This window comes from Ranitomeya imitator, chromosome 5 (genome assembly GCF_032444005.1).
Source record: "Ranitomeya imitator isolate aRanImi1 chromosome 5, aRanImi1.pri, whole genome shotgun sequence".
Lineage (NCBI taxonomy): Eukaryota > Metazoa > Chordata > Amphibia > Anura > Dendrobatidae > Ranitomeya > Ranitomeya imitator.
The window spans coordinates 530196318-530340496 of NC_091286.1; the positions used below are offsets into that span (position 1 = coordinate 530196318).

The 144179-nt window shown below is 44.7% G+C and overlaps 1 protein-coding gene across 1 annotated transcript; it reads left to right on the forward strand.

The window, feature by feature from the left end:
- The first annotated feature begins 6445 nt into the window (after window positions 1-6445).
- On the forward strand, window positions 6446-65753 carry DIPK2A (divergent protein kinase domain 2A). Its single transcript, XM_069727587.1, has 3 exons — window positions 6446-7284; window positions 54758-55061; window positions 64748-65753. The coding sequence occupies exons 1-3, from the start codon at window positions 6631-6633 to the stop codon at window positions 65077-65079; spliced, it is 1290 nt and encodes a 429-aa protein (XP_069583688.1). The 5' UTR covers window positions 6446-6630; the 3' UTR covers window positions 65080-65753.
- The last annotated feature ends 78426 nt before the right edge of the window (window positions 65754-144179 follow it).

Genomic DNA, 144179 nt, shown 5'->3' on the forward strand with positions numbered 1-144179 from the left:
GGGAGAAAAGTGAGTGGGTACAGAATAGAAACTGAGTAGTGGGTTCATAGCATGGGGGACAGTGTAAGGGCACAGCCAGGAGGGGAGTGTGATGAGAGAGTACAGAATACATACTGGGCCCTATAGGGGGGACACATTGTGAGGGGACCGTGTGAAGAGGGGGCCGGTATGGAAAGGGGAGGTCAGTGTGAAGAGCATGTACCATAAGAGGGACCGTGTGGGGGTCATGTTTTGTGCAGACAATATAGTGAGGGGCAATTTTTCATTCAGGAGCATTATAATGACACTTGTATCTTTAACCCCTTTCTGACATCGGACGTACTATCCCATCGAGGTGGGGTGGGCCCCTATGACCACCGACGGGATAGTACGTCCAGCGCGATCGGTGGCGCTCACGGGGGGAGCGCGGTCGATCTCGGCCGGGTGTCAGCTGCCTATCGCAGCTGACATCCGGCACTATGTGGCAGGAGCGGTCATGGACCGCCCCCGGCACATTAACCCCCGTCACACCGCGATCAAACATGATCGCGATGTGCCGGCGGTGCAGGGAAGCATCGCGCAGGGAGGGGGCTCCCTGCTGGCTTCCCTGAGCCCCCCGCAGCAATGCGATGTGATCGCGTTGCTGCGAGGGTGTTACCTCCCTCCCTGCCTGCTCCAGCCCCGGATCCAAGATGGCCGCGGATCCGGGTCCTGCAGGGAGGGAGGTGGTTTCACAGAGCCTGCTCAAAGCAGGCACTGTGAAGCCTGCACTGCTGTAAGTCAGATCGGTGATCTGACAGAGTGCTGTGCAAACTGTCAGATCACCGATCTGTGATGTCCCCACCTGGGATAAAGTAAAAAAGTAAAAAAAAAATTTTCCAAATGTGTAAAAAAAATAAAAAAAATATTCCTAAATAATGAAAAAAAAAAAAAATTATTCCCATAAATACATTTCTTTATCGAAAAAAAACAAAAAAACAATAAAAGTACATATATTTAGTATCGCCGCGTCTGTAACGGCCCGACCTATAAAACTGGCCCACTAGTTAACCCCTTCAGTAAACACCGTAAGAAAAAAAAAAAAACGAGGCAAAAAACAACGCTTTATTATCATACCGCCGAACAAAAAGTGGAATAACACGCAATCAAAAAGACAGATACAAATAAACATGGTACCACTGAAAACGTCATCTTGTCCCGCCATACAGCATCATCAGCAAAAAAATAAAAAAGTTATAGTCCTGAGAATAAAGCGATGCAAAAATAATTATTTTTTCTATAAAATAGTTTTTATCGTATAAAAGCGCCAAAACATAAAAAAATGATATAAATGAGGTGTCGTTGTAATCGTACTGACCCGAAGAATAAAACTGCTTTATCAATTTTACCAAACGCGGAACGGTATAAACGCCTCCCCCAAAAGAAATTCATGAATAGTTGGTTTTTGGTCATTCTGCCTCACAAAAATCAGAATAAAAAGTGATCAAAAAATGTCACGTCCCCGAAAATGTTACCAATAAAAACGTCAACTCGTCCCGCAAAAAACAAGACCTCACATGACTTTGTGGACCAAAATATGGAAAAATTATAGCACTCAAAATGTGGTAACGCAAAAAATATTTTTTGCAATAAAAAGCGTCTTTCAGTGTGTGACGGCTGCCAATCATAAAAATCCGCTAAAAAACCCACTATAAAAGTAAATCAAACCCCCTTCATCACCCCCTTAGTTAGGGAAAAATTAAAAAAAGTATTTATTTCCATTTTTCCATTAGGGTTAGGGCTAGGGTTAGGGCTAGGGTTAGGGTTAGGGCTACAGTTTGGGTTGGGGCTAAAGTTAGGGTTAGGGTTGGAGCTAAAGTTACAGCTAGGGTTTAGATTACATTTCAGTTGGGAATATGGTTGGGATTAGGGTTAGGGGTGTGTCAGGGTTAGAGGTGTGGTTAGGGTTAATGTTGGGATTAGGGTTAGTGGTGTGTTTGGATTAGGGTTTCAGTTATAATTGGGGGGTTTCCACTGTTTAGGCACATCAGGGGCTCTCCAAACGCGACAAGGCGTCCGATCTCAATTCCAGCCAATTCTGCGTTGAAAAAGTAAAACAGTGCTTCTTCCCTTCCGAGCTCTCCCGTGTGCCCAAACAGGGGTTTACCCCAACATATGGGGTATCAGCGTACTCAGGACAAATAGGACAACAACTTTTGGGGTCCAATTTCTCCTGTTACCCTTGGGAAAATACAAAACTGGGGGCTAAAAAATAATTTTTGTGGAAAAAAAAAAAGATTTTTTATTTTCACGGCTCTGCGTTACAAACTGTAGTGAAACACTTGGGGGTTCAAAGCTCTCACAACACATCTAGATGAGTTCCTTAGGGGGTCTAGTTTCCAAAATGGTGTCAATTGTGGGGGGTTTCTACTGTTTAGGTACATTAGGGGCTCTGCAAATGCAATGTGACACCTGCACACCATTCCATCTAAGTCTGCATTCCAAATGGAGCTCCTTCCCTTCCGAGCCCTCCCATGCGCCCAAACAGTGGTTCCCCCCTACATATGGGGTATCAGCGCACAACAAATTGCACAACAAATTTTGGGGTCCAATTTCTCCTGTTACCCTCGGGAAAATACAAAACTGGGGGCTAAAAAATAATTTTTGTGGGAAAAAATTTTTGTTTTATTTTTACGGCTCTCCATTATAAACTTCTGTGAAGCCCTTGGTGGGTCAAAGCGCTCACCACACATCTAGATAAGTTCCTTAGGGGGTCTACTTTCCAAATTGGTGTCACTTGTGGGGGGATTCTACTGTTTAGGTACATTAGGGGCTCTGCAAACGCAATGTGACACCTGCAGACCAGTCCATCTAAGTCTGCATTCAAATGGCACTCCTTCCCTTCCGAGCCCTCCCATGCGCCCAAACAGTGGTTCCCCCCACATATGGTGTATCATCGCACTCAGGACAAATTGGGCAACAAATTTTGGGGTCCAATTTCTCCTGTTACCCTTGGGAAAATACAAAACTGGGGGCTAAAAAAATAATTTTTGTGGGAAAAAATTTTTGTTTTATTTTCATGGCTCTGCATTATAAACTTCTGTGAAGCACTTGGTGGGTCAAAGTGCTCACCACACCTCTAGATAAGTTCCTTAGGGGGTCTACTTTCCAAAATGGTGTCACTTGTGGGGGGTTTCAATTTTTAGGCACATCAGTGGCTCTCCAAACGCAACATGGCGTCCCATCTCAATTCCTGTCAATTTTGCATTGAAAAGTCAAACGGCGCTCCTTCCCTTCGGAGCTCTCCCATCCGCCCAAACAGTGGTTTACCCCCACATATGGGGTATCAGCGTACTCAGGACAAATTGTACAACAACTTTTGGGGTCCAATTTCTTCTCTTACCCTTGGGAAAATAAAAAATTGGGGGTGAAAAGATAATTTTTGTCAAAAAATGATTTTTTATTTTTACGGTTCTACATTATAAACTTCTGTGAAGCACTTGGTGGGTCAAAGTGCTCACCACACCTCTAGATAAGTTCCTTAGGGGGTCTACTTTCCAAAATGGTGTCACTTGTGGGGGGTTTCAATGTTTAGGCACATCAGGGGCTCTCCAAACGAAACATGGCGTCCCATCTCAATTCCAGTCAATTTTGCATTGAAAAGTCAAATGGCTCTCCTTCCCTTCCGAGCTCTGCCATGTGCCCAAACAGTGGTTTACCCCCACATATGGACTATCAGCGTACTCAGGACAAATTGTACAACAATGTTTGGGGTCCATTTTCTCCTGTTACCCTTAGTAAAATAAAACAAATTGGAGCTGAATTAAATTTTTTGTGAAAAAAAGTTAAATGTTCATTTTTATTTAAACATTCAAAAAATTCCTGTGAAGGACCAGAAGGGTTAAAAAACTTCTTGAATATGGTTTTGAGCACCTTGAGGGGTGTAGTTTTTAGAATGGTGTCACACTTGGGTATTTTCTATCATATAGACCCCTCAAAATGACTTCAAATGAGATGTGGTTCCTAAAAAAAATGGTGTTGTAGAAATGAGAAATTGCTGGTCAACTTTTCACCCTTATAACTCCCTAACAAAAAAAAATTTTGGTTCCAAAATTGTGCTGATGTAAAGTAGACATGTGGGAAATGTTACTTATTAAGTATTTTGTGTGACATATCTCTGTGAATTAATTGCATAAAAATTCAAAGTTGGAAAATTGCAAAATTTTCATAATTTTCGCCAAATTTCCGTTTTTTCCACAAATAAACGCAGGTACTATCAAATAATTTTTACCATTGTCATGAAGTACAATATGTCACGAGAAAACAATGTCAGAATCACTGTGATCCATTCAAGCGTTCCAGAGTTATAACCTCAAAGGGACAGTGGTCAGAATTGTAAAAATTGGCCCGCTCATTAACGTGCAAACCACCCTTGGGGGTAAAGGGGTTAAGGGCATCATGTGGAGATTTTCTGCAAAAGAGCGGAGAAGATGGAAGTCTGCAGAGATGACCTGTGGATGAGAAAACTCATCATGGGGTCTGGACAAGATGAAGAAAAGAAGAACGGCTCCAGAGACGACATCATCTATAAGGTACCTGGATGTAAATGTTATTAGTGATACTAACTCTCATGTTTTATGTTAGGAGCATTAAAGGGGATGTCCAGGTTTGTAATGAGTCTGCAGTCATTCTTTGTGACTGCAGACTTCTGAATTCTCACAGTGTGAACTGCACGCTGTCAGGATTCTCTCGTGCTGGCGATTTACATTCATGCGGTCACGTGCTGACTAGACATGTGTGGCCTCACTCTATGAAAATGAGCGAGGCCGGGCACGTCTAGTCGGAATGTGGCCAGAAGTATACAAATCGCATACTTGTGCTGACATGACTGTCCACCGGCAAGGGAGAATCCTAGTAGTGTGCAGTGCATGCGTTGTGAGAATTCAGAAGCTGCGATGTCAGGATTGAGCTCTGCAGGTTCCAGTAGTCGTCACATGGACACTTCACTCATATGCGACTTTCATACTTCTGGTCCGGTGACAACGAGCTTCTCTTCTGCTTCTCTGTTTTTCACTGAACATTGAGTGCATTAGGGAGAGGAGCTCGTGGGTACATGACTGAGTGTGCATATCGCATATGTCCTTGGCGGGGAGGGGGCGCCAAAATTAATTCTTGCCCCTGGTGCCAGAAACCCTAGATACACCTCTGCCGGTATGCTACTGCGAGCGGTGATTACCGGGTCCGGTGGAGGGAGGTCTGTGCACAGGCAGTGAGGACGGGACAGAGAGAGAATGGAGATCTGGAGACTGCCCGTCCCTGTCTACGCCGTAGCCTCATTATCACAGGAATATGGCAGTTAATAAATTGTTTTTGTAAAGCTGTATAGAGTAGTTTTAGGACAGGGAGGGATGGTTAGGGATGAGCTAGGAAGGTGCAGGGACAGGTAGTGAGGGCTATTTGTGGACATGTGCGGCACTTGTGGTTTTGCCCTTGCGGTGAGACACACTGCTAGCAGCGTTTCTTCCATTGCTGTAAGTACCGCATTTACCAGATCGCAGCAAAACCGCAAGTGCCGCACATGTCCGCAAGTCCCATAGGGAACGAATGAGGCCGAACGCAGTGTTGCCGTAAGTGATCCGTTACGCGGCAGATGCAGGAAAAACTGCCGGATCTGCTGCAAAAGGCGACTTTCACATCAGCGATTTATGGCAAAGTCACTGCCGAGAGTGTCATACTCACCAATGGGGGAGGCAGCACTAAGGCTATGTGCACACGTACAGGTTTTTTCACTTTTTTTTGCGCTAAAAACGCTATAAAAACTCATTAAAAACGCATACATTATGCATCCTATCATTTAGAATGCATTCTGCATGTTTTGTGCACATGGATGCGTTTTTTTCCGCGAAAAAAACGCATCATGGTGAAAAAAAGAGCATGTTCATTATTTTTGCGGATTTTCTGCGTTTTTCCCGCAATTCTATGCATTTGGGAAAAAACGCACAAAAAAGGCGTCAAAATCGCGGTAAAAACGCATGCGGATTTCTGGCAGAAATGTCTGGTTTTTGTCAGGAAAATTTCTCCAAGAAATCCTGACGTGTGCACATAGCCTAAAATAAAGACGGCCCTGACCACAGGTACCAGCATGCTGCCTGACAAGTAGGGACACCGCCGCTGCAATGTGATTGGCTGCAAGAGCACGCCCGTGCTGCCCCGCCTCCCGTCCCCTGCTGTCCCCGCCTCCCGTCCCGTGCTGTCCCCGCCTCCCGCGCGCGCCTCCTATTGTTTACTATTCCGGCAGGAGGAAGTTACGCTCAAATTGTAAACTTTGCCCACCCCAAGATGGCGGCGAGAGCGTCACGTCACGTCGTTCCACACATTCACCGCCCTCATGTCACATGACCAAACAAAAAGTCTCCCCCTCCCTCAGTTACGAGTTAGGCCACTCCCCCGTCGCTTCTGTTGGCTCCGGAGCTTCCGAGCCGCCTCTGTCAGTAAGTTGAGAGCTGCCTGTTAGTGGGGACCGAGGCTTCGCGGGGGACTCCACCGACCCGAGCATCCACGCTAGCGGCCTCGGCTACGAGCTGGCCCCACCGGTGCTCATTCAGCGGCCGCGGGAGGGCGAAGCCGCCGCTCCCCTCCTTCCCCGGGAGGGAGGCTGAAGTGAGCGGGACCATGTTGCGCCTTGTTTCGCTGAAGTTCGGCCGCCTGTACCGCTACGTGAAGCTGCTGTTCGCGGCCAGCCTGCTGGTGGTCATGCTGCTCAACACGCACTCGCTCCTCGCCTCCTTCCAGCGCAACGAGCTGACCGAGCGCCGCTTCCTGAGCCTGAACAAGTGCCCGGCGTGCTTCGGGACCAGCTGGTGCCGCAAGTTCATGAACGGGCAGCTGAGCTTCGAGGGCTGGGGCAGGGTGCGCCTGCTCGACTTCTTCAACGTCAAGAACGTGCACTTCGCGCAGTACGGGGAGCCCCGGGAGGGCAGCCGCCGCGTCGTGCTCAAGCGCCTGGGCTCCAACCAAGAGCTGGCCGAGCTGGACCAGAAGATCTGCAAGCGGGCGACCGGGCGGCCCCGCTGCGACCTGCTGCAGGCCATGTACAAGACCGACTTCGCCCGGCTCAACGGCGACGTGCGGCTGCTCACCCCGGACGTGGTGGAGGGCTGGTCCGACCTGGTGCACTGCCCCTCGCAGCGGCTGCTGGACAGGCTGGTCCGCCGCTACGCCGAGACCAAGGACTCCGGCAGCTTCCTGCTCAAGAACCTCAAGGACACGGAGCGCATGCAGCTGCTGCTCACCCTGGCCTTCAACCCGGAGCCGCTGGTGCTGCAGGTAAGAGCCGCCGGCACTGCCCCTCCTCCCGGGGCTCTGCCGGTACTGCCCCCCCCCCCGGGGCTCTGCCGGTACTGTCCCCCCCCCCCGGGGGCTCTGCCGGTACTGTCCCCCCCCCCCCCGGGGGCTCTGCCGGTACTGTCCCCCCCCCCCGGGGGCTCTGCCGGTACTGCCCCCCCCCCGGGGGCTCTGCCGGTACTGTCCCCCCCCCCCGGGGGCTCTGCCGGTACTGTCCCCCCCCCCCCCCCGGGGGCTCTGCCGGTACTGCCCCCCCCCTAGGGGCTCTGCCGGTACTGTCCCCCCCCCCCCCCGGGGGCTCTGCCGGTACTGCCCCCCCCCCCCGGTTTGTTTGTGTGTGTGTACTACAAGCCCCAGCATGTGTTGTGTGTACTCCAAGCCCCAGCGTGTGTTGTGTGTGTGTGTGTGTGTGTGTGTGTACTACAAGCCCCAGCGTGTGTTGTGTGTGTGTACTACAAGCCCCAGCATGTGTTGTGTGTACTCCAAGCCCCAGCGTGTGTTGTGTGTGTGTGTGTGTACTACAAGCCCCAGCGTGTGTTGTGTGTGTGTGTACTACAAGCCCCAGCATGTGTTGTGTGTACTCCAAGCCCCAGCGTGTGTTGTGTGTGTGTTGTGTGTGTGTGTACTACAAGCCCCAGCGTGTGTTGTGTGTGTGTGTACTACAAGCCCCAGCATGTGTTGTGTGTACTCCAAGCCCCAGCGTGTGTTGTGTGTGTGTGTGTACTACAAGCCCCAGCGTGTGTTGTGTGTGTGTACTACAAGCCCCAGCGTGTGTTGTGTGTGTGTGTACTACAAGCCCCAGCGTGTGTTGTGTGTGTGTGTGTACTACAAGCCCCAGCGTGTGTTGTGTGTGTACTACAAGCCCCAGCGTGTGTTGTGTGTGTGTGTACTACAAGCCCCAGCGTGCGTTGTGTGTGTGTACTACAAGCCCCAGCGTGCGTTGTGTGTGTGTACTACAAGCCCCAGCGTGCGTTGTGTGTGTGTACTACAAGCCCCAGCGTGCGTTGTGTGTGTGTACTACAAGCCCCAGCGTGCGTTGTGTGTGTGTGTACTACAAGCCCCAGCGTGCGTTGTGTGTGTGTGTACTACAAGCCCCAGCGTGTGTTGTGTGTGTACTACAAGCCCCAGCGTGTGTTGTGTGTGTACTACAAGCCCCAGCGTGTGTTGTGTGTGTACTACAAGCCCCAGCGTATGTTGTGTGTGTACTACAAGCCCCAGCGTGTGTTGTGTGTGTGTACTACAAGCCCCAGCGTGTGTTGTGTGTGTACTACAAGCCCCAGCGTGTGTTGTGTGTGTACTACAAGCCCCAGCGTGTGTTGTGTGTGTGTGTGTACTACAAGCCCCAGCGTGTGTTGTGTGTGTGTGTGTACTACAAGCCCCAGCGTGTGTTGTGTGTGTGTGTACTACAAGCCCCAGCGTGCGTTGTGTGTGTGTACTACAAGCCCCAGCGTGCGTTGTGTGTGTGTACTACAAGCCCCAGCGTGCGTTGTGTGTGTGTACTACAAGCCCCAGCGTGCGTTGTGTGTGTGTGTACTACAAGCCCCAGCGTGCGTTGTGTGTGTGTGTACTACAAGCCCCAGCGTGCGTTGTGTGTGTGTGTACTACAAGCCCCAGCGTGCGTTGTGTGTGTGTGTACTACAAGCCCCAGCGTGTGTTGTGTGTGTACTACAAGCCCCAGCGTATGTTGTGTGTGTACTACAAGCCCCAGCGTGCGTTGTGCGTGTGTGTGTACTACAAGCCCCAGCGTGCGTTGTGTGTGTACTACAAGCCCCAGCGTGCGTTGTGTGTGTGTGCAAGCCCCAGCGTGCGTTGTGCGTGTGTACTACAAGCCTCAGCGTGCGGTGTGTGTGTGTACTATAAGCCCCAGCGTACGTTGTTTCTGGGGGCACCACATGCTCACCATGGCTACCTGTGGTATAACTTTTATCTCCAGGATATGTTCCTGTGGCCGAACTACAGGTCCCAGCATGTGTCCTGTCAACTTGACTGAAAAAACCAAACCTTTATCCCCATACTATGCACTATATACAAGTCCCAGCATATGTGCCCCCCTAGTCGGAGGACGCTTCTAGCCCCAGTGTGTGCCCACAGGTCCTCGCTTGTGCCCGTCATACTGTATTCTGCCTATTTTATGGTAAAACCTCTAACCCCAGCTGGCCTCAGAACTACAAGTTCCAGCATGTGTGGCTGACATAAGTGCAGGTCCCCGCACGCCTCCCATTCATGCTACATTCCATAGTCTCCTGTCTACTAGTGAAACGTGCAGCCGCTGTGTGCTTTTATCATGGAGCGAATAGTCCAGCTGGTGCAGAGGAACTACACCTCCCAGAATGCAGCTTCTGACACTGCACCCAGTCTACACAGATACTGTAGAACTACAAGTCTCAGGAGTGACCTGTCTCCTCAGCTGCTGTAAATCTGATAGCCCCTGAGACAGTACATGACCGGTATGCTCATCGTGTAGTCAGTTACGGGGGTACTACATGTCCCAGCATGCAATGTAACGTGTTGTCAGGCTGCTCACAATGTGGCTGGTGTTGTGACGTGCCATCCCATGACCTGCAGCATTCTGGCTGTGGAACCAGAAGTCCCAGCTCTGAGTCCTGTGTCACGGTTGTCCATGCGGGCCGGCATTGGTAGTGCGGCACTGGGTCTGTGGGCAGTGTGCTGCTGCCGCTTTGTGCTCACCTGTGTGCGGCGCTGTCACTCAGTGGCTATGTCACTTGTCCTATGTGGACTAGTGCGTGGCGCTGATTGTTGGCATGTACTGATCACACTGGCCGCCTCTTCCATCTATGTGGCAGCCAGAATATTGTCCTATTGCTCTATTCTGGAAAATGACAGCACCAGATAGCGGATCGGTCTTATCTGCTACAGCACCAGTCTGACCAGAACTGGACTTCATGTTATGTGTGGGGGCTGCTTCCTCCTCAGTATAAAGCGCCAGTGTTTTTGTGCTTAATCCCCATTTACACAGTTACTAATATCTTCTTGCCAGCTGTTTGTCATGCACAGACATTGGCTCCTGCCAGTCTATGGCCGGTGAGTATGCAAGCTTTCCTGAAGACACTGCATAACCAATTTTGGTGAAATGTGTGGTTATGGCACCCGCCGCGAGATGTGAGGTACCCTATCAAACGATGCTAGACCGATTGTTCGGTTATACCTCTACCCCTCCCCCATATGCTTGCTTCTCCTTTGCTCTGTAAAAGTCACCGTAATTCTTGTTGTAGGATTGTAATATCTCCCATTTATTTTCTGATCATTACCGTGTGTGTGTGTGTGTATATATTTATAATATGCGCTCCTACCAGACCCCTCTGTTATGTATTCTGTATGAGAATTCTACATTCCGACACCTCCTGGGCGGTTCTGTGGGGCAGTAGTCAGGAGCCCCATACACAGATGGTCCGCTAGACTTGCATGTTCAGGTGGCTTAGTTCTCTGATTTCTCCGGTGACCTTTATAGGCTGTGAGCTACAGCCACCTCTGAGACCAACCAGCAATAATGTCTGTGCTCGGGAAATTACCATAAACATTTATGAAAAGTCAACACGTTGAGTATTTGATTTAGGTGCAGTTTTCCCATTACGTTATGTATGGTATGTAGAGTAGCACAGGGATGTGCAGACCTTGTCATTCCTCACTACAGTCCCTGTCCTGTCCTGGGGCATGCATTCTAAACTCCAAATCTGTCACCCCCCCCCCCCCCCATACATCCTGGGGGGAGGGGATATAAGCTCCATGGAGATTTCACCCTTTTGATGGATCTAAATCCAGGTTACCTACCAGTGTCTTCCAAGTTGACTCCTGACCCTTCAAGGATAATGGGGGAGAATCTACTTGCAGATCTTCTGGTATATTGTTAAAATTCTGCCACTGATTCTTTAAGGCTAAAGCCTATACATACAAGGCCGATATCCACAAAAAAACAATTAAATGTGGAAAGAACAGGAATAGATTCAGTGCCAAAATAACAAAACTCAACTAGAGAGCACGCACCACCAGGAATCAATAAGTAAAAAATGTACAAACTTTATTATAGACAAATTCATAAAAAGGCAGGGGATGTGACAGAGGTTAGCCTAAACATAGATGGGAATGCACAAAGGAACCAGGCAACAACGGGTGTATGTGAATTTAGGGATTAATAAGATTGCTCCATAGTTTAGAGTGTGCCTAATATTGATAATAATACAGAAACCAAAGTATAAGTGCATACCCCAGAGCAAAAAAACTCCAAAAAGGCTGTATACCACATCTGGAGATCAGTAAAAAAGTATCCAAATCTTGATCATGGGATCATAGTATTTACCTGGAGGTGCCAGGAGCCCTGTAAGACCCACCGTCCTCAATGCGCGTTTGGGCGCTCAAACCTTCTTCTGGAGGAGACTCCCCCGGAAGAAGGCTTGAGCGCCGAAACGCGCGTTGGGGTCGGTGGGTCTTACAGGGCTCCAGGCACCTGGAGGCATTCCCATCTATGTTTAGGCTGACCTCTGTCACATCCCCTGTATTTTTATGAATTTGTCTATAATAAAGTTTGTACATAGATATTTGAGTTTTTTCTTCTAAGTTCACACTGAGTATTTCTTCTGCATTTTTTTTTTTATGGTAATTTTCAACTGCATTTGACAAGTACCAGCTATTTTAGAAATCTCATGCACACAGCTTGAATTTTGTGCTCAGTATTTTGTCCATAGCCTGTTTTTTTTTCTTTTGTTTGGACATAGAGCATCTCATCTCTTTCAGCGCGTTTTTTTAAAGTGTTTTTCACCCACTGAATGGGGAAGAAAAACAACAACCAGTGTTTGCTGCAGCTTCTTTCCTGCCAAGCACCCAGGTTTTACTGCAGATAAAAAAAAAAAGTGCAGCAAAAATGCCCAGTGTGAAATTGGCCTATATCTGATTTTTTTTTTTCTTTTCCCAGCCTGAACATGTGGAAATGCACTGAGTGGTTGGCAGAGGATTTCTGTGTGCGCTGATAACGTGTTCTCTACTACATGCCTTTCTATAAGACCCTTGCCATCGGGAGTAGTCAGTGTGACCCCACTGGTGTTCGTCACTTTTTGTGTACCTCCGGCAGTAGTCGGCACCATGTGTTCTTGGGTGTGTGGGTTTTCCTTAGTGTCAGTGAATGGCTGTGTTGTGGGCTGATGATCCGAGTCTTCCTGTGTGTCTGACCCCAGGGCTTTTCATGGTCTCCAGTGTCCGGGCACGGATGATGTGATCACAGGATTACTGTCATGTCCCACTGCCTGTGACCGAGGGATCTTGTTTCACCTGGCTGTGTCCATTACTCTGCACCACTGTAACTACAGCAGAACAGCGCAGACAGGGATCAATACCCGAGTAACAATTACAGTGGGAGCCATATTTACTGCTGCTGAGTGGCGCCTTGCCTCCTGTGAGTGCCGGTGATCAGGGCTGCACATGCCACTACCAGACTGTATTTCTGGCTACCATCAGGAGCTGTTGGGCTACCGTCCCACAATTAATTACGGCAGATTTTGGTGTGGGGTTTTTTTTTTTTTAAAGTGACCAAGATTACTCAATGGCTGCAGAAAATCTGCAACATCAAAATCTTTTTGTGACCCTAGCCTTGGGGCTACTTTCTTTCAGCATTGTTCTCCTGTTCCTCCCCAGTGAAACAAAATGTAAATTTGTTCTCCTCTGCCACACAATCTAGTAAATGTTACAAGATCTGCTCCCCTGCACTCTTATTCATGAATCGTTTTTGCAGTAAATGCCCCGTAACTGGCTCAGTGTGCCATGTTCTACCTTGTGATGCTCAGCGAATAAGTAAACCTTACTGGGAAACAGCGGTGCAGTAGATGGCAGTGCTGGGTCGCTCTTATATTTCACTAGTTTGCAGAATCCTATTTTAGCTGTGCAGTGTGTAGGATTGCCAGTGATCAGTGAGCCTCGGTGGTCACTTCCAGCTCCTCTTTGGGATGCCCGCTGTATGCCCACTGATGTGCATCGGGGGTACTGTTTCCGGCCGCGCACACTCCGCATTAAGGCTATGTGCACACGTAAGGATTTCTGGCAGAAATGTTCCTGACAAAAACCTGACATTTCTGCCAGAAATCCGCACGCGTTTTTGATGCGTTTTTTCCAAATGCATAGAATAGCGGGAAAAGTGTGAAAACCGCAAAATTAATGAACATGCTGCTTTTTTTTTTTTTACCGCGATGGGTTTTTTTCCGTGAAAAAAATGCATCTTGTGCACAAAAATTGCAGAATGCATTCTAGATGATAGGATGCATATGTCTGCAGTTTCTAATGCGGTTTTATTGCGCTTTTATCGTGAAAAAAAGCAAAAAAACCTGAACGTGTGCACATACCCTAATAGTAATGCTTAGCGAATAATGTCGTAATCTTTTTAATTCATGTCAGTGACAAAATTGCTATCTACGCGCAAGTGATTGGTTATTGCAGATGTGAGTTTCTTGCGTATATGCTGGGGGTGAAGATTGGAATTGGACACGTTTTAGATCCGAGGTATTATATAAAGTGTTTAGTTCTGCAATGTCATATTTTCGTTAATGAAACAAGTGTAGACTGTATTTCGACAATGACCTATAGAAATGTGACTGTGAACTACATAATGTGTGTATATTGCCGTATGTATCACTTCTTGCACATCGAGGACCTGTCAGATGATGTGAGGATGGAAAGCTAAGAGATACATAAAGATGCTAATGTGAGAAGACGGCTTCCTAGCTTTTCCTTTTTCTCCTGCAGTAAAACTGGCTTTGAGTTGATTGATGGTTCAGATTCCCTAAATCTGCAGCTTTTCTGAATTCCCTGCAGGCACTGTCCTAGACAACAATCCCCAGCGCAGGAGGTGTGGAGCTCCGTCCTCTGCCTCAGGAAGAGCCGCCACATATTCCCCGCAGTGCTGTCTCCTGCTGATCCCTCACCATTTGTGTGGAAGGCTGCTTGGAGCTTTTAGCTTGATGGATGCACCATAGGACGAGATCCATAGTTTCACATCAGCTGCTGTTAGTTTTGTGTTGATCCATGACATTCTGCGAAGTATTTTGGTAAATTACAAGTTCTGTGTGTATTATGTGCTTCTGTCCAGACAGCCTTCTGGTGGGAATCTAGCAGTCCTCCCCAAAGGATCTGCCTAATAAACTGTTCCAAGACTGATAAATGCAGCATTAGTCTGTGAGGTGCGAGGTGTTCAGTACAAAAATAAGTATTGTTCTTCTCTCCAGACAGCCGTCTGCTGTACTTAATACTCCTAGAGCAGTTTGTAAGCCTGACTATGGGGAAACTGCTGAGACCCCACTAATTGGTAGAATCAAGCACGCCATTCCCAGTTCCAGAATATATGTGTATATATGTGTATATATGTGTATATGTATATATATATATATATATATATATATATATATATATATATATATATATATATATATATATATATATTCCCCCCCAAATTATTTTGCCGCCTTCTGACTGAATCTGCTTGACAGAAGTGACTTGCACTTTTTTTTTTTTTTCTCCCGTCGGTTGTTTTTCTAAAAGCGACGCAGAGGAAAAATGCTCAAAGGAATGAACATATGTCAAGTAAAGTGGTTTTACAATAGAGAAGCATATCAAGTGTTTCAGGCAAGTTTTGAATCAGAATTTCTCCTAAAAAGCTGTGTGCACGAAGTCTCAGCTTTAACTAATGATTACCAGCACAAAATGACCCATCCAAGCACAGCATCTTCTAGGGAACATAGGGTAACTGTAATAAAAATGATACCTTTTAGGCTAATTTGCTTCATTTTTGATGTTATAGATTTTCTGCAGCATATCTGCACCTTATTTTGCAAACTTTTTACAAGAGTTTTTTTTTTCCTCATTTTAGATTTTACATACCGTAACTGCTTTCTATAGAAAACTTCCTGTAACTTAAAGGGCCACTGTCACCCCCTCCAGCCGTTATAAACTATAAGAGCCACCTTGTGCAGCAGTAATGCTGCATTCTGACAAGGTGGCTCTTTTTTAGTTTTTGGTGCATTTATTCCCAAAATAAAGCGTTTTATAACTTCTCCAAAATACCTGTCTTTAGACAGGGCGGCAGGTCTTAACCCCCCCTGCTGGAAACGCCACACTGCTGTCACTCAAATCTTCAGGGGTGTCCCTCCGCGCTGTTTTTCCATTAAATCCGGCACCTGCGCTGTTTAGTACTGGCTGGCGCAGTCTGCAAGACTGGATGTGACGTCAGACGGCCAGAGCTCACTGCGCCTGCACCAGCCAGTACTAAACAGCGCAGGCGCCGGATTTCACGGGATAACAGCGCGGAGGGGGCGGCGCCCCTGAAGATTTGAGTGATGGCAGTGTGGCGTTTCCAGCAGGGGGGTTAAGACCTGCCTCCCTGTCTTTTGGAGAAGTTATAAAATGCTTTATTTTGGGAATAAATGCACCAAAAACTAAAAGAGCCACCTTGTTAGAATTCAGCATTACTGCTGCACAAGGTGGCTTCTTTAGTTTATAACGGCTGGAGGGGGTGACGGAGGCCCCTTAATAAAAGTTCATTGATATAGACGTGTGTGGATTAAATGCATTTTCAGTGTGTTTCCTCTGATGCACACAAGTGTTTTTGTTTTTTTTTTTACCTGTTGATTTTCCTCATCTCATCCATATCTATGGGGGAAATTTGCCAATACAATGTATAATTGCCAGAAGAAGAATTGACATGTTGCAGATTAAAAAAATAAAATAATATATTTGTTGTAGGCAACTCCTGACTGTGAACATATTTTTAAAGGCAAACGCCAAAGGGTAATTCCACTGTCACTTTCCATTTAAATATATTGGGACAACCTTAAAATAGACTTCGAAGCTTCTACCAATAGCATTGTTAAAAAAAAAAAAAAAAGGACCGCACACAGGTTGGCTTCATATTACAATGTGTTCGATCAGTGTTTGTTTGTTCTTTTTTTTTTTTTAATAGGACACGTGGTCCAAGTGCACATGTGCGTGTATGTGCAATAAAATATTCACACAACCAACAGATTTGTCAGAAAACCTTTTAGTTTCCTTTCAGAATTAATGTTTTCTATTGGTACCATACTACATTGAATTCAAACAGGATTTGTTATTTTGAACTCCCCAAAAATGTAATTTTCTTAAACAATTATTTCAAGACCATGTTGGGAAATGAAATTCTTAAAAGCAAAGGTAAAATTTCGACTACAGAATTCTAATTGAATACATTTAGGCTATGTTCACACGTAGGAAATGTGGTGCAGAATTTTCTGCACAAAATCCGCGTCTCCTGGCAGAATCCGCAGCTGCGGATTTTGGGCTGACTTACCGCGGAATTGATGCGGATTTTGTGCAGATTTTCTGCAGTTTTTGCCACTCTATCATGGAGGGATGCAGAAACGCTGCAGATTCGCACAAAAGAAGTGACATGCACTTCTTTTAAATCCGCAGCAATTCTGCACTGATTTTTCCGCGCCATGTGCACAACTTTTTTTTTTTTTTTAACCCATTGATTTACATTGTACTGTAAATCACAGTGCGGATCTGCAGCGTTTCTGCGCGGAAAAATCCGCTGTGGATCCGCAGTAAATCTGCATCGTGTGCACATAGCCTTAGACTTGCACAGGGCTGTGGAGTCTGTAAGCCACAGTTGCGACTCCGACTCCTGGATTTTATCAGGTTCCGACTCCTTCATAAATGGCCAATTCGTAACAATAAATTTACTGTTGTCAAATATTAACATCGTGCTTATTCAGTTTTTCACCATCATATAAGTAATCAGACCACTTAGAGCAAAAACTATATTTATTAGAATACAATTAGATTATAGCAAATAACTTTTATAAACTTTTCTAATAAACTTTTCTAAACTCTTGTAAGTAAATATGCAATAAACACTGTTATGAAGTTAATAAGAAGAAATCTATAAATTTGTCCTCAGAAAAAGTATTGCCTCTGTCAGATCCTCCTTCATGGATGCCCTCCAATCTGATCTAATTATTTTGAGAGCAGAGAACAACCTCTCTACACTAACTTGGGTTGGTGGCAAAGCAGTAACCACTCGGGCAACATCTCTGACAATGTCCGGATACAGAGGAATCGCTTGTTGCACTGTTATTTTTGATGAACAGTCAAATTTCTCAATTTCTTTTAGTGCACATGAGAAATGCTGCTGAAATGTACTGGCTGTGTTCTTTGATGGGGATGACTCTTCAATGTGGGAACGCTTTGCACAGTCCTTGTGATCCAAATATTTTTCGTAATTAAATTCTTCATCAGTTGATGAGGGTGAAGATGTGGCAGGACGACCAAATTCTTCTTGTTCCTCCTGACTGTTCTGCAACCCTTTCATCCCTACTGCTATTTCAAACAGAGCTTCTTTTCCTTTAGTTAGCTGTTGATCATCTAGAAGAATCCGATGCATTGGGTCTACATAAACAGCTGCCAAAAGAATGGTATTTTGTAATAGTAGCTCCTCTCTCCGTTTCATTGATGTAGCAATGCCACTTGCAAGCTGTGAGTAGCAGCTGTGAGATGCTTGGAAGACGCACACCAATCATCTAGTCTAGAGGAGGAGCTTTACTACTAAGAATTTGCAACACATTTTCACTTTCAGTTTCATACATTGTAAGTAGGGGGGTTGGGGCAGCATGAGGTTAACCAAGTATAAGATTAGATAAGGGCAGTGGAGAACAGTGACACACAAGAAGTAAAGGTACCGTCACACTTAGCGACGCTGCAGCGATACCGACAACGATCCGGATCGCTGCAGCGTCGCTGTTTGGTCGCTGGAGAGCTGTCACACAGACAGCTCTCCAGTGACCAACGATCCCGAGGTCCCCGGTAACCAGGGTAAACATCGGGTAACTAAGCGCAGGGCTGCGCTTAGTAACCCGATGTTTACCCTGGTTACCATCCTAAAAAAACAAACAGTACATACTTACATTCAGCTGTCTGTCCCTTGCCGTCTGTTTGCTGCACTGACTGCTGGCCGCAAAGTGAAAGCAGAGCACACCACAGCCACAGCGGTGAGTCACCGCTGTGTGACTCACCGCTGTGCTGTGCTTTCACTTTCACTTTGCGGCCAGCAGTCAGTGCAGGAACCAGACAGCAAGGGACAGACAGCTGAATGTAAGTATGTACTGTTTGTTTTTTTACGATGGTAACCAGGGTAAACATCGGGTTACTAAGCGCGGCCCTGCGCTTAGTTACCCGATGTTTACCCTGGTTACCAGTGAAGACATCGCTGAATCGGTGTCACACACACCGATTCAGCGATGTCTGCGGGGAGTCCAGCGACGAAATAAAGTTCTGGACTTTCTTCCCCGACCAGCGACAGCACAGCAGGGGCCTGATCGCTGCTGCCTGTCACACTGGACGATATAGCTAGCGAGGACGCTGCAACGTCACGGATCGCTAGCGATATCGTCTAGTGTGACGGTACCTTAAGAAATGTCTCTATCTCCAGCAGAACTGCTTATCACTGTTGTTCATAGTTTGATAGAACATATATATTTGAGCAACATTTATAAAATTCATATGAAAGTTCAATTATGAAATATTAATACATTTTTTTTTTTTTAAAGCTGGAGTCTGTCGGTACATTTCTACCGACTCCAACCAAAACTAACTACGACTCCGACTCCACAGCCATGCTTGCTTTTGGTTAAATTCAGGTGTAAAGCTGACTATAAAAGGGTTTTGCTTACCAAAGAAAACGCCGTCCCATTTCATGCTGTCATCAATGGCACCATATGGAAGAGAAATGTCACAAGGCCTGAGGGGGAAAAGTTTTTGCACAAAAAGGTAACAATACTCTAGCCAAAGTTTCACAAAAACTTAACAAATATGGAACTGCAACCATCTCTGAGACATCTAGGCTGACCATGGAAGCTAACAATTAAATACATGCCTTTTCTAATAAGAAGGGTTGAACAAAATAGACATGCAGGTTTACTGCAGTTAGCTAATGAAGTTGAAATCGAAACTGACATGTGTACATGACATTATGTGGCGTACACTGTAGAACAATGGTATGCGTGGGTGCACACCTACAATTTGGCGGGGTCCATGCTAAAAAAAAAAAGTAAATGAAGACTGTCTCCTGTACTCTGGAGTGATGGATTTAGAACTGTTATGGTGTCACAAAGGTTAGGAGTACAAGGAAAAATGCATGGTGCCTACATTTAAACATAGTGGTGGCTGTGTCCTTATGTGGGGCTGCATGAGTGCTGCTGGTGTAGAGAAGCTACACCTCTGTGCATCTATGATTCAATCAAGATTGTACCACTATGTATTAAGGCTACTTTCACACTAGTGTCGTACTTGGCCCGTTGCAGTGCGTCGGGCCGACGTACCGACGCATACTGTGGAAGCGCCGCACAACGGGGGCAGCGGATGCATTTTTCCAACGCATCCGCTGCCCTATTGTGAGTTGCGGGGAGGTGGGGGCGGAGTTCCGACCGCATGCGCGGTCGGAAATGACGGACATGACGCTCAAAAAAACATTGCAAGCAACGTTTTTTTGTTTGGATGGTCCGCCACAACACAACGCAACCGTCACACGACGGTTGCGATGTGTGGCAATGCGCCGCAGTGCGTCGCTAATGTTAGTCTATGGGGAAAAAAACGCATCCTGCAGACAACTTTGCAGGATGCGTTTTTTTCCCCCCCAAAACCGATGCATTGCGACGTATCCCAAACGACGCTAGTGTGAAAGTAACCTAAAAGAAAAATGCTACCATCACGCCGTGCCCTTGCTAGATGTGCACTTTTCCACATGACAAAGATCCAAAACACACATCTAAGGCCATTGTTGCATTTCTGAAGAATATGTGAGTGATTCAGTGGCCAAGTGTCTACTGATCGGAATCCAATCGAACACCTATGTGGAATTCTGAAGAGACAAGTTGTCATCGCTCAGCATCCACCTTCCAGGCTGGAGTGAGTTACATGGAGGGCCTGCAGGTGTAGGGTCATGGCTTTACTCGGGCTGCTGTTTTGCTTTACCTTTAGAAGTTGATCTATATCATAATTGTATAGTATTAGTGCGGCCGCTGCACTGTGCAGATTCTATCAGTGTACAGGATCGGAGGAGCTTAGAGGAAAGTGATCAGAACTATCTAGCGAGTCTATTCGGTGTGGGATTACTGTACGTACTGAGGCGATTTTAGAGCTTATCTTGTCAACTATTTGTAGTACAGATTATTGTAAAGTAGCAGTGCTTGCCAAATTGCACCAATCACTGCTGTTTGTAATTTGATTTAATCTCTCCTGGTATTTCTGGGTTCCCTGAGATTACAGTATATACCGTAGTTAATTTTATATATTTTTTTTTTGTGACTTCTCTTATGAAATACTCAGTTCATCTAGGTTTCTCACCATTTCTCAAACTTTTATATTTTCTTCTCAATTTGAAATCGCTGTCTACATTTTTATTTTTAAAGAAATCAGCCTAAAAATCATGCGTATGCTCCACAAGAGCAGTTGGCCCTGAGCTAGCTTTGGTATTACAGTTGTGGCCAAAGGTATTGACACCCCTGCAATTCTGTCATATAATACTCAGTTTCTTCCTGAAAATGATTGCAATCACAAATTCTTTGGTATTATTATCTTCATTTAATTTGTCTTAAATGAAAAAACACAAGAGAATGAAGCAAAACATTAATCATTTCACACACAACTCCAAAAATGGGCCAGACAAAAGTATTGGCACCCTCAGCCTAATACTTGGTTGCACAACCTTTAGCCAAAATAACTGCTACCAACCGCTTCCGGTAACCATCAATGAGTTTCTTACTATGCTCTGCTGGAATTTTAGACCATTCTTCTTTGGCAAACTGCTCCAGGTCCCTGATACTTGAAGGGTGCCTTCTCCAAACTGCCATTTTTAGATCTCTCCACAGGTGATCTATGGGATTCAGGTCTGGACTCATTGCTGGCCACCTTAGAAGTCTCCAGTGCTTTCTCTCAAACCATTTTCTAGTGCTTTTTGAAGAGTGTTTTGGGTCATTGTCCTGCTGGGAGACCCAGGTTTCTCACACTGGGCCCTACATTATGCTGCAAAATTTGTTGGTAGTCTTCAGACTTCATAATGCCATGCACACGGTCAAGCAGTCCAGTACCAGAGGCAGCAAAGGAACCCCAAAACATCAGGCAACCTCCGCCATGTTTGACTGTAGGGACCGTGTTCTTTTCTTTGAATGCCTTTTTTTGTCCTGTAAACTCTATGTTGATGCCTTTGCCCAAAAAGCTCTACTTTTGTCTCATCTGACCAGAGAACATTGCACCAAAACGTTTTAGGCCTTTTCAGGTAAGTTTTGGCAAACTCCAGCCTGGCTTTTTTATGTCTCGGGTTAAGAAGTGTGGTCTTCCTGGGCCTCCTACCATACAGTCCCTTTTCATTCAGATACTGACGGATAGTACGGGGTTGACACTGTTGTACCCTCGGACTGCAGGGCAGCTTGAACTTGTTTGGATGTTAGTCTAGGTTCTTTATCCAACATCCGCACAATCTTGCGTTGAAATCTCTTGTCAATTTTTCTTTTCCGTCCACATCTAGGGAGGTTAGCCACAGTGCCATTGGCTTTAAACTTCTTGATGACACTGCGCACGGTAGACACAGGAACATTCAAGTCTTTGGAGATGGACTTGTAGCCTTGAGATTGCTCAAGCTTCCTCACAATTTGGTTTCTCAAGTCCTCAGACAGTTCTTTGGTCTTCTTTCTTTTCTCCATGCTCAATGTGGTACACACAAGGACACAGGACAGAGGTTGAGTCAACTTTAATCCATGTCAACTGGCTGCAAGTGAGATTTAGTTATTGCCAACACCTGTTAGGTGCCACAGGTAAGTTACAGGTGCTGTTAATTACACAAATTAGAGAAGCATCACATGATTTTTCAAACAGTGCCAATACTTTTGTCCACCCCCTTTTTGGGTTTGGTGTGGAATTATATCCAATTTGGCTTTAGGACAATTCTTTTTGTGTTTTTTCATTTAGGACAATTTAAATGAAGATAATAATACCAAAGAATTTGTGATTGCAATCGTTTTCAGGAAGAAACTGAGTATTATCTGACAGAATTGCAGGGGTGTCAATACTTTTGGCCACAACTGAACATAGGGTTTGTCCTGTTAGATCAGGCCTGCCTTGGTGTCATGCCAAGGCAGACCTCTTGTAAGGAGACTACTCTTAGGTGTTCTCTCCTAAAAGCAATGCTTTCTTGGGGGGGGGAAGTGATAAGATGCTTAAAGGGAATATGTCAGTAAGTTTTTGCTACCTCATCTGAGAGCAGGATGAAGCTGAGTTCAACAATGTATCACTTAGATTATTGGATGCAGCCGTTCTGACACAATTAGCTTTAAGATTTGGAAATGCAGCAGAGCTGAGGAAGTTGACACCGCCCACACCAGACTGTATACAATGTCCTTATACAGTGAGGGGGCGTGTCGGAGGCTAATGTCACCAGTTAGTTAAAACAATCATTGTAAGTAAACAAAACGTGGGGAAAACCTGCTGACATATTCCCTTTAATAAATCTGAATGCAATGGGAAAAAACCTTTTCTAATCCTTACTTTTTAAAGGTACCATTACACTTAACGATTTACCAACGATCACGACCAGCGATACGACCTGGCTGTGATCGTTGGTAAGTCGTTGTGTGGTCGCTGGAGAGCTGTCACACAGACTGCTCTCCAGCGACCAACGATGCTGAAGTCCCTGGGTAACCAGGGTAAACATCGGGTTACTAAGCGCAGGGCCGCGCTTAGTAACCCGATGTTTACCCTGGTTACCATTGTAAAAGTAAGGAAAAAAAACACTACATACTTACATTCCTGTCGCGTCCCCCAGCGTCAGCTTCCCTGCACTGTGTAAGCGCGCTGGCCGGAAAGCAGAGCGGTGATGTCACCGCTGTGCTCTGCTTTACGGCTGGCCGGCGCTGACACTGGGGGACGCAGGGAAGCTGACGCTGAAGGACGCGACAGGAATGTAAGTATGTAGTGTTTTTTTTTTTTGTTTTTTTTTTACAATGGTAACCAGGGTAAACATTGGGTTACTAAGCGCGGCCCTGCACTTAGTAACCCGATGTTTACCCTGGTTACCAGTGAAGACATCGTGTGACGCCGATTCAGCGATGTCAGCGGGAGATCCAGCGACGAAATAAAGTCCTGATCATTCCCCAGCGACCAACGATCTCCCAGCAGGGGCCTGATCGTTGGTCGCTGTCACGCATAACGATTTCGTTAACGATATCGTTGCTACGTTACAAAAAGCAACGATATCGTTGACGATATCGTTGTTTGACGGTACCTTAAGTGGAGATGCAGTAAATTTCTGTGCATCTGTGTGTACAACTTGTATTATACCTTTTGCTGTAAGTTCCTCAAGTGTTACTTTAAATTTAGAAAGAATGCCAAGGAATCTAAAATAAGAAAATGTACTCTCCCAGAAGGTCATATGTTGTAAGTTGGCTTCGGTGGTGCTGTCCAGTACACTACCCAGGACTGCTGCAGTCTAGTGCCATATACCGCTGAGGCCAGTGATTGTTTGCAGCATAAACCCCGTGTGCCTCTGCAGTCACTGTTGGCAGAAGGCCGGCAGGGTGAGTGCCCTACTGGAATGGTGGGGATGACAGGAGTGTGTACATATATACAGTTGTGGGATTTGTGAATTTTCATTACAAGTTGCATTTCTGACTATATCTGCCACATAGTTACCATGCTGCACATTTAGGATCTATAGTGCCTGGTAATTTTATGCTGCACATTTTTTTTTTTCTTTGTGTGTGTGTATATAAATGAGAATGAGATTTAGTAAATACCTAGCAGATTTTTCTCGAATCTGTTTGTTTGTATTCCGAATGTGGTAACTATCCTTAAAGGGAACGTCCCAGCCCCGTAGTGTCTTATGATTTATTCACATTGTGGGGCTGAGATTCACAAGCAGGGCGGCCGCACAGGCGCAGTCTGCGAGACTGCATATGAGGTCAGACGGGCAGCGCTCACTGCGCCTGCCCCAGGCAGAACAAAAGAGCGCAGGCGCCGGATGATTTGAAAACAGCGCTGAGGAGGCGGCGCCGAGAAGACAGTTGAGTGACGGCTGTGTGGTGTGTGCAGCAGGGGGGGAAAGACCTGCCTCCAGGACTGAAGACAGGTATTTTGGAGAAATTACAAAAGGCAATATTTCGGCATTTACAGCACCCATAACTAAAAGAGCCACCTTGTCAGAATGCAGCATTACTGCTGCACAAGGTGGCTCTTTTAGTTTCTAACGCCTGGGGGGGGGGTGACAGGTTCCCTTTAAGGGTATGTGCACACGCTGCAGATTTTGCAGCAGATCCGCAGCTGTTTCCCATGTGTTTACAGTATATTGTAAGCCTGTGGGAAACAAAATCCACAGTGCACATGCTGCAGGAAAAAAACACGCAGAAACGCAGCAGTTTACATTCCGCAGCATGTCAATTCTTTGTGCGGATTCCGCAGCGTTTTAACACCTGCTCCAATAAAAAACTGCAGGTGTAAACCCGCTGCGGAATCCGCAATAGAAATCACGATAAATCCGCAGGAAAAAACGCAGCGGTTTTGCACTGCGATTTATCAAATCTGCGGAAAAGTCCGCAGCCCTCACAGATACGTGTGCACATACCCTAAGCAGAATTCACACTTGACAGACTTGTTGCAGAATTTTCTTACTCTGTCACAATGGGGTTTGCAAACAACCAATGTTCTTCCCTCCCTGGCGCTGGCATGTTTCTGTTTTTTTTTTTTTCCCCCCTCTCCTAACATTGTTGGGAATCTTCTTAGGTTTTCCACTAACATAAATATACGATAAAATTATTGTCTTGTATATAAAAGCTTTTTGAATATCCGCAATCTGCATAACTTACCAGAGTTTATTGCCTATAATTGCTCGCACTTGACAATTCTGCAGCATCAGGAAATGATTGATTCCGCTTTTATGGCTAATGTAGAAATCTTTGACATCTGCCGTCTGAGATCTTCTTCCCGTTTGGAGAAGAGATTATCCTCTGTATATTTGACAGACTGGAATAATTAAAGCATGGTGTCCTGCCTTTGGTTTACCAGCTAACTTCTGTAATACACGGTACAGCTGTCACTTAATCCATAACTTATTTCTGGGACCCCATATAGAATGATGGCCTCTGTGTCACAACTATAGATGTAATTGATACCTTGTATTTTAACTGACTATTACTTTGGTTGGCTTGTTTTGTCTCCTAATGAGGGTTTCCCAGCTAAACCACAGATATTACAATGTAGAGTAAAATACCGTAAGTGCTGCCTGATTAGAGGTAGACCACTCGGCTAATTAATTTTTTTGTGTAATAGAAAGTTATCCAAATTTCATATTTGCGAATTGATACCTGAGTTTTCAATATCTCTGCAATGTCATTCATGACCTGCACCATATTTATTAGGGATCTTAGACACTTTAAGCACCTTGTCCATCAAGATGCATGGCATTGATTAAAGGGCTGTGATTTTTTTTTTTTTTTTTTGAAGGGGCCTAGCTGAAGTAGGATTCGTGCTCCAAATCTTTAGTACCAATTTCTGGCACAAAGCCAACTAGGAGGTGGTGTAAACTGAGGCTATGTGCCCTTATTGCGAATTTTTTCCAAAATCCGCAGGTAAAGCGTACTGCGTTTTACGTGTGGATTTACCGCGGAATTCCTGCTGACTTCACCTGCGGTTTTACACCTGCTGATTCCTATTGAGGAACAGGTGTAAAACGCGGCGGAATCCGCACGAAAAATTGACATGCTGCGGAAAATACAAGGCATCATTTCCATGCGGTATTTTCCGCACCATGGGCACAGCGGATTTGGTTTTCCATAGGTTTACATGGTACTGTAAACCGCATGGAAGACAGCTGTGAATCCTCAGCCAAATCCGCAACGTGTGCACATAGACACATTTTTAGACAGTGTAATCTAAGGCTATGTGATCAACCAGCATGGACTACCTTTGATAAATCTGTAGTATTTTAAGGCTGTCCAGTCCAAGTTTTCTCTTAAGCATTGGACATTTCTAATGCTTACGGAAATGGAAGGCAAAATTTGTCCTGATCCCATGATGATGGGATCTACGGTATGTAGAATTGCACATCATATTGCAAGACAGATCTCATAATTGTGATAACATTTGTGTCTTTTAGGAGAAAGCGCTCTTCATGAAAGATTTGACTGGGGGTATCATCAGAATTTGCTTTTCTTATGCCAGTCTTGAACCAAAAATCTGTTAAAGTACAATATACCAAACTTAGTGCGTGCCCTGTAATTTGTGACAGAACTTTGGGCTCTCTAGAAAATAAAAGGTACGCCCCCATTACTAAGCCCACCCATATTTAAAAAAAAAAAAAGCACAAAAGACCAAATCTTGCATCTTTAACTTTGAGTCCAGGGAATTTGAGTAGAAGGAATGTCCCTGTTTTGCCATGCTGTCTGTCCTATTATGACAGACCTGCCTAAGGGCAAGTTCACACTACTGTACTTCTGGTTCAAGCGTTAGACCCCTTTCACACATCAGTTTTTTGCTGGATCCGGTTTTTTCTAGTATTAGTGAAGGATGGCCTCACATTTCATCTGTCGTTCGCCGGATCCATCGAAAATATTCTCCGGCGGCCTGAGACAACAGATGTAGTAATGTTTTTTGTGTCCATCGAAAAAACGGATGGCGATGGAACCGTCACCGTTTGTTGTTTGCTAGAATGGAACCCTATGGCACAGGACCCATCAAATGACGGAATCCGGCAACGGATTCCATTTTTTTTAAACTGGGCGTGCTTCGTTTAATTTTCTGTGAAAGAAACTCACAGCATGCACTATTCTCTAACTGTATTTTGTATGACTCGCATGTTCAAGTCGGGTGTGCCAAAAAAAAACCTAAATCTGTTCTCACTTGGATTTTCTGCAGTGCATCTGATTTTTACAAATACCGTACATTGCCATTGACAAACTGTATTTGGTCTTGTACATTTTATTAACTATCAATTTCTAAAAACTGATACCATAAGGATGTAGAGCAAAAACATGGGTATGACGATGGAAATAGTTTTCATCTAGGAATAAAAAAAGTTAAGATGAGCCAAAGGGCTCACATAAAACTATAAATATAAATAATCTTTATTTTTATATAGCGCTAACATATTCCGCAGCACTTTACAGGTTGCACACATTATCATCACTGTCCCCGTTAGGGAATTTAGATTGTGAGCCCCATCAGCATATCTTTGGAATGTGGGAGGAAACCGGAATACCCGGAGGAAACCCACGCAAACACGGAGAGAACATACAAACTCTTTGCAGATGTTGTCCAGGGTGCGGTTTGAACCCAGGAATCCAGCGCTGCATACAACTGATTTTTCTTGCACGAGTTCACCTGACAACTCCTTTCCACGTGGACCTAAGTCGATTGCCCATGTGCGTTAGGCCATTAACTCATCGCTGTGTGTCCGGTCCATTGTGCTGATATTACACTTTTGAAGTTTTGTAGCGCTCTTCCATAAATTAGAGGGTTTGTCCGTTACTAGGAGAACCCTTCTTGACCTAAATGCTTGTTCCCCATAAAGTAAAAAAAAAAAGCCTAGACTCTCCTGTGACGGTGCCGTTCCCACGGTGTTAGCACTCGCTTTCCCCAGCGCTCCTGTACAAGTGAACTACATTTTTTCCTATGCCTTATAGTGGCTTATAATGGGGTTTCATGACCAGACAATTCTGACCGAGTGGACAGTTCAGGAGATGCGTCCTTGAAGTAAAAGGCCTGCATTATCTATGACGGATTAATTGGTTCTGTTTCATTACCCTGGCAATGAAGGAGATGCAGATTGCATTTACATTACTGGCTCTTCTGAAAGCTTTTGTTTCACAGAAACACAGCTGTCAAATGTATTTTTCTTCTGTGTTAAGTAAATTAAGGTTCTGGGTCCCTCATGTCGCAGGTAAAAATACAAATCTAGATGTGATGAAATACTGCAGTGGCGATGCCGTTTTACTGCATAATCTTCAAGAAATTATATATTTCTCTTATTGCTTCTAATAATCAGAGGTAAATAAACGGCATAACTCACGTCTGTAATGGTCTCCTAAAAGATGAAAACTTACTACACGGGTTCCTCCATACTTGAGGCCATCTCGCATACATCTTCAGTGGTCGTCCCCTCCACGTTGACAGGTGGTATACCAATATGTACAGCCCCTGGAAAAAATGATGGAATCACTGGCCTTGGAGGATGTTCATTCAGTTGTTTAATTTTGTAGAAAAAAAGCAGATTACAGACATGGCACAAAACTAAAGTCATTTCATATGGCAACTTTCTGGCTTTAAGAAACACTAAAAGAAATCAAGAACAAAAAATGTGGTAGTCACTAATGGTTACTTTTTTAACCAAGCATAGGGGAAAAAATTATGGAGTCACTCAATTATGAGGGAAAAAATAATGGAATCATGAAAAACAAATGAAAAAACACTCCAACACATCACTAGTATTTTGTTGCACCACCTCTGGCTTTTATAACAGCTTGCAGTCTCTGAGGCATGGACTTAATGAGTATAAACAGTACTCTTCATCAATCTGGCTCCAGCTTTCTCTGATTGATGTTGCCAGATCAGCTTTGCAGTTTGGAGCCTTGTCATGGACCGTTGTCTTCAACTTCCACCAAAGATTTTCAATTGGATTGAGATCCGGACTATTTGCAGGCCATGGCATTGACCTTATGTGTCTTTTTTCAAGGAATGTTTTCAGTTTTTGCTCTATGGCAGGATGTAATATCATCTTGAAAAATGATTTCACATCCCAAACATCATTTCAGTTGATGGGATAAGAAAAGTGTCCAAAATATCAACATAAACGTGTGCATTTATTGAAGATGTAATGACAGCCATCTACCCAGTGCCTTTACCTGACATGCAGCCCCATATCATCAATGACTGTGGAAATTTGCATGTTCTCTTCAGGCAGTCATCTTTATAAATCTCATTGGAACGGCACCAAACAAAAGTTCCAGCATCATCACCTTTCCCAATGCAGATTCGGGATTCATCACTGAATATGACTTTCATCGAGTCATTCACAGTCCACGATTGCTTTTCCTTAGCCCATTGTGACCTTGTTTTTTTCTGTTCAGGCGCTAATGATAGCTTTCGTTTAGCTTTTCTGTATGTAAATCCCATTTCCTTTAGGCAGTTTCTTACAGTTCAGTTACAGACGTTGACTCCAGTATTCTCCCATTCGTTCCTCATTTGTTTTGTTGTGCATTTCCTGTTTTGGAGACATAATGCTTTGAGTTTTCGGTCTTGACGCTTTGATATCTTCTTTGCTCTACCAGTATGTTTGCCTTTAACAACCTTCCCATGTTGCTTGTATTTGGTCCAGATTTTAGACACCGCTGACTGTGAACAACTAACATCTTTTGCAACATTGCGTGATGATTTACCCTCTTTTAAGAGTTTGATAATCCTCTCCTTTGTTTCAATTGACATCTCTCGTGTTGGAGCCATGATTCATGTCAGTCCACTAAAGGTACCTTCACACATAACGATATTGTTAACGATATCGTTGCTATTTGTGACGTAGCAACGATATCGTTAATGAAATCGTTATGTGTGACAGCGACCAACGATCAGGCCCCTGCTGGGAGATCGTTGGTCGCTGAATAAAGTCCAGAACTTTATTTCGTCGCTGGACTCCCTGGAGACATCGCTGGATCAGCGTGTGTGACACCGATCCAGCGATGTCTTCACTGGTAACCAGGGTAAACATCGGGTAACTAAGCGCAGGGCCGCGCTTAGTAACCCGATGTTTACCCTGGTTACCATGCTAAAAGTAAAAAAAAACAAACAGTACATACTTACCTACAGCTGTCTGTCCTCCAGCGCTGTGCTCTGCACTCCTCCTGTACTGGCTGTGAGCCGGAAAGCAGAGCGGTGACGTCACCGCTCTGCTTTCCGGCTCCCAGACAGTACAGGAGGAGAGCAGAGAAGCAGTGCGCAGCGCTGGAGGACAGACGGCTGTAGGTAAGTATGTAGTGTTTGTTTTTTTTTACTTTTAGCATGGTAACCAGGGTAAACATCGGGTTACTAAGCGCGGCCCTGCGCTTAGTTACCCGATGTTTACCCTGGTTACCGGCATCGTTGGTCGCTGGAGAGAGGTCTGTGTGACAGCTCTCCAGCGACCAAACAGCGACGCTGCAGCGATTCGGATCGTTGTCGGTATCGCTGCAGCGTCGCTAAATGTGAAGGGGCCTTTAGTGCAACAGCTCTCCAAGGTGTGATCACTCCTTTTTAGATGCAGACTAACGAGCAGATCTAATTTGATGCAGGTGTTAGTTTTGGGTATTTACAGGGTGATTCCATAATTTTTCCCCTATGCTTGGTTAATAAAAGTAACCATTACTGACTACCACATTTTTTTTGTTCTTGATTTCTTTTAGTGTTTCTTAAAGCCAGAAAGTTGCCATTTGAAATTACTTTAGTTTTGTGCCATGTCTGTGATCTGATTTCTTTTCTACAAAATTAAAGAACTGAATGAACATCGTCCAAGGCCGGTGATTCCATAATTTTTGCCAGGGTTGTAGGTGTGCGGCATCATACAGATGCGTGTTACGTGTGTAATGCAGGCCGGTATCTGCCCCATAATTGAAGGGTCCACTGTGGCGCTATTTGCACCACTGGATTTCAGTGATATTTTATGCTCTCATCCTTATTTCAGCATTGCTGTGTCTGCAATGAAACCATGGTGAACATGTTACCGCTGTGGTAATAATGTGCGGACTACACCTCGTATCAAAGCCATTTGGACAAACCTGTTTCTATTCTGATGGTGACTTCTCTAGGTCTACCTACCTCAGAGCGGAGTTCTTGGTCTTACCTGGGCTGTGGGTGGTAGGTACACCATCTGTCTCTGGAGGCGGTGGTAATTTTTAGAATGTGTGAATGGGGCTTTTGCATATTTAGTGTATTGCGATATTCCATGTAATCTGCAGATTTGGGAGGTCTGGCATCTGAGAAATGACAATATGTAGCCGTTTAATCTTTGCTCGGGTTTGCCTAGCACTGTGCACATTACAGAAGGCAGCTTTTTAGTAGAGCTTTGAGGTGTGAGACTGCTTGGGAGAAAACTGTCATCATGTCTGAGAACAAACACCTAATAATTTAAGTGAAGTGTCTGTGCTGTGAATAGAGAGGCTTTGAGGAGAGAGCAGCCCAGACAGTTTATTGGGTCACATCTGCTTTGTTGACAGAGTAGTCTGCAGTGTCTCATGGCTGCCATATATCACATTTTGCTGGCCTGATTTGCATTAAGAAAATGTCCTGCGTTTAACCCCTACCCACATCAAAATAACGTGAATATGTAGCAATCGGCGAGCAAACTTTACATTTTTTTTCTTTCCTTTCATGCATTTTTCCATCAGAATATGATGTATTTGAGGTTAATAGTGGTGTTTTTTAAAGAGTGGCTCCAGTGCTATATGCCTTATTAAAGGGATGTTATAACAAAAATCACAATTAAAATTCATTTGTTGCAAGTATTTTAAAATTGGCACAATTCTCTTTTCATGATATTTATTTTAGAAATAAAAAAATAATGTAAAAATAATGTAAGATTGCAACTTTCACACTGGAAATGTTTTTTTTTTTTTTTTTTAAGACTTGTCATTCCTGGGTCTTTTTTTTTTTTTTTTTTTTTTTTTTTTGGAACAGGTTCAGCCAGGCTCCTCATCAGCAGAGGCAGGGTTGCAACCACAGGTATCACCTCTATACACAGCTGATAACACCGGATCCACCATCCACAATAGGCAATGTCACACCAGGCCCTGCTCCCCCTCTTTACAATGACCATTCCTCATTAGAGACTTGGATACAAAAGAGGCTTTGGATCTGACCACTGTGGTTAATGTACATGTGTTACTTCTTAAAACACAAAGTACGAGTCTATACGCCCCAGCAACCTGTGTGAAAAATGCAAGATTAATCTATATAGATGTACTGTGTATACCGTATTATATATATTTTTCTGAAATACATGCAACACAACCTTCATGTAAACAATGGGTTATTTTCCGATGGCTTCCCTTTAATTATGTATAGCGATCATAGCGAACTTGTCCCATGAACTACAAAAGCTCGTTCTTTGGGAGCGACTATTTTTCTTGCTACTTTTGCACAGCCAAATCTGTGCTACAGAGTGACTTCCAATTTAGTTTAATTTAGATTGTGAGCCCCAACGGGGACAGCGATGATAATGTGTGCAACCTGTAAAGCGCTGCGGAATATGTTAGCGCTATATAAAAATAAATATTATAATTATTACTGCCCTGTTTATACAAGCTGACCACTATTCTATGCACAGTCATTGTTATTCCCTTCTTTGGAAATGGATATTGTCGAATAGTTACATAGTTATTATGGTTGAAGGAAGACTATATGTCCATCTAGTTCAACCCATAGCCTTAAGGTACCGTCACACTGGACGATATCGCTAGCGATCCGTGACGTTGCAGCGTCCTGGCTAGCGATATCGTCCAGTGTGAAAGGCAGCAGCGATCAGGCCCCTGCTGTGATATCGCTGGTCGGGGCAGAAAGGCCAGAACTTTGTTTCGACGCTGGCTCTCCCGCTGACATCGCTGAATCGGCGTGTGTGACGCCGATTCAGCGATGTCTTCGCTGGTAACCAGGGTAAACATCGGGTTACTAAGCGCAGGGTCGCGCTTAGTAACCCGATGTTTACCCTGGTTACCATCGTTAAAGTAAAAAAACAACCACTACATACTTACCTACCGCTGTCTGTCCCCGGCGCTGTGCTTCTCTGCCTGGCTGTGAGCGCCGGGCAGCCGGAAAGCACAGCGGTAACGTCACCGCTCTGCTTTCCGGCCGCTGTGCTCACAGCCAGAGCAGAGAAGCCCAGCGCCGGGGACAGACAGCGGAAGGTAAGTATGAAGCGTTTGTTTTTTTTACTTTTAGGATGGTAACCAGGGTAAACATCGGGTTACTAAGCGCGGCCCTGCGCTTAGTAACCCGATGTTTACCCTGGTTACCGGCATCGTTGGTCGCTGGAGAGCTGTCTGTGTGACAGCTCTCCAGCGAACAAACAGCGACGCTGCAGCGATCCGGATCGTTGTCGGTATCGCTGCAACGTCGCTTAGTGTGACGGTACCTTAACCTAACATGTCCTAACATGTTGATCCAGAGGAGGGAAAAAAAACCCATGTGGCAGAGTAAGCTCCACATTGGGGGAAAAAAATTCCTTCCCGACTCCACATACGGCAATCAGACTAGTTCCCTGGATCCACACCCTATCAAGGAATCTAGTGTATATACCCTGTAACATTATACTTTTCAAGAAAGGCATCCAGTCCCCTCTTAAACTTTAAGTAATGAATCACTCATTACAACATCATACAGCAGAGAGTTCCATAGTCTCACTGCTCTTACAGTAAAGAATCCGCGTCTGTTATTATTCTTAAACCTTTTTTCCTCCAGACGTAGAGGATGCCCACTTGTCCCTGTCTCAGGTCTATGATTAATAAGATCATCAGAAAGGTCTTTGTACTGTCCTCTCATATATTTATACATTAAAATAAGATCACCCCTTAGTCTTCGTTTTTCCAAACTAAATAGCCCCAAGTGTAATAACCTATCTTGGTATTGCAGACCCCCAGTCCTCTAATAACCTTGGTCGCTCTTCTCTGCACCCGCTCCAGTTCAGCTATGTCTTTCTTATACACCGGAGACCAGAACTGAGCACAGTATTCTAAGTGTGGTCGAACTAGTGACTTGTGTGGAGGTAAAATTATGTTCTCGTCATGAGCATCTATGCCTCTTTTAATGCATCCCATTATTTTATTTGCCTTTGTAGCAGCTGCCTGACACTGGCCACTAAATGTGAGTTTGTCATCCACCCATACACAGGTCTTTTTCATTGACGGTTTTGCCCAGAGTTTTAGAATTAAGCACATAGTTATATATCTTATTACTTCTACCCAAGTGCATGACCTTACATTTATCCCCATTAAAGCTCATTTGCCATTTATCAGCCCAAGCTTCTAGTTTACATAAATCATCCTGTAATATAAAATTGTCCTCCTCTGTATTGATTACTGTATTGAAATTCTGCTCTGTATGCCCCCTACAAGGTCTTTAATAAATGTTAAAAAGAGGAGGGCCCAATACTGACCCCTGTGTTACCCCACTGCTAACAGCGACCCAGTCCGAGTGTGCTCCATTAATAACCACCCTTTGTTTCCTATCCCTGAGCCAGCTCCTAACCCACTTACACATATTTTCCCCTATCCCCATTATTCTTATTTTATGGATCAACCTTTTGTGTGGCACCGTGTCAAAAGCTTTTGAAAAGTCCATATACACTGTCCACTGGGTTCCCTTGGTCCAGTCCGGAACTTACCTCTTCATAGAAATTGATCAGATTTGTCTGACAGGAACGGTCCCTAGTTAACCCATGTTGATATTGGGTCATGAATACCACTTGCAAATAAAAGTAAGTTTACAATTTACAGCTTATTAAAATCTTCAGCCATAATTAAGGTATTAAAGGGAAAAGAAAAACAAGTTAATTCTACTCACCCAGGGGCGGTCCTGTCCGATGGACATCGCAGCTCCGGGTCCGGCGCCTCCCATCTTCATGCGATGACGTCCTCTTCCTTGCTTCTGTCTCGGCTCCTGCGCAGGTGTAATTCTCATGAAGCAAGGAGGATGATGACATCGGAAGAAGATGGGAGGCGCTGGACCTGTGACGCCCATCAGACTGGACCACCCCTGGGTGAGTATAATCTAACTTGTTTTTCTTCCCTTTCAGGTTACATTGGGGCTTATCTACAGCATTACAGAATGGCAGTGGCCGAAGCTAATATATGAAAAAAGTAGGTGACAGAGTCCCTTTAACAATAAAATTTTTTTCAGCTCGTTTCCTTAAAGACAGACCGCCGCTGCTTGACAGCAAAACATGCACTAGCACTTTCTATTGAAGTTATATCCTTGTTTTAACCCTTGTCAGGCTGCATAATTTTACAACCTTAACAGGCTGCATAGGTACAATTGTACCTTCACATATACCTCCACTGTGGGAAGACTTTACTTGGTTTCAGAAACTAAAGTTCATTCAGCTACAAATGTTATGCTGATATCTATTGTTCAGTGTTGTTACTGGTCACTTATGTTGCTGTCAATTAAGTTAATTCAAACTGGGAGTGGCTTCTACTTGTCTTCCTGCCTCCCTCCTCTCATTAGCCATTTTGCTGTTCATCTCATTGCTGTGAGCACACATTTCTAGGCTTGTGAAGTCTTCAATTTCTTGGAAACGAAGGTAGGAAAGTCTCACAGCATCTAACAGCCAGTTATACCTTTATTCTCATTATGTGGGGACAGAACAGTCAAATTGTCTTTCAGCCTGGACTTGGCTTACATATATTTTGTATGAAACTTATCACTATAGGTATAATTTTTATACGAAAAATGGATAATAATTAGTATCTACATATTGTTTTACGATGTTTTATTTATATTCAGCACAAAATACGAAGCCAAAATTCATCTAGCAAGTCATCATGAGTGATAGTAATGCTGGATCTAGTTTCCGCCATAATCCAAGAAAACGTGTTTGCAGGTTAGTATAATTTTGTGAAAAGCCAATAATGTAGTATTTCGGAAAATTATTTATTTTACATTTTTTCATATTTACAGATTTACGTCTGACGAAATAATGCGAATGCTAGAAGAATCTGATTCTGAGCATGAGGATGAACCATATGTTCCATCTGATGATGAAAACTATGTACCACAAGTGGATGTTACTGAAGAAGATTCAGACATTGAACAAGAAATGGTCATAGAGCATGAAAATGAATACGAATCAGACGAAAGTGTTGAGGATGATTCTGTGCCTCAAAGTGCAGGCGACATTTGGACTGCTAAGGATGAAACTCAATGGTGCAGTAATCCACTGCCAAATGCACAAACAAAATCTCGTAATGTCCTACGACAAAGAGGTGGCCCTGCAGCAATCAGCAACCTATATACAGCAAAAGAGCTATTCAAGTCCATCATGACTCCCGAGATGTGTGACATCATATTACGGGAAACGAATCGAAAGGCCAAGAGAGTTTGTGATGCTTACAACAACGAACTGGTACAACGTTTTCCTGATTCTTCCAAACGGCCACCACAAAAAACATTCAAGCAATTTACTGAAACTGAACTTCATGCATTTTTGGGCATACTGATTGCTGCTGGTGTGCACAGAGCCAACAAAGAGAATCTGGAGGAAATGTGGAATGTTGCTGCTCTGCCTCTTATACGTGCAGCCATGTCTCGTGACCGCTTCAAGATGATACTCAGATTTATCAGGTTTGACAACGAAAATACACGTGCAGAACGTGTGCAAACAGATAAAGCTGCACCAATACGGGACATCTGGACAATGCTGAACAGTAATCTGGAGAGAGCCTACAAGCCATATCATTGTATCACCGTCGACGAGCAATTATTTCCATTTAGAGGTCATACTAAATTTACCCAGTATATACCTTCAAAACCAGCTAAATATGGCATAAAGATTTTCTGGGCTTGTGACTCATCAAATGCCTACCCTTTACAAGGTCAGCTCTACACTGGGAAACCAACTGATGGTCCTCGACAAGTAAACATTGGAGAACGAACAGTATTGGACCTAGTGAGCTCGTATAAAGGCTCTGGAAGAAATGTCACCACCGATAACTTCTTTACAACCATGGAACTAGCTAAGGTATTGAACTCCTGGAACATGACACTAGTTGGTACAGTGAGAAAAAACAAAAGGTTCCTACCTAACAACATGCAGCCTGCCAAAGAAAGGCCTGTATACTCGACAAATTTTGCCTACAATCATGATGCAACAGTCTGTTCATATGTACCAAAGAAGAACAAATCAGTCGTGCTTCTATCATCTATGCACATGACGGGAGAAGTTGAAGAGACACTAGCAGCCAAGCCAGAGATAATAAAATACTACAACATAACAAAAGGTGGCGTTGATGTTATGGATAAAATGTTGGGAGAGTACACTGTGAAACGACGAACATCACGTTGGACTTTGGCATTTTTCTACAATATGATTGATGTCAGTGGGTTAGCATCCTACATCATCTACAGAGAACACAATCCAAGCTTCAGGGCAAAGGATCAACGAAGAAAGTTCCTGAAAGATCTCGCAAATCAGCTGTGTATGATTGCAATTGAAGATCGTAGTACAAACAAAATGATAATGAGAAACCATTTTCTTCGAGGTGCAGTAGAAATGGTGCTTGGACGATGCATTGTGGTAGCATCGCAGCCAGCAGCTGGCCCCAAAATACCTCATGGTAGTCGTGGACCCTCCCCTGTTGTTGGTAGTTGCTATGTCTGCAGAGACCTGAGGCGAAAACAACGCAAGACTAGAAAGTCTTGTGTGGTTTGTGTGAAACCCATTTGCGATGAACACTCTGTAGCAAAGCCAACATGCATTACTTGCAAAGAAAATCAATAAAAAAAAGTTTCTTACATTTTCTTTTATAATGTAAATGAACAGTTTTTTACTTGTTTATAATAGTTAAATAGCATTATAATTAAAAAAAAATTTATGCTTTTTCCCTTGCATTATCTTCATTCAAAATATATGAGGTACATTTGTACCTATGCAGCTTGTTATGGATGCAAAAAGATCTCGACCCCTTATCTCGGAAGCGGGTGGAGATATTTTATTGAAATTTGGCCAATATATTCTGGACCAAAAATGTAGAGATGTCACGAAATTTCAGCCCTCTACGTCTTTTCAAAAAAAAGTTATTGCAATTTTAAAACGGAATAGTTACAATTGTACCTATTCAGCCGGATAAGGGTTAAAGCTCAGCTGGAGCGTGCGGTTACCTTGTAATCCTGGCCAGCGCAGTGTTTACAAGTCAGACAGCAGCAGTGGTCGGTCTCCTAGGCAATGAGCTGTAAACAAGTGTTAGTATCTCAAGAACAGCTGAAAATCTTAATCGGCAGTAAACTGCAAATGTTTTTGATACTGTAAAAATGTATAATAATAATACTGCCAGGTTGTGCTTGTAAGTACAATGTATAAGATGGGAATAACCCTTTTAATACTATTGTTCTTTGCCCATATATCAGACAAACGACTGAACATCACAGGGTGATATGCTAATTGATTTTTTTATTTATTTATTTTTTTTTTTTAAAGCAAGCTTAAAATCATCGCATCAGACGATATTTTATTTATTTACTTTACTCTCAGCTAAAATGGATACAACAAATCAAATACAGAAAGGTACCTTATGGATTCTTCGTGTACATTATTGTTAAATCAACATACAGGACAGAAGCTAAGACAGAAACAAAATTAACATATACCCTGCTGTAAGAAAATGAGTAAAAGCAATAGTGTGTGCAAATAACATGGGGTACATGGTAAATACCGTTTTTTGGTTAAAAAAAAAAAAGTGTAAACTATCTCACCAGCTTTGAGTTGTACCCAAATCGGAATGATCATAACCTCTAGTATTAAAACCTTACCACGTGTCAGTGACGTCAATGTGAATAAGGGCCGAGCAGGACCTGTTTTGAATATGGATACCCAGTATGGAAAGCTTTATACATGTTTTGTCAAGCTTATAGCAAGGGGGGCCACATATTTACCTGCACTAAGTGCAGAAGCCTGACACTTAACTGAAAAAAATAAAAATAAAAAAAACTGTAGTGTAAGTTGCTATGCATGCAAAATAGGAGCATGTTGACACTGGCCATTAAATAGGGAAAAAGCTAAGACTGCAACAAAATAAACATTCCGACTCCTCAATTTCTGTTTCCGACTCCTTCATACAAGTCTCATTTTTAATTGATACATTTACTGTAGTAAAATGGTATCAGGCTTTTAATCACCATAATACAATAATCAAACGGTTTAGATAGGAGATAAAATATATTTATTGGAATATAACTTTAGAACGCAACTTAATTTGTAAATATGAAATGCACTATGCAGTAAGTGGGGGTGGGGAAGTCTTCAACAAAAACTTACTGAATAACTTGTGTGAAGTCCTATATGAATTTGTTCTGAGAAAATATTATCGCCTCCATCAGATCCTCCTTCACAGATGACCTCAAACATGATCTAATTATTTTAAGGCTAGAGAACAACCTCTCTACACTAAGTTGGGTAATAACTACATGGGCAACAGCTCTAATAATTTTAGGGTATAAATGAATTGCCTTGTGCACAGTCAGTTTTGATGAACGGCTGAACTCTTCTACTACTTTGACCATATTTCAGCAAAAATTTTCACTTGGTCTCAATCTGTTTGCTATGGGAGTAGAATCTTTTTCCCTGCAGTAACGCTTTGCCTGCCCCATGTCGCCAAAATACTCTTCAAAATCAAACTCGTCATCTGACGAGGCTGAAGATGTAGCAGCAGCACTGGCAAGACCCAAGTCCACTAATCCTAACTGCTACTTCAGTCAGAGCTTCTTTTCCTTTAGTAAGTTGTTGATCATCCAGCAATATACGATGACTCGGGTCCACATAAACCGCTGCCTGAAGAATTTTATTTTCTAATAGTGGTGTCTCTCCGTTTCATTGAAGCAGCAAGGCTAAATGCGATTAAACCTCTTTGGGATAAGCAACGCAGCAAGTTATTCCACTCCTTTATGAAAATGCTAGGAGTTAAATCCTATGTATGTGTGTGTATGTATGTATGTATGTATGTATGTGTGTATATATATATATATATATATATATATATATATCTGTAAATGGTGATGAAGCAATTCTTTCAGTTCAGCCAACTGTGCCCATTGACCTTCATTTAGTGTCACCTGAGGGCTGGCCATGTCTACTAGAAAGCATTTCAGCTCAAGCAATTGCTCAGTCATTAAAGGGAACCTGTCACCCCGAAAATCGCGGGTGAGGTAATCCCACCGGCATCAGGGGCTTATCTGCAGCATTCTGTAATGCTGTAGATAAGCCCCCGATGTAACCTGAAAAAGGAGAAAAAGACGTTAGTTTATACTCACCCAGGGGCGGTCCCGCTGCTGGTCAGGTCGGATGGGTGTCTCCGGTCCGCTGCGGCGCCTCCCATCTTCTTTCCATGATGTCCTCTTCTGATCTTCAGCCACGGCTCCGGCGCAGGCGTACTTTGCTCTGCCCTGTTGAGGGCAGAGGATAGTACTGCAGTGCGCAGGCGCCGGAAAGGTCAGAGGCCCGGCGCCTGCGCACTGCAGTACTTTGTCTGCCCTCAACAGGGCAGAGCAAAGTACGCCTGCGCCGGAGCCGTGGCTGAAGATCAGAAGAGGACGTCATGGAAAGAAGATAGGAGGCGCCGCAGTGGACCGGAGACGCCCATCCGACCTGACCAGCGGGACCGCCCCTGGGTGAGTATAAACTAACGTCTTTTTCTCCTTTTTCAGGTTACATCGGGGGCTTATCTACAGCATTACAGAATGCTGCAGATAAGCCGCTGATGCCGGTGGGATTACCTCACCCGCGATTTTCGGCGTGACAGGTTCCCTTTAAATAGGTGCTGCCCCACCGAGTGGCTTGATCCTCAATTGATCTATTTCCAGCACGTCTCTTCAAGATGGAATCAATATTGGGGGTACTGGCAGCAATAACCAATTTCCTCACTTTGACAATCAGTTCCAGCATTTCCCTCTCAGAGACTCTATTATTGCCAGCTGCAGTGTGTGCCCAACACCGTGCATGTGATGAATATGAGAAAGCTTTAAAGCAGGTTCAACAAGATGATCTAATTAAAAAGTATCATTTCGCTGTTCTTCTGTAGTAATATTTGTTCCTCAGTTACAGGACCATCTCAAACATGCAGAATCTGAAGTTTTCTTCTAGCTGCTGTTAACCTTCATTATTCTCATTCATTAGTTTTATTGTACTTCTGTTTGAAGAATTTTCAGTTACAATGACAAGAAATTGTTCTTTGAGCTCATAACCTTGCAGAACTTTTTTCCACTAAGGCTTGGAGAAACTGGCTGGTATGATGAGCTTTAGAGTCTTTTACTGCTAGTGTCTTGGTAACTATTTTCTTATCGCAAACAAATTAAATGATGATGGCAAAATAGTTCACTCTGTGACGTGTGCAGGCATCCATTTTAATAAATCTAAAATGTCTCTTGAGTCTTGCTCGTTTTTTGTATTTTTTTCTTTTAGATCCTCCTTTTGATAAAGGCTTCTTCAATCACTACTTTTGTACTACTTTCCCTTTCCAGAGAAATGCCAAGTTTGCGGGCAATTTCTCCATTAAGAGCTGGAAAAGTTGGTGGTGCAAGTAATAATGGTACACCATCTTTCACAACAAGCTCTGAGCACACTTTTTTTTTTTTTTTTGTATAATTTTGGATAGAAATAAAAGAACTTTGCATAAATCAATGGTACAGATTTGTACAGACAAAGATTGTAAAATGTTGTTAGCTTTACTCTGAACTTTCAATCTCAGGCGTTTCTCAGGGTACAGCTCAGAAAGTGTTTCACATCATGATGTTTCACAGTCTATGAAGAGGGAGCAAGTTTGTGCTGAATTATACCCCATAAAGAAACTGAAACTGCTAGCAAAGCTAAGGCATAAAGAGCATCAGATCAACTAACCTCTCCAAACATTATTTCAGACGAAAAGCAAACTAAAACATGAAGCACACAGAGAAAACATGCACTGGTCTATTGATTTACACACCGTTTATTGAAAGTGAAGATATGCTTTAAGTACTTGCCTTAAGGTACCGTTACACTAAGCGACGCTGCAGCTATATAGACAAAGAGACGATCGCTGCAGCGTTGCTGTTAAGGTCGCTAGGAGACGTCAAACACGGCAACAGCAGAACGATGCAGGAGCGATCCAGTGACGTACTTATCGTTCTCGCTGGTTGTTAGCTACATGAAAAAACATTGCAGGCATCGTTGCGTTTGCTGTCAAACATGACGAATCACGCCGACCTGACGACCAAATAAAGTTCCGGACTTCTAGCTACGACCAGCGATGTCACAGCGGGATCCAGATCGCTGCTGTGTGTCAAACACAACGAGATCGCTATCCAGGACGCTGCAACGTCACGGATTGTTGTCGTTCTCGTTGCAAAGTTGCTGAGTGTGACGGTACCTTTATTCCGGGGGATATCTGTACATGACAGCCCTATGTGATTTTGTTTGGTTACCGATCAGGGCTGATTAACTCCTTTAAATGCTGCTGTCAATTGCGACAGTGTTTTTTAAGTGGTTAAGAGACTTTCTTTGGTAGGATTGCGTCACCTTAACACCCTCCCCCCCCCCCCCCCGATCCTTGCCTTGGTACACTGAGGGCATCTGAGGACCCCAGGGTACAGTGGCCTGTGAGACTCAGCCCTAAGCAGCTCTAAGCAGGATCTTACAGGCCAAGTAAGGCTGAAGTGTATGAAACCAGCCATCAAACCAAGAAGTATGTGTGTCCCAGAGTGGGATTAAGTGAAAAAAATAAAATATGTAAAAAGAAAACAAACACAAATCACAAAAACCCGTTTTGCAATGTAGCAGCTTTAGTGTTAAAACAAAAATAAACTAAACCTACACAATGGTATCGCCACGTTCAGAAGGAATCAATCTATAAAACTGGAGTGTTAATTTATTCTTATAGTGAAAACCATCAAAAATAACAAACTCCAAAAATATCGCCCTGTCCTGATACTGACACACAAAATTGAATAAAAAGCAATCATATGGAAAAAAAAAGGTGTAACTGGAAACGTCAAATTGTCCTGCAAACAACAAGCCCCAATATGGCTCATTTGACAAACAAAAAATAGTTGCAGCTGTCAAAATGAATCAAACAAACTCATTTTTGTAAAATATTGTTTTTAGTCTGTAAAAGAAGCAAAGCATAAACTATATAAATCTAGTATCGCTGTAATTGTACTGACCTTAACAAGAAATGGGGTAGATGCAATGTTGTGGTAACCAAAAAATCAGAATTCTTTCGGTTTTTATATATTTTTCTTCTCTCGTTACGCTGTTTATCAGATTAAATCTTTTTAAATTTTGATCGGGCATTTCTGAACGCAGCGATGCCAAATGTGTATTTTTGATGTGTTCTTGTGAAATGCTCATCTTCTATGAACACTGGCCACAGAGCGGTGCTCATAGCAGATCTGCAATAAAAGCACGGGGGTCTCCTGCAGACCTTTGGTTGTCATGCCAACCCATCGCGCCCTGCGATCATATGATGGGGCAGGATTAGTGACGCGCTTCCAGCGCGGCTATGTTAAATGCCGCTGTCAAATTGTTGTGATTCCACTCGTGGCTATTAGGGGCTCGTCTCAGCTGATCAAAGGATAGTAAAATTGAAAGGTTGAAAATTGCAAACTTTTTCAAATTTTGGCCAAAATTCTGATATTTTTCACAACAAAAATATATCAATCTAAATTTACTACCAATATAAAGTACAGTGTGTTACGGAAAATCACTCTCCGAATCACTGGGATACGTTGAAGCGTTTGAGTTATTGCCATGTGCAGTGACACTGGTCAGATTTCTAAAATTTGGCCTGGTCATTAAAGTTCAAATTGGCTGTCACTAAGGGGTTAACCCCTTTATGACATGGGACGTACTATCCCGTCCAGGTAGGGTGGGCCCTATGACCATGGACGGGATAGTACGTCCAGCGCGATCGGCGGCGCTCACGGGGGGAGCGCCGCCGATCGCGGCCGGGTGTCAGCTGTTTATCGCAGCTGACATCCGGCACTATGTGCCAGGAGCGGTCACGGACCGCCCCCGTAACATTAACCCCTGGCACATTAACCCCTGGCACACCGCGATCAAAGATTATCGCGATGTGCCGGCGGTGCAGGGAAGCATCGCGCAGGGAGGGGGCTCCCTGCGGGCTTCCCTGAGCCCCCCGCAGCAACGCGATGTGATCGCGTTGCTGCGAGGGTCTCCTCACCTCCCTCCCTGCTCGAGCCCCGGATCCAAGATGGCCGCGGATCCGGGTCCTGCAGGGAGGGAGGTGGCTTCAGAGCCTGCTCAGAGCAGGCACTGTGAAGCAGCCTGCACTGCTATCAGATCGGTGATCTGACAGAGTGCTGTGCACACTGTCAGATCACCGATCTGTGATGTCCCCCCCTGGGACAAAGTAAAAAAGTAAAAAAAAAAAAATTTCAAATGTGTAAAAAACTATTCCAAAATAATGAAAAAAAAAAAAAAATGTTATTCCCATAAATACATTTCTTTATCTAAATAAAAAAAAACAAACAATAAAAGTACATATATTTAGTATCGCCGCGTCCGTAACGGCCCGACCTATAAAACTGGCCCACTAGTTAACCCCTTCAGTAAACACCGTAAGAAAAAAAAAAACGAGGCAAAAAACAACGCTTTATTATCATACCGCCGAACAAAAAGTGGAATAACACGCGATCAAAAAGACAGATATAAATAACCATGGTACCGCTGAAAGCGTCATCTTGTCCCGCAAAAAAACGAGCCGCCATACAGCATCATCAGCAAAAAAAAAAGTTATAGTCCTGAGAATAAAGCGATGCAAAAATAATTTTTTCTATAAAATAGTTTTTATCGTATAAAAGCGCCAAAACATAAAAAAAGATATAAATGAGGTGTCGCTGTAATCGTACTGACCCGAAGAATAAAACTGCTTTATCAATTTTACCAAACGCGGAACGGTATAAACGCCTCCCCCAAAAGAAATTCATGAATAGCTGGTTTTTGGTCATTCTGCCTCACAAAAATCGGAATAAAAAGCGATAAAAAAAGGTCACGTGCCCGAAAATGTTACCAATAAAAGCGTCAACTCGTCCCGCAAAAAACAAGACCTCACATGACTCTGTGGACCAAAATATGGAAAAATTATAGCTCTCAAAATGTGGTAACGCAAAAAATATTTTTTGCAATAAAAAGCGTCTTTCAGTGTGTGACGGCTGCTAATCATAAAAATCCGCTAAAAAACCCGCTATAAAAGTAAATCAAACCCCCCTTCATCACCCCCTTAGTTAGGAAAAAATAAAAAAAATGTATTTATTTCCATTTTCCCATTAGGGTTAGGGCTAGGGTTAGGGTTAGGGCTACAGTTTGGGTTGGGGCTAAAGTTACAGTTAGGGTTTAGATTACATTTACAGTTGGGAATAGGGTTGGGATTAGGGTTAGGGGTGTGTCAGGGTTAGGGTTTCAGTTATAATTGTGGGGTTTCCACTGTTTAGGCACATCAGGGGCTCTCCAAACGCGACATGGCATCCGATCTCAATTCCAGCCAATTCTGCGTTGAAAAAGTAAAACAATGCTTCTTCCCTTCCGAGCTCTCCCGTGTGCCCAAACAGGGGTTTACCCCAACATATGGGGTATCAGCGTACTCAGGACAAATAGGACAACAACTTTTGGGGTCCAATTTCTCATGTTACTCTTGGGAAAATACAAAACTGGGGGCTAAAAAATAATTTTTGTGGGAAAAAAAGAGATTTTTTATTTTCACGGCTCTGCGTTATAAACTGTAGTGAAACACTTGGGGGTTCAAAGTTCTCACAACACATCTAGATTAGTTCCCTGGGGGGTCTAGTTTCCAATATGGGGTCACTTGTGGGGGGTTTCTACTGTTTAGGTACATTAGGGGTTCTGCAAACGCAATGTGACGCCTGCAGACCATTCCATCTAAGTCTGCATTCCAAATGGCGCTCCTTCCCTTCCGAGCTCTCCCGTGTGCCCAAATGGTGGTTTCCCCCCCACATATGGGGTATCATCGCACTCAGGACAAATTGGGCAACAAATTTTGGGGTCCAATTTCTCCTGTTACCCTCGGGAAAATACAAAACTGGGGGCTAAAAAAATAATTTTTGTGGGAAAAAATTTTTTATTTTTACGGCTCTGCATTATAAACTTCTGTGAAGCACTTGGTGGGTCAAAGTGCTCACCACACCTCTAGATAAGTTCCTTAGGGGGTCTACTTTCCAAAATGGTGTCACTTGTGGGGGGTTTCAATGTTTAGGCACATCAGTGGCTCTTCAAACGCAACATGGCGTCCCATCTCAATTCCTGTCAATTTTGCATTGAAAAGTCAAATGGCGCTCCTTCGCTTCCGAGCTCTGCCATGTGCCCAAACAGTGGTTTACCCCCACATGTGGGGTATTGGCGTACTCAGGACAAATTGTACAACGTTTGGGGTCCATTTTCTCCTGTTACCCTTGGTAAAATGAAACAAATTGGAGCTGAATTAAATTTTTTGTGAAAAAAAGTTAAATGTTCATTTTTATTTAAACATTCAAAAAAATTCCTGTGAAGCACCAGAAGGGTTAATAAACTTATTGAATATGGTTTTGAGCACCTTGAGGGGTGTAGTTTTTAGAATGGTGTCACACTTGGGTATTTTCTATCATATAGACCCCTCAAAATGACTTCAAATGAGATGTGGTCCCTAAAAAAAAAATGGTGTTGTAGAAATGAGAAATTGCTGGTCAACTTTTAACCCTTAACTCCCTAACAAAAAAATTTTGGTTCCAAAATTGTGCTGATGTAAAGTAGACATGTGGGAAATGTTACTTATTAAGTATTTTGTGTGACATAGCTCTGTGATTTAATTGCATAAAAATTCAAAGATGGAAAATTGCGAAATTTTCATAATTTTCGCCAAATTTCCGTTTTTTTCACAAATAAACGCAGGTACTATCAAAGAATTTTTACCATTGTCATGAAGTACAATATGTCACGAGAAAACAATGTCAGAATCACTGGGATCCGTTGAAGCGTTCCAGAGTTATAACCTCATAAAGGGACAGTGGTCAGAATTGTAAAAATTGGCCCGGTCATTAACGTGCAAACCACCCTTGGGGGTAAAGGGGTTAATGGTCTTCCGCTGTTAAACCTTATAAAAGTTTTAAATAAACTGACAACTGGGTGTTACTAGTTAGGGAGGGGGGCCTGTACACTCAGATGCCCAATCAGTTCCAATACTGGCAGTACTGGATCATGTGGGGACACCCCACCAAATGTTAGTAGTCATGGGGAAGGGTAATGTCCGCTTGCTATGTTCATTTCTAGGAGGAATACCAGAGCAATAACTTCGGAGTGCTAATAAAATGCTTTTGTTAAAGACAAGTATCCTGTCAAATGGCCGTGTCAGGAATGGGGTAAGGGCCTCATTGATGGCTCAGTCCTGAGGCTTGATTTGTGGAGAATGGGCTGTGCGGCTTGTAGCTTTTTGTTGGTGTGACATCCTTGAAAGTGGTGATGTGACCTGCTTGTGTGTCTCCAGCCATGTTGTCACTACATAGGCTAGCGCTCTCCAGACACTGAAGCAAGTGTCCATGCAGCCTTCTAGTCTGGCTTCTGGGCTAGATGATTTACCCAGCCATGCCCTACCTGCACTCAAGCCATGCTTCAAATTTATTGCCAAATCATACCGTCAGTTTGAGCTTGTGGAATTGCTGCTTTTGATGGATTAGCCGGCGTGCAGATTACTTTTGCCTGTTGGCGTTGCTGGCTGCTGTTCTCCGCTCCCTGCAGTTAGCAGCTGCTGAGGACTTTCCATCTCTACATTGAAGCAATCCAGCTAAAACTGTACTTGTTGGTTGGGAAATGCTATCCTGCCTCTTGGCAGTGTCCTGGCTGCATTCTGTTATCTAATTAATGGCCGGCTCTGTGAAATTTCAGCCGTTTAATACTTCATGCCCCAGCATGTTCATTAATTTAGCGTATTTTTCTTGGATTTGCAACTATATTACATTATTATATTATTATTATATTATTATACAACTATATTACATTAAGCCCCTGCTGTAAACTAAGAGGTCAATAGCCTTGTGTGTGTCTTTTTTCATCACATCGTGGAGTGGAGGGATAACTAAGATAAGCCCCCCTGCACATGTGATAGCCGTCTGTTGGCCTAAAGTCACCTCAATCCGTGACGTAGGGGTGACGGTCACGGTGGGAATCCTGACCCAGTGTTGACAGCGGTCAGGGGGAATCGTGACTCTGCTCCCTTACTAATCTCACTAACACACCCCTCCCCCTGTCCGACCACAACCTACTGACATTCTCGTCCCTCTCCTCTCCTAGTGTGCAACCCCCACTCCACAAACTCACTCACCCTCGCAGAAATCTCAAACATCTCAACTTACAATCACTCTCTGAGTCCCTTCTCCCTCTCACAGACATAGCTTCCCTTCATGACACAGATGCTGCTGCCATTTTTTATAACACCACAATAACAACAACACTCGATTCGGCCGCCCCACTCATGCATAGTAAAACTCGTACAATTAACAGGCAGCCCTGGCTGACCAGCCTGACCAAAGAATTGAGACGGGCTTCCAGGATTGCTGAGCGGAGATGGAAGCGATCCCACTCTGCCGACCACTTCACTGCATACAAGCAGTCCCTCGCCAGCTTCAAGTCTGCGCTCACTGCCGCAAAACAAACTTACTTCTCATCCCTCATATCCTCCCTGTCTCACAACCCTAAACAGCTTTTCAACACTTTCAATTCTCTACTCCGTCCCCCCGCACCTCCTCCCTCCCCCCTCATTTCTGCTGATGACTTCGCCTCTTTCTTTAAACAGAAGATCGATACGATCAGAGAAAGCTTTGGCCCACAGCGCCCACTGCCACTCTTAGCTGCTCAACCCTGCTCCTCCAAAACCAGCTTCTCCACCATGACAGAAGATCAGCTCTCCACCCTCCTGTCAAGATCACACCTCCCCACCTGCACGCTTGACCCGCTCCCATCCCACCTCATCCCTAACCTTTCCACGGTCTTCATCCCAACCCTAACGCACCTCTTCAACCTCTCACTCACAACAGGTGTCTTTCCCTCATCCTTCAAGCATGCCAAGATCACACCCATCCTCAAAAAGCCCTCCCTCGACCCATCCTCTGTGTCTAGCTATCGCCCAATATCTCTTCTCCCTTATGCCTCCAAATTGCTGGAGCAACACGTCCATCTTGAACTGTCCTCCCACTTCTCCTCCTGCTCCCTCTTTGATCGGTTACAATCAGGCTTCCGTTCCCATCACTCAACTGAAACTGCCCTAACTAAAGTCACCAATGACCTACTAACTGCCAGGAGCAAGCGACACTACTCTGTCCTCCTTCTCCTGGACTTGTCTTCTGCCTTTGACACTGTTGACCACTCCCTTTTGCTACAAATCCTCTCATCCCTTGGCATCACAGACTTGGCCCTTTCCTGGATCTCGTCATAACTGACAGACCGAACATTCAGTGTCTCCCTCCCCCACACCACCTCCTCACTTCGCCCCTTGTCAGTCGGTGTTCCTCAAGGCTCTGTTCTAGGACCCCTACTCTTCTCCATCTACACTTTCGGCCTGGGACAGCTCATAGAATCCCACGGTATGCAGTACCATCTCTACGCCGACGACACGCAGATCTACCTCTCCGGACCTGACCTCTCCTCCTTGCTTACCAAAATCCCGCACTGTCTGTCTGCCATTTCAGCCTTCTTTTCTGCTTGCTTTCTACAACTGAACATGGACAAAACAGAATTCATCATCTTTCCCCCATCTCACTCTACCCCTCCACCAGACCTATCCATCAATGTCAATGGCTGCTCACTTTCCCCAGTCCCACACGCCCGGTGCCTCGGGGTGATCCTCGACTCTGCCCTCTCTTTCAAGCCACATATCCAAGCCCTTGCCTCCTCCTGTCTCAAACTCAAAAATATTTCCCGGATCCGTGCTTTCCTTGACCGCAACACTGCAAAAACGCTAGTGCATGTCCTTATCATCTCCCGCCTCGACTACTGCAACCTCCTACTCTCTGGACTCCCCTCTAGCACTCTGGCACCACTCCAATCCATCCTACACTCTGCTGCCCGACTAATCGACCTGTCCCCCCGCTATTCCCCAGCCTCTCCCCTGTGTCAAGCCCTTCACTGGCTTCCTATCGCCCAGAGACTCCAGTTCAAAACCCTCACACTGACATACAAAGCCATCCACAACCTGTCTCCTCCATACATCTGTGACATGGTCTCCCGGTACCTACCTACACGCGACCTCCGATCCTCCCAAGACCTCCTTCTCTACTCCCCTCTCATCTCTTCTTCCCATAACCGCATCCAAGACTTCTCCCGTGCTTCCCCCATACTCTGGAACTCTCTACCCCAACACATCAGACTTGCGCCTACCATTGAAACCTTCAAAAAGAACCTGAAGACTCATCTCTTCCGACAAGCCTACAGCCTGCAGTGATCCTCAACCTACTGAACAGCCGCACAGCCATCTCTTCCCTCTCCTAGTGTATCCTCACCCACCCCCTGCAGACTGTGAGCCCTCGCGGGCAGGGTCCTCCCTCCTTATGTACTCGTGTGCCTTGTTATCTGCTCATGTTTAATGTAATTGTCTATATTTGCCCCGTATTCACATGTAAAGCGCCATGGAATAAATGGCGCTATAAAAATGTATAATAATAAAAAATAATAATAATTGAGAAGCTCCGGGAAAAAAACACGCAAAATCTTTCCTGCGAAAGTAGTCTGGATTTGCTCAGGAAAATTCTGCACACTTTCCTAAACGTGGGCACATATTATGGATGTAGTGGGCAAATCTCATAATTTACTTTAAAGAGAACGTGACAGCTGATACATGCTATCCAATCAGCAGGCACCATGTATCGGTTACTGACTCTATGATCTCAGCCAGGTATGTCTGACTCTGAAACCCTACATCATTGCAGAGAAAAACCTATTCTAATAGCCGTCTGGGACCAGACCCCACAAGTGACTAGTCGGACAGGTGGGTACCCAGCCTGCTGCTTTGTAGTGATGGGCTCTGCCAACGTGCGTGTATAGGGAGAGATCGATCAGTCACTGTATAGTGGGAGAAGCCGCAGGGGACCGACCTGCCTGACTAGTCTACAGCACGGCTCTGTCACCAGTAATGTCAGTCACTGTATACTGGGAGAAGCTGCAGGGGACCGACCTGCCTGACTAGTCTACAGCACGGCTCTGTCATCGGTGGCTATTTAAATGTTTCTCCATGAAACGCTGCAACGGTTAAGGCACAGTTTTGGTTGAGATCGTACGGCCGGTGCTTGATGCACTCTGCCCACGGATTGTACCCACTTTCAGGTTCCATTGAAAAGGACTGAGGCATCTGTCACACTCTGAATTCACACCTGATTTCCACATAAAAATTATCGTATGGAAAATCTGCACTTTTCAAAGCCAAAGATAAACCCAAGTGTGCGTCATTAAGGCCTAACAACGTTTTGCTTTTTCTTTAACCAATGAGGATTTTTTTTTTTAATTTAATAAAATCCCCTTTTTCTCCAAAGGGATGGGCAATACGTGATCACTGCAGTGTATCAAAAACGGAAAAGAACTACTCTTATCCTTGCTCATTATTCATGTGCCTCCTTTTTTCTATTGTATGGTCACCGCACCCCCATGCAGTTGATTAATAAAAGAGCCACCTTGACAGAATGCAGCATTAGTGCTTTTAGTTAAAAATGCCTGGGGGGGGGGGGGGGGGGGAGTGTGACAGGTTCCCTTTAAAGGAACCGTCCATCTAAGTGAGTATGGCTGGCTTTAATGCTGGGGGAGCCATATATATAAAGTAAATTAAATATGGCAGCGTCCTGCTGAGATCTTCAGATTATTGTTCTTTGTGACCTTCTTAATGTGTTTACAATTGTGTTAATAGTTTTCCTGTTTCTCATCCTGGACCACAGTTAATCGTGTTCTTATATTACTTGTATTAATAAGTGGATCAATGCATCTTTTTATGTTACATTAAGACATGGAGACTGTTGTGATAGAGGCTGAATTATAAATCGCTCTTTGAAAAAATCAGGTCTTTGAAGTTTTATTGCAGCTTTTTTCCCCTCCTTCCATCAATATTAGAGACGTGTGGGCATATAGGATTGTGCAGTGAGGAGCGAGATAAAGATGAAAAGTCAGTGTAGACTGCTTGACTGCGTGGTTTAACAAGTCTGCCTTCAAACTGGAGCACCAGTAAAAAACTCTGAAACGGCGAAGTGCGCAGATGAAATATTAATACATTGTCTGGAGACGGGCACTTGAAAGGGAACTGCTTCCGAAAGTTGTCTTTTATGGGATTGTGACGTCCTTTGTATCTCTTGAGTACTGCATGAAAATCTCATGTGACTAATGCCGCACTTGTAAATACTGCCTTCCTAAACTGAACATGGCTGCTTTTTTGTTCTTGAAGTCTTAATTCGGAGCTAGTTTTCTGCATGGGTTTTGCTTATATTGAGCATTCGATTTCCAATTCTACAAGGGCGGCAGATGTCCCTACATTTAGGGATGGGCATTTGTTCTACTACTGCGACTTCTTGATCAGTGGGGATAATGGAGAGGAAAGTTTATCTAGCTTTGATGCTGCTTTCCCTTGTCCTTTGTGCTTTTATTGCTTCCTTTGCTCTTTTTAGTTGCTTTCTGCCTTGCTTGTTACTTTTGTTCCTGCTCCCCCATTTATATGGCCTCTTACCTTGTCTGTAGAGCGCAGCACCCTCCTCCCTCCAGTATTGCGGGTGACACATCTGCATGAGTGCAATTTATATGAATTGTAATCCATTATATACAAAGACATACCGTACTTGTGATTTTGATTGCAGAGAAAACATTTACTTAAAGGGGGGTCGCTGATGAAAACAAGTTCACTGGAAAATGTATTGGTCATTGGGTGTCTGACTGCTGGGACCCCATCGATCAGCAGAACAGGGAACTTGTATCCCCATTTTAAAGGGTCAGCAGTGCACAAGCTCAACTACTGCTTTATTCGTCCTCTACGTGACCTCCGGAAAAAGTTGAGCACAGCGCTGACCAACCCCATAGGGGAATAATGATCAGAGCGGCAGACCGAGCATGGGATACTCATGGGAGTAAAAGTGCCAAATTCTAGCTAATCTGTAGGGACCCCCACTGAGCAGTAAGCAGTCACCTATCCATAAAATACTTGTTTCACTGAACGACACCTTTTTCATGAATGCTGCACTAGATGTTTTATGCCCTATTCATCAGAATATTACTTTACAGAGAACTTTTTTTAAAGATTTATTGAACTATACAGGATGGGACTGAACCTCTAGATCTGAGGAAGTCTGACCACCCCACTGATTGCCGGATTAGAGGAACGTCCTTCCACCTTTCTCACCGTGAGAGCAGAGGATCGTTGTGTTCTTATTCTGCAGGGGTCTGAAGAGATTGTCCTCACACTGTATTGGTGAGGTGCTTCCACCCACAGATTCTACATGTTCTCATGCTTGTTGTGTAATTACTTCTTACCACAACTCGCCTTTTGAGGGTAGATTTTCTTGGATTGGTGATGCAGTTTTTCAAACTCAAGTCCAGTATGGATTCAAAGGGCTTGGAATTACAAGGTTAAGGGCCCACTCCCACCACCATTTATATCACACTAATTTTTTATTTTTTCCCCACAAACCGAATCTGACAGTGGAAAAAAAAAATCAAAGCATTCTGCGATTTCACTCGAATATCAGATGGCACTTGCCGATTCAAGTGTTTTGGTGCATGGAAATTAGCGGACTGTACTCGATGACCTCTGTCTGCAGTCCAGATTCCCCAGACACATGATGGAGAAATGTTGTTCTCCATCTGCTCCTCACATTGTGATCTGATTCCCTCACCTGATCAGTCATTGGCATAATTCATTTCTCTCAGATGTGAGAATCTACGGGCATGTGACCCTAGACCTATAATTCTCTATGGCTGGATCCTTGACTTTGGCTCCTGGAAGCTGCAGCAGTATGTTTTCAATGAACACTGGTCAATGCCAACCAAACTCCAATATTTAGCGCCGCTCTAGTTTTGTTTTCCCCCTTTTTTTTTTCTTACAGAATCTTTTATCTCTGGCATAAATCAGACTATACACATTAGCTGATCCTGCTGATGTCAAACCTAAAGTTCTGCCAAATATATCCGCCAGCACCTTATTCCTGCCTGTTCATTCTGATCACATGCATGCTTTACTCAGGGTTTGGGTGGGAGCAGTAGCAGTCGGCCAAGAGGGGCAGAAGGGGTGTTGGAAGAAGTTACATTATTTAAAGATTGTATTTTTCTTTTTTCTAGTATCCTTTCAGACATTTTCACAAAATCCACAGAGAATGCTATCTGATGATTGCTCGACTCATTTAAGTGGCTGATATGATGAACTGACTGTAAATTGGGCAACTCATCTGTGTTATTCTGAAGGAGAAAATCTGACTGCCCTTTAAGCCATAACAATCCATGGTTTGCCTGTAGCTCTAAGACAACCCCTTGCCGGTCAGTGCTGACACACAGTCCTGGGTGCATGATTCCCTCCAGACCAGTGTAGTTATGATGCAGTCCAAACTGTGAATACATTGCCTACAGGATAGTGTAACTATGGTTGTACAGTCATATAATCCTCTATTACGCGTCTTTCCACTGCTAGTTGTATGTTTTGACTCATTTGATGTCATTCTTCCCCAGAGTTTCCCATCAGATGAAGGCTGGCCTTTTGCTAAATACCTGGGAGCCTGTGGCAGAATGGTGGCGGTCAACTATGTGGGAGAAGAACTCTGGAGTTTCTATAATGCTCCGTGGGAGAAGCGAGTGGACCTTGCATGGCAGCTAATGGAGATTGCTGAACAGCTCACGAACAATGACTTTGAATTTGCACTTTACCTCCTGGATGTCAGCTTTGACAACTTTGCCGTTGGCCCTCGAGATGGAAAAGTAATCATTGTTGATGCGGAAAACGTATTGGTAGCAGATAAAAAGTTAATAAAACAAAGTAAGTTGTGATGACTCTTAGACGTCTTCAAAAATGGTAATCAAAATATGGCATAAAAGTTCTTTTGATTAAAGGTGGGGATCAGATTCCTAGAAGCTTATCGTTCTGCTGATAGACTGGGACTGCTCTAGAGTTCTCTTGTTTTCTTAAGGACACGTTCAGTATTTGGTCAGTATTTTACATCAGTGTATTTAAGCCAAAATCAGGAGTGGAACAATCAGAGGAAAAGTATAATAGAAACATATGCACCACTTCTGTATTTATCACTCACTCCTGGTTTTGGCTTACAAATACTGAGGTAAAATACTGACCAAAACCTGAATGTGTGATTGTGGCCTGAGCCAGCACCCTACATTTAGTAATAGCTGTGTCTGGTATTGCAACCCCAGTACCAGGCATAGCCCCTTGCAAAAGTATGGAGCTACGCGTGGTGTACAGCCGGGGATCGCATTTAGCGCTCCGCGTACAGCGCCTCTGCTGAGTTGCTGCTTCCTGAGTTTTACAGCAGCTCTCCACTGTATCATTAGAAGTTACTAGAGGCTTGCTGAGTCTTGGGCTAAGTGCACACGCTGCGGAATTGCCGCAGAAATTTCCACGGCAATTCCACAACTCCTGCCACGGGTTTATCGCATGCGGAATTGGCATGCGTTTTCCCGGTAAACACTAGCATTTTGCAAGCATAATTAGCTTGCAGAATGCTAGTGTTTTCCAAGCAATCTGTAGCATTGCTTGGAAAACTGATTGACAGGTTGGTCACACTTGTCAAACATAGTGTTTGACAAGTGTGACCAACTTTTTACTATTGATGCTGTTATGCAGCATCAATAGTACAAACATCTAATGTTAAAAATAATAAAAAATGGTTATTCTCACCTTCCGACGGCCCCGATCTCCTCAGCGGTGCACGCAGCGGCTGGGATGCTGTGTGCAAAGCACCTGGGATGACGCCACGGTCACGTGACCGCGATGTCATCCCAGGTCCTTCGCACACAGCATCCCTGGGAACGGAAGGCGCCGCGTGCACCGGTGGGAGGATTCCGGAGGCCATCGGAAGGGGAGTATATCACTATTTTTTATTTCAATTCTCTTTTTTTAACAGTGATATGGTGCCCAGTCCATGGAGGAGAGTCTCCTCCACCCGGGGTACCATCCGCACATGATCCGCTTACTTCCCGCATGGTGGGCATAGCCAAATGCGGAAAGTAAGTGATCAATGCATTCCTATGTGTGCGGAATCCCTGCGATTCTGCAAATTAATGAACATGCTGCGTTTTTTTCCAGAATGCGTTTCCGCTCAGGAAAAAAAAAACGCAGCATGTGCATACAAAATGCGGATTGCATTCTTTTAATAGAATGCTTAATGTGAGCGTTTTTTTCACTGTTATCGCGTTTTTATAGCGAAAAAATGTGAAAAATCTGGAATGTGGCCTTAGTGGCCTCATGGTTTTGCGAAAACTGCACAGCGTTTGGCAGGATGCAAGCCACAAGTAATTTCTAATCATGCAGCAGACAAATGTTGTGAGAATCGGGAGGCAGCATCTCTGCAGATGCATCTGACACATTGTACAGCAGACTGGTCCGATCGGGTCTGCACTTATGTACTCGCGAAGTACACTGCATGCTTAATATCAACATCAGATGATTCTTATGTGATGTGCCCATGCTGTGCCATATTCTATGACCGTCTGCTGCTTTGTTGTAGCATCTGTGCCTTCACATGTAAGGACTTACGATGTCCCAGATGTGGACTTCTACAGCTCCTCCCTTAGGTGCCGATTCACAATGTGGATTTGTACCCCGTCCTTATAGTAATTGTGACTGTAAGTTGTAGTTGTTACGGTCAGGCAGACCATTTCCATTTCAGTATGTGATGCGGTTCCTTTCTGATCCTTATGCCTGATGCCATTAACTCTGTATCCTCTTCTGGTTGAGCAGAGGTGAATAATAAACGATCATTACGTGGTTATTTTCGGACATGTGGCGATGGAGTCCTGGCATGTATAAATAGGCAAATGGGCACAAACCCAAGCTGCTGCCGCTCTGTTGGGAGAGCCGGCCAGATAATAACTTGTCAGTTTGCTTCAGACTCGTGCCCATATTTATCTTGTTCTGGAAGTTCAGCACCTGTTCCTCTGCACGACAGACATGATTGATGGATAAAGTCTCTCCAATGAATCTTAGATTTTCTCCCTCACATAGTAAGGATGATCTAGTGCCTACTTTACCATGTTTTTGTTTTGCTCTTTGTGTTTAGATATCTCTGAAAACTGAGCGAACAGGAGCCATATATTTGCTGCTGATGTTGGAACAGAGTCTGGGGAATATTCCAAAATGCTCTACTTTAATTTAATTTCTGATCTAGTTAATCAGTGTAACATGTGCTGGTTTTATATTAGGTGTAATTAAATTTTCTCAGAAGTATAGCTTAAATGCAATAATGCCTTTTACACAGTGTCAGACCCCTGGTTAGAATTTCCAATTATCTCCAGTCTCTTAAAGGCAGTCTTACATGAAAATAGATAAAAAAACTGTCTTTTTATGTTGGCGATTAGGATTATATGGTGACACGAAGATCACCCTGAGACACTGTAATCGATTACATCCATTATTGCAAAAGTGTCACATTGTGACAATGGACAGTCGCAAATGTTTCCAACCGTGTTGGATTTTCCGCCACTGGTTGGAAATCAAACTCAAAACATCGGAGCTCTGAAATGGTCGCATTAATGGTTTGTCGCTCGACTCTCCAGGGAGTTGCCATCATGCAACCGCTTGCCGTGTAGCTCCAGCCTAAAAGTTACATGGAGTTTGTTTCAGATAGGTGATGAACAACAAAAACCCTCAGAATCACTAGAACATGGGTCCCGATCTCCTGTTCTTACTTACTGTTTTAGGGATTGAATTTAGTGCATGTACTGTACAACAATGCCACTTGATTAAGTGAGAGAAAAATTCCAGCTTCATAAAAACTCCAACATTTTATTTACCGGTAAATATTTTTTTTTAAATGATTCCATATCATGATAGAACAGGCAACACGTATCGAACGCAAGGTGCGTTTTGTCAGAGCTTTGGCAGAACTTGGCTTGCATTTGAAGTGCTTACATGATATGGAATCTTTTTAATTACCGTATATACTCAAGTATAAGCTGAGATTTTCAGCCCAAATTTTTGGGCTGAAAGTGCCCCTCTCGGCTTATACTCGAGTCACGGTGGGAGGCAGGGTCGGCGGGTGAGGGGGAGAGGGCGCTGAGGCATACTCGCCTAGTCCCGGCGCTCCTGACGCTCCCCCTGCCTGTCACACTGTCTCCGGGTGTCGCAGCTCTTCCCCCTGTTCAGCAGTCACGTGGGACCGCTCATTAGAGAAATGAATATGGACTCCACTCCTATAGGGGTGGAGCCACATATTCATTCCTCTGAGCGGTGCCAGTGACCGCTGACAGGAAGAGCTGCGGCACCCGAAGACCGTGTGACAGGCAGGGGCGGCGTCAGGACCGCCGGGACTAGGTGAATATTTTATATTCACCTGTCCACGTTCCACACGCCGGGCGCCACTCTGTCTTCGCGTCCTCTTGCACTGACTGTTCAGGTCAGAGGGCGCGATGACGCATATAGTGTGCGCCGCCCTCTGCCTGATCAGTCAGTGCGGAGAGACGCCAGGACGGGGCGCTGAGGAGCTGCAAGCAAGAGAGGTGAGTATGGCATTTTCTCTAGTAACCCCCCACGACAGCACACCTGGAGGATGTTACCCCTTTCCTAATAGGGACAGGAAATGACAAGAGGTTAAATAACCCCTCCCTCATCCTCCCCTCAGTGTTCTTTCCTGTCCCTACTAGGGATGAAGAGGTCATCCCAGGTGCACTGTGCCGGCAGCGGTCACCGGGGGGAATACAGATAATCTGGCCGGGCAGCTGGGATCAGACTTACGTCCATTCCCTGTCGCTGCTCCCGTCTCCTCCGACTCGGGACTCCTTCGCCACCATTCCGCGCCTGCGGGTAAGGTCTGGGGCGTTCTTTGGCTGGAGGCCTCTCGGAGCTCTCCAGCCCTTCTCCTCCTCTGCACCGCGCGCGCGTGTGTGGGTACTTCCGGTCTGAAGCCGGCGGCCGGATGTGACGTCAGACGCCGGCCGGCTTCTCTGAATCAGGAAGTTCCTCGTGCGTTCCAGCCAGGAACGCTAGGAGATAGCATGGAAGACGTCGGCGTTCTCCCCCCACGTACTTCCGGACACCGGAGGAGGAGGTCCTCATCCAGGAGGACAGGTGCTGCGTCCGGTCGCCTATATATTCAGGCCCTGGACAGGAAGACATCGCAGGTAGGACCACTGTGTGGTGAAGACTATGGAGATGTCTGCTTCCTCACGCTCTGCACCTGCAGAACACAGCACCATCCCGGCCCCAGTGAGTAGTCTGGCCCCGGGTGTCCATTCCCTGATGTGGGTTGTAGTCTTATGATTCCTTCTCCCCTTTCTTTTTAGGGGGACAAGGAACCCACATCAGGAAGCAAAACAAAAACTACCCGCAAATGCGCAGTTTGTATGAAGAAGCTGTCCTCTTCATACAAGAAATCATTGTGCAAAGAATGCACAGACAAAATTATCAGCGAGGAACGGCCATCCCTGATAGAGGAGATTAAAACCTTAATCCAGCAGGAGATTAAAACATCTCTGGCCACTCTTTCTCAGCCTACACCATCTCCTAGTGCCCCTCCTGAGGCTAAGAAAAGGAAACTTAATCCACAGGAGGAAGAGCAGGAGGACTCTCAGGGAGAGACGTCGGACGAACCCCCAGAGGAGGGTGAATTATCCCTGGACTCTGAAACTGTCCAGCAAGAGAGATACTACTTCTCTTCATCTGATATAGAAGAACTCCTTACGGCTGTAAGGAAAACTATGGAGGTTGAGGAAGAGAAGACGGCACAGTCCGTGCAAGAAGAGATGTTTGGAGGACTTCGTTCTAGGAAGCGTCAGGTGTTTCCTATTCACCAAAACATCCGAGATTTAGTTCTGGACGAGTGGGAATCCCCAGAAAAGAAGCTGACTACTCCAGCGGAAATTAAAGACAGATTTCCTGTGGATGCCGAGACAGCGTCATGCTGGTCAGAAGTCCCAAAAGTGGACGTCCAGATTGCCAGAGTAGCCAAAAAGACCACGCTACCATTCGAGGATGCCTCCCAACTGAGAGACCCTCTGGAACGTAAGATGGACGGACTACTAAGGAAGTCGTGGGAAACGTCAGCATCTTTACTGAACATCAATTCAGTATCCACTTGCGTGGCTAGATCGATGCATCGCTGGCTGGGGCAGCTAGAGGAGCACTTGTCCTCAGGTACTCCGAGAGAAGATATTCTGGCCTCCTTGCCTATCTTCCAGAAAGCAACAGGCTTTTTAGCAGATGCTTCTGCAGAATCCGTGAGAGTGACGGCGAGATCATCCGCACTGTCAAACTCGGTAAGGCGTGCACTCTGGCTAAGATCCTGGTCTGGGGATATGACTTCCAAGATGAGGCTGTGTTCTATTCCCTTTAAAGGAAAGTATATGTTTGGACCAGCCTTGGATGACCTTTTGGAGAAGGCTTCGGACAAGAAAAAGACCTTACCAGAACCTAGAAACCCTAGGAAAAGACCCTTCCGCACTCAGCAGGAGCATACTCCTCAATACAGAGGAAAGGGTAAAACAGGTCGCTGGAGCTATCCGAAAGGAGGGAAAGACAGGAATCTTTTTCTTTCACAACCCCAAAACCAGAGAAAGCAATGACGCCGTCATAGTGGGGGGTCGAATTTCGAACTTCCTCCCAGTCTGGCAAGAGATCGGTGTGGATCAGTGGACCTTAAGATTGGTCAAAGAGGGGATGAAAATAGAGTTTACATCATATCCCCAAAAAAGAATGAAAACTACAACGTTATCAACACCGAAGCTACAATCCACCCTGATAACTGGGATAGAAGATCTCTTAATCAACAAGGTGATCTCCACAGTCCCAAAAGACGAAAGAAACAAGGGCCATTATTCCAGCCTATTTCTGATAAGGAAACCAAACGGAACCCATCGGATGATAATCAATCTGAAACCGCTGAATCAATATGTAACCTACAGAAGATTCAGAATGGAGTCCGTCAGATCGACAGTACCCTTAATAGGGCAAGACTTCGTCATGGCAACCATCGACTTACAGGACGCATATTATCACGTCCCAGTCCATCCAACCTATCGGAAATTTCTAAGGTTTGCAGTCACCAGAGGAGAAGTTATAGACCACTTCCAGTTCAATGTCCTCCCATTCGGACTATCATCAGCTCCAAGGATCTTTACAAAGGTCATGTCCGAGGTGATGGCGTACATCAGAAGTCGACGGATATGCATAATCCCATACCTCGACGACCTCTTGGTAGTGGCTCCCACGGTTCCAATTCTACAGGAACATCTTCAAACAACAGTCCAGATCCTGTCATCTCTGGGTTGGGTGATAAACCCCAAAAAATCGGATATGGTTCCGTCCACAACGAAGATCTTTTTAGGGGTCTTATTAGACTCCCACAGACAAACATCTTTCTTGCCCGAACAAAAACGGTCCCTGCTTACATCAAGGATAAGAACATTGCGGGACAAGAAGAGAGTATCTCTAAGATGGGCCATGTCGGTTCTAGGTACCATGACATCTTGCATCCAGATGGTGGCATGGGCTCAAGCCCACACCAGGATACTTCAGACTCATATTCTGTCAAGCTGGGACGGATCCCCAGGTTCTCTAGACAAAAAGATCCGGATACCACCGCATGTAAAGTCCTCATTAACATGGTGGCTACAAAAAGAGAACTTAATGAGAGGAGTTCCCTGGTTGCAGGTCCCAGCAGTGACCATAACAGTAGATGCCAGTGGAAAAGGTTGGGGAGCTACGGTAGACCAGCACATATTCCAGGGATTCTGGTCAGCCGAAATAACACAACAATCCTCGAATTACAAAGAGCTAAAAGCAGTAGAAGAAGTTCTCAAAGCAGCGGTAACTCTTGTACAAAATTCCCACTTAAAAATATACTCAGACAACATGACAACAGTTGCCCACCTTCGCCACCAGGGAAGTACAAGACACGAAGATCTAAAAAGAATATCAGCAAGAATATTTTCGTGGGCCGAAGAACATGTTCTCTCCATATCCGCCCTACACATAAAAGGGGAGATAAACGTACAAGCCGACTTCCTGAGCAGAACAGAGGTCCATCCAGGAGAATGGAGCCTAAACCCAGAAGTCTTTCAGATACTAGTCAAAAGATGGGGACAGCCAGAAGTGGACTTGTTCGCGAACAGTCAGAACGCAAAGGTAGACCAGTTCTTCTCGCTAGATCCGATGAATCCGGGGTTAGCTGTGGACGCATTGGTCCAGCCATGGACATTCTCGCTAGCATACGCGTTCCCGCCATTGCCGATCCTACCAAAAGTCCTGCAGAAAATAAGGGCAGAAAAACTCAAGGTGATCCTAGTGGCTCCACTTTGGCCCAAAAGAGGTTGGTTTGGGGCCCTCATCAGTCTAAAGATAGATGGGCCAATAGCACTTCCACCGGTCAAAGACCTTCTCTACCAGGGGCCAATACTGCATCCAGATCCCGAGAGGCTACACCTAAATGCCTGGCTTCTGAATTCTCAATTCTGAGAACTAGAGGACTATCAAAGAGAGTAATTGAAACATTACAAAAATGTCGCAAAACGGTAACTAATTCTATTTACCAAAAGATCTGGAAGACGTTCATCACGTGGTGTGCTCCTGAGCAACCTAACCCAGATAAACCAAACCTAGCCAAGATCCTGGATTTTCTACAAGATGGGCTGGAGAAGGGTCTCAGACCCAGCACCCTCAAGGTACAAGTGGCAGCCTTGAGCTCTTATTTTGACCAGTCTTTAGCCAACCATAGATGGGTAAGAAGATTCATGACGGCGGCATCCCGCATATCTCCAAGACCCATAAATATAGTTCCATCCTGGGACCTGAATATAGTCCTGAAAGGACTTACACTGCCACCATTTGAACCCTTATCTTCCATAACCATGGATAAACTCGCTTGGAAAACCACCTTCCTGGTAGCTATAACAACAGCCAGAAGAGTGGGTGAACTACAAGCCCTATCAATCAACGAGCCCTACATGAAGATTCTTCAGGACAGGCTTATCCTACGATTAGACCCATCCTTTCTCCCAAAGGTCGTCTCCGATTTCCACAAATCGCAGGAGATAATTCTTCCATCATTCTATCAAGAACCAAAGAATGAGGAAGAGGAACATTTCCATACTTTGGATGTTCGAAGAATGGTACTCTATTATCTTCATGCATCAGAAAAGATTAGAAAAGATCAAAATCTGTTTATTCATCTTCTCGGCCAGAATAAGGGGAAGAAGACTTCCAGATCCACAATTGCAAATTGGATCAAAAGAGCAATCCTGGAGGCTTATCAAATTCAAGGCCTTCCACCACCAGGAAAGCTTACAGCCCATTCTACTAGAGCAACAGCTGTCTCCTGGGCCGAGAAAGCCAGTGCTTCCATCGAGCAAATATGCAGAGCGGCCACGTGGTCCTCGGTCCATACGTTCTCCAAACATTACAGGCTTGACCTGATGTCAAAAGAAGACTTAGCCTTCGGAGAAAAAGTCCTTAGTGCTGTAGTCCCTCCCTAAAAATTACTCTTGGGTACTGCTCCAGGTGTGCTGTCGTGGGGGGTTACTAGAGAAAATAGAATTATTCTTACCGTTAATTCGGTTTCTAGTAACCCACCACGACAGCAGGAGTAATCCCTCCCTTTGCTCAATATACGTTCTGAAAAGAATAAATATAATTTGAAGCATTCATTCTCCTGTGGTCCTTTATAATAACACTGAGGGGAGGATGAGGGAGGGGTTATTTAACCTCTTGTCATTTCCTGTCCCTATTAGGAAAGGGGTAACATCCTCCAGGTGTGCTGTCGTGGTGGGTTACTAGAAACCGAATTAACGGTAAGAATAATTCTATTTTTTTTTTTATTATTATTATTGCAGCAGCAGCAATGGCACAGCTTTCTATGGTACATCTATGGGGCAAGAATGAACGGTGCAGAGCACTATATGGCACAGCTATGGGGCAATGATGAATGGTACAGAGCACTATGGCACAGCTATGGGGCAATAATGAACGTTGCAGAGCACTATATGGCACAGCTATGGGGCAATAATGAATGGTATGGAGCATCTATTTTTATTTTTGAAATTCACCAGTAGCTGCTGCATTTTCCACCCTAGGCTTATACTCGAGTCAATAAGTTTTCCCAGTTTTTTGTGGCAAAATTAAGGGGTCGGCTTATACTCGAGTATATACGGTATATTTTTTTTCTAATAAAATTTAGGATTTTTTAAGAAGCTGGAATTTTTCTGTTCATCTACTTCCACATTCGGTCCCATGGAATCCGGGCTTCTACACGCCTAGATCCTTGGCGAGTTGTTTGTTGGTTTTCCCTCTACTTGCGCCCTTGATTCGGTCTCTGAATCGGTGAGGGAGAACAGACGATCAGAAAACCACCATTTATTTGTTTTGTGAAATGCGTCTTGTATAAGAAATGTGCACATCTCCTGGATGGGATTTACAGTAAAGCCGCATTACCTCATTATTATTTGTGCCTCTGTTTTTCATGAAATATGTTACACTAAATCTTCAAATCTCTGCATTTTCAGATAAACCCGAGAACTGGGACGTGTGGTATGAAAGCAAATTTGATGACTGTGACAAAGAAGCATGCCTTTCTTTCTCAAAAGAAATTCTCTGCTCTCGTACTACTGTGGACCATAACTATTACGCCATTTGCCAGAACCTACTATCTAGACATGCTACGTGGCGTGGGACTTCTGGTGGCCTTCTTCACGACCCTCCAGCAGAAGTTTCCAAAGACGGCCTTCTTGGGACACTGTTGGACGAATGTGCAAACCCAAAGAAAAGATATGGCAGATTTAAGGCTGCCAAGGAATTACGAGAATACCTTGCACAGCTTAGTAATAATGTTAGGTAGCCCATACTATTTTTTTTTTTTTCCTCTTTAGTCAATAAGATTTAATTAGTTGGAGCACGTACAGGTCCTATTGGCTCTAGTATATTCAGAGGGTGTCCCTTCTTAATAGAGGCTTTATGAATGCCATGAAACTGACCTAAGGTGGCAGTGCGGTATACAATCCCTTGCAATCATGCCAGTACATGTTCTCGTCTAATTAAAACTTCTGGAACTACTATTGATTTCCCTCTCTGATTACTGAGAGGAAGATCCGATGTTCATCTCCAGGTCGCTGGGGATAATAGACTTTGGTAGCTTAATTGATTATTCATGTGTCAAAAAGTAGTTGACATGACATATTACATTGGTATCACAATTTTTGTGAAGCTGATGCCTTTACTTGGAAAGTTCAAGTTAAGACCGCTGGCCTGTTTTAAAGGCTTTTTCTTACGTCATTTCATATTTGTATGTTGAAAACACCAGTTTCTGACTCTTGAGTTATTTTTGGGATTTTGTCTTTTGTTGCATCCCGTTTCCAGATGAAAATGTTCAGAGTACTGTAAAAAAAATATTTTTAAAGAGCAGGACTCCCCTATTTTCTGTCTTTCATTTTTATTATTTTGTAATGGCTTTGATTTTTGCTGTAAATGTTACAGTTCTACATTAAAATTTAGTCATTCTTGGGTAACTCTTAAGATGTTTGTTTGACTTGACCGCTTCCCACTGGGATTAATGTTTTGTTTTTTGTTTCTCCTAGTTTTTACAGGGCTTTGTTCCTGGCTGTGGGTGTCATGTGAAATCGTATTTAAATCAGTTGGTCATTTTATCTTTATGAAATGTGTTGAGGCACTTGGTAATGAAGTATCACTGGTTCTCCTCCTGCACTTGGCGGTACGGCCGCCCCCCTAGACTGCACAGCTCTTATCCACAGAATCCTTGCAGATGATGAATGTGGTGACAAGACTTGACCATCAGCCTTCAACTGTAAAACGCTTCACATGGGATTATGATTTTGTAGCCTTAGAAAGGCTGCGTGAACAATACAGTAGGAGACCCATATTGGCAAGTGCCACAAAATACTGAGCCCAATATATTTGCTAAAATAAAGTGACCAAAATCTTTAGTCCACATTTGGCACACAAGTGTGCAGTCACTTAGACTGCAGACTTGTAAGTCTTCACATGGTTCACAGCGTACAATGTCAAGATTCCCTGGTGTTGGCGGCATTACCTGGCTGCCATGTGGCTGCAAGTATGTGACATTCATAGTTCTGGCCACATTCAGACTAGACTTGCAATGCCTTGCTAGATTCTCTTGTATTGAGCAAGGCCGCAAGTGTCTAGTTGGAATCTAGCTGGGTGTATGCATATCCCATATTATCGGTCACACGACCATCTGCCACCTGCAGTGGAGAGACCTCACAGTGAACATTGCACGTGATGTTAAGGTTCCCAAGTCTGCTGTCACATTGTGACTGCAGACTTTTATGCCAAACCTGGACGACACCTTTAAAGATCATTACGCTTCCCATAATGTGATTTTTTTTTTTTTTTAAACTCCTTTTTTTTCTGTGTCCGTAAGTACCGTAATTAAAAAAACACAAACAAACAAAAATTACATTGTAAGTAAATTTGCATTAAAGTGCTAAATTAGAATAACCTGAGCTGTTCAACATAACCAAAATGTGTGCTTGTGCTGTATGGTAGGCTGCTCTACACATCCGTGCTTGTATTTCACAGTTTCCAAGCATGCAGTCATGATGGGTAGATGTAACATGGCAAGACACTACATAATGGTAAATGAGAACAAGACCCTCAGGAGAAATTGTTACAAGCCGTGACTTTGTTCTGCGCGCACAGGAAACAACAATCAGGTGTATAAAGGTGGGCACAATTTGCATGAGGAGCTTCAGACACCATTTCTATGTCTGCAATAGGATTTTTTAGTAATCCTTTGAAAGAAAGGCAAGAGGTTTTATCATTTTAACGTATGGGTGTACACTCCCTTACAGAAGTAATGTCGCTTATCCATGTTATGTAAATAAAAGCTTATAACCTGACGTTAAATTCACTATTGGTTGTATAAATTATTCTTTTGAAAGCTGAAACCCTCCGAAATGTGGTTTAGGTTAAGAAAATAAATTGGCGTCAAGGCAGAAATATTGATCAGTTAATGGACACAGAATGGTCAGATTTTGGCAAGACAAAAGTTCTGTAGCCCACAGAAAGTAATGTGATATTCAAATAAATAATTAACTTAAAATATAAATATATGTTGCATAACATTGGTGAATGAAGTTGTGGTGCTATTAGTCATATTTAATATTCTGTGTGACTTCCATGAGCTTGAAAGACCGCATCCATGCGGTTCAACAATGATTCATACAATTTATTAATGAAGTCGTCAGGAAAGAAATGCGGTTTTACATGCCTCACAGAGTTCATCTAGATTCTTTGGTTTTGTCTTCCAATCTTCCTCTTTCATCCTACCCCAAATATGCTCAATGATGTTCATGGAAACAGGAACACATGGGCTACTTGCACAGTGAACAAGTCTGTATGATCATGTTCACACACCACCAAGAAACCTGAAGACACAAAAGAGAATAGTAAAACCAAAAACACTCAGTTTGAAAAAATGTTGCAGTAATCCGCAAGTGCTAGTAAAAGATGTAAAAAACAGGGTATTTGGTTGATACGTTTTTTGCAAAAAATGTATACTAAGCTGCTCTACCAATCTTCACGGTATACCCTTATCAGAGCAGTCCTAACTAATGTATGCAATCCCTATCTGATGTATTTAAAAACCTGATCATCTGTATATAACCTGTGTGAACAGGGTTCAGAGAGGAAAAATCCATGTGTGCATACAGGGTAGAACAGCTTTTGTGCAGATAGCCCAAGAGGAGTGGTGGAACTCCCCAGTCTTGTAGACACAAGAGAACAATTATGGAAACCGGAACACATGGGCTACTTGCACAGTGAACAAGTCTGTATGATCATGTTCACACACCACCAAGAAACCTGACTGCTCTGATAAGGGTATACCGTGAAGATTGGTAGAGCAGCTTAGTATACATTTTTTGCAAAAAACGTATCAACCAAATACCCTGTTTTTTACATCTTTTACTAGCACTTGCGGATTACTGCAACATTTTTTCAAACTGAGTGTTTTTGGTTTTACTATTCTCTTTTGTGTCTTCAATGATGTTCATGTCTGGTGACTGGGCTGGCCAGTCCTTGAGCACCTTGATCTTTTTTGCCTGGAGGAACTTTGTTAAAGGGAAGGTGCCACCAGTTTTCTTGTATTTTTTGTTGTTGTGAAATTAAGCTTAAAATACTAATTAAAATGTATTAATGCAGTGTTTGCACTGCTTGCAAACATTTCTATATGAAAAATATTATATATTTTTCTACAAATATACATATTTACCAGTAGGGGGAGCATTGCTGCTGCAATGTTACAGATAGGGTCAGCGCTGGTCTATTATCTCCTATGTCCATGGGGTGCCGTAATCTGACACTGATAGTGCCCTGCTACTGCTGCAAAACCAAGATGTCAGCCCCCAGTGCATTCTTTAAACTCATATAACACATGAAATCTGTTTCACATGCATTTCAAACTTGCTCATAGCAGCATGTTATGCTACGTTACAGTGATTTATTAATGACCTACAAACGCGGTACCTTCCCTTTAAAGAGATGCATTTATGAGATGGAGCACCATCCTGCTGCAGAATTTGACCCCTTTTATGATTTAGAATATAAGAGGTAGCTAATACTTCTTGATATTTTAGGCTATTGATATTGCCTTCCACCTTGCAAATGTTTCGCACACCCCCATACTCAATGTACCCTCAGACCATGATCTTTCCACCACCTAATGTAACTGTTTTCTAGGTGTATTTTGGATCCATACGGCTCCAGTAGGTCTCCTGCAGTATTTGCGGCGGCTGTGGTATAATTCTACTGAAGATTCATCAAAGAAATCCACCTTCTGCCACTTTTCCAGCGTCCATCTGTTTAGCAGGCTGTGGGACTTTGCAAATGCCACACGGTTTTGTCTTTGCCTTTTGTTTAGTGCTGGCTGCTGGGCACTGATTCGACCATGGAGGCCATTTTGAGACAGAATCCTACTAACTGTTCTGGTTGACACAGGGACTTGAGGTGACCAGGCCTGTTGGAGCTCTGCTGCAGTGGAAGAGGGGCTTGCTTTGGATTTTCTAACCAACAAACGTCCCTCCTGAGCAGTTGTCTTGCGGGGTCTGCCGGACCTGGGCATGTCAAACACATCTCCAGTCTCTTCAAATCTTTTTTTTTTTTTTTTTTTATTCTTTGAACTTGACGCTGAGACACATTAAAGGTGCCAGCCACCTCTGCAGTGGATCTGGTCTAAAGCCTCTTGATAATCCAGGCTTTGGTCGCTGGGTGGATTTTTGGCATGTTGTCCGAGCACAAGTTGCAGTTCAAGTGAAGGTCTGGGGTGCTGGGATTCTTTTTATACACACACACTAATTAACCGATCATTTACTGAGCACAGGTGAGGATGTAAACTAGGATTTGGTGCATTTTATGACCAGGCAACAAAACTTTTGTATGTCTTGCCAAAATCTGACCATTTGTGTCCATTAACTGATCAATATTTCTGCATTGATGCCAATTTTATTTTCTTAACTTAAACCGCATTTTGGAAGGTTTCAGCTTTCAAGAGAATAATTAATACAACCAATGGATGATTTTAAAGGGAACCGGTCACCCCGTTTTTTCGATATGAGATAAAAATATGGTTCAATAGGGCCTGACCTCTGCTTTACATTAGTACCTTTCATATCCCCGATTCCCCACCATTGCAGAGAAATTACCTTAGTAATATCTCCGTTTTCGTCTGTCAATTACCCGGTCCGATAGCGGGGCCTAATCGCTGATTCTCCCCACCTCCGGCTTTGCTCGACGAATCTTCTTTCCGGCGTTGGCGTTTTCTGCACCTGTGCATTCATGTGGTGCCTCGCGCGTGCGTGGTATGTTTTGCCCCACAGTGGACAAAGCATTCAACTCATTATTGCGCATGTGCCGGCATTTTCCTTGACGTTCTGTGCCCCGGAAGTCTTTCTATGCTTTCGGGACACAAAGCATGGGGTCAAAAGCCGGCGCATGCGCAATAATGATTTCATGCTTTGCCCACAGTTGGTCAAAGCATACTGCACAGGCGCTAGAGGCTAATGCAATGCGCAACCGCAAAAAATGACCTAGATCTGTGCTATTCACACATCTAGTTACGTCTGACACGCCGAGAAGCGGGGGGAGAAACAGCGATTAGGCCCCGCCCACCTGACCGGGGTTATTGACAGATTACTAAGGTATTTTCTCTGCAAAGGTGGGGAATCGGGGGGAGGAGGAGGATATGAAAGGTACTAATGTAAAGCAGAGCTCAGGCCCTATTGAACCATATTTGTATCTCATATCGAAAAAACGGGGTGACAGGTTCCCTTTGACGTCAGCTTATAAGCTTTATTTACATAACATGGATAAGCGACATATCTTCTGTCAGGGAGTGCATTCATATGAACACAATCTGAGTGTAACATTTTAATTGCACACACAACTATAAAGGGCAGGTTTTGCTGGTAGGTGCAGATTGGTGCCAGCCATTACTATAATTACTACCTGAACATCAACTGCTCAGATATTGTTCTGACCAAATGGGAAAACTCGGTCACATTACCGCAGTCCTAGTAGTGACGTATCATGGCTGTGCAGCCTGGTTATGTCTGCTGGGGATAAAGGAACTAGAGTTAATAAGTCTAGTAGGAAGGTTTGGGTGGAGGGGTGTTTCTCTTAGGCCACAGTCACATATTCAGTATTTGGTCAGTATTTCTCATCAGTATTTGTAAGCCAAAACCAGGTGAGGAACAATCGGAGGAAAAGTAGTAGCACGTCCCCACTTCTGTATTCATCACCCACTCCTGGTTTTGGCTTACAAATACTGATGAGAAATACTGATCAAATACTGAAGCTGTGACTGCAGCCTTAGAGCTTGGTTGCTTTTTACCTTGGCTCTATGAGGGCAGAGCTGTCATCTTGACAAAAGTTTATCAACAGTGGCCTACAGGGGTGTGTGGTGGTCTGGGACGCACCCGCTGCCTCATCACTGGTTCAGGTTATTGCTGGCCCTTCTTTATAGCTCTGCCTAATCCAATAAAGTAGTGTTTCTACAAAACTGCCGGTCACAGACTTGCAACGGATTGATTACAAAGTAGAAACTACCAAACCAGCTGTGAGAAAACGCATGGAGGTTGTTCGGTCCGAGTCGATAAGTCTGCAGCCACTCTGTGTGACTTCAGACTTACGAATCCCCCCAACACACAATGGGCGCAGCCTTGCTTCATACACTTGTATAGAGCGAGGACGCTCCCCGACTAGTGACTCAGCCGTCCAGTGGGCATGGCCTACTAGAGGGTGCGGCCTCGCTTCATACAAGTGTATGGAGCGAGGCTGCGCCTATTGGACGGGCTCTGACTGGGAGTATGTATAACGCATACGTATCCTACGGTCCTGGCTCAGAAATCGGCAAATCCCTACAGTGCATGTGCGCTCGGGAGATTCATAAGTTGCATCACACAGAGTGACGGCAGGCTTATTGATTTGGACCGGACAATAACAGGTACCGTAATTGCCACGCATATAATCTTGAGGGTAGGTTATGAGTTTCATCCAGAAAAATAAGACACTACTTTTTTTTTTTTTTTGTCATCAGTGTGCAGTCCATATGCAATCTTTTTTTTTTTAATTCAGCTATTAATAATTTACAAGACCATTTACAGTTACATTGCAATTCTGTAGCACAGGAATCTGTGAAAATCTGGTGCTTTATGTGGTTACGTATTGCATTCAATTTTTTTTTTTTGTTCCCACACCCATATTTGGTCACTGAAAAAGTCATTTGCACTGCCCCTTTGAATAACATTGTTTTTTTTGAAGGACCGCTCTAGGCCCGAAATCTTTGTGTGAGCGAGCCATGACCTCAGGCTATATCACACATCCATGTGCTGTTTGTTCCTCACACAGACCTATAGTGTCACCGGTCCATATACACATCTGGGAGAGCGTGTCCTGTGCTCGCAGTTCTAGTCTGAGGGGCCGTATAAAATGGATGAAATGTGGAAGACGCTTTGTACTTTAGTTTTCCAGCCGTTTTTCACTAATCTGAGTCATTGGATAAATGGTCTACGGCCTTCAGTAAAAGCAGATGAGAAAAAAAAAATAAAAAAATGATGCAAAGCATGACAGAAAAATTGTGCGTTTACACACACAGATTTTAGCCCGTAGTGGGCGTTTAAGCATCTTTTGCACCTGCCTGTGCCGTCTGTATGGATACTGAATAATCGGAAATACAATAGTTCACTCGCAATCCAGTTGTATAGTGTTACCAGCACGTTCCCAGCTTCCATGCAATGTGCTGCTGACCACAATGAGGTTTAGGCTTTCATACATGATTAATCAGGACAGTGATCTGGAAAGTTTTGTTATCGGTCCACATAAAAGAACTTTTTATAATGAGGGCCAAGTGTCATGTCGACAATGAGATCTGTATGGGACTGCAATGACGATCTGCGTGGTCCGTCGTATTAGTGGTCCACGTGCAGCTCATCTGTAATTTCTCAGGCTGTGTTCACATCATGTCTTGCTCTCATGTCAGTGGTTCTGTCGGGGCTTCCATCTGATTGTGAATGTAAATGTAAAACTGAATGTGAACAGAGGCTAAGAAATTTAGGATTAAATTGATGACTGGCTGCATATGTCTCGTGTGTACGGCGTTTGTCCGCCCCTACTCTAGACTGTCGGCACTGATAAGACATCTCCCCCTGCAGAGAGTGGTTATCCACTTTTAGGGTATGTGCACACGTTGCGGATTTTGCTGCGGATCCGTAGCCGTTTTCCCTGAGTTTACAGTACCATGTAAACCTATGGAAAACCAAATCCACAGTGCACATGCTGCAGAAAAAACCGTGCGGAAACATAGCGTTGTTTATTCCGCAGCATGTCAATTCCGCAGCGGTTTACACCTGCTCCATAATAGGAATCCGCACAAAATCTGCAAAAAAAAAAAAAAAATGGTAATCCGCAGTGCGGTTTGCCTGCGGATTTACCAAAATCAGTGCGGAAAAATCTGCACACCTTTCCGCAATATGTGCATACCCTTAGGGGCTCGGTAGTCACTGATGGTTGCACTTTTATTTTTATACTCTGTACGATCCTAAAAATGGCTATTAGTGATGAGCGAACGTGCTCGGATAAGTTATCAGATCATGCTCAGGTGCTAACAGTGTCTTCGGTGTGCTCTAATATGCTCGAGTCGCCCGGCTGTATGTCTCGCAGGCGCAGCTCTTCGACAGCTACAACATATGCGGGGATTGACCAACAGACAATGCCTGAATGAGTTGCGGCTGTTGAACATCCACGGAGACATGCAGCCACGGAGACTTGTACATATCTTTTGAGCATGCCGAAGACACTTGGTAAGCACCCGAGCATGCTTGGCCTAACGCCACATTCGCTTATCACCGGTGCCAATCTCAAGAACACAGCAGACCAGTTTTGGACAAGAAAGTGCTCAGTCCTCCTACATCAGCTTGAACTGAATGCTTTTGCCCACAATACAGAGAACGCCCAGATCTCTGCTCCTTCTGGAGCAAACGCTGTGGTTTCCTACCACATCTCCATATTGGAGTAATACGTGAAAATGCCAGATGGTGAAATGGGATCCTGGTAAGTTTGCTTGTGTGTATTGGTAGTGAGCTTTAATTCACGCATTTCAGGCTGAACGTCTCATGTATGCAATGTGTTTTCCTGAGATTGCGGCATAGGATCTCTTCCCTAGGAACAACACTTATAGAATACTGTAATTAGCGCCTATATAAATGTCTGTGAATGACTTGATTTAGGCCGGGGTCACACTTGCATGTGGAATGTGAGAAACTCACACGAGTCTCTCGCATCAATACCCGGCACTCAGGACTGGACTGTGCGGTTGCATGTATTTCTATGCAGCTGAACACTCCGGTCCCGAGTGCCGGCGGCAGTGCCTGGTATTGTTGCGAGAAACTAGTGTGAGTTTCTCACATTGCACACGCAGGTGTGACCCCGGCCTAACACTCGGACTACACAGCGGAGACTGACCTGCAGTGCAATTTTGAAATCCACAACACGTCAATTTCTATTGGGGCAAAAATGCTGCAAAGCATCTGCAGCATCAAAAAGTCCCCAAATACTCATCAGGGGAACCTGGTCTCAGAGTTTACAAGAAGCGCTTGTTTAGACCAGGATAATTGGCGATTAGTAATTTTCCTCAGTTAATTTACGAAATGTTCTCCGTCTAACATCACATTCAATGTTAATGAAATCTCCCACTGGGTATTGCAGTTTATTAATGCCGTTGTTGGGTGTAATGAGGAGCCATACCAAGGAAATGTATAACCGTTGGATGGAAGCTTGTATCTGTGTAGTGTTCCTTTAAGGCGGCCGCAGCACACTAATGCTTTTAGCTTTATGTAGTACATGTTCCATCATTACTTGCAGTATTTACTCATTACCTTTTTAAGGCCGCATTGAAGACTTAAAATGCTGCATGTTTATTTCCTATGCTTTAATGTGTGTTTTCTTCTGTTCCAGACAATTGAGTCCTACATAAATTGAAGAAAATGTCATAAAATGAAAGTATACGCTGTATCTCTTCATGTCACAGAAAAGCGCCTATGCTTATTTCAAGGATTTAATTTCCGTATAAAAATATTTTTAACGGCGCCTTACACATTGCAGATTCTAGCCCAACGTGTGATCATCAGTGATTTTAAATAATTAGCTCCTGCTCATAATTGTCAACATTTGCCCAAAACCTCTACCAGTTTTTTCAGTGTCTGAATCCAACCATCTGCTCTTTCATTTAGTACAATTTTAAGTCTCAAAAGAAAAACAACGGCTTTTGTATATTTTTAACAGATTATTCCTGTAAATCTAAAAAAGAAAATCCTGAAGTATTGCCAGTAAGCCATACATAGGTCACTTGTCAGCTGTGCTGTTTTGACTAGGACAGAATATGCAGAGTCATCTCATCACTAGAGGTAAAGGATACATTAACAGTTCTGTTTAGTGATTAATCTAATGTGGACCCCCAGTTCAGCAGATCAGCCTCTGAATACATGTCCCTCATTTTAGTTCTGTACTCCATGGGGTAGTTTATACTCCTCATCGTGATTATTACCCAAACTGAAATCCTATCCCACCAGAAAGTAACAAGGGGAAACCTTTCTAATCCTATCCCTCAGGAATGCTTGAAGCGTATCTCTAATGAGATCAGATTTTTTTAATTTTTTTACCGTCGGCCTACAAATGAGTTAACCATTTACTGAGAATCCGAATATCGTACTGCTATAACGTCATAGTGTTTGTGGCTATTAATTTTCGGGGTAGCGCAGCTGCATCCCTTCCTATCGCCCCTTCCCCCATCCCCTGGAGTTTTCAGAAGGTGAATGTGCAGAGCTCTTTACCAGGCAATATGAGCGTTGTTTTATCACAGCGGCTGATTGAAAATTAAATGTGCTCCTTTTCTGATGAACGAGTTTGAACATTTTGTGTGATTGCTAAACCACAGAAGAGAAAACACTGCCAACTCTGATTACTAGTGGAAGCAGAATTGTAACTGCTCGCCGTTCAGCTAACTGTGATGTGGATACCATAGACGACGTTCTGATATTCTAATACGAATGATTCTGCAAGCCATTTGGGGCAGTAATATATACTAATGGAGAGGAGCGTGAGCGAAAAGCAAGAATTTTCCTTCATACTTTTTTTTTTACTTTTTTTATTTTGCATCTGATATGCTGTTTTTTTTTTTAGCTTAATTCTATTAGTTGCTATATATATATTCTCTTTGTGTAGAATATCTTCAGATTACCAGTTGAACAAGCTTTTATGTGTAGTCATTGTCTCTCTTCTTTTTTTTTTTTTTTTACTGTGAACTGCTTCCCTTTCACATTTATTCAGAATGGTCTTCCTGTGCCTTTAAATTGAAAGTCATTTCCACGCTGCTTTTAATGCATTTGTATAATAGATTCATTTTATTCATGTTGATTTTATTCTATTGATTTTACATTTAGGTTGTTGGATGTCTTCAGGTTTAAAATCAAGCTAATTCAGAAATACAGTAAGTTGTTGCCTGGTAAAGGGGATCTGTCACCAAATTTTTGATACCCAATCTGAGAACATGAGTCGGGGAAAGACCCCAATTCCAGTGATTTATCACTTACGTGGGCTGCTTGCTGTAGTTTTTAGAAAATCACTTTTATCTGCTGCAGATCTATCAGTTCCCTGCATGCGGAGATCTGTATAACCCCACCCTCACCAGTGATGTGCAGCTTTCTGCCGCTGCACAGTGTACAATCACAGGTGTGTGTGGGATTACATAGAGCTCATGAATGTGGAGGACTACATGGCAGCAATGATAAAACAGCGATTTTATCAGTAGATTATCAAAACTACAGCAAGCACACTAGTAAGTGACACATCGCTTGAATTGGGGTCTCTGTCTCTACAATATGCTACTGTCAGATTAGGTAGCATAAACCTTGAGACAAATTTCCTTTAATAACATCCACCTCTGTATTTTAACATAGCTTGTCAGTTTTTTTTTCTGATGTATTAATCACATTGGTCACTTTTGCTATGCTTTGCTATTAAAAATTATATTACACATGGGCAACACGGTGTCTCAGTGGTTAGCACTGCAGCCATGCCACGCTGGGGTCCTGGGTTCAAATCCCAGCAAGGACAACATCTGCAAGGAGTTTGTATGTTTTCCCTGTGTTTGCGTGGGTTTCCTCTGGGTTCTCCGGTTTCCTCCCACATTCCAAAGACATACGGATAGGGAATCTAGATTGTGAGCCCCATCGGGGATGATAATGTGTGCAAACTGTAAAGCGCTGAGGAATATGTTAGCGCTACATAAAAATAAAGATTATTATTATTACATACAGCAAAAAAAGCAACAACTAATTTGAAGATGTATCTACTATATAATTGTCTAGGGGTCACTTCCGTCTTTCTGTCTGTCTGTCCTTCTGTCACGGATATTCATTGGTTGCGGCCTCTGTCTGTCATGGAATCCAAGTCACTGATTGGTCTCGCCAGCTGCCTGTCATGGCTGCCACGACCAATCAGCGACGGCCACAGTCCGATTAGTCCCTCCCTACTCCCCTGCAGTCAGTGCCCGGCGCCCGCTCCATACTCCCCGCAGTCACCGCTCACACAGGGTTAATGCCAGCGGTAACGGACCGCGTTATGCCGCGGGTAACTCACTCCGTTACCGCCGCTATTAACCCTGTGTGACCAAGTTTTTGCTATTGATGCTGCCTATGCAGCGTCAATAGTAAAAGGATCTAATGTTAAAAATAATTTATAAAAAAAATCATTATATACTCACCTTCTGCCGCTTTTCACGCTCCTCGCGACGCTCCGGTAACCGCTCCATGCAAGCAGCAGGTTCCGGTGGCAAGGATGGTATGCAACAAGGACCTGCCATGACGTCACAGTCATGTGACCGCGACCATCACAGGTCTTGCGCGAGAAGGACCTGCTATGACGTCACGGTCATGTGACCGCGACATCACCACAGGTCCTGCGCTACCAATCCTGGGAACAGAAGCTGCCGAGTTCACCGCACACAGGTGACATGACTACAAGGGCTCCCTCGGAAGGTGAGTATATGTTTATTTTTTATCCTGTGACATACGTGGCCTGGCAATATACTAAGTCACTGGGCAACATACTACGTCGCTGAGCAATATACTTCGTGGACATTCATATTCTAGAATACCCGATGCGTTCGAATCGGGCCACCATCTAGTATTTATTATATTCACACAATAACTGAGTTAAAGATTTATTTCCAATTCTGTATCCACTTGCACCTATCTCTTGAACAGGGTCTAGTCTGTTAGGTGTCAAGTTCCTGCCGCTGCGCAGGGGGAATCTCGAACCTGCGGTCTCTCATTCTCCTTCAGCCCGCAGTGGAACCTGTTCAGCAGAGACGTCGGTCCCAGCGTCTGGCTCAAGCAGATACTGTGCGTTTGGTTACAGCTGCCATTCCAGGCTCAGCTTTTGCAACTAGCATTGATCAGCAGCGAGCAGACATTCCAGGGTCTAAGTCCTGTTTTTCTTCTACTGAGCATGCCCACGAGATGACCTTTCATTGGTGGTCAGGGGTCACATGCTCAGGTCCTGTAGCAGCTCCGATTGGAGCACTAGGAAGGTCCTTCATGCTACAGATATAAAAGGTTTGCATGGCCGCTCGGCCATGCGCTAGTATAAGAAATTGTGTGTGTGGATGTGTGCCTGTTCTGGTGAAAGCTTCTTAATCATACCCATTCCTAGTGTTGTTGAATGTACTTGAGTGATTGAGCTACCTAGCGCCAGACTGTGCCATCCATATGTGAAAAACTCTGAATGAGGCCTAAGGCAGTAAAAAAAAAATCAGCATTGACTACTTTGCCAATCAAATTGAAAGGAGGTTACCCAGGATAAAACAAAACAAAAAAACTTTCCTAATAGCAGGCAATGTGATCAAATGAAATACACCAATGCACCCTGCCACATCCCACCTCTCCTTGTTTGTCCTGAGAAGATGACTACTGGAAAAATGGGTTTTTCCTATCGCCACGACAGCACCCACAACGAGAGAGGGGATCCGCCCACCTTCCGGACAGGAACCTACAGGTTAAAAAGGGGCGGTCCCCCTCGCCCTCCAGTTTGGGTTCCTGTCCGGACGGCGGGAGCCTACAGGTTTCGTTCGCTTACCCGGGTCCGCCAAGCCTCTGTGCGGTGTCCAGGTGAGAACGGCAGAGTCGGGGGCCCGGAAGCAGCGTCGGGGGAAGTCCTGTGTCCAGCTTCCCCCCCTCGTCTGGCAAGGAGCGGTGGCGTTCCCGGGGGAAGGCTCGCCGCCCTGGGTCGTCCACGCGCGCGCGACGCTGCAGGAGCAGGTCGGCGCTTATGACCCGGAAGTGATCTAACGACTTCCGGAGGAGGCCGGGAGGAGGAGCGCGGGACCTTTGAAAAGAAGGCAGCGCTTGGTGAGTGGTGTGCGGCAACATGTCTTCCACAGGAGACGCCGAACACCGACAGGAGAACAGAGGAGCAGCAGCAGATCTCGTAGTGGAGATGTGGCACGCGGGCAGCAGGACCCTGGCAACCCAACGTCACGTCGCACCTCACCCCCTCAGAAACCGGTACTCTAATTTCATCAGCAGTGGTGAGTGTTATATCTGAGCCATTGGCTGATACAACTGTCTTCTATACTATGCTTTGTTATAGGGGAAGAAGGTCTCAAAGTCTAAGCATAAGCAGTGTGCGTTATGCACGGAGCCACTACCTGACACCTATTTAAAGAAATTATGTCAAACATGTATATGCCGTACGTTAGAAGAAGAGGCCCCCCTCCGTGTATCGGATTTGAGGGAAGTAATTAGGGAAGAAATAAAATCGTCCCTTAAATCTAGACGGCATGAGAAGAGTAGTATGGAGATGGTATCCGATTCCAGCCCTTCGTTGCAAGAGGGCGAGTGCTCGGAGAGTTCTTCACCATCCTCCTCAGATGAGGAGGGAAGGCCTTGCTTTTCCACTGACAATATGGAGACTTTAATTAAGGCAGTCCGTGCAACTATGGGGGTTGCAGAGAGTAAAGAACCGAAAACAACCCAGGAGATCATGTTCGCAGGGCTGAGCCAGAGAAGTCGCAAAGCTTTCCCGGTGGTAGATACCATTAAAGATCTGGTCAAACGGGAGTGGGACAAGCTGGATAAAGGGTTCTTACCTTCGGCCGCAAAAAGAAGGTACCCCTTTGAGGATGACACCTTATCCCAGTGGATGAAGATCCCAAAAGTAGATGCGGCAGTAGCCTCTACCTCGAAAACAGCCTCGCTACCATTAGAGGATGTAGGACTCCTTAAAGATCCTTCAGACAGGAAGGCTGACATGCTCCTTAAGAAGTTGTGGGAAGCATCATCTGGAGCCTTTAAGCCCGCAATCGCAGGCACCTGTACGGCTAGATCAGTTATGGTCTGGGTAACTCAGCTGGAAGAACAGCTTAAAGCTAAAGTACCCAGGGATAAATTGTTAAATTCCCTGTCTCAGGTCAGAGAAGGAGCGGCTTATCTAGCGGATGCCTCGATTGATTCCCTGAAATTGGCTGCAAGATCGGCGGGTCTTTCAAATGCAGCCCGACGGGCACTATGGCTAAAGACCTGGAAGGGGGATGCTCAGGCAAAAGCCAAATTGTGCTCCATTCCGTGTAGGGGTGAGTACCTATTCGGCCCGGTGCTGGATGACATCCTTGCAAAGGCAGAAGACAGAAAGAAGGGATTTCCTAAAACATTTAATCCCACTTTTAGGAATGCCTTCCGGAGACGCATGCCCTTCAGAAAATTCCAGTCAGACCAGCAGGGATATAATCGTGACTGGGAGACGTCGGATCAAAAGAAGAAAGGTGGATACTATAAGAACCCTTCATCTTTCTCAAGACGTAGACTTAATTACAGATAGAACAGATCTACCAGTAGGGGGAAGACTAAGGTTCTTCTCAGAGGAATGGAAAAAGATAACTTCTAGTGCCTGGATAATGATGGTAGTCGAGTCAGGATTAAAATTAGAATTTTTGAGAACTCCCCCAAATCATTTTGTTATAACATCGCTGGACACTCCGGCCCAACAACAGGCCTTAGAATTAGAGATTCAACAATTGCTTACAAAGCGAGTTATTGAAGAAGTACCAAAACATCAGGAGAAGACGGGCTTTTATTCTCCGCTATTCTTAATCTCTAAACCTGATGGGTCCTTTAGGACTATCATAAATTTACGTAAATTGAATAAATATCTTCAGTACCACGCTTTTAAGATGGAATCCATTAAATCAACAACTAAGCTTTTGTTTCCTAGGTGCTACATGTCGGTCTTGGATCTAAAAGATGCGTACTACCATCTTCCAGTTCACAGAAATCACCAGCAATTCCTCAGGATGGCAGTATGGGAAAACCATCAGATTAAACATTTCCAATTTTTGGCAATGCCCTTTGGCCTGTCCATGGCTCCTAGAGTTTTTACAAAGGTTGTTTCGGAAGTAATGGCCCATATCAGGGAAAAGGAAACCCTTGTAGTGCCCTATCTAGACGATTTTTTAATAGTTGGAAATTCAATTGCTCAGTGTACGTCTAGGGTAAATGCCATAATATCATCCCTACAGGAACTCGGATGGATAATCAACTGGGAAAAGTCAAAACTGGAACCCACAAGACGTCAAATGTTCCTAGGAGTTCTTCTAGACTCAGAAGATCAGTCATCCTTCCTACCAGAAGAGAAGAAGCAGAAGATCATTCAAAGGATCACGGCTGTAAGGAAAGTTCCAAACTTAAGTTTAAGAGATGCAATGTCTCTACTAGGATCTTTGACTGCGTGTATATCGGCGGTGAGATGGGCTCAGGCTCATACCCGAATGCTTCAATACGAAGTTCTTCAAGCAGAGAAAGATCTTCACGGTGCTCTGAGCAGAAAGTTCAATTTATCACCCGCCACTCTTCACGATCTGAGATGATGGCTCAATCTAGCACATTTATCAAAAGGAGTTCTCTGGACCATCACTCCGGACAACGTAGTTACAACAGATGCCAGTCCGTTCGGTTGGGGAGCCCATATGGGAGACATTCTAACCCAAGGGCGATGGTCGATTCAAGAGTCCCAGAATTCCTCAAATCTAAGAGAGCTTGCTGCAGTCAATCAGGCTCTTCTTTGCTTACTACCATCTCTGAGGAATTCGCATGTACAGATACAAACAGACAATATGACTGTGGTGGCCTACATCAATCATCAGGGGGGGACAAGATCTCGATCCCTAATGACCACTACAGCACAGATATTGTCTCTGGCCGAGAATCACTTACAATCCCTGTCGGCAGTTCATATAAAAGGGGAACTCAATATAGAGGCGGACTATCTCAGTCGCCATTCCCTTCGTCAGGGAGAGTGGTCCCTAAACCAACAGATATTCGATCAAATAGTCAATCTGTGGGGATTGCCGATAATAGATCTATTTGCTACGAGGAAGAACAGGAAGGTCAGGAGGTTCGCATCCTTACACATAGCAGACCAACCATTCATAGTGGATTCCCTTCGTGTCCGTTGGGACTTCCAGCTGCTGGCATGTGCCTTTCCCCCTATGTGTCTGATTCCAATAGTTCTCAGAAAGATCCGGGAGGAAAGAGCCAGAGTGATTTTAATCGCCCCCTTCTGGCCCAGGAGGCCTTGGTTCTCTCTCCTCAGGACAATGTCTGTGACCGATCCCTGGGTGTTGCCAGTGGTTCCGGAACTCCTTTCTCAAGGTCCATTTCGTCATCCAAATTTGGAGACTCTTCACTTAACGGCTTGGAACTTGAGAGGGAGCTTCTGAGGGAGAGGGGGTTCTCTAATGCTTTAATAGCCACCTTATTGAAAAGCAGAAAGGAGGTTACTACAAAGATCTATACAAAAATTTGGAAAAAATTCCTTATGTTTTATCAGCAACCATTAGGAGATAAGGCTCCGATTTCAGCTATTTTAGAATTCCTTCAGAAAGGCTGGGAATTGGGTTTAGCAGTCAACACTCTAAGAGTTCATGTTTCAGCCTTGGGAGCTCTATATAACAGTGATATAGCTGGTAATAGATGGGTTGCTAGGTTTATTAAGGCATGTCAGCGTTCTAATCCAATCCATATTGTAAGAATACCCCCTTGGGATCTAAATTTGGTGCTTGAGGCGTTGACCGAACCTCCTTTCGAGCCATTAGACTCTATTTCGATAAAAAATTTAACCTTAAAGACAGCTCTACTTTTAGCATTAACGTCTGCCAGGAGGGTCAGTGATATACATGCGTTATCAGTAGATCCTCCCTATCTAATAATTCTCCAGGATAAGATTGTCTTAAAACCTGATCCTGCATACTTGCCAAAAGTAGCAACTAAATTTCATAGAAGTCAGGAGATTTATTTACCATCTTTCTATGAAAATCCAGGTTCAGAAGAGGAGAAAAAATATCATACCCTAGATGTAAAGAGGGCGATATTAGAATACTTGGATAGGACACAAAGCTGGAGACAGAGTAGGGCTCTGTTTGTTTCTTTCCAGAATCGGAAAAAGGGTTCTGGTGTCACGAAGAACTCTATCGCTAGATGGATTAGAGAAGCGATATGTCTTGCCTACTCTGCCAGGGGAGTAACACCACCAGAAGGCATCAGGGCGCACTCCACTCGGGCTATGGCATCATCCTGGGCGGAGAAGGCAGATGTCCCCATTGAAATGATATGTAAGGCGGCAACTTGGTCATCACCTTCCACCTTTTATAAGCACTATCGCCTTGATCTATCTGCTAATTCCAGCTTACAGTTTGGCCGTTCAGTACTTAGTGCTGTGGTCCCTCCCAGTTAAATAGTCTTTGAAAGTCTCTCGTTGTGGGTGCTGTCGTGGCGATAGGAAAACCGGTTTTTACGTACCGGTAATAGGATTTTACAGAGTCCACGACAGCACCCATACATTCCCCCCCGTATTTAGTTACTTATTCCTGCACTCTGTTGGAAGGTGTGCCTTAGAGATCACTCTATAGAGGTGGTGGTATTTAGTAGTGTTTAAGATAATATTGTCATGTACTGATTCATTGGCGGTATACCTTGTACTCTGGAACACAAACTGGAGGGCGAGGGGGACCGCCCCTTTTTAACCTGTAGGTTCCTGTCCGGAAGGTGGGCGGATCCCCTCTCTCGTTGTGGGTGCTGTCGTGGACTCTGTAAAAATCCTATTACCGGTACGTAAAAACCGGTATTTAGCAGGTGAGAATTGGTTAGTGTCTCATTTTAAGTTCTTCTCTGATTTTTCTTTCTTAAATCCTGGGTAACTTTTTTTTTTTTTTTTACTTTATTTGGCACTAGCTGAAGAGCCCAGCGTTGCTCGGGCATAGTAACTAAATGCGGTTAGTTATAACAAATTATGATTATATCTGAGTGTATAGCCCTGCCAACGCTGCATAGCCACACTGACTGACTAATATCTCACATCAACCGTCAGCCAAAGCCACGGGACAACTACCCCTAATATCCCACGTCAGCCAGAGCCTTTGGACTACTACCAATAATATTCCACATCATCCCATCAGAGCCACTGGACTACTACCCCTAATATCCCACGTCAGCCAGAGCCTCCGGACTACTACCCCTAATATTCCACATCATCCCATCAGAGCCACTGGACTACTACCCCTAATATCCCACATCATCCCGTCAGAGCCAACATTGTCAGGTTGGTTCTGTTACACCGATTAAAATCATACTTGGGTTGGAGAAATTCATCTTGTGTTTCTTTTTTTAATCTGTGTTTGAATTTTGAAGTTAATGAAGATGCTTCATGCCAAAGAGAAGTTCCTGTTTCTGGGCTCCCCCTGCAGTCTGTGTCGGCACTGTAATAAATTGTGTTATTTCCAGCTTTACAGAAGGACGATAACACCATAGAAATGATAAGAATAAAAGGCCTCAGTTACCACAACTGTCTACAAGGAAAACTGTTGCTCCTAGAAACCAATCACAGCTCAGCTTTCATCTTTTAAAGAGCTTCGGTGAAATGAAAGTTGCTTAGTGATTGGTTTTGGACTGGGCAGGGCTATGTGGAGTGGGTATGGCCGATATGCACACACACACTCAGCTTTAGTTATTAGATTAGATATTAGTTACTTGAGTGCAATTTTTGTTTCGCCATAAGTTAAAAAACAATGTAGGGAAGTTTGATTTCAACTGACAAATTTATGGAAGGGGATACATACCGGTACATTCCCTATGGATTTACATAACAAGGTAAGACATGAGATTTTTACCAAACAAATGTAGACTTTTAATTGTTAACCCTGAGACACCTTCCTTAAAATTAATCTTGGTCTCTTTATTTCCAAGGTTTTTTTGTGAAATGTAATAGTTTCAAAAATAAATTCTCAGTGAAAATCAATTTTTCATTAGAAGTTAATATGTAATCAGTTTTTCTACATGGGAGCCAGAGGTTCTCTCCTATGCCGGTTCTCCACATCACTGGCTAATTTGCTATGAACACCATAAGACACATGTATCAATGGATTTTATTTGTAGATGTGGCCTAAAACAATGAGAAAAAGCAACCTGGAGATGTCACCTCGTAAGCACACCATGATTTCAGTAGATGAAGAAGACTAAATAAAAGCCTCGTCTCCTGGGCTGTCTATATTGGCCTTATTCATGTGTGCATGCAAATTTTGGGTACAGTCTGCTTTGTATTATGCTTTGTATTATATTTTGCTGGGAACGGTATGTATGTACTGTATCTATTCTTAAGATGCAATACATTTCTCAGAGTTCATCTTTACAGATTAAAATTTAGCTATAATGCTGTGTTGTGAATAAGGCTCAAAGGGAATCTGTCACCAGAACTTAACTACGTAATACAATACAGAGGTGGAATAATAAAGAGAATCTGTCTCCAGGTCTTTGCCACCTAATCTAAGAGCAGCATAATGTAGAGATCGTGACTCTGATTCCAACGATGTGCCACTTACTAGGTGCTTAAGGTACCTTCACACTGAACAACTTAACAACGATATCGCTAGCGATCCGTGACGTTGCAGCGTCTTGGATAGCGATATCATTGTGTTTGACATGCAGCAGCAATCAGGATCCTGCTGTGACATCGTTGGTCAGAGCAGAAAGGCCAGAACTTTATTTCGTCGCTGGATCTCCCGCAGACATCGCTGAATCGGCGTGTGTGACGCCGATTCAGCGATGTCTCCACTGGTAACCAGGGTAAACATCGGGTTACTAAGCGCAGGGCCGCGCTTAGTAACCCGATGTTTATCCTGGTTACAATTGTAAATGTAAAAAAAAACAAACAGTACATACTTACCTTCCGGGTGTCTGTCCCCCTCGCCGTCAGCTTCCCGCACTGACTGTGAGCGCCGGCCGGCCGTAAAGCACAGCGGTGACGTCACCGCTCTGCTTTACGGCTGGCCGGCGCTCACAGTCAGTGCGGGAAGCTGAGGCTGGGGGACAGACACCGGAATGTAAGTATGTACTGTTTGTCTTTTTTTACATTTACAATGGTAACCAGGGTAAACATCGGGTTACTAAGCGCGGCCCTGCGCTTAGTAACCCGATGTTTACCCTGGTTACCAGGGGACTTTCGCATCATTGGTCGCTGGAGAGCTGTCTGTGTGACAGCTCTCCAGCAACCACACAGCGACGAAACAGCGACGCTGCAGCGATCGGCATCGTTGCCCATATCGCTGCAGCATCGCTTGATGTGATGGTACCTTTAGTGTAGTTTTGATAAAATCACTGTAATATCAGCAGGAGATTATCACTCAAGGGCTAGTTACCTGCTACCTGATAGGACCCAAAGAGTGGTTGTAAATGGCTGAACATCCAGTTGGAAGAATGTCTCAAGTGGGGTACCACAGGGCTCTGTCCTGGGCCCTGTATTGTTCAACATCTTTATCAATTTAGATGAAGGAATTGAGGGTACACTGATTACATTTGCTGATGACACAAAGCTAGGAGGGATAGCTATTGCTAGAGAAGAGAGGATTTAAAAAGATCTAAACAAACGAACTGTGGGCAGCAACTAAGAATGGTTTTTAACAGGGAAAAAATGCAAGGTACTACATCTTGGCATTAAAAATGAAAAAAGCATATACAGAATGGGAGGAATATGGCTAAGCAACAGCACATGTGAAAAAAAACATGGGTGTACTAATAGATCATAAACTGAACATGAGTCAACAGTGTGATGCAGCAGCAAAAAGGGCAAATGCAATTCTGGGATGTATTAACAAGCATACAGTCTAGATCACGCAAAGTCATTATTGCCCTCTATTCCTCTTTGGTCAGACCTCACCTGGAATACTGTGTCCAGTTTTGGGCACCGCATTTTAAAAAAGACATCAAGAAACTGGAGCAAGTTCAGAGAAGTGCGACCAGAATGGTGACCGGTCTGCAAACCATGTCCTATGAGGAACGGTTACAGGACTTGGGAATGTATAGCTTGCAAAATAGAAGACAGATGAGACTTAATAGCTGTCTACAAATATCTCAAGGGCTGTCACATTGTAAAATGATCATCTTTATTCTCATTTGCACAAGGAAAGACTAGAAGCAATGGGATGAAACTGAATGGGAGGAGACACAGATTAGATACTAGAAAAAAACTTTTTGACAGAGAGGGTAATCAATGAGTGGATCAGGCTGCCATGAGAGGTGGTGAGTTCTCCTTCAATGGAAGTCTTCAAACAGAGGCTGGACAGACATCTGTCTGGGATGATTTAGTTGGACCAGATGACCCAGGAGGTCCGTTCCAACTCTACCATTCATATTTATGCGCTCTGTGTAACCCCACCCCACCACTGATTGGCAGATTTCTGCATATGCACAGTGTACACAGAAAGATGCCAATCAGAGGTGTGGGCAGGGTTATACAGAGCTCAGCATTCAGAGGACTGATAGATCTGCAGCAGAGAATACATCACTGGATTCAGGGTCTCTGACCCTACATCGTGCTGCTCTCTGATGGGGTACCAATAACCTTTTGATAAATTCCCTTTGTAGATAATGGAATCAGAAAATCACCAATTATTTAAATCAATAAATTATGTATGAAATATATTTTTTTATTTGGCAATGTGTCATTTTTATTATCTCAATTAAAAAAATAAATAGAATTAGAAATCTTGCAAATTTCTTGCTGGATATAGGGAGTATTTTAGACTTGTTCCTCCTGCTGTCTTCAGAAGACTCATTCTCTTCACCTTTGGTATCATAGTGACAGGTAACATGTCTATACAGAGGTGATATCACAGGATCCAGCATTCACAATATGTGATGTTACGGCTCCTCTGCCTTCACAATGATCTTTGCACACACTCATTAGATTTTACAATGGAAAAAAAAATCTGGTCTGAGCCAGTCTATCACTGTTAATGTATGTGTGCATTTCCTGGAAGAACAGGACTTATTAATCTGGAATAGTCTCAACGGCTAGTGTAAAAAATGGAAGATATATATATATATATATATATATATATATATATATATATATATATATATATATATATATACCTCAGTAAAATGTAAATTGTTCTTTTATTCTATAAAGTTCTGACAGCATGTCTCTGAATTTCCAAGCAATACATTTTGCATCTTTTTCTGGCAAAGAAAAATGGTCAAAATTAAAAAAAAAAGTGCTTTCAGACCTCAAATAATGCAAAGAAAACAAGTTCATAATCAATTAGAAACAACAATACTAATGTTTTAACTCAGGAAGAGTTCAGAAATCAATATTTTGTGGAATAACCATGATTTTTAATCACAGCTTTCATGCGTCTTGGCATGCTTTCCACCAGTCTTTCACACTGCTCCTGGCGCAAAAATGTAAGCAGTTCTTCTTTGTTTGCTGTCTTGTGACTATCCATCATCCTCTTGATTATATTCCCGAGGTTTTCAATGGGGTTCCGGTCTGACAATGAAGCTGTCAATGACAGGGTTTTGATGTGGTGGTCTCTTAATTTTTGGCAGAGCTGTATATATATTATACATGTGGTCAAACTAGTTGGTACCCCTCGTTTAATGACAGAAAAACGCACAATGGTCAGAGAAGTAACTTGAATCTGACAAAAGTAATATTAAGTAAAAGATCTATGAAAATCAACAAATGAAAGTCAGACATTGCTTTTAAACCATGCTTCCACAGAGTTTAAATAAAAAATAAACTCATTAAAAAGGTATATATATATATATATATATATATATATAGCTATATATATATATAGCGCCCCAGGGTCCACAGTAACATTGCTTTCCTCATGGGGAGAGTGATGTTACGTTTGTAAACGAAGGATATCTCTTTATCAGGTACCAGAATGCACACAACATGTTCACACTCCAGGCCACAAGGGGGAGCTTTTGATCCTATTCCTAGGTGACTCCCCTAGATATATATTGTGGTTTGGAGGGAAAGGGAGTTCAGTTAGTTCCTGTTAGAAAGACAGAGGAGAGGGCAGACCGACATAGAGTGTCAGAAGGTCTGAAGGGGTCCTGTAGTCCAAGGTTCTACAGCCCATGGAGAAAGAGACATACAGAAGGAAAGAACATCGTTCAGTGAGCATGCAGGAGAGCGAAGCACAGGAGAGTGATATCAGGGGAGACCAGCTGCGAACGAGCTGCCTCCCTCTGAGGTGCATATAACCGGTAGCCAGAATACAGAGGTTGTAAGGTACTCTACGACTTACAGCAGAGACCGACAGGACAGCTGAACTGCAAGTTACCTGTCAGCCACACACACCAGAAGACACAGTAACACATAGAGCCCGGGGCGTGATATAGTCCCTGTAAAAAGGCTCGAGTTACCTGTCATACAGGTATTGTCCTATCCTATATGGGGGATAGAGAGAAGAACTGTGAGGACCTTATCTGAAGCCATAGGCAGTAAGGGACTACAACACCACCGTGCTAGAGGGAGGCTTTTAACTCCACCTGGTAAAGGGGAACTCTGGATTCGCTTCCAAGATGGCCGGACTCTGCCTGCCTTGTGATCTGGTACCCTGGACTGTGGCTGCCTGAAGTCTTCAGTCAACCAGGTAAAGAGACTGCAAACCTGTGTCCTTTATTGCACTCATTCACCATCTTCCATCTACACACCAGGAGCTCTGGGGATATACTTCACCTGTGGGAAGTTATATCATCTAGCTGCCATAACGTCACCCCTGAGGCCCCCGTAAAGCAGTGTTGGTCCCCACTGACCGAATACCACAGGTGGCATCACAAACATAAACTTTATTCAATTTCCCTTTTACATGGGCGCCCAGGGCCACGGATTGGGCCCTGTGAACACCGGACCCCACGGCCCTGGCGGGCGACTTATATATATATATATATATATATATATATATATATATATATATATATATATGTATATATATACATACAGTACATACACATACAGTGGGGGAAATAAGTATTTGATCCTTTGCTGATTTTGTAAGTTTGCCCACTGACAAAGACATGAACATTTTAAGGTAGGATAATTTTAACATTGAGAGATAGAATATAAAAAAAAAATACAGAAAATCACATTGTATAGATTATATAAATTTATTTGAATTTTGCAGTGAGAAATAAGTGTGTGTTCCCCTACCAACCATTAAGAGTTCTGGCTTCTACACACCAGTTAGACGCTCCTAATCAACTCGTTACCTGCATTAAAGACACTGTCTTATATAGTCTCCTTTATGAAAGACTCCTGTCCACAGATTCAATTAATCAGTGAGACTCTAGCCTCTACAACATGGACAAGACAAAAGAGCTTTCTAAGGATGTCAGGGCCAAGATCATAGACCTGCACAAAGCCGGAATGGGCTACAAAACCATAAGTAAGATGCTGGGTGAGAAGGATTCAACTGTTTTTGCAATAGTAAGAAAATGGAAGAAAGACAAAATAACTCAATCGACATTGATCTGGGGCACCATGCAAAATCTCACCTCATGGGGTATCCTTGATCATGAGGAAGGTGAGAGATCAGCCCAAAACTACATGGGGGGAACTTGTTAATGATCTCCAGGCAGCTGGGACCGCAGTCACCAAGAAAACCATTGGTAACACATTATGTCGTAAAGGTTTAAACTCCTGCAGGTCCCCCTGCTGAAGAAGGCACATGTGCAGGCCCGTCTGAAGTTTGCTAATGAACACCTGCATGATTCTGTGAGTGATTGGGAAAAGGTGCTGTGGTCAGATGAGAAAAAAAATTGAGGTCTTTGGCATTAACTCAACTCGCTGTGTTTGGAGGAAGAGAAATGCTGCCTATGACAGAAAGAACATCGTCCCCACTGTCAAGCATGGATGTGGAAACATTATGGTTTGGAGGAGTTTCTCTACTCAGGGCACGGGACTACTTCACTGCATCAGTGGGAGAATAGATGGAGCCATGTCCCATAAAATCCTGAGTGACAACCTTCTTCCTCCAGGAAATAAAAAATGGGTTGTGGCTGGGTCTTCCAGCAAGACAATGACCCAAAACACACAACCAAGGAAACAAAGGAGTAGCTCAAAAAGAAGCACATTAAAGTCATAGAGTGGCGTAGCCAGTCTCCAGACCTTAATCCCATAGAAAACTTATGGAGGGAGTTGAAGCTCCGAGTTGCCAAGCGACAGCCTCAAAATCTTAGTGATTTAGAGATGATCTGCGAAGAGGAGTGTACAAAAATTCTTCCTGACATGTGCACAAACCTCATCATCAACTACAAAAAAAAGTCTGAGTGCTGTGCTTGCCAACAAGGGTTTTGCCATCAAGTATTAAGTCTTGTTTGCCAGAGGGATCAAATACTTATTTCTCATTGCAAAGTGCAAATAAATGTGTATAATTTATACAATGTGATTTTCTTGATTTTATTTTTGATATTCTGTCTTTCAATGTAAAAAATTGACCTACCCTTAAAATTATAGACTGTTCATATCTTTGTCAGTGGGCAAACTTACAAAATCAGCAAGGGATCAAATACTTATTTCCCCCCACTGTATATATAATTTTTTTTAATACTGATCGTGAGTCATGTCATGAAAAATTAAGAAAATATAATGGTTTAAATTCAGGCACTTCTCACAAAATTAGAATATCATCAAAAAGTTAATTTACGGTAGTTCAGTTTTTCAATACAAAAATTAAAACTCATATATTATATAGAGTCATTACACACAGAGTGATCTATTTCAAATGTTTATTTATGGTTATGTTGATGATTATGGCTTACAGCCAATGAAAATCCAAAAGTCATTTTCTCAGAAAGTTTGAATAATTAACAAAAAACACCTGCAAATGCTTCCTAAGCTTTTAACCCCTTTACCCCCAAGGGTGGTTTGCACGTTATGGACCGGGCCAATTTTTACAATTCTGACCACTGTCCCTTTATGAGGTTATAACTTTGGAACGCTTCAACGGATCCCGGTGATTCTGACAATGTTTTCTCGTGACATATTGTACTTCATGATAGTGGTAAAATTTCTTTGATATTACCTGCGTTTATTTGTGAAAAAAAACGGAAATATGGCGAAAATTTTTAAAATTTCGCAATTTTCCAACTTTGAATTTTTATGCAATTAAATCACAGAGATATGTCACACAAAATACTTAATAAGTAACATTTCCCACATGTCTACTTTACATCAGCACAATTTTGGAACCAAAATTTTTTGTTGTTAGGGAGTTAGGGTTAAAAGTTGACCAGCAATTTCTCATTTTTACAACACCATTTTATTTTAGGGACCACATCTCATTTGAAGTCATTTTGAGGGGTCTATATGATAGAAAATACCCAAGTGTGACACCATTCTAAAAACTGCACCCCTCAAGGTTCTCAAAACCACATTCAAGAAGTTTATTAACCCTTCATGTGTTTCACAGGAATTTTTGGAATGTTTAAATAATAATTAACATTTAACTTTTTTTCACAAAAAATTTACTTCAGCTCCAATTTGTTTTATTTTACCAAGGGTTACAGGAGAAAATGGACCCCAAACCTTGTTATACAATTTGTCCTGAGTACGCCGATACCCCATAAGTGGAGGTAAACCACTGTTTGGGCGCATGACAGAGCTTGGAAGCGAAGGAGCGCCATTTGACTTTTTAATGCAAAATTGACTGGAATTGAGATGGGACGCGATGTTGCGTTTGAAGAGCCACTGATGTGCCTAAACATTGAAACCATTTTGGAAAGTAGACCCCCTAAGGAACTTATCTAGAGGTGTTGTGAGCACTTTAACCCACCAACTGCTTCACAGAAGTTTATAATGCAGAACCGTAAAAATAAAAAATCATTTTTTTTTCACAAAAATTATCTTTTCGCCCCCAATTTTTTATTTTCCCAATGGTAAGAGAAGAAATTGGAACCAAAAAGTTGTTGTACAATTTGTCCTGAGTACTCTGATACCCCATATGTGGGGGTAAACCACTGTTTGGGCGCATGGCAGAGCTCGGAAGAGAAGGAGCGCCGTTTGACCTTTCAATGCAAAATTGACAGGAATTGTCATGTTGCGTTTGAAGAGCCACTGATGTGCCTAAACATTGAAACCCCCCACAAGTGACACCATTTTGGAAAGTAGACCCCCTAAGGAACTTATCTAGATGTGTGGTGAGCACTTTGACCCACCAAGAGCTTCACAGAAGTTTATAATGCAGAGCCGTAAAAATAAAACAAAAATTTTTTCCCACAAAAATTATTTTTTAGTCCCCAGTTTTGTATTTTCCCGAGGGTAACAGGAGAAATTGGACCCCAAAAGTTGTTGTGCAATTTGTCCTGAGTGCGCTGATACCCCATATGTGGGGGGAACCATTTGGGCGCATGGGAGGGCTCGGAAGGGAAGAAGCACCATTTGGAATACAGACTTAGATGGAATGGTCTGCAGGCGTCACATTGCGTTTGCAGAGCCCCTAATGTACCTAAACAGTAGAAACCCCCCACAAGTGACCCCATATTGGAAACTAGACCCCCCAAGGAACTTATCTAGATGTGTTGTGAGAACTTTGAGCCCCCAAGTGTTTCACTACAGTTTCTAACGCAGAGCCGTGAAAATAAAAAATCTTTTTTTTCCCCACAAAAATTATTTTTTTAGCCCCCAGTTTTGTATTTTCCCAAGGGTAACAGGAGAAATTGGACCCCAAAAGTTGTTGTCCAATTTGTCCTGAGTACGCTGATACCCCATATGTGGGGGGAACCACCGTTTGGGCGCATGGGAGGGCTTGGAAGGGAAGGAGCGCCATTTGGAATGCAGTCTTAGATGGAATGGTCTGCAGGCGTCACATTGCGTTTGCAGAGCCCCTAATGTACCTAAACAGTAGAAACCCCCCACAAGTGACCCCATATTGGAAACTAGACCCTCCCACGAACTTATCTGGATGTGTTGTGAGAACTTTGAGCCCCCAAGTGTTTCACTACAGTTTATAACGCAGAGCCGTGAAAATAAAAAATCTTTTTTTTTCCCACAAAAATTATTTTTTAGCCCCCAATTTTGTATTTTCCCAAGGGTAACAGGAGAAATTGGACCCCAAAAGTTGTTGTCCAATTTGTCCTGAGTACGCTGATACCCCATATGTTGGGGTAAACTCCTGTTTGGACACACGGGAGAGCTCGGAAGGGAAGGAGCACTGTTTTACTTTTTCAACGCAGAATTGGCTGGAATTGAGATCGGACGCCATGTCGCGTTTGGAGAGCCCCTGATGTGTCTAAACAGTGGAAACCCCCCAATTATAACTGAAACCCTAATCCAAACACACCCCTAACCCTAATTCCAACGGTAACCCTAACCACACCTCTAACCCAGACACTTCCCTAACCCTAATCCCAACCCTATTCCCAACCGCAAATGCAATCCAAACCCTAACTCTAACTTTAGCCCCAACCCTAACTGTAGCCTTAACCCTAACTGTAGCCTTAACCCTAGCCCTAACCCTAGCCGTAACCCTAACCCTAGTCCTAACCCTAGCTCTAACCCTAACCCTAGCCCTAACCCTAGCCCTAACTCTAGCCCTAACCCTAACCCTAGCTCTAACCCTAGCCCTAACCCTAATGGGAAAATGGAAATAAATACATTTTTTTTAATTTTTTTATTTTTCCCTAACTAAGGGGGTGATGAAGGGGGGTTTGATTTACTTTTATAGCGGGTTTTTTAGCGGATTTTTATGATTGGCAGCCGTCACACACTGAAAGACGCTTTTTGTTGCAAAAAATATTTTTTGCATTACCACATTTTGAGAGCTATAATTTTTCCATATTTGAGTCCACAGAGTCATGTGAGGTCTTGTTTTTTGCGGGACGAGTTGACGTTTTTATTGGTAACATTTTCGGGCACGTGACATTTTTTGATCGCTTTTTATTCCGATTTTTGTGAGGCAGAATTACCAAAAACCAGCTATTCATGAATTTCTTTTGGGGGAGGCGTTTATACCGTTCTGCGTTTGGTAAAATTGATAAAGCAGTTTTATTCTTCGGGTCAGTATGATTACAGCGATACCTCATATATATCATTTTTTTTATGTTTTGGCGCTTTTATACGATAAAAACTATTTTATAGAAAAAATAATTATTTTTGCATCGCTTTATTCTGAGGACTATAACTTTTTTATTTTTTTGCTGATGTTGCTGTATCGCAGCTTGTTTTTTGCGGGACAAGATGATGCTTTCAGCGGTACCATGGTTATTTATATCCGTCTTTTTGATTGCGTATTATTCCACTTTTTGTTCGGCGGTATGATAATAAAGCGTTGTTTTTTGTCTCGTTTTTTTTTTTTTTCTTACGGTGCTCACTAAAGGGGTTAACTAGTGGGACAGTTTTATAGGTCGGGTCGTTACTGACGCGGCGATACTAAATATGTGTAGTTTTATTGTTTGTTTTTTTATTTAGATAAAGAAATGTATTTATGGGAATAATATATATATTTTTTTCATTATTTAGGATTTTTTTTTTTCTTTTTTTTTTTACACACTTGTAAAAAAATTTTTAAACTTTTTTACTTTGTCCCGGGGGGGACAGTACATATCGGTGATCTGTCAGTTTGCACAGCACTCTGGCAGATCACTGATCTGTCTCAGAGTGCTGCAGCGTTACCAAGTGCCTGCTCTGAGCAGGCACTTGGTAAGGCACCTCCCTCCCTGCAGGACCCGGATCCGCGGCCATCTTGGATCTGGGACTTGCTGCAGGAAGGAAGGTAGGAGACCCCCGGAGCAACGCGATCACATCGCGTTGCTGCGGGGGTCTCAGGGAAGCCCGCAGGGAGCCCCCTCCCTGCGCGATGCTTCCCTGCACCGCCGGCACATCGCGATCATGTTTGATCGTGGTGTGCCGGGGTTAATGTTCCGGGGGCGGTCCGTGACCGCTCCTGGCACATAGTGCCGGATGTCAGCTGCGATAAGCAGCTGACACCCGGCCGCGCTCCCCCCGTGAGCGCGGCCGATCGCCTATGACGTACTATTCCGTCCTTGGGAAGTAAGGCCCACCCCACATGGACGGAATAGTACTTCTAATGGCAGAAAGGGGTTAAAAAGGTCCCTTAGTCTGTTTCAGTAGGCTCCACAATCATGGGAAAGACTGCTGACCTGACAGATGTCCAGAAGGCAGTCGTTGACACACTCCACAATGAAAGTAAATTTTGCATTTCATTTGGAGATCAAGGTCCCAGAGTCTGGAGGAAGAGTGGAGAGACAGAGAATCCAAGCTACTTGAGGTCTAGTGTGAAGTATCCACAATCAGTGATGGTTTGGGGAACCATGTCATCTGCTGGTATAGGTTTACTGTGTTTTATCAAGACCAAAGTCAGCGCAACCGTCTACTAGGAAATTTTAGAGCATTTCATGCTTCCCTCTGCCGACAAGCTTCTTGGAGATGGAAATTTAATTCTCCAGCAGGACCTGGATCTGAACAAACTGCCAAAAGTACCAATACCTTGTTTAAAAACAACAGCATCACTGTGCTTGATTGGCCAGCAAACTCACCTGAACTTAACCCCATAGAGAATCTATGGGGTATTATCAAGAGGAAGATGAGAGACACCAGATCCAACAATGCAGACGAGCTGAAAACTGCTATCAAAGCAACCTGGGATTCCATAACACCTCAGCAGTGTTCCAGGCCGATCGCCCCCATGCCACGCCGCATTGATGCAGTAATTGATGCAAATGAGCCTCAACCAAGTATTGAGTGCTTTTACTGAACACACATTTCAGTAAACAAACATTTCAGATTTTAAAATCATTTTTCAAGCTGGTGTTTAAAAGTATTCTAATTTACTGAGATAATGACTTTTGGGTTTTCATTGACTGTAAGCCATAATCGTCAACATTAACAGAAATAAACATTTGAAATAGATCACTCTGTTTGTAATGACTCTATATAATACATGAGTTTCACCTTTTGCATTGAAGAACTGAAATAAATTAACGTTTTGATGATATTCTAATTTTTTTTTAGAAGCAGCTGTACATTGAATAAAAAAATTGGTTGAACCCATAGGTGATTCTGTTTAAATGGGTTGTCCACTTTATAATTAATTTTTCTGAATGAATATAGGCAGCGTATAAACAGTCATTAGAAATTCTACACTTTTTTTTCACTTTGAATAGCTGTGCCTCTTTGTTAGCTAATCCTTTATCACGATTCATTTTTGGATTCATGGCAGTTCTGACTCCACTATGATTTAAATGTAGCTTTTTTTCCTTTTCGGCACAGCAAGGGTTAATGTTGGTTTTTTATTGCTCGCAGCTGTTTTGTTGCTAGTCAGCTGATGTGGTTGGTGACCACTTCCATCATCCTTTAAAAGTAGTGTTGAGCGATACCTTCCGATATCGGAAAGTATCGGTATCGGATAGGATCGGCCGATATTGAAAAAATATCGGATATCGCCGATACCGATACCCGATCCCAATGCAAGTCAATGGGACCAAAATATCGGAATTAAAATAAACCCTTTCTTTCCTTGTAGGTTCATTCTACTTGAAGGAAAACAACTAAGAATAATGCAGGATGTATTTGGGGAGGTGGCGGAGACATTAAAGTCATAGAGGTTTAGCCCAATCAAATAGAATAGCATGTTTTTTGTTTTTTTTTAAAGACGTTCGGAGTGACAAAGATATTGACTATGGAAATTTTTTTTTTATTTTGTCAGATATTGATGTTTCACTATTCCACGCCCTTCCCCTTCTTTTTTTTTTTACTTTTCCCACACTTTCATCTTCATCATCATCAGCATCTTTGACATCAACTTCTTCTTCACCTTATTCATCTTCTTCTTCATCCTTTACCTTTTTTTTTTTTATTACATTCTTTATATTCATTTTATTCAACTATTATTATTCTTCCTATTCTACATATTCATTTTATTCAACTGTTATTATTCTTCCTATTCTACTTCTTTATCATATTCTCATTTGTGACAGGCATTCCCGTAGTTGTTATCTATAAAAGTTGGAAGATTACACCTTCCGTTCTGCCAGTCACAAAAGTTACATTTGTCCGCGTTCAGTTTGGCCTGCAGCATCAGGCTTTATCCAGGGGCACCACGAGGAGGAACGGACTCACCCCCATACACTGCTTAGTCTTCTTCTCCATATAATTTAGATAATATCTTTTGCTCTGATATTAAGTGTTATGCTTAATGTTCTTCTGCTCTTTGTTCTGCAGCCTCTTGTTCTTCTGCTTCTCGGTCTTCCATGTCGTCGTCTCCAGGGTCGTCGTCTCCAGTGTCGTCGTCGTCATCGGGGTGGTCTTTCTGGTCGTCGACGTTAGGGTCTTCAACTTGGAAATGTAGCAGAAGGTACAAAAAGGCTGAGAAAATGCCAAGAACCAGCTGATGGAACTGGAACTCGGATGGCTACCCGAAGGTTCAAGAGCCTATGGAACTACCGAGGACCAGCTGACGTTACTGGAACCCGGTTACTAAGCAGGAGGTACCCGTGCTAAAAAGCACTACCAAGGACCGCCTGACGTTGGCGGAACTCGGATACCCAGAAGGTGGCACCTAAGCCAAAGGCTCTGCCCGGAACCAGCTGACGGTACTGGAACCAGGATGGGGAGCAGAAGGTACAAGAGCAAAAGACAATGCCGAGAACCAGCTGACGGTACTGGAACCCGGATGGGTAGCCGAAGGTCCAAGAGCCAATGGAGCTACCGAGGACCAGCTGACGTTACTGGAACCCGGTTACTAAGCAGGAGGTACCCGTGCCTGAAAGCACTACCAAGGACCACCTGACGTTGGTGGAACTTGGATACCCAGAAGGAGGCACCTAAGCCAAAGGCTCTGCCCGGAACCAGCTGACGGTACTGGAACCAGGATGGGGAGCAGAAGTTACAAGAGCAAAAGACACTGCCGAGAACCAGCTGACGGTGCTGGAACCAGGTGGTGGACCCGAAGGCCCACAGGAGAGGAGAGAACAGCTAGGCCGCGAGGCAGCCGCAGTTACCGAACCCCAACAGTCCTACAGGGGGAGCTGGGCCTACTGGCACTACAGAACCAGCCTTGACTACCAATTCATGCAGCCCACATAGGAAGCTCCTAAACTGGAGGCACCCTGGAGTTGGCTAACCCGACCGCAACACGACGGGGCAAGCATAGGCGTCTCAGCGAGTTTGACACAACCCGGAAACAGCTGACGGTGCTGAAACCAGGTTTGGCACGAGGGAGTACCGGCTGTGACAAAAACACTGCCGAGAACCAGCTGGCGGTGCTGGAACCCGGATGCGTTGCCCCAGTGTGCAAGAGCCAATGGCACGACCGAGGACCAGCTGACGGTGCTGGAACCCGGTTACTAAGCTGTAGGTGCCCGCGCTTAAAAGCACTACCGAGGACCGCCAGGCGTTGGCAGAACTCGGATACCCAGGAGGAGGCACCTAAGCCAAAGGCTCGGCCCGGAACCAGCTGACGGTGCTGGAACCAGGTGGTGGACCCGAAGGCCCACAGGAGAGGAGAGAACAGCTAGGCCGCGAGGCAGCCGCAGTTACCGAACCCCAACAGTCCTACAGGGGGAGCTGGGCCTACTGGCACTACAGAACCAGCCTTGACTACCAATTCATGCAGCCACATAGGAAGCTCCTAAACTGGAGGCACCCTGGAGTTGGCTAACCCGACCGCAACACGACGGGGCAAGCATAGGCGTCTCAGCGAGTTTGACACAACCCAGAAACAGCTGACGGTGCTGAAACCAGGTTTGGCACGAGGGAGTACCGGCTGTGACAAAAACACTGCCGAGAACCAGCTGGCGGTGCTGGAACCCGGATGCGTTGCCCAGTGTGCAAGAGCCAATGGCACGACCGAGGACCAGCTGACGGTGCTGGAACCCGGTTACTAAGCTGTAGGTGCCCGCGCTTAAAAGCACTACCGAGGACCGCCAGGCGTTGGCGGAACTCGGATACCCAGGAGGAGGCACCTAAGCCAAAGGCTCGGCCCGGAACCAGCTGACGGTGCTGGAACCAGGTGGTGGACCCGAAGGCCTACAGGAGAGGAGAGAACAGCTAGGCCGCGAGGCAGCCGCAGTTACCGAACCCCAACAGTCCTACAGGGGGAGCTGGGCCTACTGGCACTACAGAACCAGCCTTGACTACCAATTCATGCAGCCCACATAGGAAGCTCCTAAACTGGAGGCACCCTGGAGTTGGCTAACCCGACCGCAACACGACGGGGCAAGCATAGGCGTCTCAGCGAGTTTGACACAACCCGGAAACAGCTGACGGTGCTGAAACCAGGTTTGGCACGAGGGAGTACCCGCTGTGACAAAAACACTGCCGAGAACCAACTGGCAGTGCTGGAACCCGGATGCGTTGCCCCAGTGTGCAAGAGCCAATGGCACGACCGAGGACCAGCTGACGGTGCTGGAACCCGGTTACTAAGCTGTAGGTGCCCGCGCTTAAAAGCACTACCGAGGACCGCCAGGCGTTGGCGGAACTCGGATACCCAGGAGGAGGCACCTAAGCCAAAGGCTCGGCCCGGAACCAGCTGACGGTGCTGGAACCAGGTGGTGGACCCGAAGGCCTACAGGAGAGGAGAGAACAGCTAGGCCGCGAGGCAGCCGCAGTTACCGAACCCCAACAGTCCTACAGGGGGAGCTGGGCCTACTGGCACTACAGAACCAGCCTTGACTACCAATTCATGCAGCCCACATAGGAAGCTCCTAAACTGGAGGCACCCTGGAGTTGGCTAACCCGACCGCAACACGACGGGGCAAGCATAGGCGTCTCAGCGAGTTTGACACAACCCGGAAACAGCTGACGTTGCTGAAACCAGGTTTGGCACGAGGGAGTACCGGCTGTGACAAAAACACTGCCGAGAACCAGCTGGCGGTGCTGGAACCCGGATGCGTTGCCCCAGTGTGCAAGAGCCAATGGCACGACCGAGGACCAGCTGATGGTGCTGGAACCCGGTTACTAAGCTGTAGGTGCCCGCGCTTAAAAGCACTACCGAGGACCGCCAGGCGTTGGCGGAACTTGGATACCCAGGAGGAGGCACCTAAGCCAAAGGCTCGGCCCGGAACCAGCTGACGGTGCTGGAACCAGGGGGAGCTGGGCCTACTGGCACTACAGAACCAGCCTTGACTACCAATTCATGCAGCCCACATAGGAAGCTCCTAAACTGGAGGCACCCTGGAGTTGGCTAACCCGACCGCAACACGACGGGGCAAGCATAGGCGTCTCAGTGAACTTGACACAACCCGGAAACAGCTGACGGTGCTGGAACCAGGCTGGGCACGAGGGAGTAACCGTGACAAAAACACTGCCGAGAACCAGCTGGCGGTGCTGGAACCCAGATGCGTTGCCTATTAAACATTGTCTTCCTAGAGCCCCAACTAGCGGTGCTGGAGCAAAGGGTAAGCAGGGGGAGCGGAGTGTAGGCCGAAGCCTGCACTGGAGGCAGCTTTGTGTCTGCGTTGCGTTTGCAGGACACTTTGCCAGCTACACAGTGGGGGAACAGCTGGCGTTGCTGAACCCCACTAACACAATGGCGGGTGTTTTTCTCTGTGCATCTAGCACTTGCGGGCAAAAACTAGCGATGTTAGAGCCCGTGGTGAATCAGGAGGAGGAGGAGAGGAGCAGAGTGTAGGCCGAAGCCTAGTTGAACCAATTTCAAAGGAAACCTTTAACCCCCCCTCAGGTGTTACAAAGTACAAGAGACACACCTTGTGCAGTATTAATGCTGCACAAGTGAAAGGTTGCTCTATTAATTTGTCTACTTGCACACGCTGAATGAAAGACGTACACAATTTAGCCCATTCTACAGTCAAACTGTAGTGGACTGCGTGACTTGGCTTTTTAAGGAGACGCAGCACAGGTGTCCCAAATAACGCCTTGGTGCTTGGCGCAGCTTCCTGAGCGTTGTTATTTGCTGTACAGGAGTCTGCGCTCTTGTGTTATCCCTTGGCAATGCCCTGTTAGCGCTGCCCGTCTTATGACCTCATTTCATGTTGGCCGATGCGGTTAACGATGGCCATAAATCCCAGACCCACAGTGCCTTTTAATAAAGTCACACTGCGGTGCTGGTATTTGTGGCCTTGAGCAGTAAATATTTTGGCCGCTCACACATGTCCTTACACCTGCTTCAGACTGGGCGGCCTCTGCTGATCCCTTCTCGCATGCCGCGGCCATGAGGCTGCACAGTCTGAAGAAGGCGGAAGGAGATGAGTGACGACAGGCGAACATATGCACTGCTCGTGCCCATAAACCACACCCTCGCTGACAAAATAAATAAGAAACCGAGGGGCGTTGTTTGGAGCTGGGCGGACGCACAGGCGCAGCCAGCTAACCAATGATGTCAAAAGACAGGAAGCGCTACCAAGGGTGGTGCTGCGTATCATTAGAAAGGAAAGTCACACCTCAGGGACAGTGGAATGGTCTCAATGAGACACATTTTGTACGTGTTGAGTTCCACGTGGGCAAGTAGAAAAAGTCAGCCACCTTGTACAAATGCAGCAGTACTGCTGTACAAGGTGGCTGTTATACATAGAAACACCTGGGGGTGGGGGGCAGGCTTCCTTCAATTTCAGTTCATGTGCCTGCGTGGCGTTTGCAGGTCACGTTGCCGGCTACACAGCAGGGGAACAGCTGGCGTTGCTGAACCCCACTAACACATTGGCTGGTGTTTTTCTCTGTGCAGCTAGCACATCTGGGCCAAAACTAGCGGTGTTTGAGCCCAGGGGCAGCAGCAGGAGGAGAGGAGCAGAGTGTAGGCCGAAGCCTGCACTGGTGGCAGCTTTTGGTCGGTTGTGCCAGTGTGGCTTGTGCTGGACACGATGCCGGCTACACAGCAGGGGAACAGCTGGCGGTGCTGAACCCCACTAACACATTGGCTGGTGTTTTTCTCTGTGCAGCTAGCACTTCAGGGCAAAAACTAGCGGTGTTAGAGCCCAGGGTCAGCAGGAGGAGGAGAGGAGCAGAGTGTAGGCCGAAGCCTAGTTGATCCAATTTCAAAGGTAACCTTTAACCCCCCCTCAGGTGTTGCAAGGTACAAGAGCCACACCTTGAACAACATTAATGCTGCACAAGTCAAAGGTTGCTCTCTTAATTTTGCTCCTTGCACACGCTGAATAAAACACGTACACTATTTAGCCCATTATACTGTCAAACAGTAGTGGAGGCGTGACTTTTCTTTTGAAGAAGACGCAGCACAGGTGTCAAAATTTACACCTAGGTGCTGGGCGCAGATTCCTTACCGTTGTTATTTGCAGTACAGGAGACTGCGCTCTTGTGTTATCCCTTGGCAATACCCTGTTAGTGCAGGCCGTCTTATGACCTCATTTCATGTTGGCCGGTGCGGTTAATGATGGCCATAAATCCCAGACCCACAGTGCCTTTTCATAAAGTCACACTGCGGTGCTGGGATTCGTGGCCTTGTGCAGTAAATATGTTCGCCGCTCACACATGTCCTTACACCTGCTTCAGACTGGGCGGCCTCAGCTGATCCCTTATCCCCTGCCACGGCCATGAGGCCACACAGTCTGAAGAAGGCGGAAGGAGGGTGTGAAGACAGGCGAACATATGCACTGCTCATGCCCATCAATCACACCCTCGCAGTCAAAATATATGAGACAACGAGGGGCGTTGTGTCGGGCAGGGCGGACGCACAGGCACAGCCAGCCAACCAATGGTGTCAGAAGACGGGCAGCGCTAACAATGGGGGGGCTGCGTGTCATTAAAAAGGAAAGTCACACCTCAGGGACATTGTAATGGTCTCTAATGAGACACATTTTGTACGTGTTGAGTTCCACGTGGGCAAGGAGAAAAAGTCAGCCACCTTGTACAAATGCAGCAGTACTGCTGTACAAGGTGGCTGTTATACATAGAAACACCTGGGGATGGGGGGCAGGCTCCCTTCAATTTCAGTTCATGTGCCTGCGTGGCGTTTGCAGGACACGTTGCCGGCTACACAGCAGGGGAACAGCTGGCGGTGCTGAACCCCACTAACACTTTTTCTGGTGTTTTTCTCTGTGCAGCTAGCACTTCCGGGCAAAAACTAGCGGTGTTTGAGTCCAGGGTCAGCAGGAGGAGGAGAGGAGCAAAGTGTAGGCCGAAGCCTGCACTGGTGGCAGCTTTTGGTCGGTTGTGCCAGCGTGGCTTGTGCTGGACACGATGCCGGCTACACAGCATGGGAACAGCTGGCGGTGCTGAACCCCACTAACACATTGGCGGGTGTTTTTCTCTGTGCAGCACTCATTTCCGGGCAAAAACTAGCGGTGTTTGAGCCCAGGGGCAGCAGGAGGAGGAGAGGAGCAGAGTGTAGGCCGAAGCCTGCACTGGTGGCATCTTTTGGTCGGTTGTGCCAGCGTGGCTTGTGCTGGACACGATGCCGGATACACAGCAGGGGAACAGCTGGCGGTGCTGAACCCCACTAACACATTGGCGGGTGTTTTTCTCTGTGCAGCGCGCATTTCCGGGCAAAAACTAGCGGTGTTAGAGCCCAGGGTCAGCAGGAGGAGGAGAGGAGCAGAGTGTAGGCCGAAGCCTAGTTGAACCAATTTCAAAGGTAACCTTTAACCCCCCCTCAGGTGTTGCAAGGTACAAGAGCCACACCTTGTGCAGCATTAATGCTGCACAAGTCAAAGGTTGCTCTATTTATTTTGCTCCTTGCACACGCTGAATAAAACACATACACTATTTAGCCCATTATACTGTCAAACAGTAGTGGAGGCGTGACTTGTCTTTTTAAGGAGACGCAGCACAGGTGTCCAAAATAACACCTTGGTGCATGGGCGCAGCTTCCTGAGCGTTGTTATTTGCTGTACAGGAGTCTGCGCTCTTGTTATCCCTTGGCCATGCGCTGTGAGCGCTGCCTGTCTTCTGACCTCATTTCATGTTGGCCGGTGCGGTTAGCGATGGCCATGAAACCCAGACCCGCAGTGTCTTTTCTTTAGGTCACACTACGGGGCTGGGATTCGTGACCTTGCGCAGTAAATTTTTTCGCCTGTCACTCATGTCCTTACACCTGCATCAGACTGGGCGGCCTCAGCTGATCCCTTCTCGCTTGTCGCGGCCATGAGGCCGGACAGTCTGAAGAAGGCGGAAGGAGATGAGTTAAGACAGGCGAAGATATGCACTGCTCGTGCCCATCAATCACACCCTCGCAGTCAAAATAAGTAAGACAACGAGGAGCATTGTTTCAGGCAGGGCGGACGCACAGGCGCAACAAGCCAACCAATGATGTCAGAAGACGGGAAGCGCTACCAAGGGGGGTGCTGCGTATCATTAGAAAGGAAAGTCACACCTCAGGGACAGTGGAATGGTCTCAATGAGACACATTTTGTACGTGTTGAGTTCCACGTGGGCAAGTAGAAAAAGTCAGCCACTTTGTACAAATGCAGCATTACTGCTGTACAAGGTGGCTGTTATACATAGAAACACCTGGGGGTGGGGGGCAGGCTCCCTTCAATTTCAGTTCATGTGCCTGTGTGGCGTTTGCAGGTCACGTTGCCGGCTACACAGCAGGGGAACAGCTGGCGTTGCTGAACCCCACTAACACATTGGCTGGTGTTTTTCTCTGTGCAGCTAGCACTTCCGGGCAAAAACTAGCGGTGTTTGAGCCCAGGGGCAGCAGCAGGAGGAGAGGAGCAGAGTGTAGGCCGAAGCCTGCACTGGTGTCAGCTTTTGGTCAGTTGTGCCAGCGTGGCTTGTGCTGGACACGATGCCGGCTACACAGCAGGGGAACAGCTGGCGGTGCTGAACCCAACTAACACATTGGCGGGTGTTTTTCTCTGTGCAGCTAGCACTTCCAGGCTACAACTGGCGGTGTTATAGCCCAGGGTCAGCAGGAGGAGGAGATGAGCAGAGTGTAGGCCGAAGCCTAGTTGAACCAATTTCAAAGGTAACCTTTAACCCCCCCTCAGGTGTTGCAAGGTACAAGAGCCACACCTTGTGCAGCATATATGCTGCACAAGTAAAAGGTTGCTCTATTACTTTTGCTCCTTGCACACGCTGAATAAAACACGTACACTATTTAGCCCATTATACTGTAAAACAGTAGTGGAGGCGTGACTTGTCTTTTTAAGGAGACGCAGCACAGGTGTCAAAATTTACACCTAGGTGCTGGGCGCAGCTTCCTGAGCGTTGTTATTTGCTGTACAGGAGTCTGCGCTCTTGTTATCCCTTGGCCATGCGCTGTGAGCTCTTCCTGTCTTCTGACCTCATTTCATGTCGGCCGTTGCGGTTAGCGATGGACATGAATCCCAGACCCACAGTGTGTTTTCAAAAAATCACACTGTGTGGCTGGGATTCGTGGCCTTGTGCAGTAAATATGTTTGCCGCTCACACATGTCCTTACACCTGCTTCAGACTGGGCGGCCTCATCTGATCCCTTATCGCACGCCGCGGCCATGAGGCCACCCAGTCTGAAGAAGGCGGAAGGAGATGAGTGAACACAGGCAAACATATGCACTGAACATGCCCATCAATCACACCCTCGCTGTCCTAAAAAATAAGACACCGAGGGGCGATGTTTCGAGCAGGGCAGACGCACAGGCGCAGCCAGCTAACCAATGATGTCAAAAGACGGGCAGCGCTACCAAGGGTGGTGCTGCGTATCATTAGAAAGGAAAGTCACACCTCAGGGACAGTGGAATGGTCTCAATGAGACACATTTAGTACGTGTTTATTTAAACGTGGGCAAAGAGAAAAAGTCAGCCAACTTGTACAAATGCAGCAGTACTGCTGTACAAGGTGGCTGTTATACATAGAAACACCTGGGGGGTGGGGGCTGGTTCCCTTTAATTTCAGTTCAGGTGCCTGCATGGCGTTTGCAGGACACGTTGCCAGCTACACAGCAGGGGAACAGCTGGCGGTGCTGAACCCCACTGACACATTGACTGGTGTTTTTCTCTGTGCAGCTAGCATGTCCGGGCAAAAACTGGCGGTGTTAGAGCCCAGGGTCAGCAGGAGGAGGAGAGGAGCAAAGTGTATGCCGAAGCCTGCACTGGTGGCAGCTTTTGGTCGGTTGTGCCAGCGTGGCTTGTGCTGGACACGATGCCGGCTACACAGCAGGGGAACAGCTGGCGGTGCTGAACCCCACTAACACATTGGCTGTTGTTTTTCTCTGTGCAGCTAGCACTTCCGGGCAAAAACTAGCGGTGTTTGAGCCCAGGGGCAGCAGCAGGAGGAGAGGAGCAGAGTGTAGGCCGAAGCCTGCACTGGTGGCAGCTTTTGGTCGGTTGTGCCAGCGTGGCTTGTGCTGGACACGATGCCGGTTACACAGCAGGGGAACAGCTGGCGGTGCTGAACCCCACTAACACATTGGCTGGTGTTTTTCTCTGTGCAGCTCGCATTTCCGGGCAAAAACTAGCGGTGTTAGAGCCCAGGGTTAGCAGGAGGAGGAGAGGAGCAGAGTGTAGGCCGAAGCCTAGTTGAACCAATTTCAAAGGTAACCTTTAACCCCCCCTCAGGTGTTGCAAGGTACAAGAGCCACACCTTGTGCAGCATTAATGCTGCACAAGTCAAAGGTTGCTCTCTTAATTTTGCTCATTGCTCACGCTGAATAAAACACGTACACTATTTAGCCCATTATACTGTCAAACAGTAGTGGAGGCGTGACTTGTCTTTTTAAGGAGACGCAGCACAGGTGTCAAAATTTACAACTAGGTGCTGGGCGCAGATTCCTGAGCGTTGTTATTTGCTGTACAGGAGTCTGCGCTATTGTGATCCCTTGGCCATGCGCTGTGAGCGCTGCCTGTCTTCTCACCTCATTTCATGTTGGCCGGTGCGGTTAGCAATGGATATGAATCCCAGGCCCGCAGTGTGTTTTCAAAAAATCACACTGCGTGGCTTGGATTCGTGGCCTTGAGCAGTAAATATGTTTGCCGCTCACACATGTCCTTACACCTGCTTCAGACTGGGCGGCCTCAGCTGATCCCTTATCGCCTACCACGGCCATGAGGCCGCACAGTCTGAAGAAGGCAGAAGGAGATGAGTTAAGACAGGCGAACATATGCACTGCACATGCCCAACAATCACACCCTCGCAGCCAAAAGATATGAGACAGCGAGGGGGGTTGTGTCGGGCAGGGCGGACGCACAGGCACAGGCAGCCAACCAATGATGTCAGAAGACGGGCAGCGCTACCAAGGGGGGTGGTGCGTGTCAATAAAAAGGAAAGTCACACCTCAGGGACATTGTAATGGTCTGTAATGAGACACATATTTTACGTGTTTAATTCAACGTGGGCAAGGAGAAAAAATCAGCCACCTTGTACAAATGCAGCAGTACTGCTGTACTAGGTGGCTGTTATACATAGAAACACCTGGGGGGGTGGGGCCAGGTTCCCTTTAATTTCAGTTCATGTGCCTGCGTGGCGTTTGCAGGTCACGTTGCCGGCTACACAGCAGGGGAACAGCTGGCGGTGCTGAACCCCACTAACACATTGGCTGGTGTTTTTCTCTGTGCAGCTAGCACTTCCGGGCAAAAACTATCGTTGTTTGAGCCCAGGGTAAGCAGGAGGAGGAGAGGAGCAGAGTGTTGGCCGAAGCCTCCACTGGTGGCAGCTTTTGGTCGGTTGTGCCAGCGTGGCTTGTGCTGGACACGATGCCGGCTACACAGCAGGGGAACAGCTGGCGGTGCTGAACCCCACTAACACATTGGCAGGTGTTTTTCTCTGTGCAGCTAGCACTTTCAGGCTACAACTGGCGGTGTTATAGCCCAGGGTCAGCAGGAGGAGGAGAGGAGCAGAGTGTAGGCCGAAGCCTGCACTGGTGGCCGCTTTTGGTCTGTTGCGCCAGCATGGCTTGTGCTGGACACGATGCCGGCTACACAGCAGGGGAACAGCTGGCGGTGCTGAACCCCACTGACACAATGGTGGGTGTTTTTCTCTGTGCAGCCAGCACTTCCGGGCCCCAACTGGCGTAGTTAGAGCCCAGGGTCTGCAGGAGGAGCAGAGTGGGCTACTTGCACAGTGAACAAGTCTGTAAGAACATGTTCACACACCACCAAGAAACCTGAAGACACAAAAGAGAATGGTAAAACCAAAAACACTCAGTTTGAAAAACTCTGATATGGGTATACCGTGAAGATTGGTGGAGCAGCTTAGTATACATTTTTTGCAAAAAACGTATCAACCAAATACCCTGTTATTTACATCTTTTACTAGCACTTGCGGATTACTGCAAACATTTTTTCAAACTGAGTGTTTTTGGTTTTACCATTCTCTTTTGTGTCTTCAGGTTTCTTGGTGGTGTGTGAACATGTTCTTACAGACTTGTTCACTGTGCAAGTAGCCCATGTGTTCCTGTTTCCATGATTGTTCTCTTGTGTCTACAAGACTGGGGAGTTCCACCACTCCTCTTGGGCTAGCTGCACAAAAGCTGTTCTGCCCTGTATGCACACATGGATTTTTCCTCTCTGAACCCTGTTCACACAGGTAATATACAGATGATCAGGTTTTTAAATACATCAGATAGGGATTGCATACATTAGTTAGGACTGCTCTGATATGGGTATACCGTGAAGATTGGTGGAGCAGCTTAGTATACATTTTTTGCAAAAAACGTATCAACCAAATACCCTGTTATTTACATCTTTTACTAGCACTTGCGGATTACTGCAAACATTTTTTCAAACTGAGTGTTTTTGGTTTTACCATTCTCTTTTGTGTCTTCAGGTTTCTTGGTGGTGTGTGAACATGTTCTTACAGACTTGTTCACTGTGCAAGTAGCCCATGTGTTCCTGTTTCCATGATTGTTCTCTTGTGTCTACAAGACTGGGGAGTTCCACCACTCCTCTTGGGCTAGCTGCACAAAAGCTGTTCTGCCCTGTATGCACACATGGATTTTTCCTCTCTGAACCCTGTTCACACAGGTAATATACAGATGATCAGGTTTCTAAATACATCAGATAGGGATTGCATACATTAGTTAGGACTGCTCTGATATGGGTATACCGTGAAGATTGGTGGAGCAGCTTAGTATACATTTTTTGCAAAAACGTATCAAACCCTGTTATTTACATCTTTTACTAGCACTTGCGGATTACTGCAAACATTTTTTCAAACTGAGTGTTTTTGGTTTTACCATTCTCTTTTGTGTCTTCAGGTTTCTTGGTGGTGTGTGAACATGTTCTTACAGACTTGTTCACTGTGCAAGTAGCCCATGTGTTCCTGTTTCCATGATTGTTCTCTTGTGTCTACAAGACTGGGGAGTTCCACCACTCCTCTTGGGCTAGCTGCACAAAAGCTGTTCTGCCCTGTATGCACACATGGATTTTTCCTCTCTGAACCCTGTTCACACAGGTAATATACAGATGATCAGGTTTTTAAATACATCAGATAGGGATTGCATACATTAGTTAGGACTGCTCTGATATGGGTATACCGTGAAGATTGGTGGAGCAGCTTAGTATACATTTTTTGCAAAAAACGTATCAACCAAATACCCTGTTATTTACATCTTTTACTAGCACTTGCGGATTACTGCAAACATTTTTTCAAACTGAGTGTTTTTGGTTTTACCATTCTCTTTTGTGTCTTCAGGTTTCTTGGTGGTGTGTGAACATGTTCTTACAGACTTGTTCACTGTGCAAGTAGCCCATGTGTTCCTGTTTCCATGATTGTTCTCTTGTGTCTACAAGACTGGGGAGTTCCACCACTCCTCTTGGGCTAGCTGCACAAAAGCTGTTCTGCCCTGTATGCACACATGGATTTTTCCTCTCTGAACCCTGTTCACACAGGTAATATACAGATGATCAGGTTTTTAAATACATCAGATAGGGATTGCATACATTAGTTAGGACTGCTCTGATATGGGTATACCGTGAAGATTGGTGGAGCAGCTTAGTATACATTTTTTGCAAAAAACGTATCAACCAAATACCCTGTTATTTACATCTTTTACTAGCACTTGCGGATTACTGCAAACATTTTTTCAAACTGAGTGTTTTTGGTTTTACCATTCTCTTTTGTGTCTTCAGGTTTCTTGGTGGTGTGTGAACATGTTCTTACAGACTTGTTCACTGTGCAAGTAGCCCATGTGTTCCTGTTTCCATGATTGTTCTCTTGTGTCTACAAGACTGGGGAGTTCCACCACTCCTCTTGGGCTAGCTGCACAAAAGCTGTTCTGCCCTGTATGCACACATGGATTTTTCCTCTCTGAACCCTGTTCACACAGGTAATATACAGATGATCAGGTTTTTAAATACATCAGATAGGGATTGCATACATTAGTTAGGACTGCTCTGATATGGGTATACCGTGAAGATTGGTGGAGCAGCTTAGTATACATTTTTTGCAAAAAACGTATCAACCAAATACCCTGTTATTTACATCTTTTACTAGCACTTGCGGATTACTGCAAACATTTTTTCAAACTGAGTGTTTTTGGTTTTACCATTCTCTTTTGTGTCTTCAGGTTTCTTGGTGGTGTGTGAACATGTTCTTACAGACTTGTTCACTGTGCAAGTAGCCCATGTGTTCCTGTTTCCATGATTGTTCTCTTGTGTCTACAAGACTGGGGAGTTCCACCACTCCTCTTGGGCTAGCTGCACAAAAGCTGTTCTGCCCTGTATGCACACATGGATTTTTCCTCTCTGAACCCTGTTCACACAGGTAATATACAGATGATCAGGTTTTTAAATACATCAGATAGGGATTGCATACATTAGTTAGGACTGCTCTGATATGGGTATACCGTGAAGATTGGTGGAGCAGCTTAGTATACATTTTTTGCAAAAAACGTATCAACCAAATACCCTGTTATTTACATCTTTTACTAGCACTTGCGGATTACTGCAAACATTTTTTCAAACTGAGTGTTTTTGGTTTTACCATTCTCTTTTGTGTCTTCAGGTTTCTTGGTGGTGTGTGAACATGTTCTTACAGACTTGTTCACTGTGCAAGTAGCCCATGTGTTCCTGTTTCCATGATTGTTCTCTTGTGTCTACAAGACTGGGGAGTTCCACCACTCCTCTTGGGCTAGCTGCACAAAAGCTGTTCTGCCCTGTATGCACACATGGATTTTTCCTCTCTGAACCCTGTTCACACAGGTAATATACAGATGATCAGGTTTTTAAATACATCAGATAGGGATTGCATACATTAGTTAGGACTGCTCTGATATGGGTATACCGTGAAGATTGGTGGAGCAGCTTAGTATACATTTTTTGCAAAAAACGTATCAACCAAATACCCTGTTATTTACATCTTTTACTAGCACTTGCGGATTACTGCAAACATTTTTTCAAACTGAGTGTTTTTGGTTTTACCATTCTCTTTTGTGTCTTCAGGAGGAGCAGAGTGTAGGCCGAAGCCTAATTGAACCAATTTCAAAGGTAACCTTTAATGAAAGACGTACACAATTTAGCCCATTGAACAGTAGAACTGTATTGGAGGCGTGACTTGTCTTTTTAAGGAGACGCAGCACAGGTGCACATAAATAACGCCTTGGTGCTGGGCGCAGCCTCCTGAGCGTTGTTATTTGCTGTACAGGAGTCTGTGCTATTGTGATCCCTTGGCCATGCGCTGTGAGCGCTGCCTGTCTTCTCACCTCATTTCATGTTGGCCGGTGCGGTTAGCAATGGCCATGAATCCCAGACCCGCAGTGTGTTTTCAAAAAAACCACACTGCGTGGCTGGGATTCGTGCCCTTGTGCAGTAAATATGTTTGCCACTCACACATGTCCTTACACCTGCTTCAGACTGGGCGGCCTCAGCTGATCCCTTATCGCCTACCACGGCCATGAGGCCGCACAGTCTGAAGAAGGCGGAAGGAGATGAGTTAAGACAGGCGAACATATGCACTGCACATGCCCATCAATCACACCCTCGCAGCCAAAATATATGAGACAACGAGGGGGGTTGTGTTGGGCAGGGCGGACGCACAGGCACAGGCAGCCAACCAATGATGTCAGAAGACGAGCAGCGCTACCAAGGGTGGTGCTGCGTACCATTAGAAAGGAAAGTCACACCTCAGGGACAGTGGAATGGTCTCAATGACACACATTTTGTACGTGTTAAGTTCCACGTTGGCAATGAGAAAAAGTCAGCCACCTTGTACAAATACAGCATTACTGCTGTACAAGGTAGCTGTTATACATAGAAACACCTTGGGGTGGGTGGCAGGGTCCCTTTAATTTCAGTTCATGTGCCTGCGTGACGTTTGCAGGTCACGTTGCCGGCTACACAGCAGGGGAACAGCTGGCGGTGCTGAACCCCACTAACACATTGGCTGGTGTTTTTCTCTGTGCAGCTAGCACTTCCGGGCAAAAACTAGCGGTGTTTGAGCCCAGGGGCAGCAGGAGGAGGAGAGGAGCAGAGTGTAGGCCGAAGCCTGCACTGGTGGCAGCTTTTGTTCTGTTGTGTCAGGGTGGCTTGTGCTGGATACGTTGCTGACTACACAGCAGGGGAACAGCTGGCGGTGCTGAACCCCACTGACACATCAGCTAGTGTTTTTTCTGTGTAGACAACACTTCCAGGTGGCAACTGACAGTGTTGAAACCCAGGGAATCAAAGAGGAGCAGAGTGTAGGCCGAAGCCTGCAGTGGAGCAAGTTGAAAGGGAACCTTTAACCCCCCCCCCCCCCCACAGGCATTTGTTGCTGAAAGAGCCATCTTGTACAGCAGTAATACTGCACATGGAAAATGGTGGCTCCGAAAATTATGCTCCTTGCAAACGCTGAAGTACACACTCATATAATGTGTCCCCTCACACCGTCAAACCGTCCCGGAAGTGGGACTTTCCTTTGTAATGTGACAGCACAGCCGTCATTCCAACCCCCTTGGTGCCGGGCGCCACCTCCTCAACGTTGTTTGGTTCTGTCACGGAGCCCGCGCTGTAATGTTATCCCTTGGCCATGCACAGTTAGCGGTGCCCGTCTTCTGACATCATTTAGGTGTCAGGCTGGCATTGCCTGTGCGTCCAAGCTGCCCGAGATCCAACCTCGCAGTGTCATCTAATGTAATCCCACTGCGGGCCAGGGATCCATGGGCATGCGCAGTGCATATCATCGCCTCTCACTCACCTCCTTCCTGCTTCTTCAGACTGTGCGGCGTCACGGCCGTGGCATGCTATTAGGGATCAGCTGACGCCGCCTAGTCTGAAGAAGCGTGAAGAAGGGGAGTGAGAGGCTAGTATATGCACTGCGCATGGCCATGGATACCAGGCCCACTGTGGGATCACATTAGACGACACTGCGAGGTGGGATTTCGGGCAGCGTGGACGCACAGGCGCAGCCATGACGACAACAAATGATGTCAGAGGACGGGCAGCGCAAACTGTGCATGGCCAAGGGATAACATAACAGCGCAGGGTCCAGGACGGAATCAAACAACGCTAAGGAGGCAGCGCACGGTGCCAAGGGGGTAGCAATGACGGCTGTGCTGCGTCACATTACAAAGGAAAGTCCCACCTCAGGGACAGTTTGACGGTGCGAGGGGACACATTACATGAGTGTGTAGTTCAGCGTTTGCAAGGAGCATAATTTCAAGAGCGACCTTTTCCTTGTGCAGTATTAGTGCTGCACAAGGTGGCTCTTTCAGTAACAAACGCCTAGGGGGGGGGGACAGGTCCCCTTACATTTTAGTTGTGCCAGCGTGGCGGTCGCATGACACGTTGCCGGATACACAGCTGGGGATCAGCTGACGTTACTGAACCCCAATAACAGAGGAGCGACTGTTGACTGTGCAGACAGCACTTCCAGGCACCAACTGGCGGTGTTAGAGCCCAGGGACAGCAGGAGGAGCAGAGGAACAGAGTGTAGGCCGAAGCCTGATTGGAGCAAGTTGAAAGGGAACCTTTAACCCCCCCCCCCCAAGACGTTTGTAGCTGAAAGAGCCATCTTGTGCAGCACTAAGGATGCAAAAGGAAAAGGTTGCTCTTTTAATTATGCTCCTTGCAAACACAGAAGTAAACACTAAAAATATGTCCCCTTATACCGTAAAACCGTCCCGGAGGTGCGAATTTCCTTCGTAATGGGACACAGCACAGCTGTCATTCCTATCCCCTTGGTGCCGTGCGCTGCCTCAGCGTTGTTTTAAGCTGTCACGGAGCCTGCGCTGTTCTGTTATCCCTTGGCCATGCCCAATTAGCGCTGCCTGTCTTCTGACATAATTTGGTGTCAGGCTGTCAGTGCCTGTGCGTCCACGCTGCTCCAGATCCCACCTCGCAGTGTCGTCTAACGTAATCCCACTGCGGGCCTTGGATCCATGGGCATGCACAGTGCATATCCTCGACTCTCACTCCCCTCCTTCCCTCTTCTTCAGACTGTGCGGTGTCACGGCCGTGGCATGCTATTAGGGATCAGCTGACGGCGCACAGTCTAAAGAAGGCGGAGGGAGATGAGCGAGAGCCCGAGGGGAAGATATGCACTGTGCATGCCCATGGATCCAAGGCCCGCAGTGTGATTCAATCAGAAGACACTGCGAGGCGGGATCTCGGGCAGCGCGGCCGCACAGGCGCAGCCAGCCTGACACCAAATTATGTCAGAAGACAGGCAGCGCAAATAGGGCATGGCCAAGGGATAACAGAACAGCGGAGGCTCCGTGACAGCTTAAAACAACGTTGAGGAGGCAGCGCATGGCACCAAGGGGGTAGGAATGACGGCTGTGCTGCGTCACATTACAAAGGAAAGTCCCAGCTCCGGGACGGTATAACGGTATCAGTGAACACATTTTATAAGTGTTAAGTTCTGCGTGTGCAAGGAGCTAATCCAAAAGAGCTACCTTTTCCTTGTGCAGCATTACTGCTGCACAAGATGGCTCTTTCAGTAACAAACGCCGGGGAGGGGGGGGGAGGAGGACAGGTTCCCTTACATTTAGGTTGTTCTTCCAGTGTGGAGGTCGCGGGACACATTGCCGGCTACACAGCTGGGGATCAGCTGACATTACTGAAACCCAATAACACTGGGTCGTATGTTTTGACTGTGCAGCCTGCACTTCTGAGCCGCAACTGGCGGTGTTGGAGCCCAGGAATAGCAGTTCAGGTGGTAGAAAGATGAACACATCAGGAGACCTGGATGACACCCAATTACTTAATCAGGCAGAGGAGTGGCAAATTCCTGCGAGATCCAGGCCTGGTTCATTTTCAGGAAAGTAAGCCGGTCAACGTTATCGGAGGATAGTCGCATGCGATGGTCTGTTAGTACACCACCTGCGGCACTAAAGACACGTTCCGATAAGACACTAGCCGCAGGGCAAGCCAGCACCTCCAATGCATACTGGCTTAGCTCTGGCCATGTATCCAGCTTAGAGACCCAAAACTTGAACGGGGAAGAGCCGTCTGGGAGTACAGTAAGAGGGCAAGCCATGTAGTCTGCCACCATCTGACGGAACCGTTGCCTCCTGCTGACTGGAGCCGCCGGTGATGGTGTAGACATTTGGGGCGGGCACACAAAAGTGTGCCAGAGTTGTGCCATACTGGGCTTGCCTTGGGCAGAGGCACTGCTTCTGCTCCCTCTTTGGGCAGAGACTCCCCCACTGCCTCGACGCACTGAGCTGCTTTGTAAAGCACTAGCAGCACTCCTCTCAGTTGGACTGGAGAAGATGATGGAATTCACCAGTGTGTCGTGGTACTCCCGCAATTTACGCTCCCGGGTCAACGCTGGGATGAGGTTTTGGACGTTGTCCCGGTAGCGAGGATCGAGGAGGGTGAACACCCAATAATCAGGCATGTTGAGAATGTGGTCGATGCGGCGGTCGTTTCTCAGGCACTGCAGCATGAAATCCACCATGTGCTGCAGACTGCCAACTGGCCCAGAAACGCTGTCCCCTGCTTGAGACATGATCTCTGCCCCCTCGTCATCACCCCACCCTCGCTGTACACACTGACCACTGGACAATTGTGTTGCTCCCTCCTCTGGACGGAGCTCTTCCTCCTCCATTGACTCCTCCTCATCCTCCTCACAAAGTGGCCCCTGCGTACCCCTTTGTGAGTAACCATGTGGCGCTGACTCTCCAGAAGCTGATGGAAAAGGTGACTCCTCATCCTCCACCTCTTCCACAACATCATCCCTTAACCCTTGCAAAGTTTGCTGAAGCAGGCAGATAAGGGGGACAGTCATGCTGACTAGTGCATCATCTGCACTTGCCATCCGCGTGGAATAATCAAAAGGACACAAAACCTGACAGACGTCCTTCATAGTGGCCCACTCTGTGGTTGTGAAGTCTGATCGGCGCTGACTGCGACTTCTTTGCGCCTGATGCAGCTGGTACTCCATAACTGCTTGCTGCTGCTCACACAACCGCTCCAACATATGTAACGTGGAATTCCACCGGGTAGGTAGGTCACATATGATGCGGTGTTCCGGAAGGCGGAATCGGCGCTGCAGAGCAGCAATGCGGGATCTTGCCAAGCTGGAACGCCGCAAGTGAGCACACTCTAGGCGGACCTTGTGCAGCAGGGCATCAAGATCCGGATAGTCCCTCAGAAAACTCTGCACAACCAAATTGAGCACATGTGCCAGACATGGGATGTGAGTGAGGTTGCCAAGGGCCAAAGCTGCCACCAGATTTCGGCCATTGTCACACACTACCATGCCTGGCTGGAGATTCGCTGGCAGTAACCACACATCGCTCTCCTGCTTGATGGCATTCCAGAGCTCCTGCGCTGTGTGGCTTCGATTCCCCAATGAAACTAGTTTCAAGACGGCCTGCTGACGTTTGGCCACGGCTGTGCTCATGTCGGTCATAGGTAAACGTTCACGGGTCCATGTGGAGGTGGACTGTGACGGATCCTGCAGAGATGATTCTGAGGAACTTGTGTAAGAGGAGGAGTCAATGCGTACAGACTGGATTCCTGCAATCCTTGGAGTGGGCAGGACACATCCTGCGCCACTCGCACGATCTGTACCTGGCTCAACAACATTAACCCAATGGGCAGTGAGGGAAACGTATCGCCCTTGTCCATGCTGACTGGTCCACGCATCGGTGGTGAGGTGGACCTTACTACTGACGGCGTTCAGTAGCGCATGTTTTATGTTTCCCTCAACATGCCTGTGCAGGGCAGGGACAGCTTGCCTGCTGAAGTAAAAGCGGCTGGGCACCTTGTACTGTGGGACTGCCAATGCCATCAAGTCACGGAAGCTGTCAGTCTCCACCAGCCTGAATGAGAGCATTTCCAGGGACAACAGTTTGGCAATGCCTACATTCAGAGCCTGTGCTCGGGGGTGGTTGGCCGAGAATGCCCGCCTTTTCTCCCATGCCTGTACTACCGATGGCTGTAGAGTAGACTGGGAGTGTGAGGATGACTGGGAAGGTGGTGCTGTGGGTGGAATTACACAAGGTCTCTGGACAACAGTGCCAGAGGTTCTTCCATGGCGATCCTGGGAGGAAGCCAAACCAGCTGTGCGTGAGCTGGAGGAAGAGGCAACACGAGCTGAAGAGGTGGTAGCTGCCGCTGTTGGTTGGCCTACATCTTCAGTGTGTTTCTGTAACTCCACCGCGTGCCTGGTCCGCACATGTTTCCACATATTTGTGGTATTGAGGTTGCTGACATTTTTCCCTCTTTTTACTTTCTGATGACACAGCTTGCATTTGACAAAACAAATGTCATCTGCAACTGTGTCAAAAAAGGACCAGGCACTGCAAGTCTTGGGAGCGCCCTTTTTGGCTTTGGAAAGAGACAGGCTCCTAACGGGTGCCAAAGTGGAGGCTACAGGCTCCGCAGTCTTCCCCCTCCCTCTCCCTCTTTGGCCCGTAAAGGGAATCTCTTCCTCAGAGCTGCTCCAACCACCTTCCTGTTCCTCACGCCATGATGGGTCAACGACCTCATCATCTCCACTACCCTCTGCCACCAACTGCTCCTCCTGGGTAGTCTCGGCAGCACAGTACGCACCAGAAAGCGTCACCTGAGTTTCATCATCAGATGCATACTGCGCTGTGGTCACCGGAGGCACTGGCCCACCCGCCTCTTCAGAGTCAGAGAGACAAAGCTGTTGGGCATCACTGCACACTGCCTCTTCTTCCATTTCTCCAATGCTGCTTGGCTGGCCCCCTGTTTCCAAGCCAAGAGATTCAGAGAACAGAAGTAGAGACGGCTCCTGTCCTGGGCTCTCTGACTGCCTGGCCAATTTGGCAGGTGGTGAAGAGACAGATGGCTGCTCTCCAGTGCTCTGTGCCTGAGAGGATGTGGCACTAACTGAAGTCGATGCCGAGGCGTTAGCTGCCATCCACCCGACAACGGCTTCAATTTGGTCTTCACGCAGCAGCGGTGCACGGCGCTCTCTGACAAAGCTGCGCATGAAGGACTGTTCCCTGCTGAAACTGAGTGACGACGAGTCACCGGTGCCCGCAGCAGGCACAGAATCACCACGTCCTCTCCCTGCTCCTCTCCCTGCTCCGCGCCCACGCCCACGTGCCTTACTCCCTGCCCTCTTCATCTTGGTTGACAGATAAAGATAAGCAGAAAAGTACTAAGGCCTTAGTGTGCTTATTCCTGAAATGCTCCTCCTAACAGGTGTAAGAAACACTAATGTTGTAAAGTGTGGACTAAACTTTATTATTTTTCAAATGTGGCCTACACAAGTGTTAAGTTGTGTTTGGTGAGCTTTCCTTTTTTTTTTTCTGCAGATCGGACTACAGAGCAAGTTTAACTCACACGGGGACCGTGCAGACAGCCGTAAACGGCGCTGCAAGGCCCAAAAACCCTCCTCTAGGTTATCCTATGTAGTGTTTTTCCACTATTTAGCTGGAGACGGGTGGAAAGACACTAATAGGAATTTTTTTTTTTAAATTTTAAACAGGCTGCACTATTTGAAAAAAAGGAAATTTTTTTTCAAGGTATGAGGCAGTAACGCACCCTGAGCTAAATCCAACCGGCTATGGCTGCACACAGACTACAGGGCGAGCTGCGCTCACACAGAGACCGTGCAGACAGCCGTAAACGGCGCTGCAAGGCCCAAAAAACCCCCTCTAGGTTATCCTATGTAGTGTTTTTCCACAATTTAGCTGGAGACGGGTGGAAAGACACTAATAGGAAATTTGAGAAAAAATGTGCAGCAGGCTGCACTATGAGCAAAAAAGGACAACTGTGTGAGGCAGTGTGAACCCCCCTGAGCTGAATACAACCGGGTATATGGCTGCACACAGACTACAGAGTGAGCTGCACACACACACACACACAGAGACTTTGCAGAACGCTGTTAAAACAGCGCTGCAAGGCAAGAGCAAGGTGAACAGTGAAGAACACACAGCGTTTTGCTAAATTAGCCTTGGGAAAGGAAAATAAAGCAATTAGCTATCTCAACTGGCCCTCAGTTAGAACACAGTGTCCTGTCCCTAACTGAAATCACAGCAGAGTGAGCGCAAAATGGCGGCAGCGTTTTTTATAGTGCAGAGTGACATCATTTCAGCAGCCAATCACAGCCTTGCCAGTACTTACATGCCCACCATGCTAAACAGGATGTGCCCACACTTCCATTCATTCCTCATTGGCTGCTGCGTTCAGTTTGAATTCTGGGAACTTCTGATTCCGGTATCCAATACACGGGAAGTATCGGAATTCGGTATCGGAATTCCGATACCGCAAATATCGGCCGATACCCGATACTTGCGGTATCGGAATGCTCAACACGTCATATGACCCATCAGCCGACTGTTGGTGATAGTTTTCTATGTTGACCCACCCTGGAGTAAAGAGCTCTATGGTTTCAGTGATGCTTCTGCTGTGTTCTTGGAGTATGTGGTCCGGGTGCCCTACCCTCAGCTGTGTGGTGCTTTACAGCAGGGATGGTGTTAAGTACTATTTCACCTTTTTCTGTCTGTCTTGTTGTTGTCCTCCCTGTGTTGTTCATCATTGCTGTGGTGAGGCTAGTGTCCTTGCCAGCCAGTGCACTGGCCAGGGAGTAGTGAGGTGACAATCAGGGACTAGGCACATGACGACGGCAGTGGGGGGGGAGGACCCGTTTAGGGTGTTAGAGGAGTTTAGGAATAGGCACGGGTTGGAGCTCAGGCGGTGCCCCATCCCTTGTTACCTACTGTAATGGCATTCCTCTCCCCATTCCATCCCATTGTTCTGTTTATTGTGTCGTCCACCAGACATTAACTGTGTCGGTTTGGGGCATCCTTTTGTCGGACAGCACTACTGTTCCTGATGTAATAATATCTGAAGATGGAGGGTGATGTGATGTCACCCATCTTGTCGTGGGAGACTGTATGCTTACGAGCCGCTGTTGACCAGATAAACAAAATAAATCTTCTAGAAACTGTAATCTGGTTAAATAACCATTTGTAAAGTATTTATGAATCTACATAAATCCCCCTACCCCAGTAATTGTCATCCTTGTACTTTATTACTGGCACCTGTCAGGCAACAGTGTTACTCTAATTAGTTGAAGCAGTAAGGTGTGACTTTGTTGCTATTTCAGTCAAACAAGTTGTTGTCAAAGTGTTAATCAGTGACACATGGTTTTATTCACACACTTTTTTTTCCTTTTAACTTTTCATAATAAAGTGACTCCTGGAAAAATCACTGCAGACTGTTCAGATTTAGAGAATAAATCTGTCATTATTTAGGAAATGATTTGTTTACTTGTGTCCTCCTGATTTTACAGGTTTCATAAAATAACTTGGGAAAGTTATTGTATGTTATAGAACAGAGGTTCTTTGCCCATTCATGGAGGAGAATGAGATACAACAAATATCTCTGGACTTGCTTGTTATCATAATGTTAAGACACGTGATGGGTGAAGTGAAAAAATATATTTTGTTGCAACAATGGGAATGGTAAGAGGACAGAATAATAGGCAGCAAGTAAGCATTCTTGAAGTTGATGTTTTGGAAGTGGTAAAATTGGACGTGCTTAATAATTTGACTTTGAGCACCAAATTGGACAAGGCTAGACAGCTGGGTCAGCGGGTGCCCCTGATATGCAGAGGTATTTACTAAGCATCCAATGAAGGGCAGCCAGTAATTGAAACCAAGGACCTATGGAAGGTGTCTGCTCTGATAAATCATGTGTTTGATTAGCTTATTGCTGTGAGCACATTTCATCTCGAGGCCATGTCTTTCCCAACTAAGCATTATGGGAAAATGGCAAGCAAAAAAATGCAGTGTGAAGCTCTGGGCAATGTTCTGCTAGTAAACCCTGAGTTCTGATTTTTATTTAGATATAGCTTTAATCCATACAAGCTATCTAAACATTTCAGATCAAGTGTTCTTCATTGCGTCAGTTTTCTCTAATGGCAGTGTCCACTTTCAGAAGGCTAGATAATGCACCCTAACACATGTTCTGAAATGCTTTGAGGGACTTGACAAAGTTGGTTATGTTGACTTGGCCGCCGTATTCTCCTGATCGTAGATAGACTTACTAGAACATCCTGTAGTAGTCCATGGACCTGATTCATCAAAACTGGCATTGCTCACTTCAGTCTTGATGAGGGACTGTGCTGGAGTCAGACTTTCCTGATTCACGAAGAGCTGTACGGCCGCCTCTCATGAATCTGGAGTGTCTGACGAGTAGCACGCGCCTCCATGTTCTATGCCAGAAACCTAGGTCCAGTCAGGTATTGGAGTGAGATTTTTTGCATGGGGAATGACACAACTCATCATGAATTAGACGAGCTTTGCTGTGACGCCCTGAGTCATGCTACAGCTTTGGCAAAACGGGGACAAACTTGTGTGAAGATTCCAAACATTGCAAAATTTAGACGTAACTCTGAGTTGTGCTTACATTTTGCAACTTTTCAAAGCTTTTACTTTAACTTTTTAAATCCTGGCATGAAAGCTTTGATAAATCGGGCCTCATGTCTTGAAGGATCAGACCCTTTGGATTGCACAAGCAAAATCAAGACAATATTAGGCTAAATGCTTGTTTGATAGAAGCAGACTACTCCTTTTTCAAGCCAGAAAGTAGAGCAAAGGTCACTTTTAGCAGATAAACTGTTTGCTAGGGGGGAATTTCTGGCATGATTGAGGCCGCTATATTTGTGGCTCTGTCGGTGACTTTGAGGCCTGAAATGATGCAGACACATATTACATTTGTTAGATGTTGAGTTAAATAAAAGTTGCACTTAGTTTAAGGCTGGAATATTCATTCATTTTAGGCAGCTTGCAGGTTTTTTTTTGGACTTTTCCAATGTAAACATGATTCTCCCAGTAATATGCTGAATGTGAGGTTTGTTTGTCCAGAATGCTGCTGCGGCCTATACCAGTATACAAGTGCAGCTTGATTCCAGTGCTGATTAATCCTACTACATCCTGTGAGCGTTATTGCTGTTATGCTGAGGTGCGCACATTTCTCCTCTCCGTACACCTGCACAGCGTGCTGTGGGATCTCTCCTATACTTCTTTATACTGACACCCAGCAGGTTGCCAACCATCTGTGAATTTCTGCACAGACTATAAGTGCTAGTGAGTCCATTATCTTGAGATTTGTTTTTAGAAGTGTAAGATTCTTATGGTTCATTTTGTTTTTCAATTTGTCCATAAAAAAGTTTGCTGTGAGTTTTAGACAACTTTTCCCAAAATTAAAGATCCATCAATTTGTAATGTATTTATATACAATGGGGAAATAAGTATTTGATACTCTGCCAACTTTGAAGGTGTTCCCACCTACAAAGAATTGAGAGGTGTGTAATTTTTATCATAGGTACACTTCAACTGGGAGAAAGAGAATCTTAAAAAAAAAATCCAGAAAATCGCATTGTATGATTTTTACATAACTAATTTGCATTTTATTGCATGAAATAAGTATTTGATACAATAGAAAAACAGAACTTAATGTTTGGTACAGAAATCTTTGTTTTCAATTACAGAGGTAAGACTTTTCCTCTAGTTCTAGACCAAGTTGGCACACATTGCAGCAGGGATTTTGGCCCACTTCTCCATACTGATTTTCTCCAGATCTTTCAGGTTTCAGGGCCGTCGTTGGTTAAAATCGAGTTTCAGCTCCTTCCAAAGATTTTTTACTGGGTTCATCTGACCATATGACCTTCTCCCATGCCTCATCTGGATCATCCATATGGTCATTTGCGAACTTCAAACTGGCCTAGACATTTGCTGGCAAGAGCAGATGGACCTTGCGTGCCCTGCAGGATTTTAATCCATGACGGTGTAGTGTGTTACTAACGGTAATGTTTAAGACTGTGGTCCCAGCTTTCTTCAGCTCATTGACCAGGTCCTCCTGTGTAGTTCTGCGCTGATCACTGTCCTTTCTCAGAATCATCCTTATCCCACAAGGGAAGATCTCGCATGGAGCCCCAGACCAAGAAAGATTGACAATCGTCTTGTGTTTCTTCCATTTTCTTATAATTGCGCCAACAGTTGTTGCCTTCTCCCCAAGCTGCTTACCTATCGCCTGTCTGAGATTTGTGTAGGTCTTCAATTTTGTTCCTTGATGTCCTTAGACAGCTCTTTGATCTTCGCCATGGTGGAGAGGTTGCTGTGTAAGTGTGTCAACAGGTGTCTTTTATACAGGTAACGAGTTCAAACAGGTACAATTAATGCAGATAATGAGTGCAGATTATGAGGGCTTCTTAAAGAAAAACTAACAGGTCTTTGAGAGGCAGAATTCTTGCTGGTTGGTAGGTGATCAAATACTTATTTCATGCAATAAAATGCAAATTAATTATTTAACCCCTTAAGCCCCAAGGATGGTTTGCATGTTAATGACCGGGCCAATTTTTACAATTCTGACCACTGTCCCTTTATGAGGTTATAACTCTGGAACGCTTCAACGGATCCTGATGATTCTGACAATGTTTTCTCATGACATATTGTACTTCATAATAGTGGTAAAATTTCTTTGATATTACCTGCGTTTATTTGTGAAAAAAACAGAAATTTGGCGAAAACTTTGAAAATTTTGCAATTTTCCAAATTTGAATTTTTATGCCCTTAAATCACAGAGATATGTCACACAAAATACTTAATAAGTAACATTTCCCACATGTCTACTTTACATCAGCACAATTTTGGAACCAAAATTTTTTTTTGTTAGGGAGTTATAAGGGTTAAAATTTGACCAGCAATTTCTCATTTTTAGACCATTTTTTTTAGGGACCACATCACATTTGAAGTCATTTTGAGGAGTCTATATGATAGAAAATAACCAAGTGTGACACCATTCTAAAAACTGCACCCCTCAATGTGCTTAATACCACATTCAAGAAATGTATCAACCCTTCTGGTGATTCACATGAATTTTTGGCATATTTAAACAAAAATGAACATTTAACTTTTTTTCACACACAATTTATTTCAGCTCTAATTTGATTTATTTTACCAAGGGTAACAGGAGAAAATAGACCCCAAAAGTTGTTGTACAATTTGTCCTGAGTAAGCCGATACCCCATATGTGGGGTTAAGCCACTGTTTAGGTGCATGGCAGAGCTCGGAAGGGAAGGAGCGCTATTTGACTTTTCAATGCAAAATTGACTGGAATTGAGATGGGATGCCATGTTGCGTTTGAAGAGCCCCTGATGTGCCTAAACATTGAAACCCCCCACAAGTGAAACCATTTTGGAAAGTAGGCCCCCTAAGGAACTTATCTAGATGTTTGGTGAGCACTTTGACCCACCAAGTGCTTCGGAGAAGTTTATAATGCAGAGCCGTAAAAATAAAAAAATCATATTTTTTCACAAAAATGATCTTTTTGCCCCCAATTTTATTATTTTCCCAAGGGTAAGAGAAGAAATTGAACCCCAAAAGTTGTTTTGAAATTTGTCCTGAGTACGCTGAAACCCCATATGTGGGGATAAACCACTGTTTGGGCGCATGGCAGAGCTCGGAAGGGAAGGAGCACCGTTTGACTTTTCAATGCAAAATTGACAGGAATTGAGATGGGATGCCATGTTGCGTTTGGAGAGCCACTGATGTGCCTAAACATTGAAACCCCTCAAAATTGACACCATTTTGGAAAGTAGACCCCCTAAGGAACTTATCTAGATGTGTTGTGAGAGCTTTGAACCCCAAGTGTTTCACTACAGTTTATAACGCAGAGCCATGACAACAAAAATTATTTTTTTTCCCACAAAAATTATATTTAGCCACCAGTTTTGTATTTTCCCAAGGGTAACAGGAGAAATTGGACCGCAAAAGTTGTTGTCCAATTTGTCCTGAGTACGCTGATACCCCATATGTGGGGGGGAACCACCATTTGGGCACACGGGAGAGCTCGGAAGGGAAGGAGCGCCTTTTGGAATGTAGACTTAGATGGAATGGTCTGCAGGCGTCACATTGCATTTGCAGAGCCCCTAATGTACCTAAACAGTAGAAACCCCCCACAAGTGACCCCATATCGGAAAGTAGACCCCCTATGGAACTTATCTAGATGTGTTGTGAGAGCTTTGAACCCCCAAGTGTTTCACTACAGTTTATAACGCAGAGCCGTGAAAATAAAAATTATTTTTTTTCCCACAAAAATTATTTTTTAGCCCCCAGTTTTGTATTTTCCCAAAGGTAACAGGGGAAATTGGACTCCAAAAGTTGTTGTCCAATTTGTCCTGATGACGTTTTCAGCGGTACCATGGTTATTTATATTTGTCTTTTTGATCGCGTGTTATTCCACTTTTTGTTCGGTGCTATGATAATAAAGCGTTGTTTTTCGCCTCATTTTTTTTACCGCGTTCACTGAAGGGGTTAACTAGCAGGGCAGTTTTATAGGTGGGGTCGTTACAGACGTGGCGATACTTAATATGTGTACATTAATTTATTTTTTATTATTTAGATAAAGAAATGTATTTATGGGAACAATAATTTCTTTTCTTTATTTAGGAATTTATTATTATTTTTTTTTTACACATGTGAATATATGTTTTTTTACTTTACAACATTGCCCCGGGGGGGGGGGGGCTTCATGTTATAGGGTCAGATCGCTGATCTGACACTTTGCACAGCACTGTGTCACATCAGCGTTCTGACATGCAGGGCTGCAGGCTTACCAGCGCCTGCTCTGAGCAGGCGCTGGTAAGCCACCTCCCTGCAGGTCCCGGATGCAGCCCCCCGGCCTTTTTGGATCAGGGGCCTGCAGGGAGAAGAAGCTAGGAGACCCTCGAAGCAACGTGATCACATCGCATTGCTCCGAGGGTCTCAGGGAAGCATGCAGAGAGCCCCCTCATGTTTGATCGCAGTGTGCCGGGGGTTAATGTGCCAGGGGCGGTCCGTGACCGCTCCTGGCACATAGTGCCATAAGTCAGCTGCGATAGTCAGCTGACACCCAGACGCGATCGGCCGCGCTCCCCCCGTGAGCGCGGCCAATTGCATATGACGTACTATCCCGTCACTGGGAATTAAGTCCCAGGTCACCTCGACGGGATAGTACGTCATATGGGATGATTTAAAAATCATACAATGTGATTTTCTGGAATATTTTTAGATTCTGTCTCTCACAGTTGAAGTGTACCTACGATAAAAATTACAGACCTTTCCACTCTTTATAGGTGGGAAAATACTTATTATCCCCACTGTATAATGATCTTGCTGCTATACCCACAGTATTTACAGACCTATAATTTTAGGGAAGATAACATTGTTATTTATATCATACCCACTCTCTATACGTTTCACTGTGAATTTTCATTGCGTATGGCCCCTTCAACATTTTAAATGTGTTTTTAACCTTTATGCATCAATACAAAGAAACCTTTTATGTTAAGAAATCTTTTAGATTGGTTTGTGGTAATTCACATTTATTGGTAGGCTATAACAATGCAGCCTGTGGGATCTGCCCTCTCTAAAGACTTGGGCTCCACAGTTGCCAACCATCCGTAAATTTACATACGGTCCGTAATAACCAGGTGCTTTTTTCTGCCTTCCGTAATGTCCGACAGAAAAAAGCACCGTCCCTGATTTTTTTTTTCCTGGCTAAAATCACACTCGTACATTCCTGGCTTCCTGGTCTGGCAGGAAGAGGCAGAAGACACCCTCCGCCAGCTGCCATCTTCTGCTGGTGCGCGGCCCAGTTGACTGACGAGTAATGGCAAAATAAGACAAACTCAATTGACTTAGTACCTCTCAAGTCTCCCATTCTACCATGGAGAAGGTTTTAAAAATATTGAAAAAATATAAAAGTTAAAATCACCCCCCCTGTCAAAATAAAGCAATTAAAAAAATCAAATATACACATATTTGGTATCACCTCATTCAGAATTGCCAGATCTATCAATAAAAAAAAGAATTAATCCAATCGGTAAACAGCGTAGCGAGATAAAAAATAGAAAATGCCAGAATTACGTTTTTTTGGTCGCTGCAACATTGCAATAAAATGCAATAACAGGCGATCAAAAGATCATATCTGCACCAAAATGGTATCAATAAAATCATCAGATTGGTGCACAAAAAAATAAGCTTTGACCCGACCCAAGATCATGAAAAATGGAGATGCTACGAGTCTCAGAAAACAGCAACATTTTTTAAAAATAAACTTTGGCTTTTTTTTCACCACTTAAATAAAAAAGTGTAAGTCTATGAGAGCCTTGTTCTGGCCCTTGTAGACTTGCACTGAGAGCTTGTGACGTAGCTTCTTAGTTCCAGCCAGACAGAAGCTGAGCTCACAAGTTTACACTCCAGGACCTGAGCAGTGCTGAAAAACAGTGAAGATGCAATAGGGTGAGTATATGACTAGGGGAAGGAGACTTACATTTAAAGCACTACTCCAGCAGTGGAAAAAAAAACAGCTGAAGTGGTGCTTTAAATGTACTTTTTTTTTTTTATTCTATTTTTTTATATGCGTTGCCCAATCTGTATTAAAATAAAAAATAGAACTCTTGAAATTCTCACTCCGGCCACTGGGGCTTTTTTAGACTCATATTTCCTGTTGTTTGTTGAAATAACACCATAATGGTTAGAACGTAAAGTGAAGGGAAGCAGGGTCAGCTGTGGTTTGTGATTGGTGGATCCTATGCTATCAGTTGTGTATAGAGATGTTAAGAGTCATTGTATTCCTGCCTCTGCTGATAACTAACGTTGCTGAATACTCTTCCTGCAGGGACTTTGAAAAGCCCGAGTGGTTAGTGTGAAAATTGCAAGATCACTAACTTTGTTTTTTTGATAAAAATTGTGTTATGAACAATAATCCATTTTGTTTAAATTAGGTAACACAAAAACAATATTTAAACACTGGAAAATTTTCTGATGATCACTTCCCATTAAAGGGAACCTGTCACCCCGTTTTTTCAGATTGAGATAAAAATACTGTTAAATAGGGCCTGCGCTGTGCGTTACAATAGTGTATGTAGTGTACCCTGATTCCCCACCTATGCTGCGAAATACATTACCAAAGTCGCCGTTTTCGCCTGTCAATCAGGCTGGTCAGGTCAGGTGGGCGTGGTGACATCGCTGTTTCTTCCCCAGCTTTCCGTTGGTGGCGTAGTGGTGTGCGCATGTCCAAGTGCCGGATCCACTGCGCGCAGGTGAAGAAAAAGCGCGCGATCTGCGCTATTACCCTTGTCATCGGTGGGGGCGGCCATCTTCCTGAGGCCGCGCGTGCGCAGATGGAGTGCTCTGCTGCACGGGGCTTCAGGAAAATGGCCGCGGGATGCCACGCATGCGCAGATGAAGATCGCAGCGGCCATTTTCCCGAAGCCGAGATGCAGGTGGGGATTCAGGGTACACTACATACACTATTGTAACGCACAGCGCAGGCCCTATTTAACAGTATTTTTATCTCAATCTGAAAAAAGGGGGTGACAGGTTCCCTTTAACAAGTCAAGCTGGAAATTTCCATTATTACCATAATTGTGAAAACAGAAGACATAAGACTTTAAAATGCAAATTGGAAGCACTCTTGATTTTAATACTGAGTTTTATTTTTTTTTTAACAATAATTATTTATTTAGAAATAAACAACATACAACAAAGTGACCAACGAATATAGAATTTCAATCATTGGTGAAACAAATGAGATCACAGAACAAGCAAAAATAACAACAATACCTAGAAGTAATTAACGAATATTGGTAGGTATCAGGCTATGTGCACACGTTCAGGTTTTTTTGCGTTTTTTTTCGAGTTTTTTTGCGCTAAAAATGCTATAAAAACTCATTAAAAACGCATGCATTATGCATTCTATCATTTAGAATGCATTCTGCATGTTTTGCACACATGGATGCGTTTATTTCCGCGAAAAATTGCGGTAAAAAAATGAGCATGTTCATTATTTTTGCGGATTTTCTGCGTTTTTCCCGCAATTCTATGCATTTGGGAAAAAATGCACAAAAAACGCGTCAAAAACGCGTCAAAAAGGCGGTAAAATCGCAGTTAAAACACATGCGGATTTCTGGCAGAAATGTCCGTTTTTTGTCAGGAAAATTTCTGCAAGAAATCCTGACGTGTGCACATACCCTTAAAGTGGAGTGTCTGAAAGAAAATGGAATTATTGGAGAAAGCAAGCAGTGGATAGCGATTGAGGTCAAGGTACGGTGCCATCCGGTGGGAAGAGGAAAGAGAGAGAGGAGGTATGTGGGGTAATTTGTGTTAGGGGGATGCGATGCGTATTGTGCATTTTGGGGCTTTGAGGTTTGGGCTTTGTTAGTCCATGGTGCTCAAATTTTGAGAACTTGTGGGTGAGTATGAGCTTCCCAGCTAGACAGTTCTTCAGGGAGACATAATAGGTGAACTTTATCCAGTCTGAGTGGCTAAGGCTACTTTCACATTAGCGTTTTTTTGAATACGTCGCAATGCGTCGTTTAGGGGAAAAACGCATCCTGCAAAGTTGTTTGCAGGATGCGTTTTTGCCCCATAGAGTAACATTGCCGACGCATTGCGACGTATTGACACACGTCGCAACCGTCGTGCGATGGTTGCGCCGTGTTGTGGCGGACCGCCGGGAGCAAAAAACATGTAATGTTTTTTGCTGCCGACAGACCGCTTTTTCCGACTGCGCATGCGCGGCCGGAACTCCGCCCCCACCTCCCCGCACCTCACAATGGGGCAGCGGATGCGCCGGAAAAATGCATCCGCTGCCTCCGTTGTGCGGCGCATTCACCGCTAGCGTCGGAATCTCGGCCCGACGCATTGCGACGGGCCGAATCCGACGCTGGTGTGAAAGTAGCCTAAGAGGTGTTACAGGATCCTGCATTTTCCCATAGACTTGTATTAGCGACGGATTGTGACGGAAGGCCATACGTTTCATCCGTTGTGCACTGGATCCGTCAGAAAATAGCGGTCCGTCGTGCTGAGAAAACATTCAGAGGAACGTTTTTTGTGCACGTCGGAAAATCGGTGAGCGACGCATCCTGCGTTGCCCGTCGTCAGCTATAATGGAAGCCTATGGGCGCAGAATCCGTCGCTCATCACACACAGGAATCCAGCGACGTATCACTCTTTTCCCCTCTGAGCATGCCCGGAAGGATTTTCAAATCCAGGAAAAAGTCTCTCTCTCTCTCGTTTCCCGGCAATTTCTCCATTGAAACTGTGCCAACATCACAAACAACGCATCCGTCATTACACTGGATGTGTCACACATGTTTTTCACTATTTTCGTGGCGTACGTCGACACGTCATTTTACTGTACAACGACGAACAGCAGACGACGCAAGTGTGAAAGAAGCCTTAGGCAGTAAGGGATCGATGATCGACTTTATCTAGCAGCAGAAGATTCCCAACTTATGAGCTAACTTTTTAAACATTGCCCAATTTGTTAGTTTATTAGCGTATGTATATAGATTACTGGGACCCCGCATTATTATTATTATAATTATTATTATTATGATTTGGCCATTTTATTTAACATTGAATTAGATGTGTAAGCGGATTACAACGTTTGGCATCGAGGCGACAGACTTATTTGCTTGTTAGCATTTGCAGTTATGATGAATGTACACAGCCTTTTTTGGTAAAGCGATTGCTCTGTTAATTGGCCTTGGCATGCAATCAATTTCTTTAGAAATGCCATCTGCCCAATTCTACTGACTAAGTTTCGTGCTCTTTCTTTTTTCTGTAACTATGAACTTTCAAGCGCATCCGTTTTCCGACAGCAAACCATCTGCCAAGACTTGACTTAATGCTTAGAGAAATGTTGTGGCCTGAAATTCTTGTGATGCTCTTTTCATTACTATTATTTAAGGGAAAAAGAGGCAAAATCCTTAAAACAATACTTTTCTGCATGAAGAAATTGATTCTAGCGTTCATCTGTGCTGATCTTACACTTTCTGTTTTCTCTAAGGAGTCTGGATGTGCTATATTCATGCTGCAAATCTGCAGTGTAACATTGGCCGGGAGATGGATCAGTACACATAGGAGCCATGACGGAGGCTGTATAACAGATCCGAGAACCAGTTATGGAAGCTGCATAACATATCCTTTCCATTAAAGGCTTAGTGGTAAAATAGATTAGTATTATAAAGCTGGCTGGCTTCAAAATACTAAGATGAAAATTTGTCTATTTTTTTTATTCGTATTATTTTTTTTATTGAAAAGCCTTACTATACTGCAAAAGTGCAACGTAGTTTATATCAGATCGGCATGATGCTTAGGTCTAAAGCAGAACATGTTCAGTTGGGCTCAAAGGTTTACGAACCCCAACAGAATTTTTGGTTTCTTGGCCTTTCTTCAGAGAATATGAACGATAACACCAAAACATTTTTCCACTCATGGGTTGTGGTTGGGTGAAGCCGTTTATTGTCCAACTACTGTGTTTTCTCTTATTAACCCCTTTATCACATGCCCCGTACTAGTATTGCGCATGCTGTGTCTCCCCCTTTGATGTGGGCTCCGGCGCTGAGCCCACATCAAAGTCACGAAATGTCAGCTGTTATGTACAGCTCACATGTGTGCGCAATAGCGGCAGGTGGAATCCCGATCCACCTGCCGCTATTAACCTGTTAAATGCCGCTGTCAAACACTGACAGCGGCATTTAACTACCGCTTCCGGCCGCTCGGCCGGAAATGCGCGCATCGCCGACCCCGTCACATGATCGGGAGTCAGCGATGCGACAGGATTGTAACCATAGAGGTCCTTGAGACCTCTATTGTTACTGATGCCGGCTAGCTGTGAGAGCCACCCTGTGGTCGGCGCTCATAGCAAGCTTGCAATTCAGCTTCATAGCAGCAATCTGAAGATCGCTGCTTTGTAGCTGAGCCGGTTGAGTTGTGCCAGCTTCTACCCTCCCATGGAGGCTATTGAAGCATGGCAAAAGTTAAAAAAAATGTTTTTAAAAATATAAAAAAAAAATATTAAATCGCCCCCTTTCGCCCCATCCAAAATAAAACAATAAAAAAAATCAAACCTACACATATTTGGTATCGCCGCATTCAGAATCGCCCGATCTATCAATAAAAAAAAGCAATAACCTGATGGCTAAATAGTATAGCGAGAAAAAAATTTGGAACGCCAGAATTAGGTTTTTTTGGTCACCGCGACATTGCATTAAAATGCAATAACGGGCGATCAAAATAATGTATCTACACAAAATTGGTATCATTAAAAACGTCAGTTCGGCACACAAAAAATAAGCCCTCACGTGACCCCAGATCACGAAAAATGGAGACGCTATGGGTATCGGAAAATGACGCAATTTTTTTTTTATTTTAGCAAAGTTTTGAATTTTTTTTCACCACTTAGATAAAAAATAACCTAGACATGTTTAGCCAAACAAAAAACAAGTGTGGGATTGCACTTTTTTTGCAATTTCACCACACTTGGAATTTCTCTCCCGTTTTCTAGTGCAAGACATGGTAAATCCAATGGTGTCGTTCAAAAGTACAACTCGTCCCGCAAAAAATAAGCCTTCACATGACCATATTGATGGAAAAATAATAAAGTTATGGGTCTGGGAAGGAGGGGAGCGAAAAACGAAAATGCAAAAACGAAAAAGGGCCGCGGCGTGAAGAGGTTAAAATCATAATGACAACCCAAAACATCCAGATGGCCTAATCAAAAGTTCACATACCCCATTTCTTAACCCCTTCATGACCCAGCCTATTTTGACCTTAAAGACCTTGCCGTTTTTTGCAATTCTGACCAGTGTCCCTTCATGAGGTAATAACTCAGGAACGCTTCAATGGATCCTAGCGGTTCTGAGATTGTTTTTTCGTGACATATTGGGCTTCATGTTAGTGGTAAATTTAGGTCAATAAATTCTGTGTTTATTTGTGATAAAAACGGAAATTTGGCGAAAATTTTGAAAATTTCGCAATTTTCACATTTTGAATTTTTATTCTGTTAAACCAGAGAGTTATGTGACACAAAATAGTTAATAAATAACATTTCCCACACGTCTACTTTACATCAGCACAATTTTGGAAACAAAATTTTTTTTTGCTAGGAAGTTATAAGGGTTAAAATTTGACCAGCGATTTCTCATTTTTACAACGAAATTTACAAAACCATTTTTTTTAGGGACCACCTCACATTTGAAGTCAGTTTGAGGGGTCTATATGGCTGAAAATACCCAAAAGTGACACCATTCTAAAAACTGCACCCCTCAAGGTGCACAAAACCACATTCAAGAAGTTTATTAACCCTTCAGGTGCTTCACAGCAGCAGAAGCAACATGGAAGGAAAAAATGAACATTTAACTTTTTAGTCACAAAAATGATTTTTCAGCAACAATTTTTTTATTTTCCCAATGGTAAAAGGAGAAACTGAACCATGTACGTTGTTGTCCAATTTGTCCTGAGTACGCTGATACCTCATATGTGGGGGTAAACCACTGTTTGGGCGCACGGCAGGGCTTGGAAGGGAAGGAGCGCCATTTGACTTTTTGAATGAAAAATTGGCTGCACTCTTTAGCGGACACCATGTCACATTTGGAGAGCCCCCGTGTGCCTAAAAATTGGAGCTCCCCCACAAGTGACCCCATTTTGGAAACTAGACGCCCCAAGGAACTTATCTAGATGCATAGTGAGCCCTTTAAACCCCCAGGTGCTTCACAAATTGATCCGTAAAAATGAAAAAGTACTTTTTTTTCACAAAAAAATTCTTTTAGCCTCAATTTTTTCATTTTCACATGGACAACAGGATAAAATGGATCCTAAAATTTGTTTGGCAATTTCTCCTGAGTACACCGATACTTCACATGTGGGGGTAAACCACTGTTTGGGCACATGGTAAGGCTCGGAAGGGAAGGAGCGCCATTTGACTTTTTGAATGAAAAATTATCTCCATCGTTAGCGGACACCATGTCGCGTTTGGAGAGACCCTGTGTGCTTAAACATTGGAGCTCCCCCACAAGTGACCCCATTTTGGAAACTGGACCCCCCAAGGAACTTATCTAGATGCCTAGTGAGCACTTTAAACCCTCAGGTGCTTCACAAATTGATCCGTAAAAATGAAAAAGTACTTTTTTTTCACAAAAAATTTATTTTCGCCTCAATTTTTTCATTTTCACATGGGCAATAGGATAAAATGGATCCTAAAATTTGTTGAGCAATTTCTCCCGAGTACGCCGATACCTCATATGTGGGGGTAAACCACTGTTTGGGCACACGGCAGGGCTCGGAAGGGAAGGCGCGCCTTTTAACTTTTTGAATGGAAAATTAGCTCCAATTGTTAGCGGACACCATGTCGCATTTGGAGAGCCCCTGTGTGCCTATGCAATGGAGCTCCCCCACAAGTGACCCCATTTTGGAAACTAGACCCCCCAAGGAACTTATCTAGATGCATACTGAGCACTTTAAACCCCCAGGTGCTTCACAGAAGTTTATAATGCAGAGCCATGAAAATAAAAAATAATTTTTCTTTTCTCAAAAATGATTTTTTAGCCTGGAATTTCCTATTTTGCCAATGGTAATAGGAGAAATTGGACCACAAATGTTGTTGTCCAGTTTGTCCTGAGTATGCAGATACCCCATATGTGGGGGTAAACCACTGTTTGGGCGCACGGCAGGGCTCAGAAGGGAAGGCACGCCATTTGGCTTTTTAAATGGAAAATTATCTCCAATCATTAGCGGACACCATGTCGCGTTTGGAGAGCCCCTGTGTGCCTAAACATTGGAGATCCCCCACAAATTACCCCATTTTGGAAACTAGACCCCCAAAGGAACTAATCTAGATGTGTAGTGAGCACTTTGAACCCTCAAGTGCTTCACAGAAGTTTATAACGCAGAGCCATGAAAATAAAAAAAAAAAATTATTTTCTCAAAAATGAATTTTAGCCCGCAATTTTTTATTTTCCCAAGGGTAACAGGAGAAATTTGACCCCAAAAGTTGTTGTCCAGTTTCTCCTGAGTACGCTGATACCCCATATGTGGGGGTAAACCACTGTTTAGGCACATGCTGGGGCTCGGAAGTGAAGTAGTGACGTTTTGAAATGCAGACTTTGATGGAATGCTCTGTGGGCGTCACGTTGCGTTTGCAGAGCCCCTGATGTGGCTAAACAGTAGAAACCCCACACAAGTGACCCCATTTTGGAAACTAGACCCCGAAAGGAACTTATCTAGATGTGGGGTGAGCACTTTGAACCCCCAAGTGCTTCACAGAAGTTCATAACACAGAGCAGTGAAAATAATAAATACGTTTTCTTTCCTCAAAAATAATTTTTTAGCCCAGAATTTTTTATTTTCCCAAGGGTTACAGGAGAAATTGGACCACAAAAGTTGTTGTCCAGTTTCTCCTGAGTACGCCGATACCCCATGTGTGGGGGTAAACCACTGTTTGGGCACACGTGGGGGCTCAGAAGGGAAGTAGTGACTTTTGAAATGCAGACTTTGATGGAATGGTCTGCGGGCGTCACATTGCGTTTGCAGAGCCCCTGGTGTGCCTAAACAGTAGAAACCCCCCACAAGTGACCCCATTTTGGAAACTAGACCCCCAAAGGAACTTATCTAGATGTGTGGTGAGCACTTTCAACCCCCAAGTGCTTTACAGAAGTTTATAACGCAGAGCCGTGAAAATAATAAATACGTTTTCTTTCCTCAAAAATAATTTTTTAGCCCAGAATTTTTTATTTTCCCAAGGGTTACAGGAGAAATTGGACCACAAAAGTTGTTGTCCAGTTTCTCCTGAGTACGCTGATACCCCATGTGTGGAGGTAACCCACTGTTTGGGCACACGTGGGGGCTCAGAAGGGAAGTAGTGACTTTTGAAATGCAGACTTTGATGGAATGGTCTGCGGGCATCACGTTGCGTTTGCAGAGCCCCTGGTGTGCCTAAACAGTAGAAACCCCCCACAAGTGACCCCATTTTGGAAACTAGACCCCCCAAGGAACTTATCTAGATATGTGGTGAGCACTTTGAACCCCCAAGTGCTTCACAGACGTTTACAACGCAGAGCCGTGAAAATAAAAAATCATTTTTCTTTCCTCAAAAATGATGTTTTAGCAAGCAATTTTTTATTTTCTCAAGGGTAACAGGAGAATTTGGACCCCAGTAATTGTTGTGCAGTTTGTCCTGAGCATGCTGGTACCCCATATGTGGGGGTAAACCACTGTTTGGGCACACGTCGGGGTTCGGAAGTGAGGGAGCACCATTTGAATTTTTGAATACAAGATTGGCTGGAATCAATGGTGGCGCCATGTTGCGTTTGGAGACCCCCTGAAGTGCCTAAACAGTGGAAACCCCTCAATTCTACCTCCAACACACCCCTAACCCTTATCCCAACTGTAGCCGTAACCCTAATCACAACCCTAACCCCAACACACCCCTAACCACAACCCTAACCCCAACACACCCCTAACCCTAACCACAACCCTAATTCCAACCCAACTCTAAGGCTATGTGCCAACGTTGCAGATTCGTATGAGATTTTTCAGCATCATTTTTGAAAAATCCGCGGGTAAAAGGCACTGCGTTTTACCTGTGGATTTACCGTGGATTTCCAGTGTTTTTTGTGCGGATTTCACCTGTGGATTCCTATTGAGGAACAGGTGTAAAACGCTGCGGAATCCGCACAAAGAATTGGCATGCTGCGGAAAATACAACGCAGCGTTCCCGCGTGGTATTTTCTGCACCATGGGCACAGCGGATTTGGTTTTCCATATGTTTACATGGTACTGTAAACCTGATGGAACACTGCTGCGGATCCGCAGCGGCCAATCCGCACCGTGTGCACATAGCCTAATTCTAAAGGTATGTGCATACGCTGCGGAAAACGCTGCGGATCCGCAGCAGTTTCCCATGAGTTTACAGTTCAATGTGAACCTATGGGAACCAAAAATCGCTGTACACATGCTGCGGAAAAACTGCACGGAAACGCAGCGGTTTACATTCCGCAGCATGTCACTTCTTTCTGCGGATTCCGCAGCGGTTTTACAACTGCTCCAATAGAAAATCGCAGTTGTAAAACCGCAGTGAAATGCGCAGAAAAACCGCGGTAAATCCACGATAAATCGGCAGCGGTTTAGCACTGTGGATTTTTCAAATCCGCTGCGGAAAAATCCGCATAGGACCAGAATACGTGTGCACATACCGAAACCCTAACCCTAGCCCTAACCCTACCCCTAACCCTAACCCTAACCCTAACCCTAGCCCTAACCCTACCCCTAACCCTACCCCTAACCCTACCCCTACCCCTACCCCTAACCCTACCCCTAACCCTACCCCTAACCCTAACCCTACCCCTAACCCTACCCCTAACCCTAACCCTAGTTCTTACCCCAACCTTAGTGAAAAAAAAAAAAATTCTTTGTTTTTTTTATTGTCCCTATCTATGGGGGTGACAAAGGGGGGGGGTCATTTACTATTTTTTTATTTTGATCACTGAGATAGGTTATATCTCAGTGATCAAAATTCACTCTGGAACGAATCTGCCGGCCGGCAGATTCGGCGGGCGCACTGCACATGCGCCCGCCATTTTGGAAGATGGCGGCGCCCAGGAAAGAAGACGGACGGACCTCGGGCGGCCAGGTAAGTATAAGGGGGGGGAGATCAGGGCACGGGGGGGGCGTCGGAGCACGGGGGGGTGGATCGGATCATGGGGGGGGTGGATCGGAACACGGGAGGGAGGATTGGAGCACGGGGAAGGATTGGAGCACGGGGTGAGGGATCGCTGTGCGGGGGGGTGGATCGGAGCACGGGGGGGTCGCTGTGTGCGGGGGGGGGATCGTAGTGCGGGGGGGTTTGATTGGAGCGCGGGGGGTGTGATTGGTGCACGGGGAAGCGGACAGGAGGACGGGGGAGCGGAGCACAGGACGGATGGGAGCGGACCACAGATCGGGGGGCTGGGGGGGCGATCGGAGGAGTGGGGTGGGGGCACATTAGTATTTCCAGCCATGACCGATGATATTGCAGCATCGGCCATGGCTGGATTGTAATATTTCACCAGTTTTTTAGGTGAAATATTACAAATCGCTCTGATTGGCAGTTTCACTTTCAACAGCCAATCAGAGCGATCGTAGCCACGAGGGGGTGAAGCCACCCCCCCTGGGCTAAACTACCACTCCCCCTGTCCCTGCAGATCGGGTGAAATGGGAGTTAACCCTTTCACCCGGCCTGCAGGGACGCGATCTTTCCATGACGCATATGCTGCGTCATGGGTCGGAATGGCACCGACTTTCATGACGCAGCGTATGCGTCAAAGGTCGGGAAGGGGTTAATACCGTATATTGCCCCCTCTAACATCAATGACAGCTTGAAGTCTTTTGTGGTAGTTGTGGGTGAGGTTCTATTTTCTCAGATGGTAAAGCTGCCCACTCTTCTAGGCAAAAAGCCTCCAGTTCCAGTAAATTCCTGGGCTGTATATCATGAACTGCGTGCTTGAGATCTCCCCAGAGTGGCTCAGTGATATTGAGGTCAGGAGACTGAGATGGCCACTCCAGAACCCTCACTTTGTTCTGCTGTAGCCAATGACAGGTCAACTTGGCCTTGTGTTTGGATCATTGTCATGTTGGAAAATCCAAGTACATCCCATGCGCAGCTTCCGGGCTGATGGGTGCAAATTTGCCTCCAGTATTTGCTGATAACATGCTGCATTCATCTTTCCTTCAACTTTGACCTTGTTTCCTGTGCCTTTGTAGCTCACACATCCCCAAAACATCAGCGATCCACCTCCGTGCTTCACAGTAGGAATGGTGTTCCTTTCATCATAGGCCTTGTTGACCTCTCTCCAAATGTAACATTTATGATTTTGGCCAAAAAGTTCAATTTTGGTCTCATCACTCCAATTTACCTAGTTCCAGGAGTTTTGAGGCTTGTCTGTGTGCTGTTTTGCGTATTGTAGGCGAGATACTTTGTGGTATTTGTGCAGTAATGGCTTTCTTCTGGCGACTCGACCATGCAGCCCATTTTTCTTCAAGTGCCTCTTTATTGTGCATCTTGAAACAGCCACACCACTAGTTTTCAGAGAGTTCTGTATTTCAGTTGATGTTATTTGTGGGTTTTTTCTTTGCATAGCGAACAATTTTCCTTGCAGTGGTGGACGACATTTTTATTGGTCTATCTGACCATGGTTTTATTTTTACAGAATCCCTGATTTTCCATTTGTTAATCACAGTTTAAGTGCTGCTGACTGGCATTATCAATTCCTTAGACATATTTTTGTATCCCTTTCCTATATACAGTTCAACTACCATTTCCCGTAGATCTGTTGACAATTATATTGCTTTCCCCATGACTCACAATCCAGAAACATCAGTGGCTGGATGAAAGATGCAAGAGTCTGTCTGGAACCCAGAAACTCACTCATCTTTTCTAGACACACACTGATTACAAGCAAACAGGTCACAGGTGAGGATGTTATCTTTAGTAGCCATTCATACCCATTTGTGTCAACTTCTTTGCATGTTAGCAGGCCCAAATCACCAGGGTATGTGAACTGTTGATCAGGGTCATTTGGATGTTTTCGGTTGTCATTATGATTTAAAAGAGAAAAGTAGTTTGACAATAAATGGCTTCACCCAACCACTAACCATGAGTAAAGGAAAAGTTTTGGTGTTATCATTTGTATTCTCTGAAAAAAGGCCAAGAAAGCAAAAATTCTGTCAGGGTATGTAAACTTTTGACCACAACTGTATGTTATAGTCAGGCAGACCCATCAATTAGACATGAATTAAAGGAGGAAAGAATGAAGGCGATAACACACTTAAAGAAACATGCAACAATGTTGTATCCTCTTTTCATGTTAAGCGGTGACCTAATCACTAAAATTAAATTACAAGTGAACACAAAGATTTGTCTAATGATCTAGTTATACTCGGGACAGTAACTACCCGAACAACAGGTGTGCACCCAGCGTGTCTGTTTCTATACCGCTATAGAAGGGAATTATTTCCTGGAATAAATGAAAAAATGCAACTGGTCACTGTTGTTTCAACAACATTGACATGTATCTTTAGTCCAAGTGAACACAAGAAACCTTGAAAAATAACTTTCTCCACTTAACGCGAATTTGTCACAATGACAATGCAGTCAAATCTGCAAGCATCATAACAGGAATTAAGCAGACTGATACGTGGTTTTGTGGGAAAAGAATCAACATAACATGTATTAATTTAACCACTTTCCGACCTTAGACGTATCCATACGTCCCTGTGGCTTGCTACTTACCGACCTGGGATGTATGGATAGATCTAGGCTATTTTGCGCGATCACCTGATTCTGACAGCTGACACCCAGCACTCAATACCGCACCGCTTTAACCTCCTAAATGCTGCGATCAAACTAAATCTCAGCATTTTAGGAGCAGGCAGAGGGAAGAAAACCCCGTTTCCATTGGATCAGAGACCCGCGATGTCATCATGGGGGCCCGATTGTTGCCATGTTGACCCGACCATAATGACCCGACCTATAAAACTGTCCCAGTAGTTAATCCCTTTAATGAACAATGTAAAGAAAAAAACACAAGGCAAAAAACAATGCTTTTTCATCATACCGCCGAACAAAAAAGGGGAAGAAAATGCAATCAAAAAGCGAAGATAAATTAACAAGGTACCGCTGAAAATGTCATCTTGTACCACAAAATGCAAAAATAATTATTTTTCGATAAAATAGTTTTTATTGTGTAAAAGCGCCAAAACATAAAAAATATAAATGTGGTATCTCTGTAATTGTACTGACCCAAAGAATAAAGCTGCCTTATCAATTTTATCACATGCGAAACAACAAAACAAAAACAATTCCTGAATTGTTGTTTTCTGTTCCTTCTGCCTCCCAAAAATTGAAATAGAAAGTGATCAAAAAAAGTCATGTGGCCAAAAATGGTACCAATAAAAATGTCAACTCGTCCTGCAAAAAACAAGCCCTCACATTACTCTGTGTTGCGAAATATGGAAAACTTATAGCTCCCAAAATATAGCAATGCAACAACTAGTGTTTGTAATAAAAAGCATCTTTTAGTGTGTGACAGCTGCCAAACATAAAACCCAATATAAATCTGGAACCACTGAAGCTACACTGACCTGAAGAATAAAGTCTTTTAAGTACTTATACCGCACGAGAAACGGCATAAATAATTAATAAAACAATTCTTCATTTTCTGTTGATTTGTTCATTCTGCCTACTAAAGATCGCAGTAAGGCTTTGCTCACATTTATCCTGCGCTCTGCGCTGAGTACTGACATGGGGGTTTCCTTGTAAATCTCTGAAATATGTGATTCAGATGGAACCCTCGGTGGAAGATTCCCTATAATAAGGCAGATAGAGGCACTGTGGATGCCGTCTGGCCTATGATCCGACCATGTCCATCTTTTTAGGAATGCATAAAAGTGCAGTCGGCCACAGTTTTCTGCACTTCTGAAAAGAAGGACATCACTGAACAGAGTCCAGAATAACTCTGCTGTCTCATTTTTGTGAATGAATCCCTCTGAGGTTTCATCTGACTCACATTACACAGAGATTTAGATGAAAACCGCAATGTAAGTACTCAGCATAGAGTGCAGGATAAATGTGATCCCAAACATTATGCAAAATGTTCCCCAAAAAAAGCTTCAACTCAGTCCTAAAAAAAATCAAGTCACCACTCAGGTCCGTCACCTGTCAGTGGAATTAAAGGAGGATTCCACGTTACTGGTAGTACAAAGACTGCACTTTTAGCAATTAGAGGCTCTGCATATTGAGTCCGCAAACTATTATAGGAAAATCTACGCTCCAGAAGGCAAATAGCCTATCCCTCCCAAGTCTCGCCATGTGGCTAAGCAGTACTGTACAACCTCATATGCGGTATTGCCATGTTCAGTAGATATTGTGGGACAAATTGTGGTGACTTTTTTTTACCCACTTCTTCTGTGAAAATGTAAAATTTGGGGTTAAAACTACATTTTTGTGGTAAAAATGTAATTATTTTTTCTTCACTGCGCAATGGTATAACATTCTGTGACACACATGTGGTGTCAATATGATCACTGCATCCCTAGATTAATTTATTGAGAAGTGTAGTTTTAAAAATGAGGTCACTCATGGGGGGTTCTGCTGTTTTGACACCTCAGGGGCTCTCCCAGTGTGTCATGGCACCTGCAAACCATAACAGTAAAATCTGCACTATAACATGGCCCTCCTTCCCTTCTGAGCTTTGCACTGTGCCTGAAAAGTATTTCCTGATTACATGTAGGGTATTGGCACACAGAGGAAAAATGGACCTCCGTTTGCTGTAAAAATGTCTCCTATTAGCCCTTAGAAAAATAAAAAACCTGAGGCTAAAACAACATTTTAATGATAAAAATGTAATTTATTTTTTCTTCACCGCTCAATGGTATAAAATTCTGTGAGGCACAAGTGGTGTCAATATGATAACTGCACTCCTAGATGAATTCATTGGGGGTGTAGTTTGTACAATGTGTTTACATATGGGGAGTTTCTATTGGTCTGGTACCTCAGGGACTCTACTAATGTGACATGGCACCCTCAAACCATTCCAGCAAAATCTGAACTCCAATATGGTGCTTCTTCCCTTTTGAGCTTTGCACTGTGCCTCAACAGCAGTTTTCTCCCACATATGGAGTATCGGCATCCTCATGAGAAATTGCACAACAAATTTCACAGTGTAATTTCTTCTGTTAACCTTATGAAAATGCAAAATTTGGGGCTAAAATTTTTTTTTCGTGGGGAAAATGTATTTTTTTTTTTACTTTTATAGTTTAACGTTATAAACTTCTGTGAAGCACCTGGTGGTTCAAGGCGCTCATCACACATCTAAATACATTCCTTCAGAGGTCTAGTTTGCAAAACGGGGTCACGTGTGGGGGTTTCCACTGTTTAGGCACATCAGGGGCTCTGCAAATGTGACATTGCATCCGCTAATGATTATAGCTAAGTTTGTGTTTAAAAA

Bases quoted from the DNA above. Each gene is read 5' to 3' on its own strand.
- DIPK2A (XM_069727587.1), top strand. From the start codon at position 6,631: ATGTTGCGCCTTGTTTCGCTGAAGTTCGGCCGCCTGTACCGCTACGTG. The intron at 7,285-54,757 runs GTAAGAGCCGCC...ATTCTTCCCCAG, and splicing joins CGGAGCCGCTGGTGCTGCAG to AGTTTCCCATCAGATGAAGG. The intron at 55,062-64,747 runs GTAAGTTGTGAT...CTGCATTTTCAG, and splicing joins TAAAAAGTTAATAAAACAAA to ATAAACCCGAGAACTGGGAC.